The sequence below is a fragment of the Eptesicus fuscus genome, chromosome 3, assembly GCF_027574615.1.
Source record: "Eptesicus fuscus isolate TK198812 chromosome 3, DD_ASM_mEF_20220401, whole genome shotgun sequence".
NCBI lineage: Eukaryota > Metazoa > Chordata > Mammalia > Chiroptera > Vespertilionidae > Eptesicus > Eptesicus fuscus.
The window spans coordinates 38,697,211-38,819,106 of record NC_072475.1 but is presented as its reverse complement, the minus strand read 5'-3'; the positions used below and the strand labels follow the sequence as shown (position 1 = coordinate 38,819,106).

At 43.9% G+C, this 121,896-nt stretch overlaps 1 protein-coding gene and 2 non-coding genes across 4 annotated transcripts; 2 read left to right on the top strand and 1 right to left on the bottom strand.

Moving 5' to 3' along the window:
• Positions 1-978: 978 nt before the first annotated feature.
• USP13 (ubiquitin specific peptidase 13) lies at positions 979-119,359 on the bottom strand. 2 transcript variants are annotated; one of them, XM_054713755.1, is made up of 21 exons: positions 119,113-119,359; positions 95,837-95,962; positions 89,598-89,658; positions 79,983-80,104; positions 73,835-73,977; positions 71,678-71,862; positions 56,701-56,795; positions 55,313-55,500; positions 53,300-53,371; positions 52,623-52,716; positions 42,349-42,474; positions 41,149-41,302; positions 38,357-38,531; positions 31,776-31,864; positions 29,240-29,362; positions 27,935-27,961; positions 26,623-26,766; positions 24,697-24,863; positions 23,074-23,227; positions 8,758-8,842; positions 979-6,096 (listed from the first exon to the last, which is right to left on the bottom strand). In XM_054713755.1, the coding sequence occupies exons 1-21, from the start codon at positions 119,278-119,280 to the stop codon at positions 6,003-6,005; spliced, it is 2,592 nt and encodes an 863-aa protein (XP_054569730.1). In that variant the 5' UTR covers positions 119,281-119,359; the 3' UTR covers positions 979-6,002. The 2 variants fall into 2 exon arrangements, with proteins under 2 accessions (XP_054569730.1, XP_054569731.1); XM_054713756.1 differs by lacking the exon at positions 95,837-95,962.
• Positions 55,651-55,775, top strand: LOC114231848 (small nucleolar RNA SNORA40). The gene has a single exon (XR_003617836.1). It is a non-coding gene; the product is annotated as a small nucleolar RNA SNORA40 (small nucleolar RNA).
• LOC114231849 (small nucleolar RNA SNORA81) lies at positions 99,270-99,449 on the top strand. The gene has a single exon (XR_003617837.2). It is a non-coding gene; the product is annotated as a small nucleolar RNA SNORA81 (small nucleolar RNA).
• Positions 119,360-121,896: the final 2,537 nt, after the last annotated feature.

Genomic DNA, 121,896 nt, shown 5'->3' with positions numbered 1-121,896 from the left:
GGTCTTCTTAAATTCCCCCTCCACCCACCCACCCCCGCCTCCCCAGCAGGGGAGAGATGCCATTGAGATGGAAGTTTCTGTGTTCCTGAAACGTTTACTAACTAAAGTCCTTGAGTGGTGAGGTTGGGATGGAAGGAACAGCTGGCTCAGAAGACTGACTACACCAAGAGACCAAAGCACCCCTTCTCCCTCTTCACTACCCCCTCTGTTGCAGTGATGCAGCACTTGGTGGAATCCCGTTTTCTCCTCTGTAAAATCAAGCTGGCTGTCTCTCTTTCCTGCCTCACTGCTATCCTATATGAGGTAAAAAGTCCATCTACTTAGTGGTGAATGTGGCTCCTCTCCCAAGCCCTTGCATCATTCAAAACGTTTTTATTTCTGGGGAAGGAACAAGCCGGGCAGAGGAAACTTCTCTCAAAATCCAGAGTTGTATATTCAGCTTCCTACTCAACATCAAATAGAGGTCTGGTGAGCATTTCAAACTCAACAGGTCCCCAGCTGGACTCCTGATCATCTTTTCCACCATCCCCCAACCACTAATTTTGTGGCCATTTGTTACAGCAGCCATGGGAAATTTATACAACCTAGAAAGGTGGCGTCATAGAAATGCTGGAATCTACTGATGCAACTAGTGTAGATTCTGCTGCCTTAAGGAAGCCATCAGCAAACTGAGAGTCAGGGAACCACAGAAAGGTCTCGATTGACCCCAATATTCAACTAGACATGTCAGTAGAGAAAGTCTAAAGGACACCAGACTCCTCCCTGCCTTGGCTCCTCCCTCCTCCACAGATGTTCCAGTGTTGACGGGGACCAGGCAGCCTGGGTGCCCACACGAAGAAACCCTAAAAGGAAATGAAATTAGTCACTGTCTCAAGTTACCTGTTCCACTGATGGGTGAGAACCTACAAAGAGGAGAATTCGTTTCCTTGGCATTTTGCAAAAGGAAGAAAAAAAAAAGAGTCATCAAGGGACCTCAGATTGTGAGAATAGCTTTTAATCTTAAAACAAGTGAAGCGACAAATCATCCATCTCCCTTTCCATCACAGGCAAATACTCTCCCAAAACATCTGAGATAGTTTAAACACCAACTGTGACTAGTGCAAAATAAAATAAATACAAACGCTTTCGAGAGCCAACATCGAAACCTGCTCTGCCGAGGCTGAGGCCCAGAGGAGCAGTGAGTCTGGGGCGGCAAGATTTACACAGTATCTCCACGCCCGGCTCCGAACAGACTGAACTGTACCTGGGGAGGGGAAACCACAAGAGAATGTTGCCTAAAGAGAAACAAACACGCCCAGCTCCCTCCTGTGGCTGACATCGTTGGCACCTGGCAGTTGCTTGAAAAATAAATCCGAAGTTAGAGGCTCTTAGGCAAAGCGAAGGAACAGGGCTTGGGGCTCATTTGCTTTTGTCTTTTAATTGGGGTCTTATACATATTGGGGTTTTTACACAGAAAAATCTTCTGCTTTCTGGAAGGCATTCTGTGCCTCACGGTGCTCCTGACTCCAGCAAAAATGTTCACGTTGCTTCTGTCTAGATGTTTCGGAGAATTACCTTCCATACTTAAGGCAGGGCGCTACCTACCACACACCATCTAGCTCTAGATTAGCACTGCCCAATAGAAGAATGAGAGTCACATGTCTAATTTTAAATTTTTTGGTAGCCACATTCAAAAAGATAAAAAGGAAAAAGTTAAATTTTCCTATCTTATTTAATATATCTAAAATATTGTCATTTCAGCATGTAATCACTATAAAATATTGATAAAATATTTTACATTCCCTTTTTCTTTTTTTTTTTTTTTTTTGGTAGCAAGGCTTCAAAATCTGGTGTGCATTTTATATGCACAGCACAGGCTCAGTTCAGGCAAGCCAACTTTTAAGAGGCCATTCATTAGCCACATATGACTATTGGCTACTGGACTGGACAGCGCAGGTCTAGAGAATATTAATACAAACTCTGGGGATGACTTACTGAGTAGGGAATCTCTGGGCCACGGTGTGGTAATCATATCACCAGCTTAGACAATCTCAGACAGGCCCTTGTTCTGTATCCTAGGATTTCTGCCCTAAGGTAAAGGACAGAATCACACTTTACCTAATCCTATCCCCTGGTCCTGCCCCTGTCACCTGTCATCTCCCCACAGATAATGTAACTTAGCAACGGTGGTCCTACGAGATGAAAAACACATCTTTCTGTGGTAGACAACTTTCTTAGTACTTATTTGGGGATCACAGCTAGAACTGAATTAGAATAAGAAAATAACATGTATAGCCCAGCTGGCATGGCTCACTGATGGAGCGTCAACCTATGAAGCAGGAGGTCAGGGTTCAATTCCCGGTCAGGGCACATGCCTAGGCTGGATCCCCAGTGTGGGGGCGTGCAGGAGTCAGCTGATCAATGATTCTCTCTCATCTTTGATGTTTCTCTCTCTCTCTCTCTCTCTCTCTCTCTGTCTCTCTCTCCCTTCCTCTCTAAAGTCAATAAAAATATTTTTTTAAAAGGAAATATTGTATAAATGTGACAGATTTAGCTGAAGGTAGTTCTGAGGTTTTTTGGAGCAGGAAGTATTCTAAATAATTTTTTTCATTTTTGAGAGGGAGAGTAACAAAGTACCTCATAAACTGGAAAGTGGAGAGTTTCAAGAACGGTGGGAAAATGGGAAACTTACCAAAGAAAGCAGGAACAGAAGCCAGGGTAGGGACACTAAAAATGAGATCGGTTCTAAGCTGCGGTGGGTAAGCTGTAACAAATCAAAAACATAATATCTAACCTGTGTGATCATCATATCTCACAGGCTGATCTCAGTAGTAACAAGAGAAAAATAAAAAATAGAACCGACTGTTAGGACAGGGAGGGACTTCTGAGCTTATCTGGTCTAACCCACTCATTTTAAAGAAAAAGGCCCAGGGAGGTAGTGACTTGGCCCCAACACACTGAGAGGCGGAGTCAGGATGCAAACCCAGGAGCCCTCACCTCGAACTGCAGGTTCGGCTCCATCCCCTGCAGGTCTCAGGGGAATAAATGGTGTTGGGAGTGCAGGGCTCCCACTACTCACACTAGACCTCCCGCAGCCCAAAGCAAGCCCCGGGGAAGGTCAGGCACATTCTCTTGTAGGTGGGAGGAAACAGCTAAGTCAAAATATTGAAGCAATGCTGATGTAAAACAGCATTCAAATGTGATTCTTCCAATAGTACATTCTGTATACTATGTTTCCCTTTAAAAAAAAAAATACCCCAATTTGAACCAAACCAGATTTCTAATTAGTTATATTGGCATTTCGATCAATTGACAAAATAAAAACTTTGATACATTATATTTTCCAAAGACACATTCATTGGGATTTTACACAAATGGATATCAAAAGATATTTACAGGAAAAAGGGCTCTCTCACACGTGCACCCACACACAGTAAGAATTTCACAATTATACCACCACGCCTCACACAGAGGACTCCTAACAGGCTGATAATCAATTGACAAAACCCATACATGATTCCAGTTTTCAGTTACAAATAATTTCATCTACATACATGTGTAAAATTAAGCAGTATGTTCCAGACTTTTATTCCAGGGAAACCTGCCTTATATATATTAAAGGAATACATATAAATACATTTTTTAAGCAGAAAGAAACTCATTATTTGCTCCAGTTTTTCCCCAATTTTCCTTCTGAAATGAAGAATAGCACATATACAAAACTTGGCCTTGTAGAAATAGCCCTTTGTTTTTTGAGGCAGAAAAAAAAAGGCAGCCATATTACTTTTTTTTTTTTTTACAGTATGTTTAGGCATCAAAAAGGGCTAAATTAATTTTTCTACTTAATTAAATTCAATATTGTATAGCTTATAATTTTCTATACTGATTTTATACCATCCATTTTGCAAGGTTTTATTATAAAATTTTTATTTTGTGCAAAATACACATACTATCTTTGTCCACATTTTAATCCAAATCCTCAATCACGCCCCCACCCCAAAAAGGCCTTTGCTTTGTAATAGCATGAAAACCCGTCATTTTTGATGTGTCTGGCGTCATTATTCCAGGATACTCACTCAGCCTTAAGGAGACCAGACTTTGTAAGGTTGCTGAGCGTGGGAATTTCTACGGGAGTCAAGGACTCGTGTAACGGAGTCCGAGTCGCATTAAATATGACCCCAGTGGGCAGAGTTTCGTAGAGAATGACTGCACCATGAGCTCCCTCCTTATGCCAATCTCATTTGTTCCCAAACTGAAGAAAACATCAGATGAGAGAGGAGGGAACATACTCCACTAGGACCCCCCATGGCACACCCCCTGCTGCTCTTTAAAGATCCAAGGTATCCAATCTCACCATGTCTTCGAAGCAAAGTTGGAAAAAGAGAGCAGATGTCATCATACCATTGTGCAGACAAAGTGAGTGAGGAACAGGGAGGATGAGGGACGTGCCCCACTAAAGGCAGCCCCCCAGGCTCCGGGACCCCCCTTGGGCTCTGTGCCGGGTGCTCACAGATCTCTGTGGGACAGGCCCCATCATAACCAAATCCTGACAACTCATAGCTCCCGGGTCATAATCCACTGTCTGTGCTGTATTTCACCCAACTGGTTCTATTTTATCTTCCTCCAGTTTCTAAAAAGATCCTTTCTACCAATCAAAGGCATGTCAAGCGGACAGCAACAAATCCTTTTTCATTTGACTGAACAATCTGAAATAGAAACTCCAGAGAGACTGGAACTTGGTGCAGAGCAGTAGAAGAATTCTAGGGCACTAGCCTTCCACTTTTTCATCCCATCTGACATTCTAATCCTTCGCTGCCATTAACGTGCTGAAGTACCACATGGAAACGATGGTCTTTCACAACGTCATGCCAGGTTTCTTTGCACCTGAACCCGTGGGCGTGCCCAAAATCGCATTGTTGGTGGCAGCAGATAAGCAGTGAAGGCAAGTCAGGAGGTGTTAGCCAAGAAAGGGCAGAGGTGAGACTCTGGCCCCAGAAAACGTAGAAATGGAGGCAGGCAAAGAGCTCAGGGGGGAGAAAACCACAGACTAATTTGGGGCACTTAACATGATTCCAAAGAGTTGTCATATGTGATGGTAAGAAGCGATCAGCTAAAAATACACACTATACCTTAGAGGGAAGGGCTGCTGACACACAGAATCCATCTACCTTTGGCAAAGAATAATATTGTGCCGCTCTCGGCATCTGGCATCTGGCGGTACACCACCAAATGTCGCACACCCAAGTGAATTCTTGACAGCGCTTAAAGGGACACCTCTGTCCACTGTATGCCTGAAAATGTAAGCAGGGAACTAATTTTTTTCAACTGTTCCTGAGTTATGGTTTCTTTAAAGGATGTACTTGCTTTTCCCAGCTATGCTTAACGCCAATTCTTTTAACCTTTCCAAACCAACCCACCACAGATTTCCTCGTTGACACTCTCCGCCTCAGTCTCGCACACATTCGCACAGTTGTGTTCTGAATTGTGATGGGATTAAATTAAAAGCATTTCATTGCAGATGCTCTAATTTACTATACACAGATAGGTCGGAAATTATTGTACTGAATGAACAACGTATGTCACAAATAAAGCCCAGCCCAGTTACTGATTTTTGCTATGAAACAAAAGTGGGCTTTTCATTCATTGTGGGTGGGGCCAGACCACTGATCCCCCAAAGCAAAATTAAGGATTGGTGGCACATTCCTGTCTTTGACGTGCCAGTGGCAGATTCCCTACCATCAATAGGAACACTTTTCTTTTTTTAATCATTCTCTCCTTGAACATTTATAAAAAGAAAAACTATCTACAGTAGTGTATCATTGCTAATAGAAATGTCTTCCCAGTTCTATTTCAGAAGGCGTCAAATGATGTTCTTTAAATAAACTATAAATACCCCCAAGTATTCCTTTACGTCTGGCTGTCCCAACTTCTTTTTTTTATTTTTTTATTTTTATTTTTTTATTTTTTTTTTTTTGGCAAATTAAAAAGGCGTATGGCTTCTCGCCGGTTTGTACATCTGAGGTTTAGCTTGGTATCCTGCGGTAAAAGTACATGTAGCCCAGGTCTTTAGGGGGCCTTTCTGAGGCACACACTCTGTGGTCATTGTAGATCACCCACCTGAAAACAAAACACAGAAGCATTTGATGGATTTCAGTCAATTCCGGGAAACTTTGCAGAAGAAAAGTTACTGCGCCACGCATAAAAGAATCAAGGTGTTTTAAGATAACCAAACTCAAGTTTGTTATATAAAAGGGAACAGAATGCTGGTGGGAAATTACAATTGTTTTTTAAGTCTCAAGCTCAATCAAAAAGTAGTTACTAAAAGAGCCTCTAAACATTTTAAATCCTTTGATCTCATAATTTTTTTTTTTTTGCAGAAATCCACAAATAACCTCAAAAATTGAGTCAAATGAAAAAACAACTGAGCCCTAACCGGTTTGGCTCAGTGGATAGAGTGTTGGCCTGAGGACTGAAGGATCCCAGGTTCAAATCTGGTCAAGGGCACATGTCCGGGTAGCAGGCTCGATCCCTAGTACAAGGCATGCAGGAAGCAGCCAATCAATGATTCTCTCTCATCATTGATGTTTCTATCTCTCTCCCTCTCTCTTCCTCTCTGAAATAAATAAAAATATATTTAAAAAATGAAATAAAATAAAAAATAAACTGTTTCTTTAAAAAAAACAACAACAAAAAACAATTGAGTCAAAGAATTATGTAAAACTAGAGGCCCAGTGCACAAAATTCGGGGGACGGGGGGTCCCCTCAGCTCAGCTGCACCCTCTCCAATCTGGGGCCACTGTTCACCTGCCTGCCTGCCTGATCGCCCCTAACCTCCTCTGCCTGTCAGCCTGATCGCCCCTAACTGGCCCCCTCCTGCTGGCCTGGTTGCCCCCAACTGCCCCCCTGCCAGCCTGGTTGCCCCCAACTGCCCCCCTGCTGGCCTGGTTGCCCCCAACTGTCCCCCTCTGCTGGCCTTGTTGCCCCCAACTGCCCCCCATGCTGGCCTGGTCACCCCTCACTGCCAACCCTGCTGGCCTGGTCGCCCCACGCAGCCTGCTGTTCAGTCATTTGGTCATCCCTCACTAACCCCCCTGCCGGCCTGGTCACCCCACACAGCCTGCTGTTCAGTTGTTTGGTCATCCCTCACAAACCCCCCTGCTGGCCTTGTCGCCCCACACAGCCTGCTATTCGGTCGTTACTGTGAGGGCATTCTGACCAATTTGCATATTACTCTTTTTTTTTCTATAAATATATTTTATTGATTTTTTACTGAGAGGAAGGGAGAGAGATAGAGAGTTAGAAACATTGATCAGCTGCCTCCTGCACACCTCCTACTGGGGATGTGCCCACAACCAAGGTTCATGCCCTTGACCGGAATCAAACCTGGGACCTTTCAGTCCGCAGGCCAATGCTCTATTCACTGAGCCAAACCAGTTAGGGCTGCATATTACTCTTTTATTAGTATAGATAGTGTTTGTTTCAGCCTTAGGTATAAAACTAACTAAAAATCAGAAGTAAATTAGCCAGGCAGTGAATAATATACAACTATTAAAATGTTTTCAAAGAATATTTGCTAAATTGAGAAAATAATCACAATATAATACAAAGTGAGAAAAAGCAGGTTACAAAATTGTATCTGTTGTGTACATTAAACTCTTAGAAATGTTATAAATACATATGCATAGTTATATGTAGTATGTGTGTGTATAGACTTACATACCCTCTCCCAATGAAAACAATAAAACAAAGAGAAATATATCCAAATATAGACAATGATTATCCCTAGGCTTCCAGATGACATGTTTTTGTATGTGTTTATATCGTACCAACTCCTATGATGATTTTATTGTTTTTTAAATTACAATTAAACGATTTCTCTTAAGCATTTTTAAAAAAGCTATCAGGTTGGGTGATAAAAGGAATTCACTATAAATCAAGTCTCTGTACTCAACTATTTTATGAATCAAGTGGAAACAAGACCAAAAGATACAGCAAAAAGGAACACAATCGATGCTGGGTGGGAACTGGTCACTGCTGCAGTGCGAGGCATGAGGTGAGAGGTCAAGCACTGCCTAGAGCAGGAGTGCCAACCCCCAGGCCACTCAGTGGGGAGCTCCTGGGAGGAAACCAGAGGAGCCTGCAGGGACCTGGCCCAGTGAAAGGGTTCTGAAGACAGGTGCAGCCTCACATCCCAATCTGTCTCATTCCCAGTTCACCACACACCTAACAATTCTACGTAAGACGCCACTAGGCCTACTGCAAGGTTGCAATAAAGCAAGACACTGACCGCTCGGTGTTGCCAGATAAAACACAGGATACCCTGTCAGATCTGCAAATTATATTTTAGTATAAGTATGTCTCGTGCAATATTTGAGTAATTCACTTATTCAAAAAGTAATTCACTTACTTTTACCTGAAATTCAAATTTAATAAGGTTTTCCTTTATTATTATTATTTATTTATTTGCTTAATTTGGCAATCCTATGGAGGTTTCAAATATGACATACATTCTGCTGTAGGATGCATCTTTATTGTGGGAAGTTACCTTGGTATGATGGCATGATGGTTGAGAGTGGCTTTGGATACCAGCTCTGACACAACAACTTACTAGCCAAGATCAAGCTATTTGGACTCCCTGAGCCTCAGTGTCTTAAATGGTTTTAAGAGTATATCCTACAAGACCATTGTGAAAGGCACATGTGATAACATATGAAGCACCTAGTACAGTGCCTAGCGCTCAATAAAACACATATATTTTTACCTTCTAAAAAGACTTACCTTCCTTCCTTTTTAATATGGCAAACATAATGGCCACTCATTGTAGATGTTCCCATGTGACTGATGAAGGCAAATAATTCGTACACTGTGAAAGAGGAAACAACACAGTCACAAGGCAGCATTTCTAGAAACCAACAGCACTACTGATCAGAATTTAAAGCCAATGATTGTGTAATCCAGCAACTGCTTAAATTGAAAGACAAAGTCTACTTACCTTGCTCTACCCATTCACCCACAAACTCACCCAAAGTGACACCAAATTCAACCTTCAAAGTCATAACAAAGTGGGACATCAACCATCAACATACAGCTGACATTAAATTCGTATCTGGAAGGGCTATAAAAATCTTGCAGCCAACCTGGTGGCAAATCCGTGGGTTTAAGGGAGTAGAACTGGCTCTCTCACATTCAAGCAGCATGAGGGCAGAGGGGTTGTCCCGTCTCTCTAGGCCCATTTCTTCACAAAGATGAAAAACCCACCCACTTCACAAGGTTGGACGAGACTTAAATGAACAATTCAGAATAAAATACCATACAAATGTCAGGACTGCAGGGAAGACAGCAGACAGCTATTACCATTCCTAGAAAGGGACAATGCTTTGGAATATGCTTCTTGTGATTTCTGACTTGCTCATGATTGTAAACTATATGGGACCAAAATTCAGGTTTCATGCTTTCTGAACAAGGAGATAGATAGCCTCTTAGAGGGTGAAACTGATTTTTTTTTTCTCTGACATTATCTTATCTCTGACATTTCTCAGTACCTCCTGCCATTTGATACAGGATTCTGTGTCAAATCCACGTTGAATGAACTTCAGCTCCTGCTCCCCTGGCCAAACCCAGACCTACACAACAGAGTGGGTTCCACGGACAAGTACCAGTCCATTCGCAAACTGCTACCAATTACAGAAATTGAGTGTTTACATCCTTTTATGATGATTTGAGAATATTCATGTCTGTGGAATCTAATAAGGAAAAAAAATGGTCTTGCATATTCATTTGTCTAGTACTCAATCTTTATTGCATTTTTTCAAAGTATTTGTTCTAGGCAGACCTCTGCCCTTACCCCGCCCTCTCCCATTCTCCCATGCTCATCCCTTACTGAGCTGTGAATCCCCACTCAGCTTACTCACTCTTCAGCACATCACACACAGCTGATCACCTCCTTCTTCCTCAAATACTCGCCCCCAGGATATAACCCTCTCTTGGCTGTCCAGCTGCCTCACTGGCTCCTCATCTCCCTGACCTCTCAGTGGTGATGACCTCAGAACTTGCTTTTCCCTGTCCCGATTTATCCAGTCTCATGGCCTTAAATGGAATTATTTTCTTAATTTCCAGAATGCTCATTGCTAATGCAAGAAGATACAACTGAATTTTGTAGATGGGTCTTGTTCCTACATTAGTAGTTCTAATAGTGTTTTAGTGGATTCCTTCGAATTTTCTACATACACAATTATGTTATCTGCAGTAGAGATCGTTTCTTCCTTGTTAATCTGGATGCTTTTCATTTCTCTTTCTGGCCTCACTGCCTTGGCTAGAACCTCCTGTTATAATGCTAAGTGGAATGTCAAGAGTGGACATCCTCGTCTTGTTCCTGACCTTAGGGGAAAAGCCGTCAGTCTTCACCACTGAGTAAGATGTGAGCTGTAGATGCTTCTTACCATGTTGAGGAAGTTCCCTTTCATTCCTAGTTTGTTGAACATTCTCTCCTCAGCCTCAGCTGTCTCTGTCAATGATGATTCCATTCTTCCAATAACTGAGGACAAAATCCTAACTTCTCTCTCACACTTGACACACACCCAGTCCATTAGCACATCCTGTCAGCATTTCCTTCAATATATATCCAGAATCCAACCAGTTCTTATCACCTTCAGTAGGAACCCCTGAATCCAAGCAAGTCACCATCATCTCTCTTCTGAATTTTTACAAGAGCCTCCTAACTGGGGTCCCTACTTCCTTCCTTGCCCCTACAATTCTTCTCAGTACAGCTATCAGAGTCTTAAATTGGAATTCAAATTGTAGTTATTACTGTCATAGAACTTCCCATGGTGTTCTATACCTCAGAGTGAAATTTTACTCTTACAGTAACCTGTGAGACCCCTCCGTCTCCCCACTCCTCACACTCTCTCCCATTCCGGCTACTCCAGCCTCCTAGTTGCTCCTCACATCCACCCAGTATGCTCCATCCCTCAAGCCTCTACACCAAGCATGTCAAACTCAAAGGCTAACATGGGCCAAATAAACAAGGTTTAAGTTTATGTGGGCCACACAAAAAAACAAAAGCTTCAATTTCCATAGAAACGTAGGTTTATTTCAGTAGAGACATGCTGAATACAAAGGGCTGAAATAAATGAGTAATCGTTAACATAAAATAATAGAATATTTTAATAAAAATTAATATTTTTTCTTGAATATTAACTTATCAGACACTGAATAACTGCACAAATTAATATGCGTAATGCAAATTTTTCTTGTTCTCTGAAAGTGAAATATTTCCTGTTGCACACACCAAACAAGTAAGTACAAGACTAATGACGTGGCAATCGGCTGCTAAAGAGAAATGGTGCACCTGTGCGTAAGGCGCATAAGGAAAATGAATGCAACACAATTATAGTAATCAATCATTAGCAAACATTGTAGTTCATTATTAATAATTATGTATAACAGGATGTTGTAAAAATTAAGTTAGGAAATTTTTATTAAAACATTTCTTAAATACTGTTATATTGGCCTGGCCTCAAAAATATTCGTTGTGGGCCGCATGTGGCCTATGGGCCGCGAGTTTGACATGCTTGCTCTACACTCATTGTTCCCTCTATCTGAAACTCTTCTCGCAGCTGTCACATGACTCAACCCACACCTCCTCAAGGTCTCAGATCAAATGTCACATCAGAGACTTCCTGAGCCAACTTATAAAAGAGCGACTCTCTCTTTAACTCCCACCCTCATCCCTGACCTGGCTTTACTGTTGTCCATGTAGCACGAAGTAACACCTGCCAAGTCACATATTTACGTGGGCATTTATTTACTGTCTATATCCTTTTACCCCAGGCTAAAATACAGCTCCACAATGACGAGAAGTGTGTCTGTTTTGTTTACTAAAATATTCTAGGTACAGGGAACAGTGCTTAGCATGCACAAGGCACTTAATAAGTATGTGTTGAATGAAACCGGTTTGGCTCAGTGGATGGAGCGTCGGCCTGCGGACTCAAAGATCCCGGGTTCGATTCCGGTCAAGGGCATGTACCTTGGTTGCGGGCACATCCCCAGCAGGGGGTGTGCAGGAGGCAGCTGATCGATGTTTCTCTCTCATCAATGTTTCTAACTCTCTATCCCTCTCTCTTCCTCTCTGTAAAAAATCAATAAAATATATATTTTTTAAAAAGTATGTGTTGAATGAATAAATAAATGAGTGAATGAAGGAATGACTCTACTTCTTCGTTTATTTTTATATCACCTTGTATTGTATACATTTTTATAATCCACCAACCTAAGTATAAATTGGAGTATAAATTAGTAAAATAATTACTTAAAAGAGAAAGGAATCAGAGGAGATTGCCTTTCCTACCATTAACTAGCTGTCACATCAACTAATAACCAAAAATATCCGAGGTTTGAAACCAGAAACCAGCCCAAAACAGTTGTGAATGACAACCATTTTGCCTGGCACATAATTTTTGAAATAGTGATCAAGGAACTCTACCATGCTCTGCCTTCCCTTTTGCCCACCCCCAATACTAAGAACCCACTCCTACCCCAGTAAGAAAGAGAGGGTGTGGGCTCAGACCTTTTCATCTTTCTTGACCCTGGTTGGTTTTTAAAGCTCTTTTTGAATTAGCCTACATCTAATTCCAAATCTTCAGTTTGAGAGATACCGTCCTAGTCTCCCAAAATGCAGCTGCTGTCTTAGAATTTTCATGAAATCAAGAGAGGACACAATACCCCAACCAGGCTCCCCACCCCAAGGAACTGTCCTCCAAAATAAGGACTAAAATAATTCATCAGAGAATTTAAATGGGCATTTCCCACCATTACCCAGGGTCACATCAATAAAACACTACTGAGACATCAACACAGCCAATGGGTTGACAAAACAAATAGATATACAGAAAAAGATAAATCCACACACCCAATACACCCATGTCATTAAGTTCTCAAAGGAATTTTTTCCCCTCTTTGGTTAAAAACAATTTACCTGTATACTCAGAACCATAAAAAACAAATTAAAGCCCAGCCAGCGTGGTTCAGTGGTTCAGTGTTGACCTCTGAATCAGGAGGTCACGGTTCCATTCCCTGTCAGGGCACATACCTGGGCTGTGGGCTAGATTCCCAGTGGGGGACATGGAGGAGGCAGCCAATCAATGATTCTCTCTCATCACTGATGTTTCTCTCTCTCTCCTTCTCCCTTCCTCTCTGAAATCAATAAAAAATACATATTTTTTTAATAATTAATTAATTTTTTAAAAAGATGAGCATAAAGCTTAGTCCTACAATTAAAATTAACCATGTTTATCAATATAAACACTCACCCCATGCATTATTCAAGACCTCCTGCTAGGAAAAAAACAGCAAAAGAGAGAATCACTCACAACACATTTGCAAAAGCTCAAAAGGTAAAAAGGGGGGGAAAAAACCTCAATTAATATTTGTTTCCAACGAGAAGTCAAGGTAAACCAGAGAAGGAAGTTCCTGCTGATTATTTTCCAAGTTCCCAAAGGACCCCTTCTAAAAAAAAACAGCATTATGTCACACACTCCCCCCAAAATGTACACACCCTTTTTTTCACATAGATAGAAAAGGCAGTGTAAAGCAAGGTGAATCGTTTTGAAAATGCTAACTTTCAACAGAGAATTTTTCCAAGTACCAGAAGTGGTGGAAAAAAACTGCCTAAACCCGTCATCGGCAAACTGCGGCTCATAAGCCACATGCGGCTCTTTGGCCCCTTGAGTGTGGCTCTTCCACAAAATACCATGGCCTGGATGAGTCTATTTTGAAGAAGTGGCGTTAGAAGAAGTTTAAGTTTAAAAAATGTGGCTCTCAAAAGAAATTTCAATCGTTGTACTGTTGATATTTGGCTCTGATGACTAATGAGTTTGCCGACCACTGGCCTAAACAACTGTGTCCAGTATCGGGCAAACAGTGTCCCGCTAAACAGCCAGAATTAAACAGTGTCTGAAACTAGCATCCTTCCTCCCTACTTCCCTCTCCCAACAAAACTTGTCCTTTTTTGAACTAAGAAAATGTTCCCAACCTTTCTAATGTGAAGAATTTTTTAATGTCAAAATTTTCTACCACCACCCCTGCCCAACATATCAATTATCCTCTGATTTTATTCTTTGAAAAAGCACCGTCAGAAAACAACATACATGAAGCTTGGCAAGTAGAAGGGGTAGACAGCATGTTCTTTCATGTCATATGGATAAATAGTCTCCCCAGGGTTATCTAGGGGAGGGACCAGCATACTACCATGACCCATAGGCCAAATCCAGCCCACCGCCTATTTTTGTACTGCCAAGGAGAAAGGGAAGAACGAGGGGGGAAAAATATGAGATAATACGGGTATGGCCCATAAAGCCTAAAACATTTATTATCATCTGTAAAAGAAAAAAAGAAAGATTTGTTGGCCCTGGTCTGGTGGAAAGAACTTAGTTCATCTCACTGCTTACTGCTGATTAAAGGTCCCAGAGTTAATGAAGTTACTTAACTTGTAGATCTTTGCTGGTAAAGAAACAAAAATAATCTGCTCAGTAAAATAGAACCTCAAGGGTTTATGGTCCTAGTAGACACTAATTTTATATCTAACTCAGCAATCAAATTTTATTTATTTATTTATTTATTTATTTTTGTTAACCCTCACTCGAGGATATTTTTCCATTGATTTTTTTTTAGAGAGAGTGGAAGGAAACGGGAGAGACAGAGAGAGAGAAACATCTATGTGAGACACATCAATTGGTTGCCTCCTAACCAGGGCTGGGGATCAAACCTGCAACTGAGGTATGTGCCATTGACCGGAATCAAACCTAGGACCCTTCAGTCTGTGGGCCAAAACTCTATCCACTGAGCCAAATTGGCCAGGGCTCAATTTATCTTTAAATACCTTAGCTTTTCAGATATTTTTGAATCCATAATAACATCTAACTGCTTCCCTCATTAATTAATGCGTCAAAGAAAATCTGAAATGTGTTCAGTTTATATGTACCTGAGAGTCATGACTTTACCTCTTTGAAAATCGTAGTTCAACAACACATAATGAACAAAAGCAGCTCTAGATTCGGGAGTGCAATTAAATGAATTTCTATTTTATAGACCATTGATTTGAAGAGCAGCAATATCTCTTTAGGGTGAAACACATCAATCGGTCCACAGGGAAGGCTCAGAATACAGAAACACCAAAAGATTCCTTCAAATAACCACCGAGACCCCAGGACTCTGCAGCCTTCTGGTGAGAAACTCAAACTGAGTTATCCAACTGAATCTTCCTAACTTGGATAATTTTGGCATTACCCACCCCTAACTCCCTCCGTACAACAAAGGGGAAAACAGCATCTCCAGTTGACTAACATTTGACTCATAAACACTCTATATCTGCAAGTAACTTCTTCCCCCAACAGCTTGATTTAGAAAACGTCTGAGTTCCCAAAAAGAGAAGGGATTTGGGTAAATCAATAACAGGTTAAGGCAGCTGTCTCTCGGCTCCCCTTGCTGGAAAATCTCAGCTGCGGCAGGAGAAGTCTGAACCACTAATGAGGAGGTTGAAGGAGCCAGGGCAGGTTTGAGTAATCACAGCCTAATCACATTGTAATTACATTGGCAGTCAGTTCTTTAAAAAAATAAATAAATAAATGCTCATCAAGTGCAACACAGAAACAGAAATGATTTTGCAAATGGCAGAAGCCCAGATAGGTCAGACTGATTTTCCACTTTTTTGAAATTTTAAAAAATACAACAGAAAGGTAGGTGCCAGCCCTAAAATGATGACAAATAGAGCCTTTTCAAAAATAAACTCCTGCCGCCCTCGCCAGTTTGGTTCAGTGGATAGAGCGTCGGCCTGTCCACTGAACCAAACTGGTCGGCCCGATCGAGAGTACGTACCTGGTAGGGGCTCATGGGCTCATGCAGGAGGCAACCAATTGATGTATTTCTCTCACACTGATGTTTCTCTCTCTCTTTCCCGCTCTCTTCCACTCTCCCTAAAAACCAATGGAAAAAAATATCCTCTCGTGAGGATTAACAACAAAAAAAATAATAATAAATAAACTCCTGCCTCCATTCCAATATGGAAAATCTAAAATAAGATGATTCAAGCCCGGCCAGGGTGGCTCAGTGGTTGAATGTCGACCTATGAACCAGGAGGTCACAGTTCAATTCTGCTCAGGGCACATGCCCAGGTTTTGGGCTCAATCCTCAGTGTGGGGCATGCAGGAGGCAGCCGATCAATGCTTCTCTCTCATCATTGATGTTTCTATCTCTGTCTCTCCCTCTCCCTTCCTCTTTGAAATCAATAAAATATATTTTATAAATAAATAAATAAAATAAGATGACTCAATAGTGGGTAAAGGAGAAAGTGCACAGGCTTCAAAATCAGACAGACCTGAATTCCAAGCTGGTTCCACCACTAGGAGGCACTTAGCTAGTGGGAGCCACCATCTGACTACCCGGCTGCAAGGAGTGAGGAAATGCCTAGAGCAGGGCGTTCAGTAAAGGCCAGCTACTGTTTCACCACGCATTAACAGCACTGATCCTCTTAAGTAAATTAGATAACATTTAATAAAAGAATTTCTTGTAACGGCATGACTTCTTCATGCAAAAAGATGGCAATAGAGATTTTTAATTGACATATTCCCTCAAGGAAGAATCTGATGCAAGCACTTATTAAATCCCTGTCCTTGTAACAGTCACTTTTTTCCAACTCAAACACCAAACTTGTCATTATTTTCATCATTAACCTGATGGACCGGTAGCCACTTTGCTCCTTCCTAAGGCAATAGTAACCTAAGTCTTGCTTTTAAGGTGTGTTTCTTTGGTTTAAACAGACTTAGAACCACTTGGCGGGCCTGCTGAAACAGATGGCTGGGCGGCTCCCAGAGGATCTAACCCAGTAGGCCTGGGTGGGGCCCAAGAATTCACATTTCTAACAAATCAGAGGTGATGCTGATTCGGCTGGCCCAGGACCACACTTGAACCAGGGCTTGAAGGACTCACAAGCTAGGAAGGAAAAGGTCTCCACCCTCAGGCTCCGAGTATGGGGCCTGTGACCGGGGAGAGGTGGACACATGCAATGGTCTCAGGACCTTTGCTGAGTGGCCTGGGGAGAAACAGCTGTAGGAGGCACTGGCAGCCATCCTGAGGTCACCAGGGAGAGCCACCCCAGACGGGAACCAACCCAGAGGAAGCAGGGCCAAGAGGCACACTCAGATAAAAGGGTTCCAGTCCTGGAGTCAAGTCTCCCTGGGACTTCCCAGCTTTTATGATACAACTAGAGGCCCAACGCACGATTAAACCGTGTGCGTGTAGGGTCCCTTAGGCCTAACCTGCCATCAGGGCCATGTCCGCCGCCCCGCGAAGCCTCGCACGCTCCGCAGACGTTGCTGGCACCCCGCGACGCTCCAGATGTCCCACCCATGGCGGGACCCATCAATGCACCTCCTGGTGAGTCCGGTAGTTGGTCTTGACGCCATGATGGCATCACAACCACAGGCCTTTTATGATACAGACTAGCAGCCCGTTTGCACGAAGATTTGTGCAATAGACTTTCATCCACCTGGCTGTCTGCACCAGTTTTCTGGCTGTGGCCACCACCTTCTGCCTTCTTTCTGGGTCGGGGCTTGGCCCCGGGCAGCGGCCTTGGGCTCGGCTGCACCCCAACGTCCCTGCAACAGTTTCCTGGTGGGCGTGGCTGGTGGGTGTGGCTGGTGGGCGTGGCTTGTGGGTGTAGCGAAGGTACGGTCAATTTGCATATTACTCTATTATTAGGTAAGATACTTGCCTTTTTGCTTAGACAAGTATTGCTCAGCACTCCTGCTACTTACAACAGAGCCTGAAAACTGAGGTTGATGGTTTTATTTGGTTTCTTTGACGGTCTGTCTGTTTGTTCTGGCTCTCCATTTTGCTCCTAAATACCAACTACCCTTACCTTTAAATTGTCTTAACCAATTCGCCAACCAACCCCCCTCAAAAAAAAAAAAAAGTTAAAAAGCCATGTCTTGGGAATGTAAACCACCTACCTACACAGAATATACATCTCCCCAAGTTAACCCACCAAGTTAATTAATTCTAATCAAATCCTGCAGAATGGCCAATTATAAGATCAGGAACTTTCCAAAGTTCAGCAATAACAATTTAGAAAATATAATGGGGAAAAATTTATTTGTAAGGAACACAGAAAATAGAATTGTGTTGGGATGTTTATAAAGAAAACCCCATCACTTTGCAGAGGCTGGAGAAGGGAAACATGAATCAAAGGAAAAGAATAACATGTTTCTGGCAGAAAAACTCAAATACTGTAAAGGTGCCAGTATTCCCAAACTAACAGAAAATACAGGAAACTCTATAAGAATCAATAAAAAAAACCTCAATAAAAAATGGGAAAATGGGCCAAAGGAAATGAAGACACGATTAACACAAGAAGAAAAGCAACTAGGCAATAAAGATATAAGAAATTATGAAAAGTGCTAGCCCAATGGGGAACAGGAGAGCCATCAGGGTGTTTGTTGGGCTAAGACAGTGGCTGGCAAACTCATTAGTCAACAGAGCCAAATATCAACAGTACAACGATTGAAATTTCTTTTGAGAGCCAAATTTTTTAAACTTAAACTTCTTCTAACGCCACTTCTTCAAAATAGACTCACCCAGGCAGTTGTATTTTGTGGAAGAGCCACACTCAAGGGGCCAAAGAGCCGCATGTGGCTCACGAGCCGCAGTTTGCCAACCACGGGGCTAAAATAATAAACATCTCAAAAACCTGAGATGTTACTCACAAACTTCACTTCCAGAAACTTACCCTAAGGAAATAATCAAATGAGGGCCCAAGAATGTTCACCACAGCATTAATTTTATTAGAGAAGGAAAGGAAGAAATTTAAATGTGAGCAAATGTTTATTACCTGATAGGAATTGAAAAAGGTGTTTGTTGTACTTCTGTGAACAGAATTCATCCCTTAAGAAAATTTTTAAAAATCACTGCCATCATCTTCTGAATGTACAAATAAACTTGTTATTTGAAACTTTCTGTAATCATCTTTTATTTAAATAACTAGAAAATATAATGGGTGCACAGGGGTGGGGGGGGAGGGTGGGGTGTCCCTCAGCCCAGCTTGCACCCTCTCCAATCTGGGACATCCCTCTCACAATCCACAACTGCTGGCTCCCAACCACTCCCCTGCCTGCCTGATCGATGCCTAACTGCTCCCCTGCCAGCCCGATTGCCCCTAACTGACCTCCCCTGCCGGCCTGGTCCCCCCCAACTGCCCGCCCATGCTGGCCTGATCGCCCACAACTGCCCTCCCCTACCAGCCATCTTGTGGCGGCCATCTTATGTCCACATGGGGGCAGCCATCTTTGACCACATGGGGACAGCCATCTTGTGTGTTGGACTGACAGTCAATTTGCATATTACCTCTTTATTATATAGGATAACTAGTTGGCCTAAAATTAGGGATATAAATTATGGTACATCTATATAGTGAAATGTTATTAATATACTACAGGCCTGGTGCACGAATTTGTGCATGGGTGGGGTCCCTTGGCCTGGCTGGCGATCCAGGCCTATTGGGGCTGTCTCGCCCAGTCCCGATAGGGGATGATTAGGGCCGGCTGGCTGGGAGGAGGGGTCATGGGAGGTTGGCCCTCTGCGGGAGATTGGCTGTGAGAGTGCACTGACCACCAGGGGGCAGATCCTGCATTAAGCATCTGCCCCCTGGTGGTCAGTGCATGTCATAGCTACCAGCCAGTCATCTGGTCATCCGGTCATAACAGTTGCTTAGGCTTTTATATACGTATATAGCTATTCAATGATCTAAACTTATTTATATGGACACTCACAATTAGGGGAAAAGCAGGAAATAAAATAACATGTATAGAATAGAATTTATATTGTTTATGAATATACATATTTAGCCCTGGCTTGTTTGGCTCAGTGGATAGAGCATCGGCCTGTGGACTGAAGGGTCCCAGGCTCAATTCTGATCAAGGCCACATGCCCAGGTTGTGGGCTCGATCCCCAGTAGGGGCATGCAGGAGGCAGCCGATCAATGATTCTCATCATTGATGTTCCTCTCTTTCTCTCTCTCTCTCTCTCTCTCTCCCCCACTTTCCTCTCTGAAATCAATAAAAATATATTTTTAAAAATGCATCTTCTTTAAATATATATACATATATATATATACTCATTTTTATGTATTTGCATAGAAAAGTATAAAAATATACACAAAACATTAACAGTGGTTATGACTGGGTAGTGGGATTGTTGAGTCATTTCTTTTTCCTCTTTTCAGATATCTGTATTTTTTTCAAGTTGCTAAAATTATCACATATCCTTTTAATTATAAGAAAAAATAAACAATACAAACGATATTTTTTTTAAAGGAGAAGTGACTGATATGAGTTCAAGTGCTAATGCAACAAAGCACAATGAACATACTAGTTTTCCTTTCCTGTGATGTATGCAATGTAACACAAAATAGGGTGCTAAGCCTTTTTGCTTTCTCCATTGAGCACTTATGGAGAAAGCAAAAAGAAAACCAAACTATCCCTGTGACCACTACCTGCTGCCATTCATTTAATTCTTCATTTTCATTTAATCATTCATTTGCTGATCACCTCCCAGGGGCCAGGCACAGTGCTAGAAAGGCTTCTGTAAAAACATCTGGGAAGGGGGTGGGAGGGTATTAAAAGGTAAAGGGGGCCAAATATATGGTGATGGAAGATGATGTGACTTTGGGTGGGGGGCACACAATGCAATATACAGATCATGTATCATAGAAATGTGCATTTGAAACCTAAATTATCCCATTAGCCAACGTCACCCCAATACATTTAATTCAAAAATAAGTAAATAGAAACATCTGTTCAGAGGCAAAATGCATTTGCTGAGTCAGGGTGGTTTATGTTTGCCGATTTTTCATAATTAAAATTTTCACTACTACTGCCCTGAGGTTCTGCACATCCTGTATGTGACTTCTCATTGTGCATCTCTGTCTCTTTCCCCACCCCCACCCACAAGTGCCCTAAATTTGGGGGCAAAGAGGAGCAAGGCCACAGAGTTTGGCCCATAGTGCCTTTAAATTAAGGTGCTTGAAAGCATCACATCATGACATCCTATTCAAAGATGCAACTCCAAACCAGCAGTGCCAGGGATCTCTGCAGATCACTCTGAGCGCAGTAAGCCCAAGGAGAGGATGGCGCTGTCCAGATCAGTAGGGCCCGTCTTGGCGAGAATGGTTGGGTTCCCTCCAGGCTCCATCAGAAGATGGAAAACCTTAAGGATCAGACTCCCCTCCCTCTGCAGGCAGATATCTTGGCAGCTTTACGATGGCTCCATCTTGTGGTTTATTCCTTCTGTGAGAAGGGCTCACCCAAGTCCTTTACAGAAAGTCAAGGAAGCAGAGAGCTGATGGACATGTAAGAAGTAATAAATCCTGCCCATGAATTATTGGCAACTTGTCTGTTACAGATTTTAATATTTTAGGCAAACCACTGGTTTCTAAAAAGTAATACAAGACTCTTTGAATATAGAAGTTGGGAGAACTTTATTTCATCCTTTTCTTACCTAGACAGGATAAAAAAATTTAAAAAAAGAAATTCCCATTTTATATAAAAGAAGGTTTCTCTCCCATCCTCTCTCTCTAGAGCTAGATCAATACATACATATTATGTCTGGTAAGACCATTAATAAGTAGAGCTACAGTTCTATGGCGATAGGAGTGAACGCTACTAGTGTAATTTAACTAAATCCAATTTTTTTTTTTTTTGGTACTTTCTATGTGCTAGCCACCATGAGCTTTATAAAAGTAAAATGACCTCTGTGCTCCACAGCTTCCAGTCAAATGGGAGACACAGCTATTGACATAAATAATTTTATAGCAAGATGAATATCTCTAATAACAAAGGAACAAACACCATGTTAGAGTGGCTCTGGGCACAGGCTCCAGAGGCAGACTGCCTGGGTTGGAATTCTGGTTCTACCCATCACGAAGCTGTGACCTTGGCAATTAACCTTCTTTACTCAGTTTCTTCGTCTGTAAAACCTACCTTGTAGGATTATTATGAGGATTAAGGGTGGCACAAAAGGAAGTGTTGTTAATATTGGTATAATTATTATGAGCACATGGGGTAAGGATGGACTGACTGACAAGGACCTGGGAAAGCCAACAAGAGAAACGGAACCTGTGGCCAAGTTTTGGATCACAGTAAGGATTTTGGTGTGCAGTGATAGGAAAGAAGGCATTTCACAGTGAAGGATTAGCCTGAGCAAAGGCCTGGAAGTAGCGAGAAGAGGGTGAATGACAGCTGGGTGGGCTGGTGCTGTGGCTACAGTTCCAGGCATCTGAACTGTGGCGGGAGCGAGGGGCAGAAGAAATGACACTGAGAGAAGGTAGGCTGACATCTGACTGAAGGAGGAGACGCATGCCAGGCTAAAGAGCCTGAACATTATTCTGTAGGCGATGATAGTCTGAGAAGCAGGGCATCACAGTGAGAAAGAACATGGATTCTGGGTTTGAATCTTGGCTCCACCTCTTAAGAGCTGCATGACCTCAGGCAAGGTACCTACTCTTTCTGTGCCTCTGTTTCCTCCCCTATAAAACGAGTGTATTGAGGATTAACTGACTGTATACATGCAAAGAGCTTAGAACAGTGCCTGGCACACAGTGACACACCTACGTGTTTGCTCTTCAAAGGTAGAACATTGGCTTATGGCACCTCTTCCTGCCATCCTGACAGCCCTTCAGGGGCAATGACAGGGTCGAGGGCATAAGACTGCTTTTCAACTTTCAAAACCACCACATGAAAATAAATGTTCTCTTTTAGACACAAAACTTCCATGGCACATGAATAGATTTTATCTCACAGGGCAGACAAAGTCAAAGCTGACGCTAAACGTGAGCACACGCACTACAGGGCAGCATGACTGAGTTTGCCCAGGACTTTATCAGATCACCGTGGCCATGCAATGTGGCAAAATGTACCATTTATGAGAGGATGAGATCTGTGCTCACTTTTGAATGATGGCAAACGTTTTAATATGTGTGGTGGGGGGGAAGGGGGTGAGCCAAATGCAGAGTCACAATTGCTCAGACAAGCCCTCAGGCAAAGAACTTACTTCCAGATCCATCCTTGACTCTAGGTCCTTCAGGCTTGGCCTCGGAAATAATGTTTGCATTGGCGTTATTCTCCATCTCGATCACAAAGTCACTGTCCTCCTCAAACTCGGGATGGCTAAAGATCCAATCCAGTGCTCTTTCCAGGTTACTGTTCTAATAAAACAAAACATGTTTACAATGTATGCCATCCTCAGGCCTCATTATATCCTGACCATGTGAACCAGGATGTCAAGCAGCTAGGGCAGGAAACCTGAATCCATTAGTCCTCAGTGTCTTCTGAGTAAGAAGCTCTGACTCCACATATGAAATGTGCTTGGTATTCTGCAAGTCTCCCAACCGAGATCAGTAACTAGATTCACTGGAAAAAATTCTGAGCAGCAGATCAGCATTCCAAACCCCATATCAGTCTTTATTTCTGCAGGCTGATGCTGATAATGACAGGGTACAGAATGCCAAGGAGTATGGCACGTGTTTGGGTGCAGCCCTTCCAAAGGCCACAAGAACTGCACACACTACATTCTCTGCCAACTTTATTTCCTGCAGATAACTATTCCAGGTAGAAGGGTACCAATGCGAGTACTACATTAATGCCTCTTCTCCCCAAATGTTGGCACAATGGTTGAACTGCAGTAGAGACAAAATTATTACCTTGATTAATGATGACAACACTGGTTAGTTAAGTTAAATTGTTTTAAACTGACCTCTGTACAGTTCAAACCAAATGACCAGAAAATCATGTCCATCTCCCCTGTTTGTGATATCACTGGAGGGATGAAGAGTGTATTTAGACATAGTCAGAATCTCCGGTGGAAGAGTCAAACAAGTAAAATAAGACATAAGCAGGTACCCAAAGTGAAACAAATGCTAGTTGAGAATCATGGTGACCAGCAGGCAACCAGTCAGGACACCGAGAAGGAATCGGTAGCAGACAGCCACTCATAAATGGAACGTAGTGTGGCAAGGAAGGATGGGTTTTTAAAAAAAAAGTACTTTCCCTCAATATTAAACAGAGATGCGCACTATGAAAGGGAAACTTCTATCTATCCTCTAGCTTCATTGTGCCTTCTCTCCTGACAACATCAGAAGGTTCATGAATACTGGAAGGACCTTCTCTCTCTGCAGAGAGAAACAGAAGCAGAGAATTCCAAGGACCCATTCAGTCTTCGCTATGAGGACTTCCGGGGACATTTCTCCCAGGTCTTAGTATCAGAAAAGCATGATTTTTCCTAAAGAACTGCCTTGTTGAACACAGAATTCCATGCATCCCTCTTCGCTTTAGGACAACAAGTAAGCTGCAGGTCAAATGTCTGGTCCTCTGTTAATAAGCATTAAGATGATATGGAGTTTCTTTCAGTTTGATCATCTTGCCCCAGTTATATTATCTCCCTATTTTTTTTCTTATCTCCCTAGTTTTAAACTCTCTGTATGATTCCCTCATTCATTTATTTGAGCTTTATATATACTGTATGCAAATAAATCCCCGTGGGCCATGGTGGTGTATAGAGTAAGGCAAACATGACCCCAAAAGATCACAGAACATTGGAAAGTCTCAATTGCTACTGACGAAATACAAACCACTCCGATCAGAGAAGAGAACCCCACGCCCAGTCTCTCACACTTACCGTTGCTCGTAGCGCCTGAATAGCCTGATTTCGATGGAATCCCATGGAGGTGATGATAGATACAGTCTCCTCTGGAGGCTGGTTATCTAACCCAGTAGCACCAAAAACAGAGGCTCCAGCAGAGGCTGCTCCTCCGTAACCAGGCATGGTCAACGGTTCAGCAAAATCTGGGGAAAATAATCATGCTCAGAACTTTTTCTTTTTTTGATCTTAAAATAAACAACACTTCAAAGCCAAGAAGGAAGAATACCTGTAAAGTTACAATAATCAAGACAGTCAGTATTGGCATAAAGATAAACACATAGATCAATTGAACAGAATTGAGAGTCCCGAAATAAGCCCACAAATCCATGGTCAAATGATTCCCAACAAGGCTACCAAGAACGTTGAATGGGGTTAGGACAGTCTTCTCAACAAATGCTGCTCAGAGAATTTCATATTCACAGGCAAAAGAATGAAGGCAGAACTCTACCTCACACCATATACAGAAATTAACTCAAAATGGATCATTGACCTAAATGTAAGAGCTAAAGCTACAAAACTCATAGAAGAAAACATATGAGTAATCTTTGTGACGTTGGGGTAGGCAATGGTTTCTTAGATACAACACCAAAAGCATAAGTGACAAAAGAAAAAAACTAGATAAATTACACCTCATCAAACTTAAAAACTTTTGTTTATAAAGATACCATCAAGAGAGTGAGAAGACAACCCACAGAATGGGAGAAAATATTTCCAAGTCATATGTCTAAAGTACTTGTATTCAGAATACAAAAAGAACCCTCAGAACTCAACAATAGAGACAAATAACCTCATTAAAAATGGGCACAGGATATGAATAGACATTTCTCCAAAGATATATAAATGGCCAATAATATGAAAAGATGCTCTATGTCATCAGTCGTTAGGAAAATGCAAATCAAAAACTATAATGAGACACCACTTCACATCCACTGGAATAGCTACAATAAAAACAGTAATAACAAGGTTAGTGAGGATATGGAGAAATTGAAACCTTCATACATTGCTGGTGGGATGTAAAATGGTGCAGCCACTGTTGAAAACAATTTTGCAGTTCCTCAAAAAGTTAAAGATAGAGTCACCATATGACACAGCAACTCCTCTCAAGAGAAATGAAAACATGTCCACACAAAAATTAGAACACAAAATAGTTATAGCCACATTATTCACAGTAGCCAAAAAGTGGAAACAACCCAAGTGGCCATCAACTGATCTATAATAATAAAAGCATAATATGCTCATTAGACTGGGCATCCTTCTGGATGACCTTCCAGACGAAGCCAGGCTGTGAGGAAAGCCTGGGTCCCGGGTGCTGGAGGGAAGCCGGTGCCAGAAGATGGGGGAAGGAAGGCCTACTCTTGCATGAGTTTCATGCATCGGGCCGCTAGTAAAAGGATAAATAAAATGCAGTGTGTCTATACAGTAAAATATTATTCAGTCATAAGAAGAAATGAAATGCTGATATACGCTACAACATAAATGAACCTTAAAAGCATTATGCTAAGTGAGGGGAACGATACACAAAAAATCCTGTATGTTTCCATTTGTATGACAGGCTCATGTCTTCACGCACACTTGTCTATTTCAAGTCTTCATCCTCTCCTCGGTAGAAGTATATCCCACATCTTTCCAGTGGTCTGAATTATATCTCAACCAAGATATTACTTAAAAATAAGAGGAAAGACAAACACTGTGACTTGGCTCCACAGGCAAAGGCAGCCCACACACACACACACACACATACACACACACACACACACACACACACACACACACACTGCAGCAGACTGTGAGCTAAAAACTCATTTGGGGAACAGATCTGGAGGGTATGGAAGGACCAAGGCTTAGTTAACATCACTGAGTTCTGCATCAGACTCGAAAGTCATTCCATTTCCGACCACCTACCTGGCTCCTCCATGTGAACAATGATCCAGTTGAAGGCCACCTCGGCTCCCATATTTCCAGTAAAGTACACAGCCTTCCGACACGCTTCTAGAGGGAAGCCCATCTCGGCCAGCTGCATCACCGATGACTCATCGATGTCTGAGGCTACAGAGCACAGCAGGACATTCTGGTGTAAAAAGGTAACTACCTTCCTGTCTTAGCGACTCTTCACCCCTTTATCCACCTGCTATCCAAAGAAAGTGCTATTTTGTTAGGTGTACAAATGGTGGTTTAACTTGGTTTTATTTGTTTCATTTGAAGCCATCCAAATATTAAATTACTTGAGTTGAGTTGACCTAAAGCTTTGCCCTCAATAGGAATCATGATGATCACCTGGTCAACCCAAGCACTGAAAAACAATTCTCTAATTTTGTATGGAGAGATTTAGTGTATTCCCAGAACCATGTCAGCCTCTCAGATCATGCTCAAGACCTCTACAGCAGCCTCTCCTAGGACTGAAATTGGAAGAGAAAAGCATTATCTACAGGTCAAAAAGGCTGTTCCTTAAATCTCACGGGAAGCTATAGCAGGCCTTTAGGCATATCAGCAATCAAAGGAAGTAATCAATTCTGGGAAATGGAGAGCACAAATGTTAACAATAGTTCATCTCCAGAAAGGCTTTGTAGACAAAAATATTCAGTGTATTTAGTGCTAAACACTCCCTCTTTCTCCTAATTATTATTTAAATACTTAGTATAAATAGTGTATTCTTAATTTTTTTTTAGAAAACCAAGAATATCAGCTCCCACAAGATTAAAGGAAATAAAAAGCTATAAAATTAACACACAATCCAATGACACTAACAGCCTTGAGAGTATTAATACTACCATATCATGCCAGACGTGCGTCTTCATTATGTGTCCAGCATCAGGAGCAAAAAGGTGACTGGCTACTGTCCTCTCATTGCAAGAAGAGGCCTCCTCATGTGGCCAGAGAAGAAAGAAATGCCCCCCATTCATTCATGAGGAAACAGGCTCAGAGAAGTTAAGTAAATGATTCTGGGTCACACAGTCATGAATGGCAGAGCCCAATTTTCCAACCCAGGGCTGGTTCGCTCTCATGCTAATGGTCACTCTCGTGAGCTACAGGGACGCTTAACCCCCATTGTCACTGGTTTACATTTGCTACCTCAACTTGCAGACAAAGAATCATTTCCACTGAGGAAAAGCTATATATACACATGTACAGAACAATGCCCTTCTACTCAACCCCCTGGTTGTGTCAGGCCAACAACCATTGTAAGACACTAGGAAATTTTTCAAAAGATACATACGGTCTATCAGTTGGTTCATCAGGCGATCTGGAAATTAAGGAAGAGGGAATAAAATGAGACCAAACCATGGCAAAGTGTTTTTAGAGAAAGACCACCCCCACCTGACCAACATAAAGTTATTACAGTGAGGAGGGGAAATACCAGGTGTCAGGCATTTAGAGCAGATAAAACATGGTGCCTGGTTATCATCATAATGAACTAAATCTAGTTCTCTCCCTGTATTTCTAAAAACTCTATGTAATTACAAGCCAATGATTCTATTAAGAGCCTCAGAGAAAGCAGGAGCCGTGCTAATAAGCCAGCTTGTCCTTCTGTGATATTCATACTGATCTCTTCTTTCTTGAATTCCTTTCAAGAATCACCTGTACCCATAACACCGAACGTCCCACGTACAGGTCTCTCCACACTCTGTGCTTTCACATTTGATTAGCATTAGAGAACTATGGGACAAGATGCCTATCTGGAATCCTGTCTTGCTCCTCTTGGATTCACCTTACCCTCCTTGTGCACTCAAATTAGGTCACTAATAACATTCGCTGCTCATGTGATGAAAGGCCTTTGGTAGAGGGACCTACAGTGCTCTATCACTATGAGTTATTCCACTTAATCAACTCTTTAAGGAGGTGAACAGTAAACAGGTGAGCAAACAAAGCCAGAATGAAACTGGTTTCATCAGAATAAATGAGCGAATCATGGAACCAAGATTTTTCAGCACTGTCCTTGGAACCACAAAGGTGAGGCAACTATTTTTTGCACATCCTTTTCCCTTCAAAAGTGAAGCATTATGATCAATGAATGACTTATCATTCAGAGAGTGAAAGAGAAACTCAAACCACTCTCTTGCTATGAAGCAGTGAGGAAGTTGGGAAGGTGAGATGTGGGCCAGATGTTTAAAACCAACACACACAGTTGAATGTCCCCTTCCGGTTGTCCAAAGGTATTCCGAGAATGACACAGCTCCCCTAGACCAGGAGCCTACTGAAAACACCCTCTTCCTCCCCTACACGTCCATTTGGGGAAGTGGAGAGAAGAAGGTAAAGCCATAGGCAACATAATCTAAAAACTTCCTGGAGCTTGGCTGCCCTCTGTTGCCACAGATCCCTTTCAACTACTTGAGATGGGTCTGTGCCTCTTCCCACATCTATTTTAAGTTTACGGTTGCATCCAGGCCTCACTTCTGTGTGCCTATGGTGGGTTACATGAGAGGAAGGCAGCCAAGGCACAGCAGAATGGTGGGAGAAAAGTGACTATTCCAGCAGACTAGGGTAGCGGGAGGGGTAGAGAATGTCCTCCTGAAGGTGATACCTTTTGAGTCATCAGGAATGACGATGGGGGGGCTGATGTCCGGAAGTTCCTCCTCTCCTGGCTGTAACCCCCTGGCTCGGAGATGGCTGATATCAAGTAGGTCTGGCATATCAATAGAAACATCTGCAAAATGAGAACGATTACATACACTGGATTCTCCAAAAATCTCACAATCACCTCCTAAAATCAGCACCACTGACTCTACATGCACATGTCTAAGCAGAGCTAAGGGAAGCTTTGCCGTTCCCCGGAGTAATCACTGGGCCAGCAGACTCGTCAAGACCGATTAGATTTTAGCGGAGAACCAGGGGAAAGTGCAGAGGGTGGCCGGATTTCACACTGAACAAGAACAAGTGGAATAAGCCAGGGGTCACACACCGACACCCATAGACCATTTGTAGCCCAGAAGCTTTCTGTGTGATGTGTTTAAAATTTTTTTTTTCAGCAAAAAAAAATTCCAACTCTTAAATCCAAGATTTTAATGTAGAAATGCGGATTTCCAGCTTATTTTGAAAACAAAACTGTAGCACTTTCTCATATGGGTGCCCTCTGTGACAGTCTGTCACAGACCTCGCCACTTCCTACTGCCCCCATGACCCTGGGCCTCATATCTGTGCTGTTCTGATTCTTACAGTAGAAAAATGTTTTTCTAATCCATGTCTTTATTCAAAGGGGAATACCGAAGAAAGACCAAGATAGCTAGCTACATGTCTCTTATACCCATCCCATTTCTTTAATTTACGTTATCACCCTGTCCTCATTGGACATGTGAGTTTGTAACCCCTAGTTGGTGCGTTTTCTCAGATCATGATGAGTAATGTGATTTAACTAAGGTAATAAATAACAAGTGAAGTTTTAAATAAATGAGTTGACTCTCAAGTCCTGGGTACATTTTTTAGCTTCTCAGTTCAGTTGTTCTTGTGTTGACTAACATACAAAATTTATCAGTCTAATATCCTGTTGAGATTTAGTATTGCAGATATTCAGATATAATAATAAATGGGTTCAAATTATTATAGGGTGTGTGTCTTGGGCTAGCAAACAGAACCTGAACATAGGATCCCCCAATCCCATTTTGATGCCAGGTATATCAATCCTACTTTAAAACAACCACCCAAAGAAAAAGCTTAGTTTTAAAAAAGTTTGCAATCTTAGAGGACAGCAAAAACAAACATAATGTCTGATCTACAAAATCAATACAATTGTTCCTCAGCAGAAAAATTCAGGTTCATTAAAGAAAGCTTTGGAACTCCTTTAAATTCAGCAAGTCTATGAAATCTTATCTGGATTTTTGTTCCTTTCTAGGAATTCCAAGAACAAAGAAAAATAAGAACACTATGTCCAAAACAGTGCAAAGCCTTTAGAAGTCAGTTTTTTCCCAGGTTCTTCTCAGATCCACGGAGGAAAGGCTACGTGATGAGCATCCTGCCCTCTGCCCTCCTCCCTGCCCACAAAATCATTCCACAGGAAGAGTAAAAATCTGCCAGAGAATCAGTCACAGCCCGGCATAACGTCAAACAGGTGCTATGCTATGTAAACTAGTAAGGCTGGACAGTTCTGGGAAATCACTCCAGCCGATTTTCCATTCTTTTTACCCATTCCCTCCAGACGAGCAGATAAGTGCTTAATTAACCAGTGTAAAGCCTGAGTGGTTGTTTTTTTTTTTTTTTAAGTGCTCAAAAACATAAAAAATTTAAAACACTGGCAAACAGTCTGAGGTACTGGCTTGAAAAAACAAAGAGGATAAAACTGGACCTCCTTCTATGCCACGAAGGAGGCTTGACTTGACGTGGTGAACACACAATACATGATACAGATGATGTATTATAGAATTATACCCCTGAAACCTGTATAATTTAATTAACCAATGTCACCCCAATAAACTCAATAAAAAACAATAATCAATAAATACAAGTAAAAAATAAAACATAGTATTTAATGACTTAAAAAAGAAGAAATTGCCCTAGCCGATTTGGCTCAGTGGATAGAGCATTGGCCTACAGACTGAAGGGTCCTAGGTTCGATTCTGGTCAAGGGCACATGCTTGGGTTGCGGGCTCGGTCCCCAGTGGGGGCATGCAGGAGGCAGCCGATCAATGATTCTCTCTCATCATTGATGTTTCTATCTCTCTCTCCCTCTCCCTTCCTCTCTGAAATCAATCAAATATATATTTTAAAAAAAGAAGAAATTATGAATCCCAAACCCCACTTCAGACCTGCTGAATCAGCATCTGCATTTACCAAGATCCCCAGGTAATCTGTATGCACTGCAACGTTTGGGACGCACTATTTATTGATTATGTGGGGGTCCTGTTTCACTCCTAGGGTCCACTCATGCCAGACCCCATTATTCGAGGGGTGCCAATTTTATCATCGGTGCTTATCAGATACTCTGATTCAAAAGAGAAAGATGGGAATAGTGGAAAAAGAATGAAATGGAACTTTCCGGTAGCCAACCACTCATGGCTCTTTCACATGCCATGTTTTTTAAATGGTTAATTTGATGTTTTAAGCAAAAGCATGCACAAGATACCTACCAAATTTTTTGGGAACCCAGTCAAGACCAAAAGTGAACTTCTTTATCTGCACTACCAAGTATTCAGGGAATGAGGCAAAGCGAGATGTTCTGGGAAACACAAGGGGATTGTATCAGTGAAACAGACAGTCAGGATTGTGAGCACAGTTCATGAAGCATCACCTTTGTCCGAGGCACACCTTCAGTCCGCGCCTGGGCCAAGTGCAGGAACAGCAGACAGACGTAAGCGCACACACTCAGCCACTCCTGCTCATTCATCCTGGCCTTTTTATGAACGTGCGAGAATGCTGTCCTTTGAGAATGACTTTGGACCCATTGCCAAATTATTACTTTTACTTTGCTGTGGCCTTATATATTTCTGAAAAATGCTTTTCAACCAGTTTTCTCTAAAACCCTTGATGAAATTTAGTACATACATTTGTAGGTGTGTGAGGACATGAATGCATTATGTGGGGTTTTTTTTACATTCAGTATTATTTTACATTAGTTTCAGGTGTACAGCAGAGTGGTTAGATAATCACATATTTTACAAAGTGTTCCCCCTAATACTTCAAGTACCCACCTGGCACCAGACAAAGTTATTACAATATTAATGGCTATATTCCCTGTGCTGTATTTTACACCCCTGTGACTGTTTTGTAACTACCAAATTGTACTTTTTAACTCCTTTACCTTTTGTATTATGTGTTTGTATATGGGGTTTGTAAAAGCTCCCCAAGCAATCCTGACACACTCCCGCCTCCGGTCCCACCGAGAATCGCTATCTTACAGCACAAAGTTGGCATAGGAGGGGTCTTTGGAGCTTTTGTTGAGGTTGACTGTTGGAAATGCCAGGGCCTCATTAACATACTACTGCACCTAAATCCAAGGTCACACAGATCCTAGAGATATATATATTATGGGTAAGAAAGGCTGAATTGCCTGGAATTGAGTTTGGCAACTTTATGCACAGACTATTCAATGTGCACACCTAATTCATACCCTGGTTCCAGCTCATTCTCTCAATATTTATCATCTTAGTTGTAACAATCATTTCTATTTCAGTGTCAATGTGAATGTGGTAGGTATATGTAAAAAATAAAATGAGCTGTAGACAGGTACCATAGCTAAAACAAAAAATTCTAGAAGAGCCTGTCTGGAAACTCCACTTTCCAAATCTAAGTGAGTGCCTTCTACCTGGACTGTATTCTCCCAGAATTCAGAAAACAAATGCAAATCACTGCTGCCCCCTAGTGCAGAAGAGAAGTCGCAGTACAGAGACAGAGCACTGCCCAAAAAGAGCTGAACTCTGGTGGGTCCTGAATATGCTACTTAATTCACTCCAAATTTGAGCAAATCACAGACCCTCCCTGAGGCTCCATTTTTTCATATCTACAAAATGGATTTATTAGTAATATCTACCGGCTAGGACTGTGCAATGTTCATAAAAGTATGTGAAACCGCTTGACACACTAGAATGTACCACTATCTATACCTAAGGAATTAATATGATCATTTTGTCATGAAAGAGCTAGACTCCATGAGGCCTTGGACATGACTCAATGTGTCAATGACCTGTATTTTGCCTGAGGTGAAATGTCACTGCTCTTCATCTCAAATTCTCCATCACAGTTATGGCAGAGGGGACCAGGCAATAACATAAGGAAGCTCTTCAAAAAACAAAAAACAAAAAACTGGAGCTTAACCATCCTAAGGAATGGATCTATTATGACCCTGGTTCACTCTCCAGGAATTACATATTATCTCTAATTAAGTTTTCCTATTTCTGAGAGGCAGTAATAAACACCATTCTTACTTAATTATAGCCAAGTCCTCAATTGCACCAAAAACCAAGAAACTCCATCTGATATGTTTAACTAATGTAAAAATGTAACTTCTCAGGCCTTTTTCTCTTACCACATTGGCTTCCAATCTGAAAAATATATAACAGTGAAATCAAGAAAAAGTCATTAATAAATCAACGATTTCTGAAATGTGGTTGAGGAGCCCCCAGGCTCTTGTAGTTGCTCTGTGGTCCATGTCTGGGTGAAGTATCAGCTGGTAAGTATTACCATGGACAGGGGACAGGGTTAGGGGAGCAGAGCATAATTTAACATTCTTATGAGTAACTACCCATCTAAGAGTAGCAGAAAGCAGTTAGATGATGTCCACATTATATTTGCCCTGTTGGGTAAATATTTTTTATTCATCTTTGTAAGCTCCACAAGTCTCAAGTCGAATCACACATGTAGTAATGGTTAAATATATATAAGGAAATAAAATGAGCTAAGACATGTAAAATGCTTAGAACAGTGTCTAACCTCGTTACTGTTGTCTATTGTCAACCTATTATCATTATTTAAAATATATCAATTGTTGACAGTCGGCACGGCTCAGTGGTTGAGCGTCGATCTATGAACCAGAAGGTCACAGTTCAATTCCCAGTCAGGGCACATGCCCGGGTTGCAGGCTCGATCCCCGGTGTGGGGCATGCAGGAGGCAGCTGATCAATGACTCTCTCTCTCTCTCTCTCACTCTCTCTCTCTCTCTCTCCCCTTCCTCTCTGAAATCACAAAAAAATATATATTAAAATATATATCAATTGTTCATTAATTACAATTAAGGCAAAAATATTGTGTAAACCTTGTTAAAAAAAAATAAAAGCTGCCTCCTGTCCCCAAAATTAAGATTGTCTACTATATTAAAAACCTGACAACTAAAAAAGAAAAAAGAAAGCAAAAACAATCCAATCCTTTCCATTAAGTATGGTAAAAATATGGTAATTATTCAACCACTCTCAAATTGTATAATCTAAGGCAAAAATAAAAGGGAAAGATAAAAATAACTGTAATGATGATTACAGCATATATTTACTCTGGGCCAGGCACTGTGCAAAGCACTTTACGTGGCTTATTTCACCTTAACCCTCCCTTAACCCTGTAAGGAAAGCACTATTATTATCCTCAGTTCACAGATAAGGAAACAGGGGTTTAAGGAGGTGAGTGAGGTCACTTGCCCAAAGTCACAGACCAGTAGGTTCAACACTGGGGATTCACTGCCACCTGTCCACCTAACGTTTGAGTCCTGCAGCCCCACAGCGTGCCTGTCTCTTCATAAATGATAAAGTTCATGTGAAAACGCTCTCTATAGACCTTTAATCTGTGAGCTGCTTGAGGGCTAGGTTTATTCAACTCATCTCCTAGAACACACTAGGTGAGTGACAGTATTTGCTGAGTGAATGAAATTTCAAACACTAATATTCTTCCCAACACTGTCTGTTCAGGACCATTTAAGGAAAGGGTTTATATCTGGTCCATACTGACTCATGATCTACCAAGATCCTTCGGACTTCATTTGCCTCTTCCTGGACTTTCAGACCCTGGGTCTAACAACAAGAAAAGTTCAAGGCCCCAGATTGACATCATAAAGAGACAGTGTCTGAGTTATAGCCTATATTGCTGGAAAAAAGAAAAAAAAATCTTTTAGGAACCCACTGAACTGGTTTCCCCAAAACTAATATTGGAAACATGATAAGGCATAATAAGAAATAAGCAAGGCTACTTAAAGATCATAAGGGGGTATGTATAAGCAAGCATGACGAGGGAGATGGGGCACTATCTATAATAATAAAAGGATAATATGCTAATTAGACTGGACAGCCGAAAGACCTTCCAGACATCCTTCTGGATGAAGCTGCTGTGGCAGGGGCCAAGGCAGAGGCAGTTAGGAGAAATTAGGCAAACAGGTGAGCAGTTAGGGGTGATCAGGCAGGCAGGCAGAAGCAGTTAGGGGCAATCAGGCAGGCAGGCAAGTGGTTAGAGGCTATCAGGCAGGCAGGCGAAGGGTTATGGGTGATCAGGCAGGCAGAGTGGTTAGGGGTGATCAGGCAAGCAGGCAGAGTGGCTAGGGGTAATTAGGCAGGCAGGCAGGAGAGTGGTTAGGAGCCAGCGGTCCCGAATTGTGAGAGGGATGTCCAACTTCCAGTTTATGCCTGATCCCGCAGGGATCCCTGCAGGATCGGGGCTAAACCAGCAGTTGGACATCCCCCAGGGGTCCCGGATTGCGAGAGGGTGCAAGCCAGGATGAGGGACCCCTCCCCTGCACGAATTTCATGCATCGGGCCTCTAGTATTATATAACCCGGGAAAATTAAGAGTTTAAACTTTGAAGTCAATCAACCTGAATGAGTCCCCAGTCTGCTACTTACTGGCCAATTACTTCTCCTTTTATTTCTTCATCTGTAAAATGAGAATAATGGTACCTACCTCATAATACTGTATTTTCCAGCGTATAAGATGACTGGGTGTATAGAAGATTTTCCTGGGTTAAAAAGTCGTCTTATACGCAGGAAAATATGGTAGTACTAAAAAGACTAAATATAATTGATGGGAAGAGCTTAACACATGACCTGGAATGATTAATATGCAATAAAAAAGATAGTTGCTTTATTACCCTACAGCACTGTTTTCTCCTTCCCCACAAAGACCAATTTTCAATTATTAACAATTATAATACATCCAGTATTGTTTTCATGTATATAAGAGTATGTGTATATGTAAAAGATGGAGAAAAAGGAAAACACGTTTAATATCTACTGTTACTGGATAGGACTAGAGCAAGCAGAAACCCTCCTCAGGGGTTCTAGATAGTGATGTTAGCACTGCCTACAACAAGCATGTCAAACTCAAAGGCTAACACGGGCCAAATAAACATGGCATGTGGCCTACGGCCCACGAGTTTGACATGCTTGGCCTACAACTAAGTCTTAGTAGTATGTGAAGAGAAAATCAGGTCTGCAAGCATCGTTCCTCCATTGGAGGTGGGAGAAGGACACTGGGCGGTGACTTTGCCCTGGAGTAGAATATTAGCTGGGAAGTGACCACTAGCCCAGAGGTCAGAGGCTCCATGTCTGTGGAAAGCTAATGCCTTCCATGCCCATTTTAAAGATGGGCCTTTTCCAAGTGCTCAGAGTCTCCTTCCTGCAGGCCCAGGGAGTACGTCACACCCTGTGCTTCTAAGACTCGAATCCACTTTTCTGAAGAACACTCTGCAGCTCACACCTGAGCTGAGGGCTTCCTAGGCTGCCGGGCCCTGGATCACTTCCACCTCCCACACAGAGTCAGAATTAAAGCACAAAGAGTAAAGGATAACTGTTTGAGGAATCTTCAGCCTTTTATCAATACTTAAAGTAAAAAAAAAAAAAAAAGAATCAAGTCAACATGTTGTACACCTTAAACTTACACAATATAATATGTCCATTATATGTCAGTAAAGCTGGGGTGAAATAACTAAAGAAATTGTTTCTACCACTACTATTATGTATAGATATCTAACTGCCCCAAAGCTGTCTCCAAGTTGCAATGCAGTGAATACCGATGTTTGACATACCAGCTATTATCTGCAAGGACAGATGTACGGCCATGCGTGGGCGCACGCGCACGTGGCGCACGCGCGCATACACACACACACACACCAAAACAGAACAATCCTAGGATGAAAACTTATGCTGCAATGGATAATTGATAACTGAATGAACTATTATTAATCCTCATTTGGATATGAAGACCCCTTTTTAAATTATTTTTTTAAATGTGGCCTTTTTTAGCTTTTGAAATAAATTCTTTCTGTTTTCCCATTTTTGTTATATGAGGTCAATCATCTAAAACAGAAATCCTGAGAGATGGCTGTCACAGAGAATATGTGATTTAAGTTTGACTGCTACTTGAGGTTGAGATAAAAACAGCCAGCAGTAGCTCTTCCATATTCCACTCCCCTTTCCATCAACTAGAGCTCAAACATAGCCTAGAATAAAAATGGCCAAAGAAAATCTAAAAGTAGGGGAACTCCAGAGCCAGACTTTCAGATTTCCTCTCATTTTTGCCACTATAAGTACTCTTTTTCCAGTTATATAAAGTGTGTCAGCAAGGACTTCACTGTATAAAATTAACTAAGGTGTCAACTGAAGAAAGAAATGTTTATGTAGCTGACGAGGCTGACAATGTGGACCTAGAACGCCTCCTGCCTAAGTCCCGAGCAGCTCATCTGAACGCACTCAGGCGCCTCTAGAGCCACTTTGAGGGGCCCCGAGACCCCTGGCCTCCAGGTAGAAACACACTCAACCAAGTTTAAGCCAAATATTTAATTATGGGTTAAAATCAATCACAGTGGAGTTTAAACATTAGAGACAGTCATAAGTATTTTTGCAATTTCATTCATATCACTCTTGCCATGGGGGGGAAGGTTCTTGGGTACACATTCTTGGCAAAAAAATAAAAAGCAAATTCTTAATAGAGGATAAACCACAACCTGGCTTTTCAAAAAAGAAAGCATTCCCTCCCTAGCACATAATATATAGAGTGTATACCTGTTTTATTGGACAGGTCTCATACAAGTGAGGTGTATAACATCCAAGGTTGCGTGAATCATAATCCTATCTCACCACACATGAGCAAGCATGCGCAGACTCATACAATACCCTACCACCTCTCCCTTACCCCTGTTCCCACCGCTCAAGGCCGCCTCCCTATTCACCACCACCAAATAAGCACACGCATGTGCACGCGGGCATGTACACACACACACACACACACACACACACACTTACTTCACACCCGCAGACTTTGCCTGTAGGGCACTGCTCCAGAAATCATCCACGTTTTCTGGTTCAGAAAAGGCCTGGAGGCAGGCACTAAATGGTATCTTGGCACGAACCAATTCAGGAAGGGGTCTTCTGTTTGCTTCCGCTTCCCTTCTCGTTAACTCGTAGGCGATCAGTTCATCTGAGAAAAAGAGCAAGCAAATTAAGGTCTTTGCGATCGCTCTTATCTTCTCAAAACGGAAAACACCCCCTTTGGACAGCCTTCGCTGAAGGCTACTGGCCTGGGGCAGGGTTGCTTACGTGCAGCCCTTCCCGATGGGAAAAGCATGCAGAGCGCTTGTTTTTGGGGTGTCTTTATAGTAGCGCTGACAGGCTGCATCGAGCCATTCCTATTTGTTTGCCTGTTCCCCTTTGAGACTAACGGGAGGAAACTGTGAACTCTGACCTAGATGAGAGGTTTAGATCACGTGTGCGATGTAAGTGATGCTTGATCCTGGTCTGGCATTTGTCCAGAGGTCAAGGCTGGTTTAACCGAATGCCACCCTCCCATCACAAAGTCTTCACACAGAGAATTTCACACTGAAGGGAACCCAAGGGCTCACCTCTTCCCAGGCCCTTCTCAGTGATTAGAGGCCATAGAGGGTGTGGGCCACGGAGCAAAAGGAGCCATAAGGACCACAGTTGCCCACAGCACACAGCCTGTGGTATTGGCATTGCCAAAACAACTCCCGGGTCAGGTTACTCAGCACCTCAGACAGTAGAGTAACCAACCCAGAAGGCCTTTCTACACTTCCCCTGCTGAGTGGTTAAACGCCAAGGAAAAAAGAAGTGAGCACACTGTGACCTTCCCAAGGTCAGCCGATCAGCTCTTGGAAAACACCTGCAAGTCAAAATGTTATACAGATTTTGAACGGGCCTTTCTGGGAATTCCTTTTGTGTTAAAAAACAAATAAATCACTCCCAATCCTGTTTTTAGGCATACATACACTGAGTGGCCAGATTATTACGATCACTGAACGCAGGCCCGGTGCATGAATTCTTGCATGGGTGGGGTCCGGCCAGCCTGGCCAGGGGGAGGGGATATGGGCGGTTGGCCGGCCTGCCTGATGGTTGAACTCCTGGTAGAGGGGACAATTTTCATATTAGCCTTTTATTATATAGGATATACACTGAGTGACCAGATTATTATGCGTTCAGATATCAGAATAATCTGGCCACTCAGTGTATGTACTTAGGTGTTCTCTTAAACACATCTGACTATGATTTTTTTTTTCCAGAGAGGAAGTAAGAGGGAACGAGAGATAGAAACATCAACGATGAGAGAGAATCATTGATCAGGCGCCTCCTGCCGATGGGTGATCAAGCCCACAACCTGGGCATGTACCCTGACCGGGAATCCAACTGTGACCTCCTGGTTCATAGGTTGATGCTCAACCACTGAGCCACTGCACCCGGGCCTGACTATGATTTTAAAATTCACCTTCCAGTCCAACATCAGTTTACAATGTGCTCATATCTAGGATGTTGGCGTTTGGTGTTCTCAATGTCCAGAGGCTAAATGATCAGTCTCCTTTGTGAACAAAATAATTACCACTCACAAATTATGAACAGCGAGTCAGACAGGATCAGAGAACCGAGCAGAACATGTGAGTCAGTATCCCCGAGGTCGGCAGGAGAAAGCAATGAAGCCTAGTTCTAAAAAGGAAACAAACCGCACGCCCTCACCCTCATTTCTATCCCTGATAAAGGGTAAAACTGTAAAAACGGGTGACAAGCTGCAGGAGCTTATAGAAAATGGAAATCATTTTACCTTGAAACCATCAGAATCATCACTTTCCAATTAGCACAATAAAGTGACCACACACACACACACACACACACACACACACACACACACAGAGTACGCATGAAGCTGTTGGACTTCACAGAAATGACCCATTCATAGGAGAGAAGCAACCTAGCACATATTTTGCCTTTTTCTGCTTCGAATAAGTGAATTCTAAGTAATATCATGTGTCGTTCTGCTTGGGGAGAACCAGATTAGACAGCCTGAAGGAACCTGCCCCTCAGACCCCAGCCTGGCGGCAATATCTCCGCCTTCTTCCTGCCTCCGAAGCCTGGGGGCCCCTCCAAAGGGCCTGGCGCCTGTAGCACTGCATCGTCTATAAAGAGGGACCAGAAAACGCGGATGCCGAAGCTGGATTATATCAAGAGACTACATCAAGAGGCTGCTGCTTGAATGTCTCACATCAAAAAATGCAGTTCTAGAGTGTGGAATCTCAGAGGGAAGGGAGGGGGGGAGGTAATCAACCAAAGACCTTGTATGCATATGTGCATAACCCACGGACACAGACAATAGGGTGGTGAAGGCCTGGGATGGAGGCGGGATGGAGGGGGTCAATGGGGGGAAGAGGGCATGTGTAATACTTTCAACAATAAAGATTTTTTTAAAAAATGCAGTTCTGATCATTTCCCTCAGACTTCATAGCACAGCTTATGAGTGATGAAACCGTTAAAGACTTTTCCACATGTATACTTACGAATACCTTCCCCAGAATGAAGCTGTCTCCAAGCCAAACAGTTGGTCAAATTTATAGGCACTGAAATAAGTTCCATCCATAGCCCTCCACAAAAGTCTGTGATGCATTTGATTCTCTGAAAGGCAATTAGGTGGCGACCGAGGAAAAGATGGAAAGAGACATGCAAACCAGGCCAGCGGGGCCGGGTCTCCGCCCAGCTGAACAGGCTTCTCGAACCGGAAGGAGCCCACGGCTAATGCCCCCCTCGGGAGCCATTACCTTTGTTGGTTGCTGCCTCCATGGCCACGGGTAACTGCATCAGGTAATCCACCCTCTCCGTGTAGCGGACTTTTCGGGTCTGACAGCACTGAATGCGTTCTTCCACCAAAAACCGGAAAACATCACTGGGATTTTCTGAGCCAATGCGGTTCCTCTGAAGGTCAGATGACAGCAGGTTCGTGAATTTGTGAATATTGAGCCATAAATAAAAATTAGCGTAAAATCAAATATAGCTCTGATGTAAACATCAAACGATGTTACGAAACAATCCCTCTGGGACGTGCCATTTCACCAGAGTGCTTTAAAAGCAAAACACCGGTGTTTATCGGAAGTCCCCAAATGGGGGACTGGCTTAATAAAGTATGACTCCTCCTGTGAATTAATATTAGGCAGCACTTCAAAGTCATGGGAGAGGGACTGTCCTGGGTGGAGTTAGAAGAAAGGGGATGAGGGAGCCAAACTAAAGAGAAAGGGGCAAAACTAAAGGACCGCCCTGGGAAAAGCAAGGCCGTGTATTCATTATAACATGCATTCGTGTGAATTACACACAAGTAAAAAAGAAATCATGCTAAATGCAAATATGAATGAGATGGCAAAGCGTTCACAGCAGGTTAAGTGGAAAACGTTGCTTAGAAACAGCTCGTTTCTAAATGCACCTGGAAAAAGCCTGGTGGGTCAGACACCCAAATGCTAACACTGGCTGTCGGTAGGGGCTGCTATTACGGGTGATTTTTTATTTTGATATTCCCCTTTGTGCCTTTCTGTATTTTCCATAAAGAACACATTTGTCATCGGGGGGGGGGAGGGGGAGTTGTTTTTAACGGGGGGGGGGGGGACCTTTAATTATGAATTCTTAGTGGCGTTTGAAAATCGCAGCATTTAACGTGACTCAGCTCTGCTGTGAGCAGAGTTTGGCCATCTCTGAGTGGTGGCAGGAGGGCAGCAAATACCACACGGGACTCTCAAGAAGCTTCGTCACCAAGAAAGGAAAGAGAATGGTGAGTGAAATAACTGACCAACACCCCTACAACACGTACAAGTTAAACGGAGAACAGCAGACCCACCAGCGCCTAGGAAACGGGACATGAGGAGCGATCCCATCCCGTGGCTGGTGGAGCCTGGGCAGTGAGAGGGTTAGGTGAGGGAGCAGGGCACCCTTCTTACAGCCCTGCTGAGCAGTTCTGAAGGCGGCTTACTCACCTCTACCAGATTCACCAGGTGCAGGAAGAATTCCTGGGCATCCTGCTGTCTGTTGGAGGAGAATTCCGGATGACTCTTGCTTACAAAGGCCTTAAACATGCGTGGAGAGATCCCGTTCTGCTGAGGCTACAATACATAAATAAATCCAGCTCCCAATACTTGTATACACAGTAGCAGCACTAAGTGGCAGGCAGAGTGGGGATCAGCATAAACCCTCCTTTGCAGGTGAGAAAACGGAAACCCACAGAAGCTCCATGAGCACGCCCCGCCCCGTGCCAGGGGATGTTGGGTACATACCAGGCCCTGCACTCCAGACCTGATATGAGAACAGGATGGGACCCTTCCTGCTGAGTGCAAACTGAAGACATGATGAATATCCCACTCTCTACTAGTGAAAGAGGAGGCACCGGGCCCATCCTCACAGGACTGGCTACCTGGCGGCCCACTGCAGAGCAGGCTAGGGTTCGCTCCCCACGAGGGAATATGAGAGAACCCCTGGTAGAGACTGGGGTGCCTGCAAGGAAAGGAAATGGCACTGCGCCCCCGTGACCCCTGCAGGGCTGCCCGGGCTGTTTCTGGAGAGGAGCGCAGGGAGTTGCCAGGAGGGTGCCCCTCACCTAGGGGAGCAGAAGGACCTGGCTGCAGCCGCCAGGATGGCAGAGAGGAGAGGGAGGGGCTGGGACAACGTGGATGCGTGAACTTCCCCCGGGGCTGAGAGGACAGCACAGAGGCAGCCAGGCTCCTCGGGAAAGGACACTGCACAAGATGACAGGAGGCCGGCTGGCCAAGGAGGCGGTGGGGGGCAGGAGGCGGTGGGGGGTTACAGGGTCAGCTGGACAGGGCATCAGGGAAGGTCCTCATGGAGGTCCCTGAGGGGGCAGGGGAGGCATCTCTAAAGGATGACTAATGTGCCTCACACAAAGGCCGGCCATGACAGGAGTCACAAGCAGCCAGAGGGAGCCAAGCACACCAGCTCAGCGAGAGGCCCTGCCTCTCCGCTCATCTCCCCAGCCCTTGATCCTGGCTCTGAGGGGCCAGAGGAGGAGGCAGGAAGCACAGAGGGGGAGCAAGGACAAAAATGCCAGAGGGTCACATGTGCTCATATGTGGGATATAACAAACAACATAAACTGATGAACAAAAATAGATCCGGAGACTATGAAACACTGATCAGACCGTCCAAGCTCAGAGAGAAGGTGGCGGGAGCAGAGGGTGGGGGGGGAGGGGGGGGGGGGGGAAGGAGGCGGGGAGTAGTAAGAGATCAACAAAGAACTTGTATGCATGCATATTTGCATATCCAATGGACACGGACACTGGGGTGATGGGGGCTTGTCCTGGGGGGGGGGGGGGGAGACATATATAATACTTTAAAACAATTTTTTTAAAAATGCCAGAGGGCCCTGGCTGGTTTGGCTCAGTAGAGCATCGGCCTGTGGAAACTGAAGGGTCCCAGGTTTGATTCAAGGGCATGTACCTTGGTTGCAGGCCCATCCCCAGTAGGGGGTGTGCAGGAGGCAGCTGATCGATGCTTCTCTCTCATCGATGTTTCTAATATCCCTCTCCCTTCCTCTCTGTAAAAAATCAATAAAAATTTTTTAAAAAATGCCAGAGGGTGCCAATGCTGACCCTGCTGCACGCTATTTCTGAGACTCCTGAGTGTGGCGGGGAGGGGGAGAAGCTTTAAACTGATTTTGATGCAAACTGGACTGGGTAATGCTGGTGATGTGCAGGAAATCCAGGCAATCTGCCTGAGCTGCTCTGAAGAGGCAAAGTGGGGAGAGACCACTTCGCCTTGAGGACAGAGGTGGGCTCATGAAAATGCCATTTCCTGAGTCCCCTCCAAGTTCAGCCCACCTAATAATGGGGCTACATATCACCTCACTCAGTACAATAACCCTACGAAGGAGGTACAACTGTTATCCCATTTTATAGCTAGGGAAACTGAGACTGGCCGAGACGTGCCAGGTAAGCCTTTCCATGAAAGTGGTCTTACAACCAGATTATCACCCAGCTAACAAAGGGCAGAACCAGGAAGAACTCCCAGTTCTGATGCAGGTCCAGGCTCTCTGTAGCAAACATGGAGTGGTAGCTGTAGCACATAGTAGGTCTCGGGGACACAAATCTCACCTTGCCCATCAAACTAAAGAAGTAATGCATGAGCTTTCTGCAAACGTGTGGCTGTGGTCTATCCACTTCTCAAAACTACCACGTGCTCAGCCTCCAGGACACATTCCCCTCCTCTGAAGTCCAGAGAACTTGCCACGTGGGCCATCACGGGGCACAGGGCACAAAGCCCCCCATTTCCTTTCACTTTCAGCCTGCTCTGGCCCATCTGACTGCAATCTGACAGGCAGAGGCCATGTCCACACTTCTTTGAGATCTCCTGGACCCCCAGTCAACGCCTGGGGTCTGGAGACCATGACGGGTGTACACAGTCACACAGTCAGATGCAACAGGTGATGGAAAAATTCCCATAGCCATCGGCCAAGGAGTGGGCTCTCCATATGAAATATCTCCAATGTGCATGTTCTAAGCAATCCTATCTAATAAAGAGGGGATATGCTAATTGACCCTCACACCAACGCAAAGATGGTGGTGCCCACAGCCAATAAGGAGAGAATATGCTAATTGACTATCACATCCTCAAAGATGGCGGTGCCCACAGCCAATAGGGAGAGAATATGCTAATATACTGCCCTGCCCTCAAAGATGGCGGTGCCCACAGCCAATAAGGAGGGAATATGCTAATTGACTGCCATGCCCTCAAAGATGGTGGTGCTCAGTCCCCTCAGTCCTGCCGGCCTTGCCACGTGCCTGCCTCCAGAGTCCCCCAGTCCCCTCAGCCCCCTAGCCACCCAGGGCCAGCCCGAGGCGCAGGCAAGCCTCGGACGGCGGCTGCCCAGCAGCTCAGGGCTGCCCACGACTCAGGTAACCAGGGCCGGCAGAGGCTTGTGCTGCCGGCAGTGGCAGCAGCAGAGGTGTGATGTGGCATCGTCTTCCCCTGATCGCCGGGTCGCCTCCCACCCGTGAGGGCTCCTAGACTGTGAGAGGGGGCAAGCCAGGCTGAGGGACCCCTCTAGTGTTTCTAATAAAACTCAAGTGGGTTTCCTGTCTTGCAAAACTGTATCTGATCTAGTCGTCCAGTATTTACTGAGCACCTACTTCCTGCAGAGCACTATTGGGGATTCTGCGCTCCAAGAGCTGACAGACGACACACAGATCTATAACGAATGGGAAAGGACACTGCAGGGACCTGAAACAGCAGCAATCAGAATTCTGAAGACCTGGAACCTGTACTTAAATGACCAGCTTACACACATGGCTTCGGATGTGCCTCCAGTGATATGTGAAGACCAATTTATACCTGATAATTAGTTTTACTACCTGTATATGCACCTCCTAAAAACTATATGGCAGATGTAACTTTCCTCACTCACTATGCTGATGTAGATCTCCATAGTATCAGCCAACACAAGCATGCAGAAATAATCCTTATCTTTATGCATAATGGCTAACATTCATTCATTCAATAGAAATTTACTGAGTGCTATAAAATGTCAGACACTGTTTTAGGTACTTGGAGGAATACTTACCAGGTCCAGGCACAGTGCTGAGCACTGTGTATGTGTATCTTGCTTCATTCACCCAACTTCATAAGGTGATTAATATCAGTATTATTTTTTCCACTTGACAGGTGAGGAAACTGAGGCCAAGAGGTGTTAAGTAACTGGCCCAGGGTCACCGCTAGAAAAGTCAGTCTCTCCGTGTCTCTCTGTCTCTCTCTCTCTCTCAGGTGTCCTAATCCCACTTCATGCATACAAGTGACTAGTTCTCATCTCTGATGACCCAGAGTCCATCTTACCGGTGGAAACAACAGCACAATATGTATCTGACTCTGGGTAATCCCTCTTCAAGCCCATGCACCGCTGGGGCCAGCATCCCAGGCCATCCAGCAATTACCTCCCCACCCCCAGCGGTGTGGAGGCTCCACTGTGAACGGAGCTTTCGCATTGTGCGTCCCTGTTTGGGTGCTCACAGGAGCGTGCACTCACTGCCTGCTCCTGATGGTGTGCTTCATGCCTCATGCGGCTGCCAGTCCCCCCAAAAGCAGCTGCTTTAGAAAGTTCAACAAGTCAGTGAATTCTGAAAGGCTGCCTCCTGCTCGGTACCACCAGAGGGTCATACAGCTGGGAGGAGACGTTTCAACAGAGACCCTTGTGAGAAGTCTGGGAAACCCCAGACACTCAGAATGAGCTGAGGTCCAGCCTCATTCATTAACCCTTCCCATGCCTCTTCTCTTTCTGTGCCCATTTCATTTCTTTTCCTTCGACTGACCTTTCTTAATCCTCTGTTCAATGGACAAGTGGATAGCTTGGGAACTGCGGATCACTGAGGAGCTATTTGAAAAAGCGTCCTAGCCAGAGAAATGGTACCTCTCCCTCTCCACGTCACCCTGCAGACCAGCTCCTGGCTCCCGCGGCTGGGTTTGAGCATTTTAGCTCAAACTCAGATACTCCACACTGAATGCCTTGATGACAAGCCAGCCCTGTCCCCCTGCACCACACCCCACACCTGTGATATCTCTGATTTCAGAAGGGAAATCTCACAGGTCCCCAGCGTCCATATTACTGTGTTCACTTCATATCTTGTATATTAGAAAGTCAGTAAAAAAGTTGAGCCCGAATCTGATTAAACGTCCAGCTTATAAGAAACACAAGCTAAATAACAGCTCAAGGAAGCAATCCTTAGAGGAATCCTAGCAAGTGATCCAGCTCCTTCAACAAATCAATAGCATGCAGAAAGAGAAGGGGGACTTAAAAGAGATGTCTTTAATACTGCAGGAAAAAACCTAGATGTGCTTCTAACACGTTAAAATTTTAACCTGTATGTATTTTTTTTAAAAAAAAGAAAGTATTCTAGTTATAGATGCATACTGAATATTTACAGGTGAAAAGGATGATGCTTGGATTTTGTGTTAAAATTATTCGGGAAAGGAAAGTGAAAGGGGGAGGAAAGAGTTAAATTTAGGGGAGTTGATGAAACCAGACTGGCAGAATGGTGATTGCTGAAGTTACCTAACGGTACACGGAGATTTATTATCTTCACTCTCTACTTCTGTGTATTTTTGCAAATTCAAATAAACTTTTTTTCAAGGTCAGGCTCTGGATAAGGAGGTTTCTTTCTTACGAGACACTAAAAGCCAAAATAAGAACCAAATACCTAAGTAAAATAACGTTTCCTGGTTGGCAGTGGGTTGATGACATCACCCGAGTGTCCCGCTGTGGACCTGTCCCTGCACCAGATGAGAGGGAGAGACCACTGACCAGGAGTCAGACCTGCGCACACCCTCACTGTGAGCCGGCCTCGGACACCTAAAGGAAAGGTTCGTCCTGACAACTAACTGTGTAAGAGGGAGCCCCAGGTACCCTCCAAAACAGCAACCACCTAAGGAACCTGCTGTACTTGTAGGATACTGTACTTACTTTCTCCATCAGCAATTGGGAAACAGAGGAGCTAAGATTACAGTGAGGACTATGGTGTTCAGAATGTTGCCCCAATGCTTACGCAGGACTTTCTGGTGAACACTGCACACGAAGGCAGCTGGACGCTGTCCACTCATATTCTCGAGCCTAACGCTTTACTCAATAAGCAGGCAGCGCAGCTGAGGCTTTGTATCACATTAAAGCCACGCCTGTTCAGAGATATACGTTGTAAGACCACAGGAATGAAACAAAAATAGGCCCATCTCAGCCTGCCCCCAATACACAAGCGCATGCCATCTGTGGATTCAAACTTTTACACTTAAACCCGGGACCAGTAGTTCCCAACCCAGATCCAATTCCCAAATCTCCTAAGCTAAAGGAACAGAGGGCATCCCCCCTAGCTATTTTTCATATTTCAGATGGTGAGTTGAAAATGTTACATTTGCCCAACCCAGGAAAACGGAGGTTAGTAAAAACAAAGCTCTTAGTTTGTGGCTAAAATTACATCACCTCCAAGTAGAACACTGGTTTATCTCATGTTTATCAAAAACTGAGACCAGCAACTATGTTTCAAGGATTATTTAGATGGGACGTCAAATGAACTGCCCCTTAAGAAACGCAGAATTGTTCGGAATGCAGAATTGTCTGAAACATGTTATCTTCAGAAGGAGAAACAAATTAGAGTATTCAGCATTAAAATGTGTGAAAGCACTGTCTTAGAATGCACACACAAAAAAACCGTCTTGAAGAAGAAAAGGTATCCTTGGATAGGAGGTGTTATCTATCACAGACACAAGTTAATTTTTAAAATTAACTCCAAAATGTAAGTAAAAAATGGCAGTACCCAAAACAAACACTGCAAACCTTTGTACAGATGAAAAAGTGTATTAAGCATGCACATATAAAAACTAGATTTCACCTTGTCCTGCAGCAGACCAGTTTAATACCAGAAAGTATATATTCTAGAAATGACCCAAGATGTAAGACAGAGGTGGGAAATCCAAGTGACCTGGCTACCTGGTGATTCTGCAAACATTAAGCATCCCCTTCATCATCCACCCACCACCATCTACACATGGAGGCATGAGTGGCTGATACAAGTACCGGAACAGCTGTTGGGCACGCAGGCTAATGCAGTGGTCACACGCACAGACTCAGGGGCCGGACTCCCCTCCAGCACACATTCCTCTCGCAATCTGTCCTCTTCCCCCACTTCAGCACAACTTCTTTCCTCTCTTGGGGCATTTCAGACTCATCTACAAGTCACAAACACAGGGGCCTGGGACAAGACCAAAGGGCTCCTGATGCCTGAGAGAAGAAAGACTCTCACAATTTGATTTCTCTGAAAACAATTGCAGTGAAAATCCTGATGCCCCAGAAAGTAAATCCCTCCGCGGCCTGTTTAAGCTTGGAAGTAACACCTTCAGGACCCCAAAGAAAATCATCCGGTCGATTCAACCTCAGTTGGAATGTTAAAGGGGCCCTATTGATCATGGCACCTCCGAGCAGGAAAAGGCTTTTGCAAACCATTTATACACCCACACACCCAGCCCATCAGCCCGGAGATGGTCACAGAAGGCCTGGAGCCAGCTGGGGACTGTGGGAAAGGAGGGCGGCTACTCCGCTCCAGCCAGCTGCCTTCAGAACTGGAATTGCCAGGGGTCCTGAGTGTGCAAGAAAAGCTGGAAGTTCAGATATGTATGTGTGGGCCAAGCAAAACACACCTGCAGGACATAAATGGCACTAAGGCTGCCAGGTTCCACCCCTTGAGCTGGACATCCTCAGACCCCTGGAGATCACAGACCCTCTGCACAATAGTCACCAAGTCCAATGGCAGGGACTGGGCAAGGGCCCCAACCAGTCATTGTTCATCGACTGAGTCAATAACGTGCCTTACTCACATAAGAACTACTTTTTTTCCTAATGTAAAAAGACTCTGTGATATTAACAAAAACAGATGTTAGCTCTGGCTGGTGTGGCTCAGTGGATAGAGGATTGGCCTGCACACCGAAGGGTTTCCGATTCAATTCCTGGTCAAGGGCATGTACCTGGGTTGCAGGTTCAATCCCCGGGCTCAGTCCAGGTGTGTGCAAGAGGAAACCAATCAGATGTGTCTCTCTCACATCTATGTTTCTCTCTCTCCCCCATCCCTCCATCCCTTCCACTCTCTCTAAAAATCAATGAAGCCCAGCTGGTGGGGCTCATGGTTGAGCGTAGACCTATGAACCATAAGTTCGATTCTAGTCAGGGCATATGCCCAGGTTGTAGGCTCAATCTCCAGTAGGGGGCGTGCAGGAGGTATCCAATCAATGATTCTCTTTCATGATTGATGTTCCTATCTCCCCTCCTCTCTGAAATCAATAAAAATATATTTAAAAATAAAAAAATAAAACAAAAAAAAATCAATGAAAAAAATATCCTCGAATGAGGATTAACAAAAAACAAAACAAAAAACAAATTTTATTTAATTCTGCACTTGATGGCTGAGCCTGGAAGCTCCCGTGACTTGCCATGGTCCTTCGGCCCCTCACAGGCCAGCAGAGGAAGCCAGGCTCCCAAGTCCCAATCAAGTCTCCTCCTCCACCAGGGAAGGTGGACCCTGGCCCAAGAGTGGCCCAGGAGACTGCCTGGGTGAAACCCAGGATAAATGTGATCAAAACAAAATTCTGAACCAAGTTTTTCACCATCACCTCTTCAAAGTTTCACAAGGGCTTAGAGGTGGAAGCATGGATACCTGCTACCCCGGCCCTACACCCAAACCATCTCCTCAGCTGCATTCCAGATGCGGGTCTTCCCGTCTCAGGTGGATAAGGAACTCATTATCTTGCAAGGCCGGATGGCAGTGCAAGTGGAGAACTTGTCTTCCTGCCCCACACACTCTGAGCTCCTGGCCTAGCCATTCCGAATGTCTATACCCCTCTCAACCCTCCTCATGACCTACTTCCTTCTCCCCACCCCTAAACACTGCCTCTGTATGTTCCCTGCATAATCTCCCTTCCATTGGCTCCATTTCCCCAATAACTGGGTTCATTAAAAAAAAAAAGGGGGGGGGTTGCTTCACTTTCAATTCTTACTTCAGTTGGCAGGCATTCGTTAAGGATGACGGATGTAAGATGAGAGCACAGAGGTCAAACACTTGAGAAGCAGAATTGGAAGGACCTGCCCACTAAGTCAAAACAGGGCACTCTGAGGGCAGAGCAGGTGCTGGGAAGTGGGGCATGCATTCCATCCAGGACATCTGCAGCCGCGGAGCCAAGGCCGCAGATAGAGCCGCATACACTGTGCACTGCGGGGCTCCAAGGGCAGCACTCTACCAGACCAGGGTGCGAGTGGCGCCCTCTGGCGTGTGTAACAGAGAACCCAGGGAGGCATCAGTGGCTCATCCTGCAGGTACGTGGAAATCTTTCAATTACTCTGTCAATTAAGAGTGGCCAATTGGGGGGGAAAGAAACATATGTAAAACTTTAGACAATAAAAAAATTATTAAAAAATAAAATAAAAAATTAAAATAAAATGAAAAAGAGTGACTACATAGTTGTCCTGGCTGGTTTGGCTCAGTGGATAGAGTGTCGGCCTACAGATTCAAGGGCACATGCCCAGGTTGTGGGCTCAATCCCCAGTTGGGGGCATGCAGGAGACAACCAATCAATGATTCTTTCTGATCATTGATGTTTCTATCTCTCTTTCCCTCTCCCTTCCTCTCTGAAATCAATAAAAAAAAATTTTTTTTTTAAAGAGTGACTACCTGGCCAGCTGAGTTTCTCAGACTTGGGTGTGCTTACAAACCCCCTGGCAGCTTACTGAAAATGAGGACTGTCCAGTCCTCCTCCCTTCAGAAATTCAGAAACCTCAGCTCTAGGGGGGCCTAGGAATGTGCGTGTTGTTGTTTTCAACAACCAGCCTCTCAACAAACCCTAGCAAACAAAGTTGAGGCTTAGGAGAAGAAAGACACCATAAGGGCCAGGATTGTGATACCAAAAGGAAATATTTCTATTTTATAAAGTTTATTCCTTCCATTTCAGCTGTATTTTATGAAGAATATTGTTTCTGGCCCTGGCCCGCTTGACTCAGGGTTAGAGTGTCAGCCCAGAGACCAAAGGGTTGGGGGTTCAATTACCAGTCAAGGGCATGTACCTTGGTTGCAGGTTCGATCCCCGGCCCTGGTTGGGGGGCACATGCAGGAGGCAACCAATTGATGTGTCTCTCTCACATCGAAGTCTCTCTCTCTCTCTCTCTCTCTCTCTCTCTCCCCTCTCCCCACTCCCTCCCTTTTACTTTCTCTAAAAGTCAATGCAAAAATCCTTGGGTGAGGATAAAAAAAAGAATATTGTTTCTGTAGACCATTAATGATGGTACTCACATGAAATCCATGAAGCAACTGCCCTAGAAACTCCACCCTGCCTGGTCCTGTTTAAGAGCATGCAGACAGTTGCCCTAGACCAGTGGTCAGCAAACTGCGGCTCGCGAGCCACATGCGGCTCTTTGGCCCCTTGAGTTTTTAGCAAAGGCCAGCTTAGGAGTACCCTAATTAAGTTAATAACAATGTACCTACCTATATAGTTTAAGTTTAAAAAATTTGGCTCTCAAAAGAAACTTCAATCGTTGTACTGTTGATATTGGCTCTGTTGACTAATGAGATTGCCGACCACTGCCCTAGACTCTGAAATGAAATAGCTGTTCTGACAGGGTGTTAAGTTTATCCACCATTTGTCAAGTCATAGGAAGTCCACATCCTATCTGGTAAAAGCACCTCCTCCCTACATACCAGCATGGCAGCCACTCAGACACATACCTTATGCTCCTCCTTCATCACCTGTTCAATGAGTTCGGATTTCACTGGAGGCTTGGAATACTGGCCTGAGAGAAGGCCATGTCCTAACTTAGTCCTGGACGGGAGGGAGAAACAAAAACAAAAGGTCATTGTTGTTTCCCTTCAGAGATGTTACAATTATCTGCGAATGTCAGTAAGTACAGCTACTTTCAGGCCCACTGCTTTATCTCCATTCCTCACAAATAACTTATTCATTTGATTCTACTTGATACTGATTCCATTTTCAAATTTTCCTCAGTACTTAATAGATCATTTTTAATAATTTCTTTCTTCTTGTAAAAGTAACATGTGCTCATTTTAGAATACTTTTAAAAATATATAAAATAGCCCAGCCGGCGTGGCTCAGTGGTTGAGCATTGACTTATGAACCAGGAGATCATGGTTCGATTCCGGGTCAGGGCACATGCCTGGGTTGTGGGCTCGATCCCCAGTAGGCGGCATGCAGGAGGCAGCCAATCAATGATTCTCATCATTGATGTTTCTATCTCTCTCTCCCTCTCCTTTCCTCTCTGAAATCAATAAAAAATATATATTTTAAAAATACATAAAATAAAGGGAACTGCCTTTAATTCTGCAAACAGAACCACTATGAACACTTTATTGGAGACTTTTCTTAAAAACTATAATGAGGCACTTACATCTGCGTGTTGAAATCTTGTGTTGGATCTAGAGGAGAATAGTCAAATATTCTGGGAAGATTTCCTACATACCTAGGAAATGAGAAGCGACAGTCAAAACACGGAACTGAGCCATGAACTGAACCAAAATAAGCCATCATCCTGCTGAAGACCTCACCATTCAGTCAAAATTAAATCATCCACCTGGAGAAAAGTGTTTCCTGAGCGCCTACTTCTGCAGCCATATGCATGGACCTCCCTAAACTGTGTGTGCTCCTATCAGTGGATCTCAACCCTGGGTGTGAGTTAGAATCCCAAAGAGTTTCTTTAAAAATGCAAGGTTCTGCCCTGCTAGCGTGGCTCAGTGGTTGAGCATCGACCTATGAACCAGGAGGTCATGGTTCAATTCCGGGTCAGGGCACGTGCCATGGTTGGCAGGCTCCATCCCCAGTGTGGGGCATGCAGATAATCAATCAATGATTCTCTCTCATCGTTAATGTTTCTATCTCTCTCTTCTTCTCTGAAATCAATAAAAATATATTTTTTTAAAAATACAAGGTTCTGAGTTCACTGTCTGAGACTGAGGTCTGGGATTTGGAATCTTTTACAAGTCAAGAACCACCAGTTTATGCCATCACAGCTGCTGTTTCAAATACAAATAAGGTTAGGAATTGCTCCAATCATACCAAAATGACTAATGATGATAATGTCGGTGACAACTATCATTTCCTGAGGGTTTCCTATGTTAACCTGGGTGAGTCTTCATTACAACCATATGAGGAAGTGATTAGTATGAGTACCCCATTTGAGAGATGAGAAACTGGGGTGAAAATTCATTAGGTCCCCCAGGGAGGGAATGATGAAGCCCAGCATGGACCCAGGCTGCCTGGCTCAAGCTGTGCCCTGAACCATCCTTCCAACTGTGCCTGCCGGTCCACGGATCCTGTAGCATCCCTCCTTCTGACCAGCTTAACCTGACAGCAGTGCTACCTTAGCCCCGTCTCTCACCCTGCCTGTGGCGCCCTGTCTGAGCGCGGCCTAAGGAAGGAAACGGCCACAGACAGCTCCTCTGCCCCTCGCTGTGGCAGGACGAGGGCAGCCTGGTTCGCACAGGTAGGAAGCGCCCTCAATCAGTGCCTCCCAAACGGTCTTCACTGAAGAGCCAGCTTTTTTGTTTTTTCAACTCATGCAGGTGATACATTTAAAAAAGACAATGAAAACAAATTATTAGAAAAATGAACTGCCACTTATAAAACATGGCCAGGTCGCAGGGCTACAAAAATCGCTCAATGCTTGTTCACTGCCCATTTCCATTCTTGTCTCGTCGCAGAGCTGTATCCAGCAGTGTGAGGACCAGTGCCAGTCTGTGAATCACACTTTGAGTGGCAAAGAAATGAAAAGCTGAAATCCTCTAAGACATGCCACTGACCAGCATTGACCAAACAGATCACTGAGTCTCTCCCAGAGCGTCTATAGGAAGGGATCTGGCAGGTTTGCTATGAAAATGCATGATAAACTTTTTCTTGACATAGAGGGTGACAGTCTAATGGTGCAAACCATTATCAGTATGACAAATTCCTGGCGGGGGGGGGGGGTAGTTTACAAAGCTCACTTTGTCTCATCTGATCTCCAAAATGCTTGGCCAGGGTTCCCACCCAGCTCAGTGCAAGAAGTCACACCATGGCCCAGCCGCGTGGCTCAGGGTTGAGCGTCAACCTATGAACCAGGAGGTCACAGTTCGATTCCCGGTCAGGGCACATGCCCAGGTTGTGGACTCAATCCCCAGTGTGGGGTGTGCAGGAGGCAGCCAATCAGTGATTCTCTCTCATCATTGATGTTTCTATCTCTTTCTCTCCCTCTCCCTTCCTCTCTGAAATCAAGAAGAATATATGAAAAAAAGAAAAAGAAGTCACACCATGGATGACGTGGCGAGATGGCCTGCAGTTCATGAAGAGAGGCTTTCCGGCACACCAGGACTGGGCTGGCCCTGGCGGGGGCAGGGGCAGCAATGGGCCAGGCGGCGGGGACACTCACGCTCTCTGGAACTCCGGGATGCTGAAGATGGCCTGCATGACGGAGCTGAGGTAGCAGCTGTTGCCCAGGTTCTTGAGCCCCGTGTACCCGGGGCCATACATGGGCTTCAGCTTCGTCCCCGTCTCCTGGATCACTTCCCACTCGCTGACCCTCGGCTTGATGTCATTGTCCCGGAGCCCGTTCTCTGTCTGGGGCAAAGTCATTGAAGAAAAACAGCTTTAGCTGTGATCATCGTTGGATGCCCCATGAATTACGTCTAACAGCAATGGTGTTTCCGCCTCTTTTCCCCCCAACTAAGCAGATGAATAAAAACCTGATTAAAAGAGACTGAGATGATTAGCACTTGTGTTTGTTTTTGTAATTTGTGGACAAAAACTACATACAGGTGCTAAAAATAAAGCCTCTTTTGCAACCCAGAACTCATTGTTCAGTATGAGTTTTAATACATATAAGAAGGAACATGATAAAAAGAGAGAGAGAGAGAGAGACTGAGATGGTGATGGCTGTACAACAATGGAAATATACGTAATGCCAAAGAATGGTTAAAATGGTAAATTTTATGTGAAGTCTATCTTTCCACAATAAAAAAAAACACATTTAAAAGTCAGAGAGACTGAGAAGAAAGGAGATAGGAGGAGGAAGAAAGACAAATAGGAATTGGGAAAAAAAGAAGCAAGTAGAATAATTTCAGGAGAGGACAAAACACAACCCAGCAAACAGTTAAGAGAGGAAAGTGATGGAAAACTCGGGGCTTGGGAGTGCTTCGACCCAGGAGGAAGGCTTACAGAAGAGCAGAGAAAACAAATTAACACGTGACATGAGTGAGAAGGAGGAGATGGGAGAACATGAGGAGAGGGAGCCGGCCTGGGCTGCGCAGAAAGGGCTAAGACAGAGCACACACATTTCACTACCTCCTCCCAGGGACTAACATCACAGCCCTGACAGCAGCCTGGAAACACGATGTTAAATTAAGTAAAGCTCTTCCATCAGCAATAATACGTTGGCTTATTCTTTCCCTCCCCCAGATGCTCCGCTTCCCTTCCTGAAGTTAATTAAAGTGATGTTGGTCACAGATAATTTTAAAGGTCATCTCCCGTACCTTCTCCCTTTAGTGAACAGAGTGATTCATGCAACTCTCCATCCATGGAGATTTTGCATGTAAACTCCAACTAAACAAAGTGGTACTTGACAAGTTGCCATTTTTATTATAACATTAAAAAGTCCAAGCTGGTAACCAAAAGAAAATGCCAATGAATTACATTCAAAGAATAAATGCAAACACTGAAACCTGTAAAATGAAGATTCATGTTAGAGAAATTATATATTAAATAAAACAGACAGTTCCCTCCTTACAAGATGGGAACAGAGACAAAAGCAGACGTTCTCACCCCATGCATATGAAGCATATCGATTCCAAAATGCGCTAAGTGCTTGGCCAAGTGAGGATCCGTAACAGGTTCCTCTTCTTGAAACGAATAAACATCTAGAGAAGAGAAAACAAGCTGTAATCAAGTCATTCAATATTCAGCATATATTTCCTGAGCTCCTACTATGCGCCTGGCTTGGGATATATTAATGAACAAAACAGAAACCTTTTGTAAGTTACACTCAACTGGAGAACGACAGATGTTGAGCAACAAACATAATAAATAGGTATTCTTTGTAAATGTACCCATATATCAATTCCCGTGACATTTCAGGAATATAAAAAGGTTTCTTGAAAGAGCAGTGTCTAAAGTTAAAATACTTTTAAATTCGACAAACATAAATGCCTACCATTTGACTTTTCTAACCAAAACCACAGAGGCAGTACTCTAAGTTCAGGAGGAAAGAGGGTGAGAGAGGAGAAGGGGGACACTGTGCCCACAGGAGGGAGAATCGATGGGGGAACACAGGTCCTCAGTGGCAGCTGAAAGGCTGATTTGGGGTGTGAGGTCCAGGACAAAACACAATTCTGCCTTGGAACCTCTATAGTCTCAGGCCTATCAGCTCACCAACTTCCACCTGCCACTTGCCCCCCTTCCCTTCTGTCCCACATCGGGGTCCACACCTCACAGTGCACCCTGGGCGCACACAGAAGATGACAATGCGTGACATCATTTGCCTCAAACCCCACAGGGGGCCCAGAACCCAGGTACTCTGACGCCTGGCCCCATCCTTTCCCTCTGCACCAGCCTATTTCCTGAAATCTCCCAGGAGACCTGCAGACTTGGTGAAGCGCCATCCTAGGCCCTCAATAGAAATGGAGAGACAAAAGCCAGTTTCTTCACTCCTGAATTTGAAGAATAAAACTTATTACAAGGGAAATATACATAAAGATATCGCTCTGTAAGAAACTAAAAGAGACTGTCCAAGGAGTTTCCTGCTCTTTGGAATGTCACCAGCAGAAGAAAAAGTAATACACAGAAACTATGGTGACCCTTTGGCCCAAACCCAGGTACATGGAGATGCACCGTCATCAAATACATGGAGATTCTATTATTAACTAGAGGCCTGGTGCATGAATTCATGCACTGCCCGGGGGGGGGGGGGGGGGGTCTGGCCGGCCCATTTTGGTCAGGGCCAATCGGGCCAGGCCGGCCAGGGGGAGGGGCTGCGGGCGGTTGGCAGGCTGGCCCTGCCGCCTGGTCAAACTCCCGGTCAAAGGGACAATTTGTATATTAGCCTTTTATTATATAGAATTGATTAAACATTGTATAGCTTTTTCTTCTATTCCTCTTTCCCTAGAGGCCCATTTAAATTTGTGGGTAATAGTCTTCATTTATATCCTTTTAAAAAATATAATTCAGTGCTTGAAAGCAAAAACAAAAGACAAAACCCCAACCCAATTAAGAAAACACTTCCAAAAAGTTTACTAAAAACATCAACCAAATATTTGAACTAATAACTTGAAACAAATGCAACAATATTTTTCATCTATGACAAATGACAGAAAAATGTCACTCAAATACTGGCTGGAAGGTGAAAAGGACATTCCCTGAGCACTTTAACTTGGGTTATTATTAACTAGTGGGGTTGTTTTGAAGACTTAAGACTTTAAGCCTCTCATTATCAGAGATCTATTAGAAAATAATAAAATTGCTAGGTCTGCACCATTGACATTAGCCCAGAGTTTTGGATTAGGCAAAAATCACAGAGCTATTAGGATAATGACTAACCCACTAGACTCATGCCACATAGAGAAAGTAATGTTTCCTATCTCCAGTCATTTATTGCTCCAAAGATACGACATGATTCGGTTAGACACTATAGTTATTTCTTACTCCAATGACAAAAGCAGTTTGGTGAGGAACATACAAGTAATCTAAAAATGAACTGTGATCCTTACACTTGGTCATCATGAAGAATTTATAAATAACATGGAGTCACAGAAAAAAAAAATATCTGGAGTGGACTCAGAGGCTGACAGTCCTGACTTCTACATTTTTCATTGGGAAATTCACTTCATCTCTCACTTCGGTTTAGCAAAGTCCATCTTAGCTCAGAAACTATTGTAGCAAATAAGCATTGCCTGGCCCTCCCCTGCCCTAACTTGACTTAAAAACTTGGAGCCAAGAAGCACAGTTAGGAAGTCCCCAGAGGATCCTCCCAGGAATACCCAAGCAATGTTTCACAAGTATGACCGTATACCACACACGGTGCTCAGGTGCTGCTGTCCAAGGTGACCACCATTCAACACAGTTCCAGGGTCTTGTGAAAAATGCTACGGTGGAGCAGTACAAGCAGGGGCACAAGCCAGATGAAAACTAAAATGAAGTCATCAATCCTTGATTCCAAACCCTCCGGCTGACAGGGACTCAAGGGAGCTTACGTCCAGGTCAAGAGTTAAGTTGATCAAAGAAGACCACCTTGAGAATCTATTGAGCGGGTGAAGCGGCCAGCGGGATAGGCATTTCCACAGCTGCCTTGGGCATCTCTGGAAGACTCTTTCCCAACCACCCAAGGCACTGAGGCATGTTCTTGAGTAAACTAGTTTCCATGATGGAAGACAAATACACCCTCTCCTTCCCCCACCCCTTCTCACTCCCTCCCCACCAAGAACCTCTTCCTTGCTTTGCCAAACCAATGTCGCAAAGGAAACCTTCTTGTTTGTTTGTTTGGTGATCTGTTTGTTTCCTGGTTTGTTTGTTGTGGTACCCATGGGGACCCAGAGTGGAATTTGATATGGGCCCATTTTTATTACCCATGCCACCACAATGGCCTAGCCTGGGGGATCAGGGCTTCTTGGAAGAGCTCATTCTAAGTTGAGACCTCAAGATGAGTGGGAGTTTGTCACTGAATAGGTATATCCTTATAGGGGAGAAGGAAATCAGCATGATCAGATCACACTACCATTAAATAGTTGAGCCCACAACCTGCTAGGATTCCATGTTTACTAAACAATATTCTAAATATAATTCAGCTTCCCACAGGGAAGGAATGTACTGGTCAAGCAAGCAATTATAGCTCTTGTTATAAACTAAAAAATAAAGTCCGAATTTGAGATTTTGTCTCTTGTGCATTGAGTCAGCCTCAATTAGCTTAGCAAGTGTGGAATATGGGACCCTCGGCAGTGGTACCTTCACCAGGAGGTGGCCACCATGCCCCCAAGGGCACCGTGCCCTCTGGGGCCTCAGCGTACACAGGTTCATCATACGATATTTAGGGAAACTTTGCACATGTTTCCATTAACTTATTTGGCTTTTAAATAAACAGTCAGCAATCTATTAAACACAGATTTAAGAGAAACTAAAACAGAACTGATGCATCACATACACTTGTATGAAATGATAATTAGACTGAAAATAGTCATTTGTGCTAAAACCAACTCTGCACAAGATAAGCAGGAATCAAATCCTGATCTTTTTTCAGAAAGTGAACATTATTTCAGCTAAATGAATTTGAGAACCCACATCACGGAGTGTATGATTCACACTGCTATTGTCAGTGTTTTGTTCATCTATGATTGAAATGTGAATAATTTATTCAAATATTGTCAGTTATATAATAAAGGAAACCTTAAACATTCTTCCTCTAAAAAAAATTAACTAGCCCAGCCTGTGTGGCTCAGTGGTTGAGCATCAACCTATGAACCAGGAGGTCACGGTTCGATTCCTGATCAGGACACATGCCCAGGTTGCAGGCTCCATCCCCAGTAGGAGGCGTGTAGAAGGCAGCCTATCAGTGATTCTCTATCATTGTTGATGTTTCTATCTCTCCCTTTCCCTTCCTCTTTGAAGTCAATAAAAATATTTTTTTTAATTTTAACTATGTCAGATAATGGCTTAATATTCTTTTTTTCTTTTTTTAGTTTTTATTGATTGATTGGAGAGAAACATCAATTTTTGTTGTTCCACTTATTTATGCATTCATTTGTTGATTCTGGTATGTGCCCTAACTGAAGATCACACCCACTACCTTGGTATATTTGAAAAATGCTCTAACCAACTGAGCTACCCAGCTATGGCTCAGCCCTGGGAAAAAAAAAAAAGGAGGGGGTCAATATTCTTAATAGCTAAAGTTTTTTTAAAATGATAAGAAAACACCTACACATAAATCTATTAGAAAATCAGCCTAAGAAATTCACAAAAATTACTATGAATGGCCAAGAGTACTATAAAAAAAAAAAAAATTTTTCAGGGAAAAAATGGCGACGGAATAGAGTCGGGTTTGGAGTCTGTTCCTGGGGCGGAGAGTCGGAGCAGCAGAGGCTCGCAGAGGGAGTGTATGTGGGCAAGCCAAGGGACAGCTAAACTCCAGGAGAAGGCGGGGGAGTGCTGGGCAGTGTTCCTCTGACCGCGCAGCACCCACAGGGGCTGGGTCCCCTCCTGGAGCTGCGGGCTCGCCGGGCGCCTCGCCATCTTGCAAGGAAAGGAGGATTTTAGTGGAAACCTGACTTTCTGCGACAACTGCAAACACTGAACTGCTGGGAGCACCAGACCACCGGTCCCCTATCAGCGCAAACATTCGGATTCAAAGAAACTCTTCACTGCACCACGGAAAGGTCAGATTTTGTCTGAAATAAGCTGCGGTTTCTGATCCCCGCGGTGGGTGAGGGAGGCGCTGGGTGAGGGAAGTGCGGCAGCCGCAGGACCGGCAGGAGCCGGGAGGTCTGTGCCTAGAAAAATCAGCGGCAGTTGGAACTGCCGTGATCCGTGAATGAGGAGGGGGGTCTTCTGAGCTGCTAACAGAAGTGACCTCTTGAAAGCAACTCATTTTAATCTGACGAGGAGGGTCAGACTAAGAATTTTCAAAGGAGTGCAGGCTCCTTAGTCTGGGGCACAGACCCACGGTCCGCACACCTGGGCTCTTTCCGACTCTGATTGCTAAGCCCAATACAGAGGTAAACCCAGGTGGAAACCCTGAAAGACTGCAGGGGGAAGGTGTTTTTTCGGAACCTGGGGCCAGAGCTGCGTGTGACCATCAGAGAGGCAGCTCTGAGGCTCACACCTCCACAAACTGGTAGTGAGTGCCATAGAAGGGGGAAAAAAAAAAAAAGAAAAAAGAGCTAGAGAGGCCCGGAAGTCAATTCAGAAACACTGCCACCCAGGGGCTGAAACGCTAATTGTCTCTGGTGTAATCAAAAATAAATACGAGAAATTAAGACAGGGCTGGCTTAAAAAGCAGGACTGGCTTCCAACACTGAGGAGCCCTGGAATAAAGCTGAACTGAAATACCGCCCAGACTGGGAAAAAGGCGTACCAAACAGAATAATAGAGGAAGTGAATGACAGCCGCTACTGCACATTTTAGTCTTCCTATTTTTTAATTTTCAATTCTTTTTTCAATTTTTCAATTTTTTTATTCTCATATTTTTTTATTTTCATTTTTTGCATCTTTTACTTAAGAAACTAATATTTTTTTCTTTTTCCTCACTTGATTTTCACCTTTTTAATTATTACATTTTTATTTTCAATCAGCACTATTATTACTATTATTTTACTTTTTTTTTTTTTTTTTTAATGTCATTAGATTTTCCCTTTCTTTTATTTTTGGATTAGTGTCCTACATTCGATTTGCATCTTTCCCTTACAATCGCTTTACCCTATCTCAAAGCTAAAATTATGCCATCACTCTCCTCCTAACCTTTCCCCTTTTGGTCCCCAGTTTATCTTAACCCTTTCTGGCTTTAGATTTTCCCTACTTTTTCAGTTTACTCCCTGCTAAAACTTCACCCTACTTATATATCTAATTCCCAACCCCCTGCTCCAAATCCATACAAACCTCTCTCTACGCTACCTTTAAAAAATTATTTTTCTCTCGGGCCTTTTGTTGTTGTTTGCTTGAATGTTGATTAGATTGAATTTTTATGCTTTTTTATGAGATTGTTTTGATTATTCTTTTTGTTGGTTTGGTTGGTTCTTTTGTTTGCTTTGTTTTTGTTTGTTTTTTACTTTTGTTTTCCCTTGCCTCACTTGATATTAGCTGCTGTTGCAGTTTGTATTAATCTCCAAGCTCGTGTTGCTGGAATTTGCTGGGAATAGTGGTTGTTCTAGTGGAGTTTACTCCCCATATATATAGTTTGTTCCCCTTTTCTCTCTTAGTATCATTCTTGTCTCTCTTACTTTTTTTTTCTTTTCTTTTTCTTTTCTGTTTTTTCTTTTCTTTCTTTCTGCTCTTTTCCCAAGTTCAGATTCACACTCTTTGTTGTTTTTTTTTTTTTCTTCGTTGTTGTTCTTTCTTTTTACTCTCCCTCTTCCACTCCTATTCCCTAATTTGTCTTTCTCTGGTGGTTACCTTTATTGGAGGTTATTAATATCGTGAATACAATTCTGTTCAGTGCCTTGTCTGTTGTGCCTGGTTGTGTTGTATTTTATACCTTTATTATCAACGCCAGAGAGAGAAATCTATATAACCAGACATCCGGAGAAGAGAGACCATGGGGAGACAAAGAAACAGCCCAAACAGGAAAGAGAAGCAGGCATCACCAGAAAAGGAAGTAAACGATTTAGAGGCAAACAACCTATCAGAGAAAGAATTCAGAGAAATGGTCATAAAGTGGCTGAAAAGGATGGAAGACAAATTCGACAATATGAGTAAGAACCAAGAAGAAATGAAGAAGAACCAAGAAGAAATGAAAAATGACATCGCTGCTGTAAAGAACTCAATAGAAAGCATCAAGAGTAGACTAGATGAAGCAGAGGACCGCATAAGTGAGCTAGAAGACAAGATGGAAAAAAATACCCAATTACAACAGCTTCTAGAAACAAAAATTAGAAAGATTGAGGAGAGCGTAAGGGAACTTCGGGACAATACAAAACAAAACAACATCAGGATAATAGGGGTGCCAGAAAGAAAGGAAACTGAGCAAGGAATAGAAAACCTGTTTGAAGAAATAATAACAGAAAACTTCCCTGATATAGGGAAGAAAAAACCCACACAAATCCAAGAAGCTCACAGAGTTCCAAGCAAAATGAACCCCAAAAGACCGACGCCAAGGCACATTATAGTTAAGTTGGCAAACACCAACGACAAAGTAAGAATCTTACAAGCGGCCAGAGAGAGACAGACAGTTACATACAAAGGAACCCCCATCAGACTAGCAACTGATTTCTCAACAGAAACTCATCAGGCCAGAAGGGAATGGAATGAAATATACCAAGTCATGCAAAGGAAGGGTCTAAATCCAAGAATACTGTACCCAGCAAGGTTATCAATCAAAATTGAAGGTGAAATCAGGAGCTTCACAGACAAAAAAGGACTAAGGGAGTTTATCACCACCAAACCAGCAATGAAAGAAATGCTAAAGGGTCTGCTGTAAAAAAAAAAAAGAAAGAAAGAAATAGGAAGCAAAGAAGGTACACAGGGGTATAGAATAAAAATGGCGTCAAATAAGTACCTATCAATAATAACTTTAAATGTAAATGGATTGAATGCCCCAATCAAAAGACACAGGGTAACAGACTGGATAAGAAAACAAAACCCAGATATCTGCTGTCTACAGGAAACCCACCTCAAAAAAAAGGATGCATACAGACTGAGAGTAAAGGGATGGAAAAAGGTTTTCCAGGCAAATGGAAATGAAAAAAAAGCTGGGGTTGCAATACTTATATCTGACAAAGTAGATCTCAAAGTGAAGGACATAACAAGAGATAATGAAGGCCACTTCATAATACTAAAGGGAGAAATCCAACAAGAAGAAATAACTCTGGTAAACATATATGCACCCAATACAGGAGCACCAAGATACATTAAAAAACTCCTGGAAGATATCAAAGGAGAGATTGACAGTAATACAATCATAGTAGGAGACTTCAATACCCCACTATCACCATTGGACAAATCCTCTAAACAAAAAATCAGCAAAGAAACATCAATCCTAAATGACTCACTAGAACAGATGGAATTAATCGACATCTTCAGAACATTTCACCCCAAAGCCACAGAATATACATTCTTCTCAAGTGCACATGGGTCATTTTCAAAGATAGACCATATGTTAGGACATAGGCAAAGTCTCTCCAAATTCAAGAAGATAGAAATCATATCAAGTATCTTCTCAGATCACAGTGGCATAAAACTGGAAATCAACTACAATAAAAACAACCCAAAGAAATCAAACACTTGGAGACTAAACAGCATGTTATTAAACCATGACTGGGTTACCAAAGACATCAAGGAAGAAATAAAAAACATCATGACAACAAACAACAATGAAAACACAACAATCCAAAATCTATGGGACACAATGAAAGCAGTCCTGAGAGGGAAGTTCATAGCTCTACAAGCCTACTTCAAAAAACAAGAAACAATGGTAATAAATTACCTAACCCAACAACTCAAAGAGTTAGAGAGAGAGCAACAAGATAAGCCCAGTGTAAGCAGAAGGAAAGAAATAATAAAGATCAGAGCGGAGATAAACGACATAGAGACCAAAGAAACAATACAAAAGATCAACAAAACCAAGAGCTGGTTCTTTGAAAGGATAAACAAGATTGATGGACCTCTAGCCAGGCTCACCAAGAAGCAAAGAGAGAGGACCCAAATAAACAAAATCAGAAATGAAAGAGGTGAAATAACAACAGACCCCGACGAAATACAAAGGATTGTTACAAAATACTACGAACAACTCTATTCCAACAAACTGGACAACCTAGAGGAAATCGACATATTCCTAGAAAAATACAACCTTCCAAAACTCAATCAGGAAGATTCTAAACAGCTCAACATGCCAGTAACTATGGAAGAAATTGAAGCAGTCATCAAAAAGCTTCCGGCAAACAAAAGCCCGGGGCCAGATGGCTTCACAGGAGAGTTTTATCAAACTTTCAAGGAAGAACTAAAACCTATCCTCCTCAGACTATTCCAAAAAATTCAAGAGGAAGGAACACTTCCAGGCTCCTTCTATGAAGCCAGCATCACCCTAATACCAAAACCAGATAAAGACAACTCAATGAAAGAGAATTACAGGCCAATATCCCTCATGAACATTGATGCCAAAATCCTCAACAAAATTCTAGCAAATCGGCTCCAGCAGTACATCAGAAAGATCATACACCATGACCAAGTAGGATTTATTCCAGGAATGCAAGGATGGTACAATATCCGCAAATCAATAAACGTGATACATCACATAAACAAATTGAGAGATAAAAATCACATAGTCATATCAATAGATGCAGAAAAAGCATTTGACAAAATCCAACACCCTTTCTTGATAAAAACTCTCAACAAGGTGGGAATAGAAGGCTCATACCTCAACATAATAAAAGCTATTTATGATAAACCCACAGCAAACATCATACTCAATGGGCAAAAACTAAAACCATTTCCCCTAAGAACAGGAACAAGACAGGGATGCCCACTCTCACCACTCCTGTTTGACATAGTACTGGAAGTATTAGCTATCGCAATTAGGCAAGAAGAAGAAATAAGAGGCATCCAAATTGGAAAAGAAGAAGTGAAGCTGTCCTTATTTGCAGATGACATGATATTGTACATAAAAAACCCAAAAGATTCCATCAAAAAACTAATAGACTTAATAAATGAATTCGGCAATGTAGCGGGATACAAAATTAACGCCAAGAAATCTATGGCTTTTCTATACACCAATAATGAACTTACAGAAAGAGAGACTAAAAAAGCAATCCCATTTACCATCGCACCAAAAAAATTAAGATACCTAGGAATAAACTTAACTAAGGAGGTAAAAGACCTATACGCAGAAAACTACAGGACACTGAAAAAAGAGATAGAGGAAGAAGTAAACAGATGGAAGAACATACCATGTTCCTGGATTGGTAGAATCAACATCATTAAAATGTCCATACTACCCAAAGCAATCTACAGATTCAATGCACTCCCCATCAAAATACCAACAGCATATTTCACAGACCTAGAAAGAACTCTCCAAAAATTCATCTGGAATAAAAAAAGACCCCGACTAGCCTCAGCAATCCTCAGAAAGAAGAATAAAGTAGGTGGGATCTCAATACCAGATTTCAAGCTGTATTACAAAGCCACTGTTCTCAAAACAGCCTGGTACTGGCACAAGAACAGACATATTGATCAATGGAACAGAATAGAGAACCCAGATATCGACCCAAACCACTATGCTCAATTAATATTTGACAAAGGAGGCATGAACATACAATGGAGTCAAGACAGTCTCTTCAATAAATGGTGTTGGGAAAACTGGACAGATACATGCAAAAAAATGAAACTAGATCACCAACTTACACCATACACAAAAATAAACTCAAAATGGATACAGGACTTAAACATAAGACGGGAAACCATAAAAATACTAGAGGAATCCACAGGCAACAAAATCTCAGACATATGCCACAAGAACTTCTTCACTGACACTGCCCCTAGGGCAATGGAAGCTAAAGAGAAAATTAACAAATGGGACTACATCAAAATAAAAAGCTTTTTTACAGCAAAAGAAACCATCAACAAAACAACAAGAAAGCCCACTGCATGGGAAAACATATTTGCAAATGCTATCACTGATAAAGGTTTAATCTCCAACATCTACAGGCAGCTTATGCAACTCAATAAGAGGAAGATAAATGATCCAATAAAAAAATGGGCAACAGACCTAAACAGAATATTTTCAAAAGAAGACAGAAGGAAGGCCAAGAGACACATGAAAACATGTTCAAAGTCACTTATTATCCGAGAGATGCAAATCAAAACAACAATGAGGTACCATCTCACACCTGTCAGAATGGCTATCATCAACAAATCAACAAACAACAAGTGTTGGCGAGGATGCGGAGAAAAAGGAACCCTCATGCACTGCTGGTGGGAATGCAGACTGGTGCAGCCACTGTGGAGAACAGTATGGAGTTTCCTCAAAAAACTGAAAATGGAACTCCCATTTGACCCAGTAATCCCACTCCTGGGAATATATCCGAAGAAACTAGAAACACCAATCAGAAAGGATATATGCACCACTATGTTCATAGCAGCACAATTTACAATAGCTAAGATTTGGAAACAGCCTAGGTGCCCATCAGCAGATGACTGGATCGGAAAACTGTGGTACATCTACACAATGGAATACTATGCTGCCATAAAAAAGAAGGAATTCTCATCATTTGCAGCAACCTGGATGGAAATGGAGAACATTATGCTAAGTGAAATAAGCCAGTCAATGAAAGAAAAATACCACATGATCTCACTCATTTAGGGATAGTAAAGAACATTATAAAGTGGTGAACAAAAAGATAGATACAGAGACAGTAAAGCATCAAACAGACTTTCAAAGTACAGGGGGAAAGTTTGGGAAAGGTGGGGGAGTTATGAAATCAAACGAAGGACTTGTATGCATGCATATAAGCATAAACAATGGACGCAAAACTCTGGGGGGGGAGGGCATGTGTGGGTGTGGGGTGGGGGGGGTAATAGTAAGATATGTACACATATAATACCTCAATAAAAATATTAAAAAAAAAAAGAAAAAAAAAAAATTTTCAGCCTCACTAGTAAAGCAGATTAAAACAAGATAACAGATTAGCAAAGGTTCTGAAATTTTCTGAATACCCCAAGTTGTCCAAGATTTGGTGAAATGGATATTCTCATACACTGGGGTAGAAAATGTAAATTACTACAACTGTGTAAAAAAGAACTGAAAAATTAAGTTTCAGTCCTTTGTTCATAGGAATTTATCATAAAAAAATAGACAAACAGCCCTAGCCGGCTTGGCTCAGTGGATAGAGCGTCAGCCTGCGGACTGAAGGGTCCCAGGTTCAATTCTGGCCAAGGACACATGCCTGGGTTGCGGGCTCGGTCCCCAGTGGGGGGCGTGCAGGAGGCAGCTGATTGATGATTCTCTCTCATCATTGATGTTTCTATCTCTCTCTCTCCTTCTCCCTTTCTCTCTATAGACAAACACCCAAAGGTTTGTATGTCCACAAAGATGGACATCAGAATAGCAAAAAAATATATATATAAAATTATAACAACTCATGGGGAAATAGTGAAATGATTTATGGAACTATCCTGGGATACTGATGAGATTCTCATGACATGAAAAACATAATTTAAAGTTAAAAGAGAAAAATAAGGTATAAAGCTTTATACAGTGTAATTCAAGTTTTGTAAAAATAGGGGTTGGGAAGGGGGGGCTTGTATAAGAACTAATCAAGGCTTTAGAAAAGAAAAAAAGACTTTAAGAAAATATCCTAACTGTTAGAAGTGATTTTCTGGCAAGTGTATTACTAGTGATTTTATTTACTTCTCTACACTTTTCTCTGTTTTCTAAATATGTTTCACTGAACATCTGCTTCTTGAATAACCAAGGGGCAAATATAAACTTCCCTTCCTCAAATGAAAAGGAAAAAAACTTCAGATGCACTCTAAATTGCAGTTTAAAAATAAGCTTCACTCCAGAAAAAAATGTTTTGAAAAATTAAAGATGCAAAGAAAATAGAATTAACCTTTGCCTTTATTATTGGCACACATTTAAATAAAAATGTTTTTTATTATTTTTATTGATTTCAGAGAGGAAGGGAGAGGGAGAGAAAGATAGAAACATCAATAATGAGAGAGAATCATTGATCAGCTCCCACAACCCGGGCATGTGTTCTGACCAGGAATCGAACTATAACCGCCTGGTTCATAGGTTGATGCTCAACCACTCAGCCACGCCGACCAGGCCAAATAAAATCTAATTATTTAAATAGTTATATGCCATTTGGTTCATTTAACAAAAGTATGTGTGCCTACTATGTATAATATTTTGTATGGAACCCAAAGATAAGTAAGAAATAGTCCAGCCTTCAAACAACTAAAACTGTATAACTAAGACATGTACATCAACATTGTAGTCTTGAACAGGCTGTATCAAAGCACTACATAAGCACAGAAAGTAGAAACATTTGAATTATTATCTCCTTATAATTTCACCCACTAGAATGCCTACATTACAAACCCTTCTCTCTGTGGTCCCATAAAAAGATGATGATGGTTGCTTTATACAGCAGTCATTCAACACAGCAATGATCAGCAAACACTTGGCTGGAGCCCTAGTCCAGCCGCATATCCTGAACTTTCTCTTCAGATCCTGGAAGCCTTAGCATTTGACCTGGCTTGTGTAGAGTTCTGTTTGCTTGGGGGGATGGAGGAATGTTTAGCATCAGCACCTGCCAGGACTGACCAGCAGACCCTGAGCGATCGATGAATGGATTACTCTGACACACGTTTCTGTGAAAGAGAGGCTAAGGGACTGCTTGGCTATAGGAACCAAGCAGCCCCATTCGCCTGCCTCCTTAGGCTTTGATTGTAGCAACAGCTTGAACTAAAATTAATCTCTAGATACAATCAGCAGGGTAAGTATCCTTGAGAAAGCACATGCTTCTACCAGGTTGAGTCTAAAGACTAAACACAGAGATTCCAGCAAAACACCCGGGGGCTCTGACTTGTTTGGAAAAGTCAAGGCAGGGGCTGCCACCTTTGGCAAGGTCTCCCTAGAGGCCCCCGACCTTTCGGAGAATCCTCCTTACACACTTTCCAACCAAGTCCCGCACTTCCCCACAAGCACCTAGGCCTCTTGCAGCTACTTTACTCTAATGAATTAAAATAAGTCCTCTAACTTGGGAAAATTACCCAAAATGTGAACCCAAAGAATCTTGACATGACCTAACTGCCAGCCTCAGTGATAAAACAAGTGAGAAACGAAACCAGTTCGATGGAAAGGTTGACCAGAGCACATTTAGTGAGCCCATCCTAGCCAGTTACTCAGAGGCAGGCTAATTCAGAAAGAGAACGGAGAAAAGACACATCTTACCTAATAACAGACAAACATGTAAATTGACCATACCTCTGCTACACCCACAGCCAATCAGAGTGAGTATGCAAATTAACCCAAACAAAGATGGCGGGTTAATTTGCATATGCAGGCACGGAGCAGCCAGGAGGGGCAGGACACCTGCTATGAGGGGGAGGCGGGGCGGCGGAGGGAGCTACAGGAGTGGTGCTCAGGACAGAAGCGAGGACTTGCCGGCTCCCGGGCGGCTGGAAGTGAAGCCAGGGGAAGGAAGGCCTATTCTTGCACGAATATTGTGCAACGGGCCTCTAGTGTCTTCATATTGCTCCCAAAAATTCATCTTAACCTTAACATAAAGAAGAAATGGACTTTCAAACCTGGACAGATGGAGAAGACAGCCCTAGATGTTGACCCAATAGTGCTTAATAACTATTTTCAATGGTGCTTAGATGATGGATGGGTCTTACAGCCACTGTTCAATATTTAAGTTGCTCATTACTGACCATGATGTGATTTCCTTTTTCCTCACAAATGGTAGAAGGAATTAACTGTATAAACACGGCCAAAAGTATTGTTTTAAAGTATACTGTGTGAGGCCATAAAGAAAAAAACAATTCTGAAGCCAACGGTGTAAATAGGGAGTAATTCAGCTCCTCACTGCACATGAACCACCACTGCCAGAGGGTGGCAGGGACTCTGAACACGCAGTATCCATCCTTTCAAACCCATCTTCTCCATAATGAACCTACTTGTTTCTAAAAGAATGAATTCTAGGGCTTCCCCAACTATTCTAACACTGAGTTTGATTGTGCCCATTTGCTTCACAAGTACCTGGTTCCTGCTTCTCCCCTCTAAGCCAAGAGAGACACAGAGAGATAATAACCAAAGCAGCTAGCTTTTATCAACACCTTACTGCGTGCACTGAGCTAAAAACTTATGCACCTTAACAATGCTGTGAGGGAGGTACCATGGTTATCTTCAAGATGAGGAACCTGACACTTAGAAGAATATGAAAACTCCCCCAAGACCTCACAGCTAATAAGAGGCAGAATCAGGATTCAAACCTGAGCTGTCAGAATCTAGAGCCTACACTCTCCAACCATTGGATTAAGACATTGCTCAAATCTAGGAGGCAGCCACTGCCGGTTCCCAGAGTCATACAAGCACACTCACCTGCCCCGTCAGGAGTGATGGTTCCCAGTTTCACAGCGAGAGGGTAGCCCATGTCTCTGTAATGCTCCAGGGCGTGCCCGTTGCCCCCAGAGCTGTCAAAGAACCACTTCCCACACAGGACAGAGCCATCGGTGAGGTTCAACCAGAGGTTTTCCCGCAGGTCACATCTGGCACACTTCCAACCACTGGAAAGTCATTGGAAAACAGTTAGAACAGCTGGAATGCAAGGCATAATTAGAAAATCAACAGTGCCTCAAGAAGGAACAAGCCTGGCTGGTGTGACTCAGTGGTTGTGCGTCGACCTATGCACCAGGAGGTCACGGGTTCAATTCCCGGTCAGGGCACATGCCCGGGTTGCAGGCTCAATTCCTCAGTAGGAGATGTGGGAGGCAGGCGATCAATGATTCTCATTCATCATTGATGTTTCTATCTCTCTCTCCCTCTCCCTTCCTCTCTGAAATCAATAAAATATATTTTTTAAAAAGAAGGAAGGAGTGCCTCAAGCTGAGGCCACAGTAAACAATCAGTGGAATAATCTGAGTCACTCCCAGAGCAGCAGGACCCCACAGTACCCTGCCTGCCACCCAGACGGGGACCAGCTCCTCCCGCTCCTCCGAGATGGCTCTTGGACTTTAGAAAACTAACACAGAACCCGAGGGCAGAAGGGGAGGTCATTTCCTTAAAATTCCCACGTGAGGGACAGAGGAGCTTGAATAAGTTTAAAACATTAAGGATTCCATGTATATAAACACCTAAATTTCAAAAGCATTAACTAGGAAACCTAGTTTAAACAAAACCCTACTACATGGCAAATCTAAATTAAGTAGAAGGGAAATCAGCCTAATGGAAGGCTAAATATCGGGTATGTGCCAAGGACTTACTGAATGAAGCTCTATCATTTAATTCTAATGAACACCCTCAGCATCAGTATTACCATCCCCACTGTGAACAGGAGAAACTGAGGTATCGTGCCTGCACTAAGACTACACAGAATGGGACTGCAGTACAGTTAGGGTTCAACAAGACTGGTCACATTCCTAATCGGCTCTTTCCTTCTAGCACCTGCCTATGGAAACACGCCAGCACCTAGGAGATGCTCAAGTGGCCCAGAGAGCATTCCAGCCAAAAATGTGACAACCAAAGACTACTATAAGTTGGGGTCCCCAAGAAGCAGAGTCTGAGACAAAAATATGAATGTAAATGGCTTGTTTGGGAGGTGATCCCAGGAAGCATCACAGGGAAGTGAGACTAGAAAGGGCAGGAGGCTGCCACGGGCAATGGGGGCCCAGTCCAGCTGGGGAACTCTGGAGGCAGTTATCCCACCTGAGTGGGGAACTCGGGTATTTGTCCAGCCACTCCATAGGCACTGGCTGAGGGCTGATCCAGGAGGGCAGGAGGGAGCATTAACTCCATAGCATCTCTGACTGTCCCATCACGAGCCTACCTGGTTTTGGCAGGCACAGAAAGCCCTCAAGCAAAGAGTTGCAGGTGGTTGCAACTGGGAGCATTAGGGTGGGGACAGAGTCAGGGGTATGGGCTGGCTATATTCAGCATCTACTACTAAGGTACAGATAATTTTGTTATTTTTTTATAATTTCATTTTTATTTTTATTAGAGAGAGTGCAAGAGACAGACAGAGAGAGAGAGAAACATCGATGTGAGAGAGACACATCGATTGGTTGCCTCCCACATGTGACCCAACGGGATCAAGCCTGCAACCGAGGTATGTGCCCTTGACCAGAATCAAACCCTGTACCATTTAGTCTATAGGCCGACACTCTATCCACTGAGCCAAACTGGCTAGATAATTTTAGAGAGGTTTTTTTTTTAATTGATTTTAGAGAAGGGGGTGGAGAAAGGGGGAGAGAGAGAAAGAGAAAGAGAGAAAAACATCAACTTGTTGTTCCACTTATTTATGCATTCATTGGTTGATTCTTGTATGTGTTTTGACCAGGGATCGAACCTGCAACCTTGGGTAACGGGACAATGCTCTAACAAACTGAGCTACCTGGCCAGGGCCTAGAGAGAATTTTTGAGCTTATTTTTAATAAAAGGCATCTGATAAAAATATATTAACTGCTAATTCAGAGAAGAAGGTAGAAGAGTAGATATTCTTTTGGCCAGTTTTAGGGGGTAAAGCATTTTCCCGACACTCACCTTGGAGGAATCCTGACTCCATTGTCCAACTGGGTGAGGTTATTGGCATACTTGGATACTGGCAATTCATGTTCCCAGGTGTCTGGGTCTTGCTTTCTGTATGGAGATTTTGAGCTAAGAACCGCATCACAAGCAATTGTTACCTAGAAGACAAACCCAAATGTAATGTATTAGAACAGTCTGAGAGAATAACAACTTCTACAAAATAAATTTAAAGGTTTATTAGTAAATACAGCTTAATCTAAGAAAATGCAAATGGTACAGTTACCACAAAAGCAAGATCCTACTTTCTTGATTCCAGCACTTTCGCCCTGGCTCTTGCTGGATTTTGTCTCTGGCCTACAGTTTGCAGTATTGACAATGGCACAAGATAGCGAGGAGCCAAATACAGTTTGTAAGCCCAAGTGCAGGAGCCAAATTTAAAAATTCCTACCCCTTAGCAAGCAGAGTGAAAAGTATAAGGTGAACAATTTACAAATTAGCCAAGGGAATACCCAAGGGGTGTTTTTTCCTCCTAACAAATATACACCCAGATATGCAATACCCTCAACTCATCACACAACGGCATGTGGTCAAGGGCACTTGAGTGGAATGCAAGCAGCAGCTTCATTACTTAATCCGGTGCAAATGTGACCCTGGCCAGGGATGTGCCTGGTGTCTCTGTGCCAGATCCATCCACATTATGAACAAGGGGGAGCGTGCAGATTCTCTGCTTTCTTCCAAACCCAAGTGACCTTGGACATATGCCCATCATCACATTTGCTTAATGATATGTTATTTCTGGCTGTCTTAAAAAAACATATTCTGGTGGGAATGTAAAATGGTGTAGCCACTTTGGAAAATAGTTTGGCAGGTCCTCAGTTAAACAGAATTAGCATATGACCCAGGGATTCCATTCCGAGGTACATACCCAAGATAAATATGTGTCCACACAAAAACGTATACACAAATGTTCGTAGAAGTGTTATTTACAATAGCAAAAAGGAGAAACAACCCAAATGTCCCTTAATGATAAATGGATAAATAAAATGTCATACGTGCATACCACAGAATGTTATTTAGCAATAAAAAGAAATCGAGTACTGATACATGCACAGCATGGTTACGTCTTGAAAATATATGCTAAGTGAAAAGAAGCCAGCCACAAATAAACATGTATTACATAATTCCATTTATATGAAATACCCAGAATAGGCAAATCCATAGAGACAGAAAGTAGATTAGTGATTGCCATAGGCTGGGTGGGATGAGAAGTTGAGAGGTAGGATAATAAAAATATTTTAGAATGAGCCCTGGCCAATGTAGCTCAGTAGTTGGAGCATTGGACTGCACACTGGATGATGTGAGGTTTGATTTCTGGTCAGGAGCAAGTACCCAGTTTGTGGGTTCACTCCCTACCCCCAGTAGGAGCAGTAGGCAACAGATCGATGTGTCTCTCTCAGATCGATACTTCCCCTTCTCTCTCTCCCCCTCTCTTCCCTCCCTTCCACTCTTTCTGAAAAGTAATGGGGGAGGGGGGAACTCTAGAATGAGATAGTGGTGATGGATGCCCAATTCTAAATATAATAAAAGCCACTGAATTGTTAAAAATAAAAATTTTAAGCAAACATTTGTATTCTGCATCACTACCATCCTGCACAATTAGCTGAACTCCATGCAGAATCTTTCCCCTGGGTACCACTGATTGATCCCAGAATTGATTAAGAGACAATGGAGGAAGTTCCCTCAGCTGCCATCCCACCCCCATCCAGCCCATGAGCAATTCCCATCAGTCCTACATCCAAAACCTATTTGGAATCTAGCACTTCTCAATTTGGACACACCCATCTCAGTTCCAATAACATTACAGCTTACCCAATGGCCACACAGCAGCCCCTTACAGTCTCCTTCCTGCAGCAGCCAGAGTGATCTGCTGTGAATATCAGATCCTATTCTTCCTCAGCTTAAAACTTTCTGAAGTTACACTGAACACTACCAGCTGACGACACTGGGCGAAGCACAGTCAGGAATGAGGAAAAAGCCCCTGCCCTCAAAAAGCTTTTACTGCGTGATAGATCAGGCATCCATAACTATCATTTACAACCTTTTTAAAAAAATACTCCCATTCATCTCTCACCACAAGTGCTACTATATAATTACCCTTTCCTCTCAATTATCAAAATTCTTCTCTTACCCCCCATTCAGGGCTGGCCCTACAGAACGGGGCTGAGTTCACCACCAGCCCCTTCCTGAATTATATGGGTTTTTTAAGCTGTCTCCGCACTTCTTGCTACGCATCCTAATCTTTTTAGTCTGGTCTGTCATAATCCCCTTCTTGTTTCACCATCTTCCTCAAACCCTTCCCAGTCCTCGTCTGACTTGTATCTACCCCACTAGGTCTTTAAGTGTTCTGGTTTGTAATACACAATGTTTTTTATTAAGATCTGAATATAATATTTATTTTCTTTGACTATTCTTCCTTGTGACACTCAACAAAACTTCCTTAAATTCTGGGCCACTAAAATACACGAATCTAGTGTTTTCAGAAGACCATCTAAAATCATTTAGAGGCCTCTTTTATGGATCATCGCTGAAGGTCAAGATACACCACCCTGTAATTAGATTGTGAATTATCTTTCCCTGGATTTGTTATCTGGAGTGAAGTGAGAGACCTTGTTACTAGTCCTGACTTCATCCCAGGTCCTCAAGTTCAGTGGGGTCCTAGAACCTACTCAAACCAGCTCACAGACTCAATTATTAAATATTAAGAAATTCTGTAAGATATTTGTTAAACACTGCCATTATTAAAAACTAGAGGCCCAGTGCATGAAATTCATTGGTGGCGGGGGGGGAGGTGGTTCCCTCAGCCTGGCCTGCATCCTCTTGCAATCTGGGACCCCTCAGGGGATGCTGGGCCTAAACCGGCAGTCGGACATCCCTCTTGCAATCCGGGATGCTGCATGCACCAGTGACCATACTTTCCATAAAGGTGAAAGGCATCTTGCTGTTGTATGGGCAGCTACATTTTTTTGCCTTGATTATAAAAATTAGTACATAACATGATCCTTCTGAGGCAATAGTACCATTTTCCCCATCTTATGGGTGGAAAAAACTGAAGTAGAGAGAAGTAATTGGCTTTGTCACACAGTTATAAGCATCAGAATCAGGGCTGACCACAAAATGTGCAAGCCAGAGTCCATTAATGTCATCGCTGCATCATCCTGTTTTTCAGTTTTAGAGTAGCCTTGCTAGGATTTAATTTTTAAATCTAAGAGACTGTTCCCAATATATAGGGTAGGGTCCCTAGGCCTGGCCGGTGATCAGAGCCATCTGTGGGGCGACCCCCGCTGGCACCCGCCTTGGCTGGCGGCCTAGCCCCACCCGCTGGCCGGCCCCGCCCCCAAAACGCTATTGCTGCCACCACCAGTCACCTCCCTTGTGGGGAGGGAGGGGGAGTGCACATCATAGCGACCGGTAGTTCCACTGTTCGGTTGATTTGCATATTAGGGTTTTATTATATAGGACTAAATTATATAAACTTATCATTAAATAAACTATATATTTTAAAGGTAGCAAATATGCAAAACACTTCATAATGGTTTTACTATATCTTACTAGTATCCATGTTCTCTTGAGGTTATTTACATCTATGGTATGTGAATGGTGGAAATTCTTTATAATAGCTCTTCCCAACACTGCATTCAGTGACATTTTGTTAGCCTGAAGTCAGCCATGGTGGCAGTATTCACACACAGAAACCAGCAACCTCTACAAAGCGGGACTTTTCCCCCAGCGAGGTGGTTGCTAACCACTTACAAGCATACCACTGCTGACTTCCTGAAGTCTAAAGCAAGGTACTAGGTTCCAGATTATAAAATCCTTCCTGAGCCCCCAATGCTCTGTCTCTGTGGACCTGCATTGCTAAGAGGCGGTTTCACTTTTTGGTAGAATCTAGTAACTAACTACCTGAAACTGAATTTTTCCAGTGCAGAGGAGCTCATGAGATGAATGAAGTGTGACCTGGTTGGGAGGTTTTGAGCTCAATAACTCTGTTATTTAAAAGCATGAAAAGAGAATTTTAAAAGCATGAAAAGAAAACGTAGTATAGATAAATCCTATTAGTTACCATCAGATAAATACAGGCTTTTCCTTCAAGTCCCCTTCCAAATAATTCTCTCTTCTTTTTAATTCTCAAACTATTCCTTAATTCTAAAAGACTCTATAGTAAAAATTCTGACTTATACTGCTGGGTTTAGATTTCTATGTCACTGCACTTTTAAATAAAAGAATTTATACCTCGAATTATGTTCTGAATATAGGAATAATTTAAAGTATTAAGAGATTTTTTTATTCACTTTGTCACACGAAGACTTTTCCTTCATAGGTGAAGGGGAGGAAAAGCACTTATCATTTACCGTGTGCTTCTTTACTTCTTTCCTGATGGCACAGTTACATTAGACAAGGACAAGGAGAACTCTCAGTGTTGCAAAGATATAAGCTGTAGTATATAAAATCAGGTAGTGGGACAAGGCACGACCATTTGTCCACTCCTATATTTCATCCTTCATAATAGCCCCGCATCAACGCGGGGAATTGGAGAATGCAGAAGTCATTTAACTCTGTCTGCCTTCCTAAAGGCGTGCACTTAGTACTTTAAAAGGATATGTTACATGTAATCCTACCTAATAATAGAGTAATATGCAAGTTGACCATACCTTCGCTATACCCACAAGCCACGCCCACCAGCCATGCCCACCAGGAAACCCTCGCTTGGACGCTGGGGTGCGGCCGAGACCAAGGCCCTGGGCACCAGCGGGGAGCCTGCACGGATCGCAGGCAACCACTGGGGGTCGGCTCCTGTGATCCGTAGCAGGGAGGCTGGGGTGCAGCCAAGCCCAAGGCCGCCGCCCGGGGCCAAGCCCCAACCCTGAAAGAAGGCAGAAGGCGGTGGCTACAGCCAAGGCCTGGGTCCCCAGTGTCTGCAGAAAACTGGTGCAGGCAGCCAGGTGAATGAAGGTCTATTGCACGAATCTTCGTGCAAACAGACTGCTAGTCATTAGAGAAAAGATTTACAATACCTAAATCCAGAAAACGTTCATTTCTATGGTCTTCTTATTTAGGCATAAAGTAAGTCAGGGGCAGAAGAGGTGGGATGGTGGAAACCTGGCCCCTAAGGACATGGGAACCCCAAGCACAAATCAGCCAGGGCAGGTGAGCAGGTGGCTGTAGATAGGGTCACACAAAGTCCCGAAGACTCCGGGACCTAGAGACCTGGCTTTGGTCCTGGCAGAGTTTAAGAGGGAGGGAAAAAGAACTGACATGTCTACCCTCCAAGTGACCCTGACCCCTGACCTCTGACTCCACTGCTATCTGTGGCCAGACTCTGAGAATTCAGGGTGTACACAGAGTAGGAAAGAGGAAAAAGCAAAAAAGGAGGAAGTGGCAGAGACAATACAGGAAAAAGAGGAAAGAACAGGAAAATGGTTAGGGTCCCCCAGGGAACTCCGTGCCCACTCCCAGGATTCGAGAATGGACGTGAAACAGAGCCTGGCTCCTCCCCCCACCAGCACCCTCCCCAGCTTAAAGTTGTTCAGGAAGATGAAAGTTGCTCCACGGAAATGAGGGGAAAGGAAGAGAAAAAATAAATAAAATGAAAAAAACCTCACCATTAAATCTAAATTCACAGTAATCTCAGTCCTCATGAGGAGCAAAACCGAAAAGTGGGTTCACGTAACCACAGAGCTGCTGCAGCCCCGGGACGTGTAAATACCCGGTTATTTTTGCCATCATGTTGCTGTTGTTGCAGCCGTGGGACTCGCTTATTTAATCCCAAACAAAACCTTACACGGAAGGCCAACATGCAGAGGACATAAAATGATCGTCGTTCCTCTGATCAGAAGACAAGCCCTGCACATCTGGGGAGGTGGTTTGAAAAATCTAAGCAACGGACTGTGAGTCACAGGCAGCGAGAAGCCAAGCTCCTGAAACGGAACCCGGCGAGCCCTCTTCGCCGAGAAGAAACGCTGTGCTCATGTCTGTGCTCATTCTTCTCCTCCTCTCGCATTCGGCCCGCCTTCCCCACCCCCACGTGCACGCACACGGCACACGCACACACACCTGACACAGAGAGCCACGCGCATCTAGCTAGCAGCCGTGCACACTCACTGACCAGGGCAGGTAACTCCTCAATATTTGGTAGTGCTATTTCATAGTGGTCTGGGAATATAACAAGTTTGGCTTCATCTTCATATTCATAATCGTCGCTATTTAAATCGTCATCAGTATCTAGATCTGAGGAGAAAACAAAAACAAAGAACAAGACATGAAGAAAGAACATCCCACACGAAGGCAGCACTCGCTGGGGAAGCCAGGCATCCACAGGGACCAGACCGAGGGCCGCGCACTCACACTCCCTCCTCTGACCGGCCATCCACCGGCCCAAACCCGGGGTGAAAGGCCCTTCCATCTGCCTAAGCTACGAATACTTACTTATAAGTGACAGATGTACAAAGAAGACTGAGACACATCAGACAGCTTTACAGTTAAACCTAAGTACCAGATATTCCATTCTTAAACATGTGCAAAGGAATAGGCTGTTCATTATGATTTGTTGGGTACCTGGTTCCTGATTTCACAAGAATGGGTTGGAATGTCTGTCCCGACACTGTAATTTGGAAGAAAGTACGTGGGTTTCAGAGTAGATAAACCTAGGTTCAGTTCTGGCTTCAAAAATTAATGTTACTTTTGGGCAAATCACAAACTCCCCAAGCCTTAGTTCCCTCATTTGTAGAATGGAGATAATAACCCTTATCTCACACACTTGATATGGGGAATAAATAAGAAACTGTAGACAAGCAACCTGGCACAGACCGGGTGGTCAATAATAGCAGCTATTAGTGAAAAATAAAATCTCAATGTCCCTCTTTCTCTCTCGCCCTCTCTCACTCCTCCCCGCCTCTGAGAGTTGTTGGGATATTGGATAGTACCCCAGAGGGGAAACGCCATAATGTAAATTGGTCCTCGGGGCTGTGAGGGATTTTCAGTAAGAAAGATGAGGTCCTCTAGGCTAATGTCCATCAAGTCGTCGCCTCTTTGCTTGGCTAATCCCTGGTAAAGGTTAGGTGAAGGCTCAGGAAACGTCTTGTCACAATATTTACATGGACATTTCAGCCTTGTGTTCACATGATGCCAGCAGCCCGATCATGTTTGTATATTTAGGTGTTTGGAACTATGGTGACAAAGAGCTACTGGGCCACATTCCACTCACACACACACAAAGCCACGCATAAACAAGGTACACAAACATGGGCTCTGTCGATTGGAGAAAGTTATTGTACCAGATAAAGCAGCCAGCTGGAAACCAAAGGATCTAGATTCTGTTATTACCTTATTGTTTGCCTCCAACCAAAAATCTAGTACCTTCCTGTGTACAGCTCTGCTCTTGATTCCCAAAGGGAGGGCAGTTTTAAGTAGAAAATGAGATACAGCTAAAACACAGTCTAAGTGTGTTAATGAAGGATCCTGAATGACAAGACTCAGAAATGCCAAAGGAGAGAAACAAAAACATTGTTAGATAACCGTAAGAGGTTTATTTCAGAAAAAGCTGCATTAAAGAAGATTCCAGCCCGGCCAGTGTGGGTCAGTGGTTGAGTGTTGACCTATGAACCAGGAGATCACAATTCGGTTCTGGTCAGGGGCACATGCCTGAGTTGCGGGCTCAATCCCCACTGGGCGGTGTGCAGGAGGCAGCCGATCAATGACTTCTTCTCATCATTGATGTTTCTATCTCTTTTCCTCTCCCTTCCTTTCTGAAATCAATAAAAATATTTTTTTAAAGATTCTAAGAGTTTAAGAAGTGACTAAAGGCATTTATTTCAAGGAAATGACTCAAAGATAGACATTTGGTGTTATAAAAATTTGAATATCTATAATAAAAAATGAAAACTTAAACGTTCAATGAAGACAGTGTTCAACTCAACAGACTATTATTAAAATACTAGTGGCCTGGTGCACGAAATTCAGGCATGGGGGGCGGGCAGTGTTCCTCAGCCCGGCCTGCACCCTCTCCAATCTGGGACCCCTCGAAGGATGTCCTAGTGCCGGTTTACAGGGATCGGGCCTAAACCGGCAGTCGGACATCCCTCTCACAATCCGGGACTGCTGGCTCCTAACCACTCACCTGCCTGCCTGCCTGCCTGATTGCCCCTAACCACTCTGCCTGCTGGCCTGCTCACCCCCAACTGCCCCCCGCTGCCGGCCTGCTTGCCCCCAAATGCCCCCCATGCCAGACTGATCACCCCAACTGCCCCCCATGCCAGTGTGCTCGCCCCCAACTGCCCCCCCTGCTGGCCTGCTTGCCCCCACTTTCCCTCCCCACTGGCCTGCTCGCCCCCAACTGCCCCCCTGCTGGCCTGCTCACTCCAAACTGCCCCCCCCACTGCCCTGATCACCTCCAACTGATCTCCACTGATGGCCTGCTCACCCCCAACTGGCCCCCCTGCTGGTCTGCTTACCCCCAACGGTCCCGACCCCCACCAGCCTGATCACCCACAACTGCCATCCCGTCCTGGCCAGATCACCCACAACTGCCCTCCCCTCTTGGCCTCTAACCACCTCTACCTCGGCCCCGCCACCATGGCTTTGTCCAGAAGAACATCCAAAAGGTCTCCTAGAAGGTCTCCCAGTCTAATTAGCATATTACCCTTTTATTAGTATAGATAGAGGCCTGATGCACGGGTGGGGGCCGGCTGGTTTGCCCTGAAGGGTGTCCTGGATCAGGGTGGGGGGGGGGGTCCCGCTGGGGTGCCTGGCCAGCCTGAGTGAGGGGCTGATGGCTGTTTGCAGGCTGGCCACAGCCCCTTCAGGGTGGGGGTCCCCACTGGGGTGCCTGGCCAACCTGGGTGAGGGGCTGATGGCTGTTTGCAAGCTGGCCACAACCCCTTCAGGGTGGGGGGTCCCGTTGGGGTGCCTGGCCAGCCTGGGTGAGGGGCTGATGGCTGTTTGCAGGCTGGCCATGGCCCCCAGCAACCCAAGCTCCCAGGCCCTCCTTGTTTTTTTTGTTTTTGTTTTTCAGTGCCTCCTTGAGCGGAGGCCAGGGCTGGCTGGAAGCAGGTATCTGGGATTTATTTATCTTCTATAATTGAAACTTTGTAGCCTTGAGCAGAGGCCAGGGCCGGCTGGTAGCCTGGGTTGCCAGGGGCCTCCCAGCGCCTCCTTGAGCAGAGGCCAGGGCCGGCTGGAAGCAGATATCTGGGATTTATTTATCTTCTATAATTAAAACTTTGTAGCCTTGAGTAGAGGCCAGGGCCAGCCATCGCAGGCAGGAAGCTTGGCTTCCTCCATCGCCGGGGGCAACCTAAGCCTTCTGCTGGCTCCAGCTCCGTGCTGCCGCCATCTTGGTTGGGTTAATTTGCATACTCGCTCTGATTGGCTGGTGGGTGTAGCAGAGGTACGGTCAATTTGCATGTTTCTCTTTTATTAGATAGGATTTTTTTAGAATAGTTAGAAACATGAAAATGTCTATGCTATGCGAACACTAAAAATACAAAATCATTTTCAGTATAAAAACAACTTTGTAGAAGTTATGCTCCTAGATAAGAACTGGAAGGAAATCTAGACAAATGAAAATAGTGAGTGGGTGAACTTTTCTCTATCTTTACATTTTCCTTTATTATATTATTTATAACAATTTTAAGTAACCAAAGTTCAAATCTTTTGTTTTTATGAATAGAGTCTGCTTATATAACACTGGAGGCCCAGTGCACAAAATTCATGCACAGGTAGGGTCCTTAGGCCTGGCCGGCGATCAGGGCCGATCGGGGCCTTCTGGCTGCCAACTGGGGCCTTCCTTCATTCCGCATTGCCCCTGGTGGTCAGTGCACATCATAGCGAGCGATTGAACTCTCCTTCTCCTGGTCAAACTCCTGAGGGGACACTTTGCATATTAGCCTATTATATATATCGATATTATGTAGGTGTCTCTTTTCCATAGAAAACATACTCATTTAATGCTAATTCAAATCTTACCTGACCAAACACAATGACAAACTAAGTCCAAGAAAATGCCACCCTGACATTTACTAGCTATGTAACGCTGGGCAAGTTCTTTCAGGTTCATTTTCCTCAGGAGTAAGCTATGGATTGTGTACTCCACACAGTTGTTGAGAGGATTAAACAAGGTAAGGTTTTAAGGCACCTTGTACAGGACCTGGAAGGGCTTCTCGGCTCCATAGACAAGAGCTGCCATCACCTCCATCATCACCATCACCACCTTCTCTACACTCCTGACAACATGCTCAAAAGTACCTTCCCTTCCTTTTGGCTGCCCCCACTCCATAGCAATCCTGGAATAAGTTCAGGAAGACCACAATATCATGTGGGGGTCTGCCATGTGATCTGACCGTGGAGAAGGGCTGAACTTCGAAATGTGTGCAGACTAAGCTGCAAGAGCAAGAAACAGGTTGCACTCATCTTCCATGTCCCCAGCCCCTGCACACACCATACATCAAATATCAGTAACTGTGTGTGAGAGGAGACTTTAAGAAGTTAAAACTCCACCAGGCTAAGGACAACAGCAAAGCAAGAGCATCAGAAGGGTTGCTGTGGTTTGGGGGATTTTTTTCATTGGTGACTGACGTGTATTTTAAAAGAGGCAAGACTGCTGTCATACAAAACAAACAAACAAACAAACAAAGCAGAACTTTATTGGGCTTCTTAACACTTTTATTTTTAATTCAGTGGAATGGAAAGGGACCATGATCTTTCCCAAACATCTTAATCCAAATTAGAGAAAGTCAACAGAAGGAACCTACACTCCAATTTTAAGGGACAAACCTAAGGTTTCTCCTGAATATAGATAACCCCACAATCCTAAGTATAAATCTATAATTTCCAAATTTCTCTAATTAGAGTCTCACCACCCCAAAAATATCCAGTTGAGAAATCTACAGAGTAAGCATGCCCGAGGGACCAGTAGGACTGGGACCCCCAACTTCTCCCAGCAGTCACTTCCCATCGTGACCAATAACTGGTAATGCCTGGATGGGCTCTTTTCCTAAGTTTAAAAGAACCTTTTTTGCCCTAGCCAGTCTGGCTCAGTGGATAGAGCATAGGCCTGTGGACTGAAGGGTCCCAGGTTCAATTCCGGCCAAGGGCACATACCTCAGTTGCAGGCTTGATTCCTGGCCGGGAGGCAACTAATGGATGTGTCTCTCTCACATCAATGTTTTCCTCTTTCTCTGTCTCGCCCCATACCTTCCACTCTCTCTAAAAATCAATGGAAAAATATCCTCGGGTGAAGATTAACAACAGCAACAACAACAACAACAACAACATAAATAAATAAATAAATAAATAAATAAATAAATAAATAAATGCACAAATCTTTTTTTAAAAAAATACCACTTCCCCAGCTCTACTTCATCGATCCTCTCAGATCCCTGGGAGAAGTGGCTGAGACCACACCCATTTCCAGAAAGTAACTGCCTAAAGTTCCAAGCAGCACAGTGAGGAACGGATCCCTAAGGAAAACCAGGGCTCTGATCCCAGCTCAGTGTCTTCTCGGCCTGACCACAATGCATGTGCTGGAGGTGGGCAGTCTGGCTGTTCCAAAGCTGTGAAATCAGACCAGCCATTTACCCTCAAAAGAAGGGGAAGTTTTGGGAGAGCTCTTGAGCACAGACCCTGTTCTGTGACCGGCTTCAGAAGGAAAGGCAACATGGAATCCACTAGAACCTTCTGGTCATGAAAGGCACAGGGGAGTTTTCAGAACAGGCCCATTCCTGGACCTCTCCCCAAATTTTCTCTTTTACAACCCATTTCTCATCAAGTATGAGTGCCAGGGCTAAAGCCAAAAAAATGGACTTTACGCTCTCTGAGGTTGAGGTAGCTCTTTGAAGTCCCAGCCTCAGACACAAAGACCCTAACTCATTCACTCTAATTTATGAATGTTGGGGGGAGGAGTGCTTAATACAAATATGGGAATTTTTAACACTATTTTTATGACATGCCAAATATATGGTATTTTTATGAAATGCATTAGCAGTTATTCATACATCTATACACATTTGTAGCTTTGTTATAAAAATTATATAAGATTAGACCAGAATCACATCCCAAGTCCTGGGATATTTCTTTGAAGATCCCAATCTCCTTTACATCTGCTCTTCTCTCCTTCTATCTCATTAAACAACACATTTTATATAAGCTTATTGCCAAAATTCACAATCTATCATATTGTGGTAAGTTATCTTTCCATTACAGTGTCCCTTTCTAGCTTGAAACATTAACGCAGAGCTACTCGCACTTTCTCTGTTCACAGCATCCCAGCAATTTTCACACAGCAGCAGGAAGCCAAGAAAAGCCTAATAGTTCTGTTTATTTAGTAGTTACATCCAAACAACTTAATTAAGTATTTATGTTCTAACTACTTATTGAAAAAATGATACACATACATTGAAAGAAAAAAATGTTCTATTTCATTCTTAAATAACACAATTCCTTACTTACGGGATGAATACACAACTTCTCTTTGTATCAGACTGGATGTTGCCTCCCTTTTTCCCATTCCACATTTATTTTCACATGGTATTTGCCTTTTACCATAGAAACCACCAAAAAAACAGCTTCACAAAGAGATGAAATCATTGAAAGGAATATTGGATACTCCAATAGTGAAGCTACAAGAGCTAATGGTCCATGCAGTGTTCAAGCATCACTGTGTTCCTTTGAAGAGTTAAAACATCCTGAGGTGCACCTGTGAATCTGCCACAGCACCCCAGGGTGCCTCAGAGCACAGTTTGGGAACCAAAAGTGTTAATGGCTCACCACTGCCTATAGGAAAAAGTCTAAAAGTATGGTATATGTATAGACTATCACAGGAAGAATATACAAGATATATAAGGACATACAGACAGAAAATACTATTTGTCTCTGGAGAGACCAACCAGGGAGCTGGGAGACACCGAAGGGAAAGAAAGAAACTTACTCTTCATTATAGAGCCACTTATAACTTTGCAAATTTAAGCTTTGTCCATATGTTATACTTTCAAAATATTTTTTAATCCTAAATGCAAAAAGAAGCATAAAATGAAAGTGATTCAAATGTTACCCATGGTTTTCATTATTGGTTAAGAAAAATACCAGCCAAAACTAGAGCTGAGGGAAGAATCCTTAACTGTGATTTCACTGATGAGCATCAATGTAATCGGAAGAGTAACTTGACTGTTGAGGGCAGGATAGTGCTCAGGAGACTTGGGGGTAAGCCATTCAGCACCAGGTAATGGCCTCAGTTTCCCTTATAAAATCAATACTGAAGGTCATAACTGAATGATTCAAATGGTTTCAATGTGACTGCTGAACCACAGGAAGAGGAATTAGTCACAAATCAAGTGGATGTGGATAAAAGCCTCCCTCCAGGAGAAAGCATTAGTCATCTGCCTCTGTTCATGAGAGAAAGGGCATCATACCTCCATTTCAACAGCAGCGGAAAAGCACTTTCTGTTCAAAGAAACGAGAGACTGCGAGAGAGTTCTGGTTCTCTTCCTCTCCATGAAGAGACAACCCCAATGTCCCTTCTAGGGAAGGAATCTGTGGCAGAAGCTACTAGCTGCCCCCTGGTATCCATGCTCCCCTTCTTGCTTTAGTAACAGGGTTTCCTTAATGAAGACAGTTAACAGACTTTACTTTCCAGTGTCCTGTGCAGCACCTGGTGTGGCCATGTGTCCACGTTCTGACCAGAGAGGTGAAAACTGAAGTGCTGCTGAGGATCTGTGAGAAAGCTGACAAAAAGAAGTGACTCGGTTGGGAGATCAGACTTTTATCCTTCCCCCTTCATCTTCCCTGCTTTCCAGAATGGGAGGCGTGATGACTGGAGGTCCAGCAGCCATTCTGCACCGGGAAGTAGCCATGAGGCTGGAAATCACAGGCCAGGATGGAGGGTGAAGCAGAAACATGGGAAGAGTCTAGATTCTAATAGAACACGAGGCTGTCACATCAGCGTGGACACATCTTGTGTCTCCTGAGATACGGACTGTGGAGTGAACACAAGGCAGCCTGTAGACAAGTCCCACCAAAATGAGCTGGCCGGGGAGTGCGCCCAGGAAGCCATGAGAGGGGTCCACACCGAATGAAACCAAAACCTCGGTGCTTGCCTTTGGATTAATTTTTTAAAAACAGTTACTTGGCAACATCGTCTACCACCAAAATGATCACTAAAGAAATCAAACCCCAAAGTCTTTTGAGTAAAAGAAACAAAGTTAAAGGACAAGATAGTGAATCAAAGCAGGAAGAAACTCAGCTCTATGACTGTTTCCAATGGTTTTCCTTTTCAAATAATGAATATGTCTTTGTATTACAACAGTAACATACATTTGTTACGGAAAAAATTAAAAATAAATAAGCAAAAAGAAGAACATAAAAATCACCTCAATCACACCACCAGAAAAAAAGCTACTTTGAACAATTTGGAGTATATTCTGCCAGACTCTTCCACACTCGCAGTCATATATGCATACATGTGTGTATAAACATACATGTGTACACACATATTGGCATACATATATGTACACACATATATAGATATGCATGCACATATACAGGCATATTTATATATACAAGATGGGGCAAAAGTAGGTTTACAGTTGTGAGTACACGAAACAGAGTTTATTCTTGTATTATTGTTTATTAATTATTGTATTATTTCCAAGACAAACAACTGTATACAGGTATATGAGTGTATACACTTTTTTTTTCACCAAAATGAAATTGCAATATGCAAACAATTTTGAAATTTCTTTCAAACACTAATCCCAGGCATTTAGGGATTTAAAATTGCTTGATGAAGCATTATGAAACCACTTTTTCTCCTGGACAACCGTATTAGAAGCTCAGTATGACATATGATCATGATAACATGATATTAGAAACCATTACTCATTTGCATAAGCAAAGCTAGCTCTTCTGAAGGAGGGAGAAAGCAAATCACTGCTAGTCAAACACCACAGTAATCACTGCGCAGGCAAGATCCACTGATGGATGATAAAATGAGCGGGCAAAACCTTGAGGAGAAATGAGTTATTAGCATAGTCTCCAACTATCACTCCCAGCACGTTTATTAATTACACTGCAGCTTTACAGTAGAGAAGGCCGCCGGACACCCCTCAACAAGCGATCAGGTTGGCATCACCTGTATGAAGACACAGCATCCCGTGCCCCTGATGTCACGCAGAAGAGACATATCTCTCTGTGGTACTCTTGCCAACCTCAGACTTACCATAGGGACACATCAAACAAACCCAACCTGAGGTCCATTCTACAAAATAACTGGCCACTACTCTTCACACAGGTCACGACTATTAAAGATGAAAAGAGAGTGAGGAACCACCACAGATTCGACAGGGTTAAGGAAACATGGGGTTCCGGAACATAAAAGGACACTAGTGGGAAAAACGGCGAAACCTGAACAAACTCTGTAGTTTGGCTAATATTAAAATATGAAAACTGTCTCTTCTTTAAAAGCAGTGGGGGAAAAAGACCAAAGGCAGAATTGCGGTTACTCTCCGGGCCCTGTAAGCGTAACTGCTTCAAAACACTAACCCGGCTGGAGTGCTCACATCCTTCACCACCAGGTAAACAGGAAACAGGGTCAGCTCATCTCAAGTTAAACTAGTTCTGCTCATCCTTACCTTATAGAGCAACTCCAAATGAAGCACACACATGCACACACATATGTGTACACACACACACACAGTTATCTGGGCACACGACTGATAACTATGCACATTACCTAAAAAAATCTTGGAATTCCTCCTTTTGGGTAAAGCTCCACCAGATGCCCCTTTTACTTTCTGAAAAGAAAAAAAGAAATGATTAAAATGCAGCCCATGGAATAGACTAGTGGGGGTGGGGTGGGGTGGGGGGAGGGTGGGGTGGGGGAAAGAGTACATCTCAAAGGTTCCCAGATTTTATAAAAGTCCAGAGGAAATAGTCAACTTGGATTAGAGAATCCCAGATAAACAGGAACTTGACCCAGGTCAATGGGGGTAAGTGAAGGGCAACGCTATTGTTCCACCTGACTATTTTCACCAAGCTGTACCGAAAGCACGCTGGAAAGGGAAGTGGAGCCAGGCATCAAAGTGAAGTAGATGCTCCAGCTTCAAATGGGCACATTCTCCCAGGAGGCTGGGGCCACGCCCAGCGCTGGGGGGGACTCTGGGAGGATGGCGCCTCCAGAAGGGAGGCTCTTGTTCCCCTGCTTCCTACCAGGTCCCCAGCGGTGGGAGCCTGCCAACAATTACTGGTGAAAGACTTAATAAATATTAATCTATAGACACTGATATTCGGTCCTATTACATCAATCGAACCTCCTTAAACATTTCTGGAACACTGCGGCTGGCTGGCTATGCCGTGCATTTTCCTAACATGGAAGTCCCCAGCAGCAATGAAATAAACACCCATCACGTGTTCATGCAAAAGAGGCCATGTGTTACCCTCTGACACTCACACAAAATATTTTACTCTCAAACAGGATCATAAAAATGTTTGTGTCCAAGGGCCAAAGCAACATCTCCGCATTGTATGTGCTTTCAGCGAACAGGAGAGAGCATGTTTCTAACACACGGCGGGGTGCGGGTCGAACCCCGATGCCTTTTCACATGGTCACATGTCACGGCCTCGCTGCTTCTTCAGTTTGCGCTGTTCTTAGTGCTAGGTCTCCTTTCCCACGTTTTTTCATCTGGCATTGAAGGCTGACTCATCTTTGTGTTTCTCACATTATGTTTTTACAGCTTGTAGTATGAGTTTCTAGTTCACATCTTAGGAATGTGAAAACTGTTGAACACTTTAGCTCAGACACCTGTCTCCCTAATACTAATGCCAAACTCATGTCACTGTCTTGGATTCCCTCTCCTCCATGGTCTCAGAGCCTCTGGTCCTCTGCCCTCCACTTACCTGCCTCGAAAAGGCAGAAAAATAAACCTGTACTGAAGGCACATTTAACAGTCCTGGAGGTCACTGAAATCTCTCTATAAGTTCATGGCATTCTTCCTTCAAACTTACCGCCTTCAATAATATATCATAAGGAGGAAAGGATAGTTCTTCTGGAGGTGGAAGGTGTGGCCAGGGATGGTCAGGTAAGAAGAGCAGCAGGCCTGTTGTATAGCAGCTGCTCAGCAAGTATTTGTTGGATGGATGATGGATGATGGATGGATAGGTGGATAGATGGATGATGAACAGATAGATAGATATGCTGACCACCGGAATGTAACAGGTGAAAGAGGAGTGGGGGTAGAAGTAGAGCATCCCAGACCCCCCAAAAAAATGTACAAAGACATGAAATCAATGTGTCCCAAGAAGAAGTGGTTTGCTATGTCTAGAGCACAAAGCTGGTGGAGTAAGAGTGAGGATTAGAAAGGCCACATGGAGGGCCTTGTAGTCATGTGCAAACGAGTTTGGGCTTCATCCTGCAACAAGGGGAGAGACATCAGAGATTTCAGCCAGAGATGTGCAGATCACTCTGGGTGCAGCATGCAGACTGGGTGGGTTGGAGGCGGCAAGTGTGCAGGAAGGAGACTGGTCAGGAAGCTGCAGCACTGATCCCTCAGGGAGTGATGAGCACTCAGACAGGAAGAACAGGGGTGCAGAGGACAGGACGGGCTTCAGAGCTATTTAGGAGCCCAGATAACAAGACTTGGTCACCAATCAGTCATAGACTGAAAGCAGGATCCAAATGATGTCTAGGTCTCCAGCATTCAAGACCAAGGACAACTCTGAGAAAGAGGATAGATAACTCATTCAGTCCGGAGATGTTTCGAGTAGAAAAAGCCAAGTCAGAGTCGGGTGGCCAGGTCTTTGGCTCTGGAGAGAGCTGATCTGGAGGCATCAGCTCAGAGACGGTGGTTAGACACAGATGGGCATGACAGTGAGGAGGAGGGGCAGCTTTCGGAGAAAGAAGACAGGAGGGTCAAGCAGAATCCTAGGAAATGCCGATGACTAAGGGGCAAGTGAAGAAAGCGATGCTAGTGAAAGAGTGAGGAAGGGCAATCTGAAAGGCAGGAGGACAGCCAGGGAAGAATGGTGCCCAAGAAAGCAAGGAGGAGCAGCTGCAAAAGAAAAACAAGTTCAAATACTCAAAACGTCACATAAAATCAGGGCTAAAATGTGTCCACCAAGAGTGACACCGAAGAGGTCACTGACAACGTCGCAGTCGTAATGGGTTGACAGGAGATCAGACTGCAACGTTGAACTTAACTTAAAGTGAGGTGTAGTCGAGATGATGAGAATAGAAAAGTTTTTAAAGAAGCTTTAATTAAAGGATGAGATGACTAAAGGAGGACACATTAAAGGGACAATTTTGTCGTGTGTTCTTTTTTTTTAATCCTCACCAGAGGATATGTTTTTTTTTATTTTTCTGATTATTTTAGAGAGATAGGAAGAGAAGGAGAGAGAGAAATATCAATCAGTTACCTCCCATATGAGCCCCCACCAGGGAGTGAATCCGAAACAGGCGTGTGCCCTGATCAGGAATTGAACCTGCAGCCTTCTGGTGTATGGGACCAACTGAGCCACCCGGCTGGGGCGTGGTGTGTTCTTTTTTAAGGTGGGAGAATAAACAGCCAGAAGAGGGAGTGGTTGGCGGTGTCGGAAGGAGTGGAGTGAATGAAGGAGCAGTTTCCCAGGTTGGAGGAAAGAGGACCGGGAGGACAGAGAGAGCACAGCTTTCTGCTGAGATGGAGGGACTGGATGCGGGTGAGTTCCCAGGGGGCAAGAAAGGAGCTCGAGGAGTCCCTGTCCATGGGCCCCTGTTTTCTCGGAAAAGTACAAGCCAAATCCTTTTCCGAGAATCAGGAAGGAGGAAAGCACCTGGAGTTTGGAGTGGGAGAGGGTACAGACTAGGTTTGCTGAGCAGTGACGGGCCCAGCAGAGGGGGAGGCCAGGAACAGGACAGGGTCCAGACCCCGTGCAGTGCGGGCTCCCAGCGGTGCGTGCATGAAAGCAGAGGATGATGCCAATGCCAAGACTGGAAGGAGTTCTGGAGGAGTTAGGGAGGCAAGACAGGGGGTGAGGGTCAGTGGAGGGTACTGGGGATAAGGGAATGTTTAAATCCAGGGATCCTGGGGGACTCTTTCCCCTTCCCCATGTGGGAGTCTGTACTTGTTCTTCAATAAATCTCTACCTTTGCTATAAAAAAAAACACAACAGGGATCCTGATACGCAGGCTCACCAAGCAGGGAAGGGGCTGCCTGGGCACGGCACAGGCCTGGATCTGTCAGTGGGAGAACAGATCCACATCGGAATAAATGAGTGGAAGGGCTAACCCAAGAGAGGGTCGTGGTCAGAGTGAACTATTTAACCTAACATTTCGGAGACAGAGCTCACTGTGCAAGATTCCCAGCATCCTGCAATCCTGCCACTGCCTCTGCGGCTGTGAGCAAGTTACTTCAAGTCTCTGGGCCTGTTTCATTTGCCCCCTCCCCCCAGCCCCCCTGTTTTGTAAAATCCATCACTTTATACTAAGAAATGTGTGGAACAAAGCAGACTGCACAAGAACTTCTATGTCCCCACTGACGGGAGCAGTAAATGTAAATCATGCAATATTAGGCCAACATCATCAGTGAGTTCATGGCTTGTCTGACCTCCTGGCCTTTCTCCTCCTCTTCCCCCTACTGTCCCCACGGTCTAATTTTGGGATCTCTCCTCACTGTCCAAAATAAACAGAGGGCATGTTAAGTAGGCTAGGGGGAGAGATTACATGAACTTCAACTTCAGCCCTGATGAGTTAGAAGATCCAAGATAGTCTACTAACTATTAGGGCTACAGTGAAAGTTGAGCAAATGCTGCTAAATATAAAATCAACATCTGAAAATTAATAACAATCCCCAAACACCATCGATCACATTAAAATGCATAAAAAATAAAAGATAGCAGTTACAACAGTTACAAAAATTAGAGACCCTTTTAAAAAGCTAACTAAATACAACTCCTTTACTGAAAATTCCCAAATATTATTGAAGGACATAAAGGAGCCCTGGATAAATAGAAAGGTATGCCACGTTGAATAGTCATTCAATAAATATTTACGAAGCACCTAGTGCTGAGGACACAGAAGTGAACAAAACAGACAAAAATACCTGCCCTCATAAAGCTAACACAGTGACGTGGATTATAGCTTAATCTACTTATTGAATGCGATCCTGATCAAAATCTCCACAGGACTTTTTAAACTAGATGAATTGATTCCAAAATCCACAAAGGAAAATCAGTGTCAAAACCCAGGGAAGTTCTGGGGGAAATTTACACGGAAACAGTGCTTGCCTTACCAGATATCAGGCTTGTCGCACCAATGCAGAGACAGAAAAATAAGGTCAACAGGAAAGAACTGAGCCCCCAAACAGGCCCGAGTGGTAATGGCGAGTTAAAGTATAAAAAAAAATGGCTCTGCAAATCCCTGGGAAAGGCTGCACAGCTCTCGGAATAGTGGGACAGCTGGCTATCGACATGGAGAATAACGTGTAGATCCCCACACTTCACAGAAATATAAAAATAACTTACAGGTGGATTAAAGACCTAAAACGTTAAAACTACACACACACTTCTAAAAAAGTAAAAGTATTAAAACAAATATCTGCATGACCTTGAGTCGGAAAACAATTTCTCAGACACAATACAAAAAAACACAATTTGTAAGAAATGTTTAGTACATCAAACTTCAAAACTTCTATTCTATAATTCATAAACAAAGCAAAAAATTGCTCAGCTGGCGTGGCTCAGTGGCTGAGCATTGAGCTATGAACCAGGAGGTCGAGGTTTGATTCCCAGTCGAGGCACATGCCCAGGTTGTGGGCTCGGTCCCCAGAGTGGGGTGTGCAGGAGGCAGCCGATCAAAGATTCTCTCTCATCATTGGTGTTTCTGTCTCTCTCTCCCTCTCCTCTCCTCTCTCAAATCAATAAAAATGTATTTTAAAAAACAACAAAGCAAAAGGTTTTTATATCTAGAATGTGGGGGGAAAAAAGCTAAATAAAACTTTTAAGAAAAAAGATAAGCCCATAGAGTAATAGATGAAAAATATAAATAGCCAACTCAGAGAAGAGAAAACCAGAATGCCCAGTAAACATACAAAGATGTTCATCTCTCCCAGAAGGAAATGCCAAATATTTAGATGTTACTTCACAACCATTAGATCGGCAAAAGGAAAAGTCTGACCAAGTGTGAGGCTATGGAAATCCAGGAGTTCACTGTCACTTAAGACGGGAGTATAAATTGGTACAAACTTGTAAATATCTAGCAAAAGCAAGGAGAAGCACAGCCACAAGCCAGCATTATCGCTTCTACATAGATTTCCTTTAAAAATCTTGCACATGTACTCCCAGGAGAAAGGGTTGAAAATGTTAATTGTTGCATTGCTAATAGAAAAAAAAAATAAAAACAATCTAAATGTTCATTAATAGGAGAATAGAATAATAAATGACAAGGTAGAATACCAACTAGTAAAATGAATTAAGTACAACCAAATGCATCACAACATGAACAGATTTCAAAAAAAAAAAAAATGTTGAAAGGGAAAGCTTTACACAGAATCATAGGCAACAGTATGATAGTATTTATCTACATCTTTAAAACACACAGTCATTCCACATATAGAAGATGAATATGTGAGAAACAACAAATTCACAGCTATGGTTACTTCTAGGGAGTGAGGGAAGCAAAAGGGAAAAAATGAATCTGAAGCAAAAATATCCAAATATTTTTTATTTCTGATTTTTGGATCCATGAGTGTTTCTACTATTATTTTCTGTATTTTTTTTTCCAACCCATATCTTCTTAACTCCAAGCAGAGGTTCCGAGGGAGAGAGAAATAAAACTGGGTAAGGTGAGGTTTGGGGGGAATCTATGACTTTCTACAGACAGTCCTGTTGTTGTTTCCCATCATCGAGGAGACTCAGAAGTTACATGGCCACAGTCAAGTCTCCATGCGATTCACACACTCAGACAACGTCACAAGAAAGACACCAAGGCAGTTCTCTCACCTCTCGCACATGTCTTTTCAGGTGCATGTATACACTCTGTCCAGTTTTTCGAAAATGTCTTTCAACGTGTTCCCTTCCAAAGGCCAAAAACGTATTCATGCAAACATAGAGTCCACCTTCAGAATTCTAGAAGAAAGAGACAGGTTACAACATTAGCCAACAACGCCTCACCGAGCAGTCCAGATTCAGAGTAAGGGAAGGGGAGGGAGGGCGAATGATGAAGACAAAGCCTGGCAGGGCCACCTGGCTGTCAGTCATTGCGGTGGCCCCAGGAGCTCCACAGCCACCACAGCCCGGGTTCCAGTGCTCCCGGACAACTGAGATAGTCTCATCGCGTGAGATCCTCAGAGGCCCGGGGAAGGAAACGTGTTTGTCTGACTCTCCAAACTGGGGTAAATGACAGTAAGAGACAGAAGAAAACTGGCAAGCGATCCAACTACCATCGCTGCAGTGATTTAGCATGGCTACTTCCCCATCTGTCAATGCAATCTCCAGGATCAAGCAGTTTCCTCTGAGCAGCACCAGGATCTTCAGAGAAATTGTTCTTTTTTTTTTGGTTGTTGTTAATCCTCACCCAAGGGTATATTTCCATTGATTTTTACAGATTGTGGAAAGGAGGGGGAGAGACAGAGAGAGAGAAACATCGATTGGTTGCTTCCCACAGGAGCCCCGACCAGGGCTGGGGATCCAGCCTGTAACTGAGGTATGTGCCCTTGACTGGAATCGAACCCGGGACCCTTCAGTCCACAGGCCGATGCTCTATCCACTGAGCCAAACCGGCTACGGCAAGTTATTATTCTTTGAAGATATGATTTTTGATGGTATCCATTGAGAAGTTATAATAATTTAATACATAAATAATAATTTAATAAGTAAGTGCTAGAGGATGGAGTCCTATAATAATCATAACTACATGTTATTGCATGCCTAGGATGTGCCAGGTGCTTTACATATATTATGTCTAATCCAAACAATACTGCAAGCTGCTTGTTATTATTTCCACTTTAAAGTTTTTTTAAAAAAACTAAGGATAAGTCTCTTGCCCATGTTCACACAACCTGGGAGTGTCAGAGTTAAATCTGAATCTTTTTCTCTTTTTATCTCTCTATACAATATTTCAAATATTATTTCATTATAGACATACTGCTACAATGACTAGTCAAAAACATTGTTCACATTTTAGATACTTGAGTTTCTATCCCAGTCTCGTCTCCCCTTTTCTCTCAATCTGCTTAACATGCTTCTCTGTAAACTTAGCGTCTAAAATTAGCCATACTGCCTCAATGGGAGTGAATTTTTATTAAGATCCTATTAGTCACACCCCTGCAAACAAAACAAAATACTTAAATGCCTGTCAGAATTGCCAACGAACATCTATCAAAATTCCTTACATTGCATTTTTTTTAATTGTTATTGAATTTTTGAGGTGATATTGGTTAATCAAATTACATAGGTTTCAGATGTACAATTCTATAACACATCACCTGTATATTATATTGTGGGTTCATCACTCCAAGTCAAGTCTCCTTTCATCACCATTTATTTCCCTCCCCCCTTTATAATGTCAAAACATACACCGATGCTCATTACCAACATATGAAATATAATTTTCAAAGTTCTAACAGCTCAAGATTGGTTATTTAAAAATGTTCTAATAAAATCCTCCAACATTGTATCTCTGGTTTATAAGCCAGACATAACGTCTTGACACAATGAGAACATTATAGCAGCACTGGTTCACACAGGTGCCTATCACTGTAGCATATACACTGCAGAAGTCAAGGAGGAAAAAGGCATAAAGATGACATTATAGTCTATTTGGAAAATCCTAACAAATATACAAACAACTAAAAATAACAACTAGTGAAACTAATACATGAATTTAGCAAGGTAATAGGATAGTTAAATAGACAAAAATCAATTTCAATTTTATATTCTGGCAACAAATACTTTCAAATGAAATTTTTAAAACTTGACTATAAAATAGCCAAAAACCTCAGAATTTTATAGCTTGTGCTTCTGGATACATTTTTCCCTTAAATGAGATCATTTGAATAAAATTAGAAAAGTTCTCCATATTACATTCATTTAATCAATAAGTTAGGTAAATATTTTCAAAAGATTTTTTAAATAATAAACATATTCTTTTGCATAATCATAACTCTTAAGAAAAATATTACTTCATCATAATGGTTAGTTATTCATTAATCCTATTACATTGAGCAACACATATTATGATTTTTTAAAAAAACTTCCATTCTGTTCCAATAAAATGTAATTCTGTTCAAAAGAAGGAAAACCAGAAGATATACTGGAGAAAACTAAGGCAGGTTGTTATACAGGCTCTGCGCTTCAGTATCCACCTCTGTACCAATAATCCCCACCTCACAGGGTTTCATGAAGGTCAAAGAAGATGAAACACATTCTGTGCTGTAATGAATTACATAAATGTTGGTAATTATTCATTGTAAGCTAAAAGTTCTGTGTGCTACATGCATCTCCTATTACCTCAATTACTTTATAAGGGGGGAAGCAAGCAGATGGAAGAAAAAAGTGAATCTGACCATCACCCAGGCTAGTGGTAACAAATAATAATCTGCCAGAAAAATACATTAGGCAACTAGCGAGAGAACCAAAAAAATTACTAAATAGAAGGAAAAAAAAGGTTTAAGTGCAGACTAGCTACATAAGACAAGAGTTTTTGGTCTCTAAAATAATCATAAAGTCTTTGCTAATTTCATTGCCATGAGTTTTTGACTTATTAGGGAATTTGATAAAAAATTTAATATACCAAATATTCATTCTCAATTTCTGGAGTCACTTGATATTGTCACAAAGTCCATAATCAAAGAGAAATATGCTATGGCACTCAGAGACAAATGGCCCCACATAGGGAAGGATTCTATGACAAACTCCCACAGGCATCTTCCATCACACACCGGCTGACCTGTGAGGCAGCGTATGCCCCTCTGCTAGCAGCTCTGAGATGGAGACACCACCCAGGGAACTTGCCCGTAATTCTAAAAACTCAGGACACACTGAGACACAAAACACTTTCAAAGTTACCCCATACAGAACAAACCCGCCAGTCTAATGATGCACGCTTTCTTCCCTCTTGCCTTACAAATGTCTAAATATTGGTCCCATAAAGACACTTTATTTCACATCCACAGTCAACGCTCCATGCCGGGTACAGTTTCACTATTGAGGACAAGTCTGCTGACAAATCTCTCCCAATTCCTTTGTGACCAAAGCACAGAGAACGGTTTGTAGCCTGGGATCAGAGATAAGGTGATTGACTCTTGAGGTTTTTGAACCCTCAACCCCATCCTCTCATGAACCAGCCACACCCCCACTAAAACCACTGCTTCAAGAAAGCACCATAAAGCACTTGCCTTCCTGGGGCCAAAAGTGCAGCAAGCAATCGGGCAGGGCCTTCTGTACGACAGGCACTGTGCTAACACCGAGGGGACTGGGCTCCCATCGTGGCTTCTGTAACGATGCCAGCAGAGTGCACACAAGAAGATCAGTAACTGCGCTAGACAGTAAAGACCAGGGTGAACCTCTTTCTTAATGTCCAGTGTCCTTTGTCTTAAGAGTTCGTGCAATATGTCTTCAGAAGAAAATAAAAATTAAGCAATTGTTTTAATCAGGCAGGTTTAGGGAACTGTACTGACAGTGAATAAGAGGAAAGGAATCAAAACGACATACTTTTTTCAAGTCATGGTGGTGGAGTGCTTTATTAAATAGATTACAAATGACATTTCTATATATTGGGTTAACTTTTGAAATAAATAGTAGCATAACAATAGAGATTCCAAAAAAATATATTCATTCCAGATGGCAAAAGCTCTTAATATGTCAAACCCAAAGAATGAGGGGGAAATCACTAATCAAAGTTACTGTTACATTTAGACTTCGGAATTTAATCTAGATCCACATCTTACACCAAACACTACAATAAGGCTCAGATAGATCCAAGAGATCACATTTTAAAAACTAGGAAAGAGCAGAAGAGCATATTTATCCCACTTGTAAAGGGGAAAATAACTTCTACCCAAAAAAATATAGAATCGCAAAAGAGATGGCATAGCTGAGTACAAATATATAAACGCTAATGAACAAGTTTTACACCACAAAATATAATGAAACAAATAAAGACCGACAACAACAGCATGGGTAAAGCTGTAAAGGACAATGAAGAAAAGCTTACATGCAGACTATGTAAAACTGATAAAATTACAAGATGTCAACATCCATGTTCAACTTAGTAAGAGTTTTTTGTTAAGATTGTTTCATTTTACAGGTGAGAAAATATTAAATTCAAATCATCACATCCTCACCACCTCCTGAAGTAAGCACATTAAAACAACTTCCAGCCCTAGCTGGCTTGGCTCAGTGGATAGAGCATTGGCCTGAGGACTGAAAGGTCCCAGGTTCAATTCCAGTCAAGGGCATGTGCCTGGGTTGCTGGCTCGATCCCCAGTAGGGGGCATGCAGGAGGCAGCCAATCAATGATTCTCCCTCATCTTAGGTTTTTCTCTCTCTTTCTCTCTCTCTCCCTCTCCCTTCAAAAAAAAACAAAAAACAACTTCCAGGCGAGTGTACTAGTATAAGCCTACTAAACTATCAAAAAAGCGTTATAATTGAACAGCCTGGAGCCACAGAAAAGTCTGTGTATTGATTCTGACAATAGAAATGGATTCTGTCTTTCTACAGAGCAATAAAATTGTGACCTTTGACACAGTACTTCACCTTTGGGGACAGATTCCAGGGACCCAAAAGAAATAGAAAAAACTTTTGTTTAAAAATATTCACGGATGTACTATTTATAACAGGAAAAGTTAGCAATGGCCCCAAGTAGAGGAGCTAAGAACCTGTGACATATAAACACAATGAAATACTTTAACCTTATTTAAAATGCTGCATGTATGCATTGTGTGTAATGTGTGTAGAACATAGCTATGGAGTTGTATATGATGTGAATAGGAAAATAATGTTTATGAAAAAAGAGCACATGCTGAGGACAAGGAGGAAGGGGAGGAGGGGAAGGTGAGCCTGTACATTGACGAAGACTGAACTGAAAATGGGATGTGATAAGTGGTTGTAGATTTATTTAAGTCCTTGACCTCGTGGCCCACAGCCTCAGTCCCATTACCTCCACGCTCGATGTGAGAGAGAAACATTGATCAGTTGCCTCCTGAGCACACCCTAACCAAGGCTCAAACCCGCAAACCTAGTCATGTGCTGTGACCCAGAATCAAACCCACAACCGTTTGCTGTATGGAATGACGCTCCACCCAACTGAGGGTCAGCACCTCCAACGCTGTTTCTCAAACTACAGTTGTGAAGGAGCAGGTTGTTTTGTCCGGTGTTTTGTTTTGTTCCTATTCATTAGGGAAAGATACGTGGCCCCCTGCACAGGACTAGTTCCCAGCTCCAGCCAGATGTGAACATACTCACACTCACACGTGTAAGTCCCACAAAACCCAAATGGGTCTACATCCTGTTCAAACAAATTGGTCTGCTGCTCAAGCACTTGGAGGTGGCTGCAAAGTCAAGTTGCTATAGAAATTTCTAAGCACGTACTCTCGATGCTTGTACTTATCTCTTGGCCCGGTCAGCTGGCTTCCCTTTGAGTAGCCTTAGTCCAGGGATGGGTGAACTGCCCAATCCTACGTGTCTCACGGTCAGGAAAGCGTCACCTCAGGGACCTTGGGAACACCAGATCAGGCCTGAAGCCTTCAGAGCAGCCCCATCAAAGCCAACTACCCAGGTCGATGCCTGCGCAACTGTGGAGGCCCCCCAGATCCCACACCGGTGCAGCCGTCCACCTGCCAGCCTCTGCCCGTGACCAATTCCCTCATCTCCCTGCTCATCCGCCTGTGCTGACAGCCCTTCACCCCAGACCCACTTCCACTTCACAACTGCTAGCATCTTTGCTGTTTGAAACCTGTAGCTGTGAGAAACCCAAGCTTCCTTCACTCGGGGCCACTGCATTCAGAAGCTGAGCAGCACAGCCTCTCCTTGAGAGCAGGAAACTTGTATCACATTCACTACTGAATTCCAAAGACAGTATCTGGTACCAAGCAGGACTGAGCATTGATGGAATCCATGGCAGGTCTGTGTAATTTGCTGTCCTTCTGTTACATAGTTGAATTCTCTCTAACGGGTCCTCAGTGCCCCTTTTTAAACTACTTCCTGGCACAGGCTCCATTTCAAATCTGGCATAACTAAATAATGGGGAGCATCAAAGGAAAACTGGCCCTGGCCAGGTGGCTCAGTTGGCTGGAGTGTCATCGTACAGCAGAAGGTTGTGGGTTTGATTCCCGGTCACAGCACATGCCTAGGTTTTGGGTTTGATCTCTGGGCAGGGCGTATTCAGGAGGCAACCAATCTCTCTCTCTCTCTCTCTCTCTCTCTCTTTCTCTCTCTTCCCCCCTCCCACCTTCTCTCCCTCTTTCTTTCTCTCTCCTCTTCTCTCTCTCCATCTTTCTCTCCCTTCCTCTCTCTAAAAAGCAATAAAAACATGTCCTCAGGTGACGATTAAAATAAAGAAAACTGATGGTCGTGCATAGACATACAGCCGGAGACCCCAGCAGGAATACTAGCTTTTTTGCTTTGTTTGGCTCAAGTCACACGCTTAGCAGCTTGGACACTTGAGCCCCACCGCCCCAGCTCTCCTACCTTCTGTCACCAAGCCAGCCTCACATGGCTCTTTGGGACAATGGCTGCCATCTCCGCACCCCATCCCACCTTGGACCCTTCTCTGGCTCCCATTTTCAGAGGCCACCCAGCCAAGAATGGCCAGCGTGTGCTTCTCTGCGTGTTCTTAGCTAAATAAGATTCTAATTAACATCTTCCTGATGCACTAAACAGGAACTTGACCAAGACGCACGTCTTGATTTAGAAACCTGAAATCACTCAGGATTCCTCTAAGGCTGTATAATGATTCCCTCGGAAAACTTCTCCCATCCCACGATCAAACCGTCCGAGAGAAGAGCAGCATCAGAAGCCCATGGTTTAAACCCCCTCTTCAGTGCATTTCAATATGGACACGATATGTCCATGGCCGTTCATTTATTACTTTCCATTATACTGCATACTCTTCAGAAGTCACGTCAAGGAAGAAGTCACCTTTTTGTTACACTGCCTGGCATTGAAAAGAACCTTAAAAACAATGGCGAGTGTGAAGGTCAAGGTTATGGCGTGTTTCCGAGTAGCCAGTGACCCGTCATTTCAATTAAAAATACACCACATTGTCAATCGGTAGGTGTTTGGAGAACTTTGTTTACGATGCCCTGCTCTTGGAGACCAGCCTCCGCTGGAGGGCAGGGAGGCAGGGCCAGCATGTGTGAGCAGCAAGAGGAGCTGCGTAACGCTTGTTTTTAGAACCACGGAACAGCGTGGAAAACAAGCGGTCATCGCCACAAAGAGAAACATGATGTCGGTAGATGGAGTCGCCACAAATCCACGTACAGGACAAACTGCATACTAACCCCCCCGCAAGACTGTGACTCCCACACTCGTGTAAAAGGGAGATGAAAGGACAAGAACATAGTATTTTCTGGAACACTGATTTTTTAAAAAAGAAAATAAGCCCTCGCCGGTTTGGCTCAGTGGATAGAGCGTGGGCCTGCGGGGGTCCGGAGTTCGATTCCGGTCAAGGGCACGTACCTCTGTTGCAGGCTCCTCCCCGCCTGGGCCCTGGTCCGGGCTTGTGCAGGAGGCAACAAATCAATGGGTTTTTCTCACATCGATATTTCCTCTCTGTCTTTCCCTCTTTCTGATACTCTCTCTAAAAACCAATGGAAAAATATCCTCAGGTGAGGATCAAAAAAAGAAAATAAGTTAAGGAAATTAGGTACTTATAACAGTGAAAGGAAATAACCTGAATGCCCAACAACAGATGTGTTTAGTAATTTATGGCATGTCCATGAAAGTTAACACTCTTCGGCCTTTTAAAATTGACTTGTGATGAGTAGTTACTGAGAGGTATTTCTGAGGGATGAAGCCAGTGATAAAACTGTGTGTGTGATGTTATAATACACGTGACAGGCACACTGGGTGGCACGATGTTATCTCAGCATGACGAGATAATATGGGATTGTTTTCTTCCTCTTGTACTTTGGCATTTTCCAATTTTTCTTCCGAAACAATAAGATTTTCCTTCACTAAGTGTATTTAGAACCAAATATATGTGTATGGAACAGAATAGGCGTCGTCCAAATGTTACCTTTTCTTCACCAAAGTGTTCCTTGGGCTTTTGCAAGCCACCTTCACAGCCTTCAGGTGCTGAGTAGTCTCGTTACTCAAAGTGAAAGGAAGGTCTGAAATAACTAAGAGATTATTTTGAAATGTGTAGCTAAAGAACTTTGGGAACACACAAGTAAAAGAGAGGAGAGGAGGACTGTAATCTCAGGGAGCCAGACTCAAATGTGATTACAACAGAAAAAAGCGAAACACATCAAGGACACCGTATCCCAGTTGGATGCCATCCAAGCTTCCAGCCGGGGGACAGTCGGACAGTCGTGAGGAGTCTGGAAAAGAGGCTGAGGAAGAGAATAAGGCTGTGCTGTCTTCTCTGGGGGCAAGAGAAGCTGGTGGGGGTACGGGGCAGGGGTTTACTCGGCAGAGAGAGACAGACAAGCAAGGTTGGTGCCCTGATGACATGTCCATCTTGGTAAAGAGAGACAGAAAACAAACAAGAGATACAGGAGATAATTTCCAGCAGCAATAACGGTGATAGAGAAGCCTGAGGGAGGGTGGAGAGATAAGAGGGTTGGGGGTCATTGTGCAGCTCAGGGAATGGGGGGAGGGACGAGCTCAAGGATGAAGGGCCAGACAAGCAAAGTGGGAAGAACACCCTAGCTAGACAAAAAGCATGTGCAAAAGCCACAACTCCAGAGAAAGCTTAGCTACATCATCAAAAACAAAAACAGAGAAAGTCAGGGTGCTAAGGTGGAGGGAGAGGGAGAGAGAGGGGTAGCAGGATCTGAGGAGCAGAGGTCTGCTGAGGCCAGAGGAGTTGGCCTCACGGGCATGAGAAGAGCTAGAGTTCAATCTAAGTGGGATGAAAGCCACTGGAGGGTTTTCAATTGAGAAATGCCACAATCTGATATACATTTAATATATATATATGTGTGTGTGTGTGTGTGTGTGTGTGTGTGTGTGTGTATATATATATATATATATATATATATATATATATATTTCAGAGAGGAAGGGAGATGGAGAGAGAGAAACATCAATGATGAGAGAGAACCATTGATTGGCTGCCTCCTGCATGCCCCACACTGGGGATCAAGCCCGCAACCCGAGCATGTGCCCTGACCAGGAATCGAACCGTGACCTCCTGGTTCATAGGTTGACACTCAATCACTGAGCCACGCCGGCTGGGTGCTATACATTTTTAAAAGGTCATTCTGGCTACTGGGGGAGAACTACAGAACAGAGGGGTCAAGAGAATGTATGGTTATGAGGCCATTACATATTCTAGACCCTCGTTGTCTAATACAGTAGCCACTGGCCACAAGTGAATATATAAATCTAAATTAATTAATTTAAATTATGTTAAATTAAAAGTTCATTTTTCGGTCACACTGGACACATCTCCAGCTGCTCAATGGCCACGCCACACGCAGCTGGGGGTCATCACACTGGACAATACAGATACGGCAAACTCCATCATCACAGAAAATCCTTTTAGACAGCCCTTGTCTGAACAAGGCCACGTGGCGGCTTAGCCTGGGAGAGATGGCAGGAGGAAGAGGGAAGGGGGCTCATGGCAGACAAGGGGAAACTTGGGCAGATTCAGGGTATGATGTTAGGATAGAGCCCATAAGCCTAGGAGATGGATGAGATGTGGCGCTGTGTGGAAAAGGGCCAAGACAAGGACAACTCCTAACTGCTTTGACTCAGTGCCTCACAAGACTGCCCACCTCTCTCTGCTCAGTCCTTGCTCTCAGTAAGCAGCCATCTGCCTATTAATTCAGCCTCTCGGGCACATCCCTCTCTGAATAGTAGATATGAATATTCCAATGTACAGATCCCCAGTACATTCTCGCTTCTCGAGCAAAACAAACAGACAACGGTTTTTAAATGAAAAACTAAGCACATGCAGATGGGAAGCAAATGTGCCGTAAGAAAGTAAAACCAGGTTCCAGATCAAGTGCAGCCAGGACACAACCCAAAGAAGGAAATGTGGAATAGAGCCTTGCCCTCCGGAGCTCAAGGAAAGACTCAACAGTTGGCCAGTAGAACAGAACTACCAGATACAATATTTGCAAAGTCCAAAATTTTGGTTTCAACAGCAAATCCACTGAAATACACTTGGCTATACAAGCCAAGTAGAAAATAGCAAATGCGTAGCATCTCAAGGCGGTGTCCGCCCCTCTGCCGAACACTGATAAAGCATACTGTGGCCATGAAGTGTTAAGAAATAATAGAAATGTTCATGCAATGGCTCTTCCAGCTTGCTCCAACCTGGAGGTCTCCCTCTCTGCAGAGGACTCCTACGCCTCAGAGCTGCACAGGCTAAAGGCAGGGTTTGAACAGCTAGGCTTTGGCACAATATAAATTCACTGTCCCTCTGAGGCATCATTTATTAACTTGTTTCCTAAGTATAAAACCAAATCCTTGCTCTGGGTGTTTGCAGCAATGAGGACTCTGTCACCGAATAGCTGGGGAACAAGGGTTGAGGCAGGGCATGGAGAGCAGCTACTATAATTAATGCTCACAGGACAGGTGGGCAAAACCGAAATCATCAGAGGCTGAAGGCACTAGGTGAGCGTCCGCAGCAGTGCTAAGATGAAGCCAGCACGCATCGAAGTGGTTCCCAGCTTACATCTCAGAAAAGGAACTGTGAGGCCACCCTGTCAAAGGTAAAAACCTTTTATGGTCATGTCTTCTCATTTTCTAAAAGAGATGGGTCTCTTCAGGATGCATTTCCCCTGATAAGCTGCATTATACATGAGGACTCGGTGTGCAGGCTAACCCATGAGAGCCCATCACAAGGGGGCGGACGTGAGGATGAATAACAGCCCCACTCCGCCCCCTCAGGAGGCGGCACATACTCATGCCCCAGGCGGGCCCTCAGAGCAGAGCCTCACACAGAATTACCAAGAACAGCATGTCTCTCTTGCAAAGCCAAGACCATATAAATCCCACTTGACCTTCTTCTCGGAGGGATCCCTCCCACTGAAGCCCACTGAAGAGATGGGAAGCAGGAAGTCTCGGTGATGGGCAGGTGGATCTTTACTGGGGATCTGTACAGTCATGTGATAACAATACTGCAGGGGGTTACGACAGAGAGGAAAGCCAAGGCCCAGTGAAATTAAGGCACTTGCTGAAGTCATATTGCTACTCAGTCGTAAAGGGGTGGAGGGATTTGAACCCAGGCCAGTCTGCCGTCCCCGCCACCTGCTGATTGGAGCAACTGAGAAGCAGACCTCGTTTTGGTGGCAGGAGCTAGCCCACACCATCATGGGGGCCTGGGGGGAAGAGCAGTTTCCTCTTTTTCTTCAAGGTTGTTTCATTCCAAGAAAATAGAAGGGACAGGCAAAGGAGAGCCACCCCTCTCAAGCAGCTTGTGCCAGGTGCCCTGCCAGGCTTTCCTGCAGGGGGAGGGGGCTTCAGCAGGCCCCACCAGCTCCACTCCCCAAACTCAGGCAGCTGAAGTCCCTGGGAGGTGGCTGCCCCAGGCTGACAGCTCCCTGACAAGACCCAAGGTGTGGGGCCCCCAGACCCTGGTGAAGTAGCTGCAGTGTTTGGCAACCCCACAGTCCACCCACCCTCATCAATGTAGGTCCGGTCATTGGATCTGTCCATGGTCCTGTTCTGCTGGTCGGGGCCTGGAGAAAGAGTCCACACCAGCCGAGGCTCCTCCCAGAGCTTCAGGCTGGAGGCCCAACGCTGGGTCCAAAGGAACAATTCAGCAGTTGTTCCCAAAGGATACAATATAGGAATTACTTTCACCCCTGCCCTCTCCTTGGCCCATTCCTTACCTTCAAGCCCCTATGTCCTCTTTCCTCCTGGCCAATCAACCCACCAATCCCACTAGCAGATCGCCAAGCCTATTTCTAAGAATTGTTGGGGACAGAAACATCTATGTCCAGCTCACCACTTTACAGCCACACCCAAGGAATTAGCCAGGACAAAAACAGCAACACTTGATTTGATTAGGAGAAAGTTTTCATAGTTGCAATTCACAAGAACAGTCAACCTCTTGGCCAATCACCCATGTGGTTAACATGGGGCAAATTTCCTCTAAAGTGATTTTATATCATAAAACATTAAAGTTTACATGTATCCCATCTATAACTACTTGTGTAATATGACTATCTGTTCAAATTTCTAACTCCTGGAAAAAATACTGCCCCAGGCTCCTGAGTTCCTCTGGGAATTGAGCCAGTCGGTGGGAGGGCGAGAGGCATGTGCCAGTCTCTGCTTCCTCTACAACTTAGGGGAAAATGTCTCAGGAGCAAAGAGGTGGGGCTCTGGGGTCCTTCACAAGGAAGAGCTATTCACAAATCCCGGGTCTCTAAACTAGGGACTGCCGGACTCTGCAATCTGAACCCTCACCTCCAAGCTCCATCCAGTCCCCAACTGTCCCAGCGGGCAGGCAGGACTTGGCCACTTGCATCTGACCAGCTCACCTTCCTCATCCTGGATTCACTTCATCTCCCAAGCTACAGGTGTGAAGTCACCTTTACCTCCTCCCACTCCTTCACCCACTGCATATTCCGTCATTAAGTTGGGTCACACTGTTCATGACAATTTCTATTGAGTTTATTCCCACCACCCAGCTACTTCTACCCCCACTATCATCACCCTAATGAAAGCACACCCCCTCCAATATTACTCTAGACTCCTAGTTGAATTCCTGTTCAAGGACTCCACACCTCCCACCAACTATTCCTCATTCCACTTCTAGAACATCCACACTAAATAACCACTGTCATTGTGCTGTCCCCTTGCCACACTGTTTAAAACTTAAATACCCTAGATGTGCTTCATGACTCATCAGGGCTAAGTCCCATTTCTGCCACATCCCAGTCTTAGAACAAGTCCTGCCTAACCTCTGACTCTTAGTTTCCTCGACTGTAAAACAGGGCAGCACCACTAACTATCGCTTATAAGCCAATTCCTATTGTAAGTACATGAGATAATATATATAAAAGTACCTAGTACACTGTTTGATTCATAATAGACACTGAAAATTGGAGGGGAGAGCCATGTCATTCTCCCCTCTTGTGACCCTCTGCTTCCCTCCTAAATACTCACACCCTCCCTACCACCTACAGCACCTAGCCCAGGGCTGGGTGTACCAGGCTCTAACTAAGTACTAATACTTGCTAATAAGTACAAAACAAAATGTTTGCTTTTTAATATTATCACAGGAAGCACATACTGTGCACCTCAAGCAACATCTCTAATCTAGTGGCCTGTTCAGATTCATTAAATTCTTGTCATTACTGCATTGTCCCGCTGTTCTAACCCTAAAAATAGGTGCTCCTGTGCACATCTTCCCTGTGCATGGGACAAGGGAGTCCTCGGTGACACCCCCCCCCCCATAATACTGAACGTGAGCAGCAGCACAGAGGCCTGGGCTACATCCACAGGGACCTGCCCTCTTGTCATCTCACTGAGGGACACCATCTGTGATCACTTCTACCAATATCCCCTGGGACACCTAGAATCACAACATGCAAAACACTTGGTAAATCCCCAAGACACGTTTCCCTGGGTTTTTAAGAGTCGAGTTTATGACTTGTCAGATAACATCTATATCTATATCTATAAAAGCCTAAGCGACCAAATGACCAACCAGTCGACCGGTTGCTATGATGCGCACTGACCACCAGGGGGCAGACGCTCAACACAGGAGCTGCCCCCCTGGTAGTCAGTGAGCTCCCATAGCCAACCTCTCTGGCCGGCCAACCTCCCACGGCCAGCTGTCCCCACCCCCATGGCCCCGATCACTGACCAGGCCAAGGGACCCCACCCGTGCACAAATTCGTGCACCGGGCCTCTAGTGATAAAATTTAAAAAAAATACAATATTGGCTATTTTTAGTAACATTTTTATGCCAAAATATATGGTGATGATTTTTTTAAAATAGGAACAGAACAGATGTAGCCTACCAGATACAGGTTCCCAAATGGCAGCCTTTCAGTCCTCTACTCTTTTCCCTTTCGTTCTCAAAGCCCTCCGCTCTTCCATGTCTTCAACAATCATATCCCAACCCTGACAGAGATGTACAGAGTGTTTTGAAAGCACAGGAAAATGAATGTCTGACTCAGCTGGGGAGCAGGGCAGTGGGGGAGGGGCACTCACAAAAAATACCCGAGCTGGTGTTTCAGGACTGGTAGGGTTTTCCTGTGGGGAGGGGAGGGGCGATGGGCTGGGAGACGGCAGTCCAGGCTGAGCACCTGAAGGACACAACATCTTTTGGGCCCAACGGAATGTAAGCAGAAGGCAGGTGCTAAGGGACGGCACTGGCTAAGTAAATTGGAGCAACATGTGCTGTGTTAGAAAAGTCTGAATGGGGCCTTTGAAAATTTCTACGCAGGAAAATGGCATGATAAGACCCATGTTTCAGAAAAACAACCAAGAGTTCAGTGTGACAGGCAGGAAGGGAGGCAAGGTGGTCAGTTAAGAGGCTTCTGCAAGAGTCCAGGCAAGGACTGATGAGGGCCTGGACGGTGGCAGTGGAGAAGGAGAAAGGAGGCTCTGCTGGGACCTGGGCACCTGCTCACTAGTGGGATGTGGCGTGAAAGAGAGGGACGTACACCCAGGTTCAGAGCAGCAGCATTCACCGTAGCCAAAAGGTGGAAGCAACCCAAGTGTCCATCCACAGATGAATGGATAAACAAAATGCGGTACACACAGACAATGGAATATTATTCTGCTTTAAACAGGAGGAAATCCCAACACGTTACAACATGTGAACTTTCAAAACAACTTACGGTAAGTGAAACAAACCAGTCACAAAAGGACAAATCCTGTATGATCTCACTTATATAAGGTACCTGGAGCAGTCCAAATTCAGAGAAAAGCAGATTTGTGGTTGCCAGGGACTGGGGAGAGGGGGAGGGGATGGGAGTTATTATTATCAGGGATATAGAGTTTCAGTCCTGCAAGATGAAAAGAGGTCTGGGGATGGATAGTGGTGATGGTTGCACAACAATGAGAATGTACTTAATACCACTAAACTTTGTGTTATGTGTATTTACATAGTTTTTTAAAGAGAGGGAGGGAGACTGGATGGCACTGTACACCTCCCAGCAGGGTGATGAAGCTGTAGGTGAGTTCCCGGCCACAGGCAGCCGCAGGCAGGGAGTAGAAGCAGAATTCAGAGCTGCACCTCCAGACTCAACACAAGCTGAGATCACAAACTTTCTCAGAAAGGCTCCCTGACAGGATCAGCAGCATCGCTTACATCCCGGAACTTGAAAAATGAGACAACTATAACGGTAATTACTGCCAAAAAGAGACCAGAGTGACTTCTTGCTTTTAGTTTGGAAAAGTGGGACTCTAGGGAACTAGGGCAGACTACACTCACACATCAATTTCACTTGTTCATGAAACACAAACAAAAGGACAGTAAAGGGATTTTTTGAAAACATAAACCACAGCAACAAAATCTGGGACGTGGACTGCAGATGGGTAAGTGCTAAAAAGACTCAGACAAGCTGACAAAGCTGGATTCCAAGCCCATGGCATAGAAAGCCAGGATAAAATCTGACCTACACCACAGAACTTCCAAAAGACTCCAGAACGAACAGCCCCGGGGAACTCTGGAATTTGGGGTAAAACAGGGACTAAAGAAAGAGGAAGGGTCGGAAATCTGTCTAGGTAGCAGTCACAGCCCCAAAGCTCTCCTCCAGACCAAGCAGTCCTTCCCACATCAACCAACTACTGGAGATTTCTTCTAAAGCAGGTAGAAACAAAGGACTCAGGTGTGTGGGACACTGGGCTCGATTACGAATAGGGGCTCCATGCTGAATACACAGGGACTTGGAGATGTGGGTGTAATATATGTGTATTGGTCCAGATCTAGTTAGAAAAGACAAACCATTCTAGGCATTTCAGGCAGGAAGGGATTTAATGCAGGGAATTGGAGGCTTACAAAATCCTGGGAGGAGCTGTGAGAGCCAGGGGCAGAGAAACCACCACTCATGTTCTGGAAACCAGGAAGCACACGCATCACAAAAAACTGCACAGATGATCCCAGCCTCCCCATGGCTGAGGTGGCTCTGAGTCCCACAAGAACAAGGAAAATCCCACGCCTGCCACGTGCCACAGCCGCAATAGCAATCATGGCTTCTTCTCTTTACCTTCCGAATCTCTCACTGGCAGATTCAAAATCAAAATCCTTCTATCAAAGGTGTCCAGCTTCCCAGCCCCTGCAACACAGGAAAAAGCTTAACAAAACAGGGATAGGGTTGAGAACCAGAAGACACTACCCCACCAGTACCAGTATGCAGATGCTGAGCCATCCTCGTCCTCTTCCTACTGGGCTCCCTGGGTGCTGCCAGACAGACTTTCACCTCCCAAGCGAGAGAGGGCAAAGGTCTCCTAACCAATGGTCAAAGGGAAAAAGTCATGATGCTCAAAGTCTAGGCTCCCCAAAGTAACAGCCCAGCCAGATCACACTACAGTGAAGCTCACAGTCAACAGAATAAAGAATTCTCACCTCTGAAAGAGCCAACAATTCCCAGTCCAAGTAGCTGCAAATTTTTTCAAAAGGAGTCAAATTCTCTACATTTTAATTTGCTCCAAAAAGAATGTATGAGCCCTGGCCGGGTAGTTCAGTTGGTTAGAGTGTCATCCTGATATGCCAGGTTGTGGGTTCGATCCTCGGTCATATAAGGAGCCACCAATGGATGCATAAATCCATGGAACAACAAGTTGATGTGTCTCTCTCTCTCCCTTCCTCTCTCTCTGAAAATCAATACATAAATTTGTTTAAAAAAAGAATGTATGAGACATAACATTTCTGGTTGAGCAAAGATTAGCAACCAATTATTCAATCACCACACATGTGAAAATTTGACCCCATAAATGCCGCAATGAGGTGGGGTATGTCACTGGAGGAACCAGTTGTACTTTTCTTGACTAAACTCTAGAACTTTGGTTTTCAAAGTATGACCTTGGAACCAGGTGATGCCCCCAAGACCCTTCAAGTACTCTGCAAGGTCAACCTGTTTTCATAAGGTGAATTTATTTGTCTTTTTCAATCCCATTCTCTCATGAGCACACAGTGGCATTTTTCAAGAGTCATCATGACATATGATGACATCACCACTCGAATAGCTAATGCAATGGAAGTTGTTTTAAATTTTTCTGTCTTAATTTCTAGGTCTTCAAAAATATTTAAGAGTATAAAAGGGGCCAAAGAGCTTGAGAATCATTGTTATGAAACAACTTTTTAGTTAGCTGCTTTGAGCAGGGAACTTTTTTTTTTTTTTTTTGGTTAATACTCACCCAGGATATTTTTTCCATTGATTTTAGAGAGAGTAGAAAGGAGGGAGGGTGAAAGTAGACAAGGGAAAGAGAGGTGAGAGAGATAAGAGAGAGAGAGAGAGAGAGAGAGAGAGAGAGAGAGAGAGAGAGAGATATGAGAGAGATACATCAGTTAGTTGCCTTCCCGCACACACCCTGACCAGGACCAGGTATCAAATCTGCAACCCAGGTACATGCCCTTGAAGGGGAATTGAACCCGAGACCCCTTGGTTCCAGGGCTGATGTTCTAACCACTGAGCACACCAGCCAGGGCTGGGCAGGGAACTTTTGATATGTGAAACTAATTAGGCTTAGTTTAGGTTTTCACTTAAAAAAAAAAAATCTGTGCTTCCTAAATTTTACTTTACTATCTTATATCAGTTTCTGTTTATCCATTAGGATGATGATTTTTCTGCATAGATCCTAAATTAAATTATTTTTCCCCTCCGAGTAAGCACTGTCACGGCAAGTCTCATTGCCCAGAAGGCAGCATGCATAACACAACAGTAAAAAGCACAGATTCTACAGGGACTCCAACAGGGACTTATACACCAATGATCATAGCAGCTTTATTCATCACAGCCAAAAGGTGGAAGGGAATTCTAATACATACTACAACATGGATGGACCTTGAAGATATGCTAAGTGAAAAAAGCCAGACACAAAAGGACAAATACTGTGGGATCCCACTTACATGAGGGGCCTAGAATAGAGACAGGAAATAGAACGGTGGTTACAGGTGTGGTTGAAAGGGGCTTGTCATGAATAACAAATAACACCTTCTTGCCTCTTATCGCTTAGGAAACTCCAAGAGTTTTAGGAACTCTGTGCCAGGAACAAAGACCAAATATACAGTACGTTCCTTATAACAAATCAACAATATCACAGAAGGATTCACTGAGCCCCTAATAGGAAGTTTTCCTACAAGTAGATGACAGCAAAGCCTTTCCCAACGCATATCTAAACCAGCCATTCCCATGAGGCCCCGTCCACCAGAGTTTGGCAAAGACTCCCAGGAAAGCAAAGAACCAACAGTGATATCTCAACATCACCCAGAGCTCTCGGAGCTTTGGAGAATGGGGGAAACTCCCTTTTACAAAACAGTGCAGATTGCCAAAACTGGTTTGGCTCAGTGGATAGAGTGTCAGCCTGTGGACTGAAAGGTCCCAGGTTCGATTCCGGTCAAGGGCATGTACCTTGGTTGTGGGCACAACCCCAGTAAGGGGTGTGCAAGAGGCAGCTGATTGATGTTTCTAACTCTCTATCCCTCTTTCTTCCTCTCTGTAAAAAAATCAATAAAAATATATATTTTTTAAAAAAACAAAAAACACAGTGCTGATCGATGCTGGGAGGGAAGAAGAGGTGTGGGGCACTCATTATGCTGCTCTCACATCCTCTCGGGCCACCTTTTTGGTGTATAGCTGCTTGCCCAGCAGGTGTGACCTGCCGTCTTAGCCTCACTGCACCAGGATCTCCACCTTCCCAGCTGCTGCCAGCTCAGCCCCTCCCGCACCAACACCCACCTGGAAGAGTGAGGGCGCTTCACCCCTGGCGCACCCTTGACCAACGGGCCACGGGAGCCAGTGCATAAAACTCCCCTCTTCCGTGACCCAGGTGGAGGGTGAGGAGGTACACTCAACAGTTTCCCAGAGTCCCCGCCCGGCTTAGGCACGACTGGCCACCGTGGTAGCCGGCTCACTCAGTCACTCTTGGATTGTCTTTCCTCCCTTCCCTTTGTCACTGTTCCCTTGGATGTTCTTCCACTGCTGTTCCCTGGGATACCTTTCCAAAATAAACTGCCTGGGCCTAAGCCCTGCTCTCCATCTTTCAGTTGACCCAGCTAAGACCAGGCTTAAGATAAGCTCTCCACCCGAGACAGGTGGGGAGGGGGCATATAAACACGAGAGTGGCCCAGCTCCTCCCGTACCAGGTGCTTGGAAAGAGGCTTCATACCTAGTCGACGCTTTAAAACTACCAGCTAAATGGGAAAGAAAGGAAGGAAGGAAGGAAGGAAGGAAGGAAGGGAGGGAGGGAGGGAGGGAGGGAGGGAGGGAGGGAGGGAGGGAGGGAAGGAGGGAGGGAGGGAGGGAGGGAAGAATGACAAACTATGGAAGTCAGACTATAACTTACTGCTGTGGTGATGACACAGACTCTAAGTAACAACAGAGGCTCCAGAGGAAAGGACCAAGTCTGAAGCAGAAAGGGAAAGGTGAGGAAGCCCTGAAAGATGGTCCTGGAAAAGGAAATGAACCTCATGCGTTGAAGACCTCGAGACTGGCCTGCTGGGAGCTGGCAACCTGGAAGCTGAGGAGAGGTGGGACAAAGCTCACTGCGGTGAAGGAGGGGCTCAACAGGACAGGGGATGGAGGAGACTTTACACGGTGGTCCCTGACGACTTGTGAGCAGAAGTGTGAACCAATTTCCCCACGTAACCACATGAAACTTTCTGCATAACCCCTGACATCCAAACACTCAGGCTTCCAACCGTGACTGACTTTCTTAATCACTTTCTTACCTTTCCATAATGATTACCAATTGGCCAGGCACACTTCACATATGAATTTATTTAATCCGCAAAACAACACCATAAGGTAGGTTCCACTATTGGCCCCATTTCACAGATGGAGAAACTGAGGCAGATACAAGTTACAGAGCTGTGTGACAGAGCTAGGATTCTGCCTGTCTGAATCCTATACCCCATAATCAATGAAGTTACCACATTCTACATAATTCCCCCATGATTCCTTTCCCAAAGTTTCCTATCTGTTGTGTCCTTACCATTTTCAGAACCTGTCACCACATGTAGTTCATACATTTCCTAGACATTCATTGAGTTCCTGGTATTTAGACCAGATGCTGGGCAGGCTACTGAGGACACGAAGATGCATAGTCCCCACTCTCCAGGAAGGTCACATGACAGATCTTGCAAGGTGAGCCAAGTCCTGGAGAGGTGAACCTACAGGTTGAGGTAGCAAAGTGGGTCTGGGATGAAACCAAATTAGCAGATGAAAATACAAATTCGCACTCATCCCCGAAGAACTGTTACTGAGCACCTGCTTTGTGCTAAGCCCTAGAAGGTGAGAAGAAAGAAAGGACAGGGCCTGGCCCATGTGGCTCAGTGGTTGAGCATCGACCCAATGAACCAGGAGGACATGGTTCCATTCCCAGTTGTGGGCTCGATCCCCAGTAGGGGACGTACAGGAGGCAGCCAACTGATGATTCTCTCTCATCATTGATGTTTCTAACTCTCTCCCTCTCCCTTTCTCTCTCTCTGAAATTAATAAAAACATATATTTTTTAAAAAAGAATGGAAGGACAGGGATACTAAAATGAGTTATCATACCATCCTACTCAATACTCACACCCCAAAAAGGTGAAGCACAGCAAAGCTAGATACATAAGAAAAGTTTATCAATTCAGTCTTCCTCTAACACCAGTGTAAATCACATTACTTTAAGTAGCTTTCCATAACTGACTACATGTACATAAAATCAAGATCCTGTTCTAGGAACTATTCCACTCACTTCTTGTTAAATCAATATTTTCCTTCCAAATACATTACAAGCAAATAAGAAAATAATGTTCACACTTTGTGTGTTTACACATGTGATTTACCTTGTTTGGAATGCTGGTCTCCTTTATTTCTATCCATCTTTATCTATGACCTTTTTTAAAAGTATCCAATGCAAGGATTACTCTTTTTTTTTTTTAATGATTTTTTGGTCTTTTCTCTACAACAATCCTATAATACTTGAGGATTAAAGTTTCTGGTGTGTTTGGCACCGAGGCATTTTGCTCTGTAAAATTCTTACAGCCATGCCTATATGAGTTGGCACATAGTAGGTGCTCAAGAAACCTTGCTTGGTTCATGATGAAGTGTTAAGTAACTACCATAGGGAAAGAGCTCACATCATCATGCACTGTGCTTTAGTAAAACTTGTTATAAAATCCTCTTCCTCTTCCTCCCCGAAACAGAAAACAAAATATACTGATTCATCGGCCTTGTAAATAAGCCCAGTCTTCCCCAAGGAATGAATGAAATCATCATTTTACATCGGACAAGATGCTTCTAGAACAGGGTTTGGCACACAGTAAGCTCCCAATAACTATTTGTAGAAGTGAATTTAAACCGTCAGCTTTTTCACACCTGCTATACACTATACAATGAGGTAAAGATCGCCAATGAAAAATTTGTAAAAAAAATTTTGAAAGCCAACCCTCACCAAACACAGAAAAAGTAGTTTTACCCAGTTGACACGTTGTGCTCTCCTAAAAGACTTTTTTAGGCCACTTTTTTCTTCCTGGAGTTCACAACCTGTCAGTTGCTTCAGTGAAGACCATCCTTCTGCACCCTTAGGAGCTATTAGTGGGAACCTGCCCGGCACTGGACACAACATCTGAAATTTTCAAATACGCTGTGGATAACAGAATTTAATGCCACTGCTGACAATCACTTTAAATAGTGTGACCACAATATGCTAAGTATTAAACACAACCGTTTCATTCCACTCTGCACAGACCTTTTCGAAAGAAAAAGAAAATAAGTAATGAACAAATAAGTGAGATTTTTACCCCCCAAATGATCTGGAATTAGCATAAAGGGAAAACTGAACGTCACAGAGAGGATATGAACCCTGGTGCTCCACGGTATACCAACGGACGTGCTTTGAAATCAGCCAAGTAACCCACCAGATACTTCGGAAAATGAGCCACTCATTGGGTGGTGGTTGTCTTTCCTCCAACAACACTCTACTGAACATGAATAAAATGTGTTCGACTCTTGTGAAACCGGCCTCAGCCCCTCCGATCCAGGCACCTCCCAGTTGCACTGGGATCTGCAGGGTGACACATGAGATCTAAAGTGGGTGGATAAAAATAACCTGGTCCTCAGAAAGACATGATAAACGCCAGACAGCTGAGTCACTTCGAAGCCCATTTTGACTCCTGAAAGGGACATTCGCTCTCCTTTCCCTTCTCACACACACATACATACGACCTGGTGAAAACCACCATCAGTGTCCTGGGTGGAAGGCAGGCATCCGTCTTTACTTCCCCCTCCAGTCTCCGAGGTCACGACTCGAGATTGAACTTTTAATCATTTATACGAGTGCATTTCAGTCCAAGTGACTCACTTAAAGGGGAAAGGGAAGAGGTTTAAGACAACCATAATAATCCAGGAGATTTCCCTGTTTCTGCCGCCCGAGTAGAGGTCCCAGAGGTTTCTTCGGACATTCTTACGGAAAGAAAGGGAGTGGGGAGAAATGGAAAGTGGAGGCAGCAAAGCTCCAAGGGGAAATCGGGGTTGTCCAGGAGCGGGAATCCCTGGGCAAAGCTACCGGTCCCAGAGAAAGGCTGTGGGTGTCCAAGGGAATCCATCCGTCCACCTACGCGCCCTGCGCTCTCGCCTCCAGGAGGCGAACCCTCTGCGCCGTGCAGTTCGGATCAGGAGACTCTTCCATTCCATCTTCCAAACGGTGGCGGAGCTGGAGGCCCTGCCAGCCTAGGAAGGCTGGCGGAGCAGAACCCCCTGGCGACCCAACCCTGGGCTGCAGGCAGCGCCCAGTCCCCAGCAGGCACTCACGAAGCGCTCGCCGAACTGCAGTCCCCCGGAGCCAACTCCGCCGCCCGGAGGAGGAGATCCCCGGCGGCCACTGCGCATCTTCCCCGCCCGCTTCACGTGCCGCCCAGTTCCCCGGCTCGCAGCCGCCCAGGCCGCCCGCACCGCGACCTCCCCCGGGGCGCCGGGAGCGCAGCCCAGCCTCACTCACCGGCGAGTCGTAGGAGAAGGCGCATTCGGTCTTGTAGACCCTGTCCCCGGACCTGGGCACGCGGATCGTGGGCATGTGGGGCACCAGCAGCTCGCCGATGTCCCCTGCAGCCATCTTCCTGCTGCCGCTGCCACCCGGCACGCCGAACAGGGCGCCCCGGCGCTGCATGGCCGCGGCGCGCGCCGAGCCGAGCCGAGCCGAGCGGAGCTGGGTCTGCCCGCGGCGGCGGCGGCGGGCTGCGCGGGCGATCGGAGCCAAGCTGCGGCGGGCGGGGAGAGCGGGCCGCGGGGCGGGAGCGGGCACCGGGACCCTGGGGCCAGCGGGCGGGGCTGGGGGGACGCTGCTATTTTTAATCCAATGGCGAATCGCGGGCCCAGCTGCAGCGTCAGGCGGGGCGCAGGGGAGCGCCAGCCGCAGCGTGCCGGGGAGGGGGCGCTGGCGAGGGGCCCTGGGCCGGGCGGGCTCCGCGGCGCGGGGCGGAGGGCTCGCCCTCGGGCGTCGGCTTGGGAGCCCGGGGTGGGCCTGGGAGGCTGCTGGTCCATGCCGGTGGCCTGCGGGCGTGGAGGGGGTGGGGGGTCCCCCACGGGCGTTAGGTTGCGAGGAAGCAACTCCGAAGCAGCAACACAAAGAGCAGGAATGGGGTTTTAAAAACCGCTTGCTTTTAAAATAACTGAAGATGGAATGGGAACGTTCCCTGATTGGGTAGGGGTGGGACTCCATGTACAAATCTGGACCCTACCGTCGGGCCCACATCTAAATTCGCTCTTGGCGCTTCGGTGTTAACCTCACGCAGGCTTGGTCCTCACTTGTCATGGAAAGCTCGTCAGAAGAGAACAGGACCCAGGGAAGCTAGGCTCTATTTTGGCTCTCAGACAGAGTTTTCTTACATCAAGATTTCATTCGGAGGGGATTATATTTTTTCTCTTTGTACCGTCTTCTGCGTGATTCGAGGTCTCCCTGTCCAGCATGCAATTGCCTGATTTGGGGATCTTCCATGCAGACATGTATATTCCTGTCTTGCTCTCCAGTTCCTCAAAATAAATAATGACTGGGGTTGGTCGGAAGGTGGGGGGAGTAGGGGAATAATTTGCGAACAGAGAATGCCTCACAGCATACTCCATTATAAAAAAAAAAAAAAAAAAAAAAAAACTCTTAAAACAGGGGTTCAATTCCATTGCGGTTCCCTTACCATACGGACAATAAAGGGCAGGATACCCGGTGATTCCTGCCAGTTCTTGAAACGCAGAAATAGTGGATCAAAACGCCTCTCCCAGATCATATTGTCCTTAAATTCTTTTTTTTTTTCCTTCCGTTATTTTTCTATAATTCTTCCTGATTTTGCCGATATGCTGGTTCTGCTAGGGAGGCAGGAGAGGTACCTGGAAATGGAGGTGAAGTGGACAGACAAGCCCTCTCTTGCCTTGCTCTTCTAAATTCCCATTCCCTTAAGCAAGGCTCAAGCATACAACACATTGCCTGATGGAAATGGAGAAGGAAAAGAGGCAGAAAGCAAGATATTAAACACTATTCCTATCCCCATATCGGGCAGACGCTGTGAAGGAGTTTTTGCTTTTTACTTATTCTCCGCTGATTATCACCCTCTAGTAGTATCTGTGTCTGTTTCAGGATCTTGTCCAATTATAGGGGAAAACTTGATTCAAACGCATTCCAAACTTTAAAATTTTAATATTTTTAAATTAAGTGCAAATTAAATGAAGACACCATTGTTTAGCCGTTAGCCTAATAAAGATATATTGAGTTGGCCTGGGTTTGGGACAAAAATTGAGACAAAATGACAATTATCAAAAAGTAGTAAGTGAAACATATTTTTTTAAAAAACAAATCATAAATATTTTTGGAGGGAATAAAAATGGTAAACCTTGCCGAAACCGGTTTGGCTCAATGGATAGAGCGTCGGTCTGCGGACTGAGAGGTCCCAGGTTCGATTCCGGTCAAGGGCATGTACATTGGCTGCGGGCACATCCCTGGTAGGGGGTGTGCAGGAGGCAGCTGGTCGATGATTCTCTCTCATCGATGTTTCTAGCTCTCTATCCCTCTCCCTTCCTCTCTGTAAAAAATCAATAAAATATATATATAAAAAAAAGAAAAAAAAATGGTAAACCTCTTTTTTTTTGTAAACCTCTTTCAAAGGAAATTAACAACACCAATCATAATTGTATATGCATATACTGTACTGTCTTTTTCCAGCAATTCCTCATGTGGACGTTTATGCCACAGATAAATTCATGCTGTGTAAGAATCATTGTTGGAGCATTACTTATAGTGCAAAAGACTGAGAACAGCCTAAAGATCCATCTACGGGAAATGGTTAAAATACAATACCATTGAAAAGAATGAAGAGCTCTGAGTGTGCTGATGTGGAATAATCTCCAAATAATATTACTAGAGGGAAAAAGCCAAGTGCAAATCAATGTGTGAAAACAAGGAAAGCATGCAAGGCAGACGATACGCAGTAAGCACTCTGGATCATCCCATACACCATGGGCCTTCCTTCTAGTTGGTTGTTAACTGTGGTAAAGATTTCTAATGTTGTCCGTCAATATAGATGATAGATAGATAGATAGATAGATAGATAGATAGATAGATAGATAGATGATAGATAGATAGATAGATGCTTGTTTGGCCTTAGGGAGTCCGCACAAGCATACATAAGAAATTAACGAAGTTGAGCTCTATAGAGAGGAACACAATGCCTAAGGTTAGAGGAGAACTTATTACCACTTTTTATCTTTCTGTATTATTTACATTTTTATTATGTGCAAG

Bases quoted from the DNA above. Each gene is read 5' to 3' on its own strand.
- USP13 (XM_054713755.1), bottom strand. From the start codon at position 119,280: ATGCAGCGCCGGGGCGCCCTGTTCGGCGTGCCGGGTGGCAGCGGCAGC. The intron at 89,659-95,836 runs GTGAGAGAACTG...TTTTCTTTTCAG, and splicing joins TGAAAAGACATGTGCGAGAG to AAAGTAAAAGGGGCATCTGG. The intron at 27,962-29,239 runs GTATCACCTTCA...CTTAATTTCCAG, and splicing joins CATTCCTGATGACTCAAAAG to ATCGCCTGATGAACCAACTG.